This window comes from Anopheles nili, chromosome 2, assembly GCF_943737925.1.
Source record: "Anopheles nili chromosome 2, idAnoNiliSN_F5_01, whole genome shotgun sequence".
Taxonomy (NCBI): Eukaryota; Metazoa; Arthropoda; class Insecta; order Diptera; family Culicidae; genus Anopheles; species Anopheles nili.
This window is the reverse complement of record NC_071291.1, coordinates 69,528,527-69,667,334: the sequence shown is the minus strand read 5'-3', so window position 1 is coordinate 69,667,334 and position 138,808 is coordinate 69,528,527. Positions and strand designations below refer to the sequence as shown.

The following is a 138,808-nucleotide window of genomic DNA, read 5'->3' as shown; positions in this document are numbered from 1 at the left end:
AGTTCTTCCCTTAGGAAAAGAGGGCTTAGGGTGGGATTTGGTTTCCATCAAAATATGCCTCCCGATTCCACGAACGGAGACTACACTGTTTCGTGTCGAAAAATTCAATTTATTGTTGCGTTTTTGCTGGCCGAGCCTTCCGCTTCGCAAGCTAAGCCTAATTCCCGGTCCTGAACCTGTGATAAACCAACCACCGCCCGAACCGGGGGCGCGCGATGGCCTTCACTGTCAGTGGGTTTAATCCTTCGATTAAATGGCCTCATAATTCTCAGCCACGTCGCCGTCGTCATCGTCGCCGTCACCGTTGTCCTGTCCCCCTTTCGGTTCCGCTAATCCGCTGGCATAATGAAACATCACGAAAATCCGACGCCGGAAATTCATCTTCTTTAACCTCCCACACCACCGTCGTGGTTGTGAGGAGGGAGTGGTTTTGTTTTGCTTCTTTAAAGGATTTGTTTGTTTTGCCCGGGCGTAATTATGAGCCGCACCGGTCGGGAAAGAGCAGCAGAATTATGACATCCTTTCCTGCCGTCTCAATTTATGTACTGCACGGTCGCACCATCGAACCGGCGATAGAGAGATGGGTGGTGGTGATACGTTTATCTAAGCGCACCCAATCTCCCCTTCGTGAGGGGGTGGAAATAAAAAAAAAAGAGATTTAAAGCCCATCACCAACTACTGGCCGGCTGGCAATGACAAACCGGCCATATTTCATAGGGCCCCGTTTCGGTTCGCGAGCTGTGTTCGCTCTTAATTAAACTTGGGTGTTGGTGAGCGGACGATGTTATGTTTTTGAGGGGGTGGTCGAATAATTAAATTACAACCACTGGACGCGCGATGGACGAAGAATGGTTTGTTGAGGTACACAAAATGGTTCCACCAGTCATTCCATCATCGCGCAATCCTAGCAACGATAAATGTTTTCTCTTTGCCTTCAAGCTGATACGGTTCTCGGAAAATAATAACCACGTGAAAAGGCACTCTTCGGGTGAGCAAGTGCATTTTTTTCACAATATAGACGGTACACCCTCTAGCGCCCGAAACGCGAGTGCATAAAATCGATCAACGGCGAGTGCATAAATTCACAGGAAATTATGTTTCTCCCACGGACGCTCACGTTGAGGTTGGTCCTCCCACACTCCCACGGTGCGGGAAAAGCTTTCAAATTGGATTGTGAAAGTCAGCGTATCGATGGTTTTTTTTGCGTTTTTGCACGCTCCCTGTAGAGTTTAAAACGGGCGCAATCCACAACCCGAAAATGCTCACCACCGTTTCGGTGGGATTCGGTCGCAGCCAATACCACTGACCACCCACACCAACCGGAAGAGAGCGAACTGGCTGGCCAGGCGAGTAGGAAGGAACGCACAGGAGAGCGGCCGTTCATCCGATTGCGATTATTCAGTTAGCCGAGAATAGATTAAATTGGAATTTCCTACCTACGGAAAGTTAATTGCAACACGGAAAGTGCATTTACAGAAGGGGTGGAAACTGTACGCTGGGAGAGCCCTGAGGCCTGGGTGTACAAACAATGCACCAACACACCGATACGTTGACGAAAAATAAAACAAATATGTCGAACGGGGAAAAAAATTCACACAGATTGAAAGCATCAGCAGCGAGGACGATATATTAAGATAATCGTATCCGGCGCAGGAACACACCCGAGCGCCCGTTTGATATGTGGTGGTTGGAAAACGGAACGTAATGGACGATAATTATATTTTGATTGAATGCACAAACGCATTAATCACGCGAACCACCGCTCCGACGTTGACGAGTTGCAGCTTTGAAGCGCAGCTCGATTCGGACAGCTGGGAACACAAACTGGCAAAGTGCACAATATTTCAGGCACACAAATGATTGAACGACGCATTTTGGGAGCAGCTCAACGAGAATGTGAGATAATGCAACCAAAAATAAACCAATCGATTGTTTTTGGAAAAAAAATATCCTTGTACGCTCTAGGTTCTAAGGACGAAAAATCCCCTAAAATGCGTCCTCGGCTTCATTACCTTCATGGGAAGTTGAGCACGCCTTTAACACGCTGGCCTGGTTTGGTCACTTCACGTGTTCTTGCGAAAGGTAAAAGACGCTTCCTTCGAAATTTCTCTTGCTCTCTTTTGACGGTACAAAAACGTGCACGACCTGGCACAAGGACCGCCAGACCACACGCGTGTATGTCGCCTTGTGTTTGCGCACAAATGACATACGATACACGGCGAGCGCATCGGTTGCAACCGTAGAACGTGACGGACACACGCCCAGCCTCAAAACAGGGCTCCATATTCCCCGAACGCCGTCGCGAGCGAAAAACACGATGTACGACAACGTGGATAAGCTCGACATTGTGTTACCGCGTAGAGGATGCTTCGTTTGCCCTTCGTTTGATCCCCAGAACCTAGCCTAGGGTGGTGGGCACGACCCTTTTCAGAAGCGTTGGGTCAGTTGGTATGCTTGTTGTTTTTTGTGCTGTTCATTTACTATGGAATTCCCTGGCATTCCGTGGCATTAACGTACGGTGTTTCGATCCTGCGATTGGGTCCCGTTTAATCACTCGCCGGGCGATGGTGTGGTCCACAGAATAAACAACCCAACCATGAACTATTGAAATGTGAAACCACATCACCCTCTCGTGGAAACGTGCGCCAGTGGATGCGTTTTTCGGCGTCCCGAGAGATGATTACCGTGATTGCGGTTCCGTGAGTGTGCATTTAAGCGAAACGCCGTCACAGTGCGTGTCAACCGTCGCCGTCCAAATTCGGTCCCGTCTGTCTGAACCGCGTGGCGTACGTGCGCTCAATTTATGCTCCAGCCGGTGCTTCCGTACCAAAAAACCCCACCCACCGGGTGGGCGGGCGAATTAGCTTGCATAATGGAAATATTTTATTTTCCATCAATTTCTATTTATTATTCAAAGCGACGGCGAGCCAACCAACCACCACGGGATCAAACCGTTGGAGCCAGGCGTCATGACCGCAGTAAATGTGTGTTTCGGCCGTGGATGGTTTCGGCTAACTAAACACCGACGTTTGACCACGAGCGGATGGATCGAATGCCAACCAGGCGTTCCGCCACCGGTGCCACGGTGCGCGGTGAATCGATTTATTATCTGTCCCCTTTCGCATGGGTTTCGACTGCCGGTCCGGCAATCGGGTCCATCTGGTCCAGCGAGTCTGGAAAAGGCGCTGCAGGTGCCGTAGTCGACGCGCACGCGGACGCGCCATGCGGGATCTAATATTTCCTGTGAATCCGTACTGACGGGTTTTTGGGAAACCCGCCGGTGGCCAGATTTAGCGTAGAGTGTGAGCCAACCAGCAGTCAGTACGTGATTGCGGTAGTTGGCGGATTTCGGGCAACAAGGATTTGAGGGCTACGCAACCACTGACCTGTGTGCTGGTTGGCGAATTAAAAATAAAAAAGGATCACAAATTCCCGGGAACAACTGGAGCTTTCCCATCGCACGCCCACCCGAGATTGGTTCCATAATTGGAGCGCGTGATTCGGAATCATCTAATGTAAATTGTAATTTTATCGTCCTCCCAACGCGGGGGAAGATGAATTATTTCGCATCTTTTCAACATTAATCAACTCCCGCTGCGAACGTCGTCGGGCGCGGGAAAAGTGAAAACACTCGTTCGCCGAAAAGTTGGTCCTCGACACGTCCCCGTTGAAATGTTTTCATGAATATTTAACGGCCACGGGAATGCGCACGGTCCTGGTGGCCGTCGCATGTCATCCCGCGCGCAGAATGCATTTATTGGCAAGAATAAATGGTGTACCGACGTCCGTCACTCTCAGACCGAGCGCGGGTGCCCTCCAAAGTGCACTTCAATGCTTCAACCGGACACGACGGGGTAAAAGTGTTAAATGCTTCGCAAACTCCACTCCACGTTCCGTGGAACGTCATGCCGCCGGGTGAAGCAGTGCTTCTTAATCTTGCACGAGATTTCGCCTGACATTTGCAGGGAAGAAATCGTCCGGGGGCAAAGTCGCGATTTGTGACCATTCATCGTTCATTTATTATTGCTTGCCATAGAATTCGGCGTTTTTCTTCCCTTTCGCCTTGGTATCGTTTTTTATCCCCTCTCTCTCTCTCTCTCTCTCTCTCTCTCTCTCTCTCTCTCTGTTTTTCTACTGCACTTTCGACTCGGTTCGGCGTCCGTTTGTTTCCTCAGATTGTCGTAATCTTTTCAATATTTAAATTGCCCGCCACCCACCAAACGGCACACCCCCCCAACTACGCTGTGTCTCACTGCGGACCCTGGCGCACACGGGTGTGGCGCCATTGTTCTGGGTCCCGTTTTGCACCGGGTTTGTTATCTACGATTTTAATTAAAATCCTTTCGGGGGCGCTTTTCCGTTGCCGTTTTCCCAGAAACCGACAAGCAGCACCGCTCGGACGATGGATGCTTTCATCATTTACGACATGGTAGAATGCAAATATGCCAAGATCACTTTCAACGGCAACTTTTCATTCCTGCTTACAATGAAAGAAGGGGAGAACGGCTTCGGTTCGGCCGTAAATGGTGTGTGGGTGAGGGCAGGCACCCGGCCTTGTCCCCTTGCACTCCGCTTCAACCCTTCGCGTGTTAGCAGGAGCTCGCAAACAAACGTAATTTCGGTCCCCAAGTGGGGACCACCGCCGACAACCAGGTGGCATTGTGTGCAGAAATGCATCCGGTGGAAATCATTTCAATTATATTTATGCAGCCTTACGGAGGGGTAGTTTTTTTTTTGCTTTTCGAGTACATTTCCAAAGGGATGTTGAAGAAACTTGCTTATTTGTGCTTTTTCTCGTTGTGTTTTAGTCCTCTGAGCGGACGATACTTGTCAAAGCACCACTACAAATTCCACCTTCCCGCACTTACCATGCACATTGGCCACTTCCATCTAGAATGCTAATGCAACCAATCATGCCCCATTGTGAGTGTGCGAGAACCGTTACAAGAGCTGTTCCTTTGGTGCGTTTAGGAACAGCTGTACCGCATTTTTGGACTTACATTTAAAGCCTCCACCGCGTTTGCACGTGTGCGTAAAGAACCGTGCGTGTGCTGGCGGAAGCTTTTCGCACCTTCCCGCTAACGGGCAACTGGGCGCCTCCATTCGGTGGGATATTTCAAAGTCAAATTAGGCTAGTATGGAAATGTAAACGACCGTAACAACCTGCAAACAATGGCCTGGACGGGTGCGTATGTGCTTCACCCGGTCTCGGTGAATCGCCAGACGGTGCGCAATGAGATTCAAAACTTTTCATCCCCCTCCGGGCGGCGCTGGTGTACGTGGTATGCTCGCTTCCGTAATGGGCAGTGAAGCAATCGCTGTTGCCGTTGGTATGATGCCATTTTTTTATTCTATTTACTCCACCTATAGCTACTCTAGCATGTACACTGCTAACTGGTTGAGGGTTAGAGCGTGGAAATTGCGGTATGTTTATTTAGCTAGTTGCAAACGACACCGAGAGAGTTGTGATGTGCGCTTTGTCATGGTCCGAAAACAAACGGTCCTGACATGGCTTTTCCAGCTGATTTTTGTGTTCCTATATCACTGAAACCCAAGGATCGTCGTTGGTAATGTTTAAAAAAGGAAAATATTTGCCAACATCGTTTTCACAGCTTACTACAATCCCAAAGAAGGTATAGGTGGCATGAATTCTACGTTGCCATGGTGAATGTATAGAAGGATCGTTTATTAAACGTACCCTAGGTAATCCCCAATGAGAAGCTATTTTTTTCCACCAGATGAAACGTTCATCGTCATTGTGTATCGATAACATTGATTTTTCATTTTCCCTTCACAAAAGTGGTGCAAAAAGCTTCCTATAACGTGAAACATACAACACGCCATTTCCTACCGATTGAAGGTTCCTTTTAGCAGGGAAACGGACGACTTTTGCAGCGTGAAAAAAAAACACCTCACGATCAAAAGCTGCCCTTTGCTAGCCCATCACGCACAGCCTTCAATTTAAATAGGAAATCCCAAAATAGCCAATCCTCCATTCATCTCCCTTCCTTCGCTCGCAGTCGTGTAGTAGCGTGAGGTTCTTCGATACCCTACGGGTATGCGTTTGCTTGAGAGCGTGAGCAAAACTCGGATTATCCATAGATCCGATGTTTTCGATCGTACTTTCGTTGAAACCCTATCCGGCACGTTCGGAAGCATTCATTTTGTTGAGGATTTTTTTCGCTTTCTGACCAGCAGAAAGAACTCCAGCATCAACATAGCAACAGTACACAGCCGACCGGTGAATGTACCGACCGATAAAAATCTGTCGGTAAATAAAAACTGTAATCGAATCTATTTTTCGCTGGCCGTTTCACTTCTAGCGCGGTTCTAGCAAGTGATTTCTTTTCATTCATGGCCTACTGACGCACAAACTGGGCGTCTACTGCGGTGAATGCGGTGCTTTTTTTTTTTAATCGCCTAACTGCCTTCGGTTCATCCGATGGAGGCGCCTGGTGGTTTTCGCTTCAGTTGCCTCGCGTATCGCGTCGTTCGTGCCCTTCACGCGCGCGAACCATAGGAAGCAAATCAAAAGCAACGCCCAAGCCACCAAGATTGACGGCCGAAGGAGCGGCACGGCGTAATCTGCCTCTTTATCAATTATTCAACCTTTTCGCAACCTTCGGTTCTGGGGGAAGTAAAAAAAACGCTCAACGAAAGACCGGTTCGACGCAGATCCGGACGGTTTTCAACGCCCCGTTCTCGTCGAACCCTTCAACGACGGGACCGTGTATGTTGCTTGTGTATCTTTGAATAACAAGCTTTTCTTATCGGGTGCCACCCCTCCACGGAGTAGTTTGTCCGATCGAGAGCCAACGATACAACGGCAGCGCGTCGAGACCGTTAAGATCTCATTTTTACTACCGGACCCATTCCCGTCCCGGGGGCTGGCAGTTGCGCAACAACACAACCGGCCTGTAACTCATGCCCTACCTCTTGGGTTCCTTTTCACGACCAACGCCCGGCTGCGCGCTGCCGTTCAAGTGCCGTAACAATTGTCGTTTTCCAAACCCCCGGATTTTACCACCCCGTCATATCCCGGCGTCATTTTCGGTGGCGGATAAATATTTCAAACAGCATCCCCATCCGCGGTGGGACGCGAGCTCTTAAAGAGCGCCACTTTAAGGCCCCACAAAGAATGGAAGGGGCCTTTGTTTGGAGGACGCCTCGACCGTGAACGCGTAACAATTCCAAGAATGGACCGGCGCGGGACATCGGCCCCTTGGCCGTTCAGGATTAACAAACGGCCGGTGACTGGCGGTGTCCGTGGGGAATTGGCCCGAAATTGAAACCTTAAGGCGGGTGTGAAAGGAGCAGGACACGCGGCTCCTTTTGGGCGGATGCCCACAATGGTGATCCCTTTTCTCGATGGGTTTTCCCATCGCCCACCGAAGAATAGGTCGTTCATAAGTGATGACGGTGCTTTGGGCATTTGAGGAACAGTTTGTGGAGGCGAGATCGATCGATTTCTCGGCTTCCGCGGGTTTGTGCGTTAAACGCGGAGAAGCCGTTCCTAGCGCAAATGTATGTCAAGCGCTTGGAGAGCAAAAATGTAAATCAAATGTGTGTCAAATACAATCTGACTAAAATAACAAGCAAACATAATGGCTATGTGAGAGTTTTTTACGCCACCCTAGAAGGTATGCAAATGTACTTGCACAAAACATTCAGACAACTTCGCTCACGTCCAAATGTGATGTTGAGTCTTCTCTCAAACCATACCGTACCCTCACTCGACGGGCAGCTTCCTACAATGGGGCACGATTTGTACACGAACTATGTTGTTTTAAACCGCTCCCTGCTCTAGGGGTCCATTCGCTTCACAACGAAGCGCAGATCCGCGAACAAACACCCCATCATGGGGCCATTCCCGGGATTGTGATTTTGTGTCCGTGCGTCCTTAATCTGATGACATCCATCCCGCGAGGGTACCGCCCATTTTGAGCGCTCGGTGAGCCTACTCGAAGCTGCACGTCCTTGGGACGTCCTGCTGCTCTCTAATCACGGGACCAGGAACGCCCGAATCCACCACGATCGGTGCATGGTAATCACGGCACCACGGATGTAATGGCCATGCTGTGAGCCACTCTGTCAACGCGGACCAGGAAACCGTCCCACCACACGCGTTCGACGGAGGCCTCGACATAATAATGATGATGAGGTTGATGATACGGTTACAACACAAACTAAAATTACTGCAGCAAATTATACTGATTCGAAGGGACACATCCACCTCCCGGACTCCAGGTCCAGGACTAAGGTAAATAGATTCACTCCCGAAAAAAAAAACCCCCCGCACCAGCAGCCCACTGGCCGGTTCGGGAGATGTTGGAGATGGCCCCGGGAAAACATCCCACGGCCGTATTTTATTGTGAAATCCGTGTGCGCGCCATCTTCCGTGCGCCAACGAACGTGGCACGAGCTCTGTCGTTCAGCATACGGATACCATCCGTACCGAGAGCCCCGGGGCGAACCACTCCGAGCTATTAAGCCGACACCGGATCAACCTCACGTAACAGGATAAATTATGCACCGCGCGAACGAACGGTGATGGTGGTGGTGGTGTCATCGTGCTGCTGGAAGGAAAATATTGTCCCACCAGCGCGCACACAACCAGTTGGTACCGTGTGGTACGTGCAGCTGCGTGGCTCCGAAAGGTACTCCCGTATGAGAACGAATGCCATCTCTTGTGGTTCGAGCGCTCTCACTCGTTCCTGTCCTTTTTTTTTGTGCTTTACTTTTCCCCAAACCCAAGCTTAATCCACTCGCTGCACTGAGAACACCACATGGTGGTGGCTTAAAAATGCTTTCCATTCCGAGCGATTCGTTTCGAATGAAGAGAAGAACTCTTCTGTCTGTTCGAGTGTATGAATGCATGCATGTATGTGTGGCTGCCAGCCACCGTTCGTATGTGCCGACAATGATATCCTATTTTTCGCTCGCTGGCTCCATCGTTCTCGGTCTTATCGATGCGTCAGAAGTAGTTTACTTACTGCTCGAACAGGTTTTAAAAAGAGTGTTGTTTACGAAAAGGACGTTTTCATGCTAACAGCAAATTGCCTAACTTCAGGCGCCGCTTGCAGGACGATCTTCGCTGGCATGAATATCGGATTAGAAGTACCCCGAAGCGGTTGCTGGTCTTCGTGAGAAAATCAAAGGTAACCCCGTCCCCCATTGAATGGCGGAAAATTGCCTCTAATTGGTTCTGCATCGACTTCTCTCTCGCCCGAAAACCACCAATTGGCATTTGCCTTGTGGGTTTTCGCTTCCCAGCACCCTTTCCACCTCAAATAGACCCAGTGGTTATGATTAAAAGCCGCCTCTTGCGGGCAATAGCCACCGAATATGAAGCCGACAGCTCGCCCGAGTAGGCGGGCAAACAGAACAACACCACCTATTAGCTTCCCGCTCGTTAAACGTTACTTTTTATGAGCTGGCACCGTTGTTCTTGCTTTGTAAACCCGCTTTCCCACAACGGAACAGAATAAATCCCAATCAAACATCTGCTTCCACGGTTATTAACATACTTCCCCCCACTGCCGCCCGTGCGACACCGGTGGCATGTCCTTTGCGTGGGAGTGGGTGGGCGGCGTGGCTTCATCCGAAAATTCGCTAGTTTGCGTCCCGGAAATAGCACAAGGAAGCGGGTAATTCTCCGTTGCAACGGCTGCCTAATTACACCCGCACCAAACAACGGGTGGGAAACGTTTGATGAAGCGATGCAGGGTGGTGGAAGAAGAAGAGAACTGCTCCGTTGGCATGGCAACCCTAGGACGTGTTTCGCTATTTTCCGCGCGAATAAACTTCACCGTAATTATCACCAAAAGGCGCTCCCACCGATCAAAGTCCTTGGCGCGGGGGGAGTTGCTACGAAGGGTGGCCGTTTGAAATGGATATACTTTAAAAAGCTGTTATCTTCCGCAAGGAAGGGGGAAAATCGTCCTTCGAGTGAAGGCTCACCAGGAAAATCGGCCGACCGGGCGATCGCTTTCGCGCAAAGAGTTGCGAACGGGGCAATAAAATGGAGCCTCCTATCCGACCAGAAAAGTAGGAAGAAAAAACGTTACGACCGCAAAAAAAAGGAGACAGAAAATAGAATGATACGCAAGCGAGCGCGAGCGCGCGTACGCGAAACGAGATACGTCGACGGAGAAGATTTGAGTTTTATCATTTACATAATGACTAAAGGATATGAATATTAAACGATCGGATAAAGAAATTTTCCTGCCTTGCCTGTCATGCGTACGCCGCACGAACCGAGCCGCCTGGTCACAAGCCTTCATCCTGGCCCGCATCCAGACGAAAATTCGCTGCGAGTGGGGCGGTGTCGAGAACGATGGCGTTCCGGTTCCGGGGGAATCTGCCAGCACCAGACGGTAAAAGTCAACTTCCATTCGCTCGGTCGGGCGAAGCACAGATCAAGAGAAAAAGAGATAAAGAGGAAGCGAGAAGGAAAAGGAACAAATGGCCGATCCCAGGAATATGTCGTCACCAAGTGGAAAACCAATACCACCACCACCATCATCATCATCACAACCGCCGTGTGACAATGTGATTGGGATCGCTTTTCTTGCCGCACCGCACAATGTGCCACAGTTTACGTCCTTGGACGGCGAATCGTGGCACATTTTCCCAGCCAAAGAGAGAGAGAGAGAGAGAGAAAGCGTGCAAAAAACCGGTAACGTCAACGATTTAATAATGAATGAGTTTTCCGGACGGGCAGAGGAAGCTCACGGTGCTCGCCTTTCACGCGCTTCCGTCCGTCATACACGTTGTGGCAATTCGTTGGTGCGTTTTTCACCCCCTTTTCACCGTGGAAATGATGCCCACCTTTGGTGCTTTTCCCGGGTTCACCCCCATGACTTTGCCGATTTACGACTGAATGTGTAAATATGTTAAGGGAAAAGTTTCTGTGCGTTGCTTTCTTCTCGCGTTCGACTCCGATCGATAATTCCTGGGCAACCTGCCTGCCCGGTGGGCTCGGTTTCCCAGGCCAGGCCGTTCTGCGAAAGGATGTTGTTTTCCACGGTCACTGGTCGCCCCCACGCGGGTGGGCTTATTTTCGCGGCATAAATCAAACTCACGCTGGCGCAAGATCACAACGCGAACTCCTGGAACTGGAGGGTACGTGCTCATTTTTCATGCAACCATCGATCCGGCCGCGTCACCACGTGCTGCCGGTCCAGGTGGGCTGGGAATTAGTTTTCCCGGCAGAAAGTTTCCCGATAGCGCACGATTTCTTCCCGTTAGCTTTTCTTTGGCTGTTTTTATTCCTCGCTGAACTGGGCTTAGCCTATCGTTTCGTCATCGACCATGCATATTAGTGGTGAGAAGGAAATAACATATACATTTTGATTGGAAAACATCCCAACTACTCAGCGAAAAACCCAAACGGCCCACGGCAAAACTACTCTCGCTCTCGCTTTTGCTTGTTCGCATTGTGAGCAAACAAAAACTTCTCAAATCCAGCTGAACGCCATGGTACAAACGGCACAAAAAATCCTTAACCCCACCTCCAGGCGAATGAAAATGCAAAGCCTTGCTGGGAAATCCTTCCACGCTGTGTTGCGCCCGCTTGGAAAGCTCATCTCGCCTCCCGCGGTGCCATGTGGGCCTTGGGGATTTGGTGAAGAAAATTCCATTCTCTCTCTCTCTCTCTCCCTCTTTCGCTCTCTCGCTACGTGCGGATCGAACCCAAATCGATGGGCCTTGGGGTTGGAAAAAGGGCGAGCATTTCCGTTCCATTTTCCCGGGGCACTGCGGGCACCGTCAGGATTTGGAGATCCACTCGTCGAACGGCGAACGATCGTGATGAGAAGGGTATGGTAAGTTAATCCTGCGTTTTTCTTCTCAACCTCGAATGTGCAAGAGAGGGATTAGGCGGAAGACATCACCAGGGCTTGGTTAGGAAAGGAACCAGCCGTGGGGCGCGTAGTACGTTCTTTTTAATTAAGAAATCGCAGTCTTCCTTCGTGCGTTCGCTGGGATTCGTTTTTGCTTCTACATTTTTTTTTTCGTTTGTGAACTGCTTTCCTTCCATACCAATTCCTGGATGTTTTGGGCGAATTTTTTCTCCTACTTTTGATTATCGACGAAAGGGATGAAACTGCACGGTACGTTTGGCAATAAAGATGTTTAAACCTTTTTTGCCTTCGGTTTTTTTTGTGCTCCTTTTTCTTCCTGAACGCTTCAACAACTGGCAATTTAAAACTTAAACTCATGTTCTTGGTTACGGAAACACTTTAATGGAATTTTTCTGGTAGAAATGATTGAGTGAAGAACTGTTGAAGTTAGCATCGCCATTGTTTATAAAGTTTTTGTATGTATGTGGCAAGAAACTTGAGGCAACTTCACCAAAAGAGCTACATACATATCGTCAATCAATAGTACACCATTTTCAACACATTTGCTAGAGCTGGCCAAAACTGGTGATTACCTCGCCCCGAAAATGGTTATATCATTCGCTTCCATCGATTGAAATCCCTCTTACGTGACTAATCTGCCATGCGAAATTCAGCACCACACTACCCCCAATGCGCTAATGCATCGGCATCGAAAACCCGCAATCAAATGCAGATCAAAGTGCAACACGCACGCGAGTCCTGATTGATGGGACGCAACCTGATAATCCGCTACACCCGTGGAGGCCGTGCATCATCTTTCGATCGGCTCGCCCGTTGGGTTGGAGACGAGCAAAAAAACCTCGTCATATTTCGTTATAAACGACTGAACGTGGCGGCTTGTTATGGTCAGCTTGCAAAGGGATTATGGTTTTGTTCTTTACTCGTTTCCAAGTGATTGATTACCGTGCGTTGATCCTGCGAACGGTGCGAATGGTGCTTGCCTAATCCGTTTTAAAGTGTGTTATGCTAGCATTTTTTGCCTCTGCAGTTAAAGTGGTAGCCACCATAAATACAACTTTGTATGAATAAAGGAATAACACATTCTGGTTTCAAAATTTATAAACACATACGTTAGCACTTCCAACACGGAGCCAGCAAGGTGTACAACTCATTCGAACCGCTACGAAGCGTAGCTTTTGGGATGAGATTTTGCATCAAACATGCGGAACCACAAACCCCATTACCATACCGAACTAACCACCCGGGCGTGTCGTTACGCTGGGTTGCTTAAAACCATTTTTTTTTTAATCTCAATTTTCCCCCATTCTGTTCTCGCTCGTTTACTTTCAGGTAAGTGCAAATCGCAGGGGAATGCCGGTACGGACGGCAAAAACCGCACGAATATGGAACCATACGCCCGGAACAAAAGGACCTCCTAGTGGTGGTGCTGGGGTTGAGGTCCGTTTTTTTTTCTCTACGTCTCCTTTCGACCGCTCTCTCGAAACGTATCGAGCCGCAAACGATTAGGGCTGCCGATGCCCGCTCGGACGGTAAGGAAATCAATTGCGGTAAAAGCACCCACACAAACACACACGTACAATCCCGGTGGCGAATTGCGAAAACGATCTCAGCACGCCGGGGATAGGAAAATCAATCAAACGGAATGTCACCGGCAAACCTCATTTGGCAATTTTCTAATAGTCCGCGCTGGGTTCGCATACCCCGTGCGAGGGTCGTGAGGGTGCCAGGGTTTGGTTTCGAAAATGGCTTGTCTAACCACAACTGACCACCGTCTGGGCAGGGTTGGAATGACAGGATCCGAGTGAAAGAGAGAGAGAGAGAGGACTAGAGCACAATTCGTTCTGTTGGATGTCGTCACCAGCAGCACCAGCAAAGGCAGCAGTTCGTCTGTCAGCGGGCGCAATGAATACGCCCAATAAACCGACAGACCGTATGTCCTGGCCGGGCAGACGACAGACGTATTGTTGCCGAACGCCCGGGCCAACTGCACGGGGAACCAATCGATCAATTTTTGGCCGCGGGAAGGCCACGGGGAAGTCTGCATTCGGCCGTAAAAACGGTTCCGTGCTGCACGAAATAGCAGCCGCAGCAGCTCTAGTGAGACCCACCCACAGGGTGCGTGGTCGAACCGATGAAGCTATTTATATTCAAGCCCAATGGCCCGCAGAGGCCACCCTAGAAGGTGGCTATGAGTTGTATCCTTTGTTTGCGTTCAAAAAAGAACTCTCTCGCTTTTTCCCCCACACAGCGCAAGGACGATCGGCGGGCCCTTAGGGCATCCTTTTTCACTTATGACCGGTCAGCTTTTCCCACCTGTAGGGAAATTGAATTTCTATTAGAGCTCGGTATTGGCGGGAGCCGAATAGTTCCCGTCCTTTGCAGGGAATAAAAAAACAACGTATATAAATACTCTTCCAGGATCCTGGAACCGGGAACCTTTCCAGGATCCCATTTTTCACACACTCCCCTGCACTTCCAGCTGATTAACATTGATTGGGCTGAGGTCGGTCCGTTAAGTAGGAGCCTACGAAATTAGACACAAAGGTGCGTCTGGAAAAGGAGTGAGTGAGAGAGAAAAAGGCAGCGAGCGTGGAAAAAACGTCTTAACCTAATTGAACCCTTTTGGGGTTTTCGCACCCAGTAGAGTTGACCCTTTTTTCCCGGGGAATTCTTCGGTGGCATTACGGCCAGTTTCGGAGTTCGATTTTGGGGTAAAATGGAAAATGTGATTTCCCCCCTTCCCCATCGGGGGCACACATTCAGCTTGCACACGCTCACATCGTTAAGCTGATAGAATTTAGCGAAATCCAACTTTTTGATTGCAAAATTTTCCCACCCCTAAGCGTGAGGGGCGAGAGACTTTTCTGACACGACGTAAAAGAAGACCCTATGCTTGCAGGCTTTCGGTAAAATTTTCGCTCCAATGAGGTCGCCTACTTCGCTGGGCAAGAATGATTTACCAGACGGTCATTTTACTCACCGTTTCCAAGGGCAACGTGATGAAATGTGGAAGTCCTGGTCAGGCCTTGTCCGAAGGAGCAATAATAAATGTGCAAAAACTCAAAGCAATCGAGAGCTTTCCGCGAAAAGGGAAGCGCGTGTCGGAATTGATTTTTAGCTTGCAACGATGGAAAACCCCGTGATGATGACGTTCCAGCTTCCCGAGATTGGAGAGGAAAAGCCCTAAAGCAGGAAGAAAAATAACGGGGAATTTTTATGCTTCCCGTGGTTGGGGAAAATAAATCGAGATTAAATCCTCTAACAAACAGCGGGGGGAAATTTTGCTCCTGTTTCCTTCGTGCGCGCACGTCGAGAAGGAAATCAATATCGAGCGTGGACCCCCCTGGAGCCCACTTTACATACGATGGCAGTAGCCGGAAGTGGAATCAGAATCAACGGCTTTCGGTCGATTTTTCACTTTCCATCGGGTTCGACCCCGTACAGAATGGAATGTGGGAATGGGGGAAGGATCGAAAGATTCCCCACGGGACGCAAGTGTGTGTGTGGGTGGGTGTGAGAGTTATGGAGAGGGAGAATGAGAAATGGCCAGAAAAGTGTGGTGGGACTGGACGAATGGAAATCCCACCGCAATCATTCATAACCACACTGCTACCGCTGCGGGGGTCGGTTTCATTTCGCGCAGCGCAAGTGGAATTTCGAAAATTCACGAAAACCATCCAAAGAGAGTAATGAATATGCAAAAGGATGCTCGAAGCTCAATCATACTGCAGGGATTTTTTTTGTGTGCGTCTACTATGCGCCACCGAAGGAAACGCAGGATCACGTCCGATAATTTCGGGGCCAAATATTGGATGCAAACTTCTCGGATTCGATTCTGTCGCATCGATCGAGATTTGAAAAATGAATCTCTTAAAGGATTTCCACGCGCGGTGAATGCGTTATTTTTTGGGGCAAAATATACGTCCCCGTAACGCCCCGTTCGTAGTTAAATCCTAAATGGTGAGGTGTTTTTTTGGTTGCTCCTGGATATATCCCCCATGGTTAGCTTTCGTTAAATAAACATTTCCTACGTGGTGTTTCGCCGTCGCTCGGTGCTTTGTTTATGTCGCCATTACGCCGGAAACGCCCAAACAATGGGAGAAAATTAAATTACGTCATCGCGGAACACGTTTATCCTTTCAATATTTCGTCTCCGGTAAAATTTACTGTCAATCGTTCGCCGGATGCCGTTGCCATCGTCCGCGTGCAACCTCCAACTCAGCGCAAACCCTCGGATCCTGGCAGGTGAGCCTCGTCCCATCGTAACCATGGTTCTCGCCCATCGTGGGTGTTCCGTCATTCGCGACTCCGCAGCCCTACGTGGCATTTTTGTCGCTTAAATGACACGACATAAAATATGCACACACACACACATACGCACAGAAAAAAAATTAACATGACAAGCCAGCGAGGGCAGCGAACGTGTTTGAAAATTAAGTAACAGGCGGAGAAATTCCTGGGCTCACCACCAGTCGAGAAGTGAGTTGTCCTGCTCACACCGTTTCTCTCTCTTTCTCACACGCATTGTTCCACTTGCCCCACGGGCAAGTTTTGCGGCCGGCCGGATCTGGACTCCATGGCAGGAGGTACAGTGTGGAAAATATTTCACGAACATTTACCCCGGGGGCGTTTTCCGGGAACCATCGTCCTCCCCGTGGGAAATAGCGCACGAAAGCGGTGGGACAGGAAAAGCCGAGTGGCCGTGGTGGGTGAAAAGTGCGAGGAAATTACTGCAAAGTGAAGCCCCGCTTTTACACGTGTCTCACACGTGTGGTTGCCGTTTTCACTGCCGTGAATTTTGGCAAATTTTCGGCGTGAAAAGCAAAGCGGCTTATCGGGGCGGGCTTTTCAATCGCGCGGTGGCGTGCCGGCGGCGGTGGTTGGAAGCAAAAATGAGAAAGAAAGCATAATGCTGACGTGCCAACAATCCGCCCATTGTTACGGGCGGTGGGGTGGAACACCGAGGCAAATACCGATGTTGAAATTATTGCCGATCTCTCACCTAACTCCACACGCCCAGCGCGCCCTAATGCTGCAAGCGGAGTGTGAAACAGCGATAAAATTTAATCGCTCAACATGGGGAAAAAGCGTACCATTAGTTCGGAATATTAGCAGGACATTTCAACAGAAAATTTATTGAAATGAGCAGTGACGATGAATGTAATATTTTTTTATGTTTAACTCGATGCAACAATTAAACCAAGTATTATGGGCTTTTATTCTAAGAATGTAAAACTCTTCATTTAATATTTATACAAATCTTCTTGAATATACTAAGGATATATAATTTAAGGATAGATAATATTTTAAGGGTAATCCATCTTTTGTTGAACAACGCCCTGTGAAAATCCTATTTACCCGAAAATTCCCATCAAATTCTACATCGTAGCTTAACAAGTGCTAATGAAATAACCCTAAAAGGGCCTCATTTGTTACAAGCTTTCTTTTCTTCGTCTGCCAGCTAAACATTATCAGCGTGTCCTTATGCCTCTCCAAACAAATGCAGCGTGTGCACCTTTTTTTCCTGTTCTTTTCTCGCTGTATCCCTGCTCCTCAAATACACGAACACGTCTTCAGACGAAACCCGCTCTCCTTGCCGAGCCAGTGTGGCCCGCCAGCAGAATTTAATGAAAATTGACGGCTCGGTAAATACATAAGACGCCGAAGAATGTCACCCCTTGTTCACGTTCACACCGGTCCAATGGCGGCGTGGAAATGGCTGTGGCAAACAACGAAAGCTCTTCCATTCACACCAACGCAGCTTCCTCTCGATCCCTCCAGCATGTTTGAAATATTCAAAAGCGAACGATTGACGGCTTCCCGTGTCTCGGATTAGGAGAACCTCGTCGGGCTCCACCATTTTGTTGGCGGAAAGCCCAAAAAACCGGAACACATTCCCACGGGCGGCAACTTTTCCTTGCCTTCTGCTCACTCTCGCTCTCTCTCTCACGCTCTCTCGTTCTCTCTGCATCTCTTCTTCAACCTACGTGCCCACTGAGGTCCTGGCAGAGATGGATTTGGCCGCCACTTACCTGTCCGTCTAGCAGCACCGTCCCAGGACGCCCGGGTTCCGACGAGACCGCGCTTCGATTATGTACGAACATTTTCCAAATACCTTTTTGGGGAAGCTCTCTCGCCCGGGAAGACGGGAAATGACGGCGGCAACCGGAACCGGTGGGCCCAGGTCGGTAGCTCTCTGTAATGCCTTATCGCTATCACCGCAAATTCCACCGTCGACGGCATCCTCGTCGGTCTTTCGTCGCAGCGATGGATGGCTCACTTTCCGTTTCTCGTGGGGCGGTTGGTTGGCGAACAAACGGGCCCACGTCAACCGTACTCGACGAACAGGAAAAAGCCGCACGATCCGGACGCATCGCCGCTGGAAACGTTTCCGGTGGCAAAGGACGAACGGCGCAGCAGCATCCGCAATATTTTGCCTCACATTCCACACGGCAGCATTTCGTTCCGCTGGCGGCAATCGTGGCTGGCCGCGTGGCATTGGAATCGGTATCGATCCCGCGTGCTTTTGGCGCGTCCTCTGCGCACTTTCCACGTAGGCAATTGAAACTCGTGCTGCCGAATTCGTACGGTTGCCTTCGTGCGAATTTATGGAAAATTTCACTCGCCTACCGTGCTATCGTGGAAGGACGTGGAAGCTTTCTAAACGCCATTCCCAGTCCGGGGATTTTTTTATCCCCTTTCGGAGTGGTGGTGTATCCGGTTATGTTCTCTCCCCCTTTTAGAGCTCGACGAGGGGACACAAACATTTGATGAGGCTGTTGATGAGACCGTATCGGGAAATAAGACGCCGATCGGGGAAGCAAAAACGACCGACAAAAAAACGGAAACCCTTCAGTCGCTCTAACGGAAGCTAGTTTGCTAACTCGACTCGAACCCGGTTTAGTCGCCGTCGCTCCGGTTCGAGTAAAGAGGCTTTTTCCGTACCCGGAATCCTTCCCGAGCCGAAAAAGAGATGATTCATCTTCCCACACAACAGCCATGGAGATGACTTTAGCTTTCCCGTCACATTTCCCATTCACAAGATTAACGATTTATGTCATCCTGCCCCGGTGGCTAATTCCTCTTCAAGCGGCGAGAAGAGAGAAGAAGAAAAACCCGCCCATGGCTTGGCGTCCGAAAATATCGGCAAGCTCGCTCGTCCAGTGGGACGTGTGTTTGGTCCTAATCTGCGGACCGAACGGGGTTTTGGAATGGGTGCCGTCGGTTTGGGAAAACCCTATTTTCTTCGCACAAAAGTGTAACGCCGGCGTTCGGCTGACATGGCACACTAGCTGAAGATAAACACACGGGACACGCACACACATACACCCGACGGTGTGGCAAACGTCGCCTGCTGCTGTCCAAGTAGGCCGATCGAAATCATGAGCATGAGGACCACCACGTGTTGGGCTAAATTATGGGAAAATGATGAAGCAAAACATTGGTCATTGACTTTGGGGAAGGGCACTTTTTATGTCCTTTCCAGGATCGTCCGTGGGCTGGAAGTATCGTTTTTACTGCAAACGCACCACAGACAGAGCCCAATCCTGGTCGGAATAGTCTATCTCATAATAATTGACTCTCGTAATGATTCACGCCGAAACTTATTGCCACATTTTGCATCTCATAAAATGACACGTTTACACCCCTGAATCCAGTTCGTTAGCAACGCAAACATCCGTTCGCTCTCCTTCGTTCGCCTTTCAACGACATTTATCTACACCGTTTGGGTTGGTCGGAAATTCCTCGAACTCTAATTCAGCTCACAATCCCCATGGCTTGCATTAACGCACGCCACGTGCCCTCTTAACGACTGCGGGAGCAACAAAAAAACACCTCGCCCATCCTAATTGCCCTTTGTCTCGTTTTGTGGCATAGCACCACCATCGCCAGATCGCTTAATGCAATTGCAGTTAATGACGGGCTGGATTCAAATGGACTAGCTCCTGGCGTGAGCTCACCACAAAATAAAGCCCGAACCCTGGCACGAGTCCATCCATCACTGGACGTCGATTGTTTTGCCGGTGTGGTGTAATCGTCCACCTCCCATTCGCTTGCTGTCGTAACGTAAAAGACTCTCCACGGGGCGTAAATTGACGAAGTGAACCCAACGGTGCCCATAAAACCGTTCGACCAGCGCGACGGCGCCACCATGGTCACGGGAAATGTCTTCGACGCCCCAAAATGGCCACTGGCGCCGGGGTGACCTCGGGGATCGAAACCGAACCGAGCGTAACCAATGTGCGGCCAGCACACACACTGATTAAACTCAATAGAGAAAATTAATCAGAATCGTTCGCTTAAATTGAAATAAATTACCAATCGCACTGCGGGGAGAGACCCACTATATCACCGCTCGGCCGGCGTCCCAGCACCGTGAATCTGTGACTACTTCTCGCCCCAACCCAACCGAAGAACCTTGCGGCAAATTCGAAGCAATTCAACCGCTCAGCAGTTCCACGTACCGGCGCACCGACGCCTAACAAGCTGTCGCACACCCAGCGGCTCTAATAATCTGCGCTCCGGTTGGTACGCGGCGAGCGTGATTCTGTGCCACCACCGAGAGCTCGCTGTTGTACCGCCGTCACCGTATGCAGCAGCAGCGCGCAATCAGCAAAGGTGACGCACGGACCACGGACTTCTCGAGGGCCAGCCTAGGGTTCGTCCTGGCCCGGCCATGGAGCGGTTCTTTATGATAAATGAAACATTCAGCGGACCGGTTGGCTGCGGCAGATCCATCTGTGAACCACAGTACGTGTTCACGCGGGAAATGCGGCCGTATTTTAAGGACGCCAAAGCCCCACACGAGCACGAATGATAATTTTCAATACGTCCAATCAATGCGCGTGTGCGTGTGTGTGTTCGCGATTGGTGGCGCATTAAATCGTGTGCTATTTTCCACCATCGTCCCAGATGCCAACTGCGTTTACCCAGGGCTGTGGACGTTGCAAGAGGAGGGGGTCTCCCAGGACGTGCGTGGGGGTCGCAAGCCAAACAACGACATTGCCCTCCCGGGTGCTCCAGAACAGCTTGGAGCTTGCGCCCATCCCGTTAATGGACATCGAGTGTAATTTATCTCTCAATTTCAATTTGTCTAATTTCTTCCCCGGAAGCCGGAATCCTGCAACGTGCGCGGGACCTCAACCAATCCCACTGGGCGCCGCCATCTTCCATCGGTGGGTCTGTCGTCTTCCCCAAGCAAGACCGACGACGGAGAGATAAATGGTGAAACTAATTTGAATTTAATGCTTATTGCGTTAAATACTCTGGCGTGATTGCTCTGCGGATGATGCGGTTGGTTGGATTGCCACACCGCGCACCATGATGGTGGGGTTGGCGAGCTTGTGGTGATGGCGGGAGGGAAGAGGATCTCTGCACCCAACCCTCACCACCCTGTGGGCTCATTTTGCGCCTTCTTCAGCCGCAATTCTGTCACAGTTTATGAGCACCCGGTAGACAGGCAACAACAACGTGCGCAGCAAACACGTCCGCGAAGCCCGCAGGCGAATTGCCATGGTGACGAGTGCGTGCGGTGCTGCGACTGTTGCCTACCTTTCGGGCGCGCGGTAATCATTTCCAAAGTTATTTTTCTGCCGTCATTAGTTGGCAAATGCTTTGGCGTCGTTTTGGCGTCACCGGGAGCCCTTGCGCACACGGCGAGGCCCGTTAATGTGCGCCTTTTCCTTCGATGGCACGCTACTTGATTGTACCGTAACAATGATTTCCACTTTGTGGCTCCGATTTCTCGCCCAAAACCCAACGCCATTATCTCTCCCGCGGCTAGCAAGCCAATAATATATAAACAAATCGCCCACCGAACTCGGCAAACTTTCTTTATCTAGTCAGTTAAAAGCCTTATTTGGTTACGGCTTGCACCGCGTCAGACGATAATCATCGTCCTCGTCGCCGTAACGCCGGCTGCAGGAATCCTTCTATTAGTGCGTTGGTGTGTTCATTTTTTCCGCCACAATCTGCCGCTCCACGGTGCTCGGTTGTGTTTATCTTATCTGTTATTCATTCGAGGTTTGCCTTTCTCACACACTGGGAAGGGCCCCCTCCGTTACTGTTTGTACCGTCGAACGGGGCGCTTTTGTTTTCCACCAAACGCGGTCCGGGACATTGCTCATAGAAGCGGCCTCGCTTTCGCGTTTCCCTTCGTTGTTCCGCGCGTCACTAGCGGCAAATGACCGCGCGCACGCACAACCTTGCCTCGCCCGGACTGCCAGAGGGGCTGGCAAGCATGGCGAGAAAGTGTGAGAAAGATTCAGCGCCGGATCCGATATCTAATCAGGCGCATCTAAATTGCCACAATAGCATTATTTTGTTTGTTTATCCGATTATAGAGTCATGGAAATCGATTGTGTGTGAGTGTGTGTGTGTGTATGTGTACGCATCGTCGGCTCCACGCTGTCAAAGAGCTTTCGGAAAGGACGGCCAAGGACACTGGATGGCTGATGCAGAAGAGAGGCGGGGAAATAAGAGGATTGACATCGGGTCGTTCGAAGGACGCCACGGAGAAGGTGTCATCGAGGCGAGTGAGTGGGCTTTTCCCGGAGGCGTCTAGGCTGTGTGGTGCGCGAAACCGCGCCACACCGAAACTGGTGTTGCAAAGCGTGTAGCCTACCTTTCAGGCGCAACTCGGCAAGTATCGTATCTCGCACCGTGATTAGTTACGGACGTGTGCGAACGTTTCGATTTGTGCCTAGTGGCGCCGACGTGAATGTGGTGCGAAGTGGGCCCTCGACGGCCGGACCCGGATCTTATCGGGTGCTTCCACCGCTGGGTCAGCAACGGGCGCCACCCGAACGGATCGATGGGAAGAAAAACCGTCCGTTCCAATCAACTGGTTTTCAAGGCGGCCCACTGCCGGGGCACCGTTTGAGCACGTTCCATATTGACGCAGCACTTTGGAGGCATCGCCGGGGCACACATACACCGCGTGCCGCAGCATGCACAAACACATCGATCGGCAGGCGGCGCCGTTTGGTTGTAGCACACGCAATGCGAGCAGGCCGGCAGCGTTGTGGGGTTTTTAAACGTTTTACGACCTACCACGATCGCTTCCCAAAACAGTGCAGATTATCTGCATTCGGAAAAGGGTTCCTTGTCCCGGTCATATCTCACCGTTTTTCTCTTTCTCTCTCTCTCTCTCTCTCTCTCTCTCTCTTGCCCTCTCTAACACGGCTCAATTTCATGTGTTTCCGTTGGGGAATGAACCCACATCAAAATAACACAAAATGCTAAAGTCGGAGCATTTTAAGAAGCGTTGTTTGGAGCTCTTCCCGGTGGAGCCTGGGCTCGGCGAAACTGTTTGTTCAGCACAACATCCTGCAAGCACTCTCGTATGCCAACACAGTTCCAGTACGGTAAATCCTTCCGTGATACTCTCCCGAGACTACACGACATCGCAATCCCTTTTTGTTCCTGTCACAGGACCGGATTGTGTCCCCGTTCGAAACCGAGACACTTCCCCGAAAAGATACATTACTTACTTTTAAGATCCCGTCCGTGTTGGGTGCAAAAAACAGCCCAAGCTGACACTGAAACAACACGAAAGAATGCCACAGTAACCTAGTTTCCGCTTCTGCGACTGATATCTACTATCGGAAATGCATAACCTACCGCCTCCTGGGGGGATTCGACAGTCCTTTCGAGCCGAAACCGAAGCAAGATATTGTTTTAATATTTCCCCCTGGCAGCTTGGCATCCTCCCGATGGTCGCCTTCGTAGGACGGTTGCAGTACGGCTTGTACCGTGCCAGCCGGTGGTTCTGACGGAGAGTAAGTGAAAGCATAAATATGCAATCGATACGAACATATTCGCCACTGGTAAAGCAGTGCGGCTGGAGAGGGAAGTATTGGAGCAAGGGAAAGCACTCTCCAGCTACCCGGTGAAAATTTGTACCAACACTGCTGCAATATGGCCAATGCGCTACGGTTCACTAAACAACGCAGTACGGACTAGCTCCGGTTGCATCTGTAGCTACTGCTACTGCTGCTGTTGCCGCTTTCGTCGGTGGTGGTTCTGTGGCCAACGGCTTCGAAACCGAACCATCCGACACGCCGGTAAAAGACGGGTCTTAAGTTTATCCTCTCTCACCTACATATGCTTGCCTGCTTTGCGGACGGACGTATTGTAGTGCTCACCTTGCAGCTGCTTCGATAAATACTTTTCCCGCAATCGTCTCCTGAAACAGCGCTTCCAGAGGCAAAATTTCTTCCTACGAGCTCAACTTCCGGTTTGGGACAGCTCCAAAGGTATACTGTTCCAATCCGCAAGATCTTGTGACCGATTCTCCGATTCATTCCGGCTCGGATATCCACAGAAATGTCCCCCAGGGTCAGTATCGCTAGTTCCGGGTTTCTCCCTACTCTTGGTTACATTTGACATCAGCAGGGTTTTTATTTTCCGCATGCTGCGCTTTACCGATCACGTCTTAGCTAAACTTAACTCCTGCTTTCTTTGTCCACCATCGATGGGTTTAACAAAACTTCCAGCCTAGTTTAGGGAGCCTTCTTTTTCCCATATTGGGAAGCTTTTCGACAGAACAACGATTACGGCAATCGATCGATTTGAAACACCGATTATCGAAAGACATTAACTTAAATAAGTTGGAAAATTTTGCAGCACGATAAAGTCCCCGACACCGCACGCAGCCGTGTCTCATTTGTGAAGTTTTTCATTGACTTCCGGTAGAGGAGTAAAAATTAAAACCAACGATAACGATGCGCGCGCTCGCTTCCGGTAAGAGAAGTTTTTCTTCCTGATACTCAAGGCATCGCTCAAGGCCATCCGAGGGCTGAGCCGTGTGATTTAGATTGATGAGCGCTTCCGGACGCCAACCCCGGGCCAACTTGAAACCGGAAGGGAACTCGGGCGTGGACACTTGTTGGTCCTGCGCACAGTCACCACCCCCAGGAGTCGACGCCCCGGGGACAACCAGCGGCGGCAATAATAATTCTAATAACAATAATAGCAGCAATTAACGAACGCAAGCGCTCCCAATGGCAATCAATTTAAGCATTAACGATTATGGTGCCTCGCACTAATTAGTCGGATGGATCCCCGGTCCTGTTCCAACCCCGGGCACGATTGGCAGCGACCGAGCAAACACGCGAACCGAACCCAAGACCCAGGGTTCGTGTTTCTTTTTTTCCCCCGGGGCCCCGGGAGTTTTCTGCTGAAGTTCGTATTTTTGCGCGGACATCTTCCATTCCATCGTCCCGGAAGCGAGTGTTCCTGGGCTTCCTGGGCCCCGCATCCTTCCCCAGGAGGGGTGCTTCGACATTTCGGTGCACCAAAACCGTCCGTCCGGCTCTCCGGGCTTGCTAAATCAACCGGCGGAAACTTACTTTTCGATTGGCAAACTTATGCCAGTGGAATTCCGCCCAGAAGTTACGCTGCATTATCTGTGTTTGCTGGCTGCTGGCTGTGCCTTCCCGCCAGACGCCATCTCACCCGTCGCCGAGGGAGTTTTCGAAACTTGTGCTACACCTTCGCCGGTGCGTGCGTCCAGGTGGAACCCCTCCCGTAGGTAGGAGAGCGAGCGGACAAACTCCTGTCGAATAAAATAAGTAATATCCTTATGATGGGACATCAGCGCTGCAAGTCGCTCCTGCTGCGTACACCGGCAGGGTGAGCGGTTCGATCGATTTGTTCGTTGACTTTTCGAGCACTGGAACCGAGCGTGATGCGTCGAGCTGGAATGCTCCTTGCCAAACTCGCATCCATTTTACTCCGAGTTAACGATGACGAGATCTGTTTTGTATAACTTCTGTAGTATGCTACGGGAAACTTTAGGAGATATTATTGATCACAGATTAACTTCGTAGACATTTTGCATACATCTGATTGGCTGTCAAAATTCAAGGAAAAATCGTGAGTTAAAGTAGGCTAGATCTTTTTTTAAGGGTGACAGTTAATTTCTTCTGCATGTTTGTAGAATGTCACCGCTGATCAATTGCATTTGATACTATCTAATTCACCACCAAGATAAGAATTTAATTTTCAAAATTAATCAGTTTATTATCCTAACATTGTAAAGTAAAATAGCACATGGGCTATTCTTTTTTATGTGGATTAAATAAGCCTCAATTCAATTGCATTCCGTGCGGAAGTTTTGTTTGACGCAAGATTACTTCTGCTATTGAAATGCTCCTCGCTGAGTGCCTTTATCCGTGCATCACCTCAATTCGATCCATACGTTCGTCGTTTGATTCACATTGCGATACGCACCCACAAAACGGAACGCTGGCTATTGATTTCTGGTCGGATTTTTTCTCGTCTTTTTTGCGTTCGTTTTGTGCGATACTTTCCCTCACCGATCGCTTGTCCTACTCATACTCCCCCTGGTGGGACGTTCTTCCACCTTGCTGCCGGCGCATTTCAGCAAACCACCGAGCGCAGGATGGTATGAAAAGTGCAATGGAAAGAAAAACTCCCCTGCAGCGTTGTTCCTTCATTGTATGAGCCATCCCCATCTCCGGCTGCGTGTTGCTCCGCTTTCCCGGTGGGAAACCAAACATCGAAAAGCAGTTGTCGTTGAGTTCTTGCCCTGCAGAACCGAAGGGAGAAACGCGCGTACATTGGCCACATCCCCGCTGATGCTGCCGGTGACGGTTGTGCAGCAACAAACAACAAAAAAAACGGGACAGAAGAACCTATACAACAACCGATTGGGTGAACTTTTCATTTTACAACTTCCAACACACGCTCTCTTCACTTCTTCGCCCGGCGGGGATGCAGAAGGTGTACCTCCCAGGATATTACCCATTTCGGTAGCCTACGGGCCGGTACAGACGACTGGAATGGGCACTGTGTCCCCCGGTGACGAAATCGATGCGAAAACTTTCCAATCATCTGCTCTCTCTCTCTCACACCGCTTCACCCACGCCCGCCACTGAGCGTGTTTTCTGCGTCTGCGAATGGTAGGTAATGGTCAACGTGTTTGAGCGAGTGATCAACGGCAGGAAATTCGTCGCTTGTGAACTTAATGGGAAAATGGAGCACGTTTTCTTTTTTTCAATCGAACGTACGGGCTTCCTTCCCGGCAGGAGGAGGAGAAGCCGATCGGTAGATTAATGGTGAAGCCGACGGACTATGTAATCATTTCCATACCGTCGCTTCAAAGGAATAATTAGTCCCACGAAAGGATGCATCTCTTTGTTGGCGTGCACTTTCAAAAGCCATCAACGCTGCTTCGTCACAACAATGCGTTGAAGAAAAGGCAAACCACCACCATAACTATGGTCCGCGGAAATTGCTTCAAAAAGTGATCAACTTTGCTGAAATTGAATGTTGAAAACAGCTAATTGTTTTCCTTATGCATTACTCAACCGACGGCGGTGCGATAAAAGGGCGGTGGCGATGAAAATGGAAAAATTATTGAGTTCCCTCCCACGCCCACACACACACACACACCATGGCATATTTGGTTGTGCCCATAAACGACCACGAGCGCGCCACGGTTACTATCGCGCTCATCGTTAAAATTCATCCAATTTCCGCCCTCGGTGGACGAGCTTTTTGCATGGGGCTTTTTTTTTGCGTTTGCGATTTTTTTCCCATCTCTACTTCTTCTTTAGCTTTGTTCCCGACGCCTTCTTGTATAAGCTCTACCTTTCCGAACTCTCAGTGGCATATTCATTTACGACCGCATTCACAGTCAGCGACGACGACGACGGTGGAACCGCCGGTAGTCCTTTGCTTCCGCTGGGAAGTGGGAAAATCAAAAGCCACAACTCTTGCCGCGCTCGGTGGTCGCTTCCCGTTCTTCATAAAGTTGAACGGCAAAAAAAAGCGACCCAGCGAGATTCCACGTAAAAACTCTTTCCTTTTTTTGCCCAGAATATTACGACAAAATGAGAGGAAAAAGGGGAAAAAACGCCACCCCCACAGTCATTCCGCCGCGTAAAGCAGGCGCGCATTCTTTAAGGCTGCATTATTTCAGCTTTCCCACTGGCGAAGGACATTAGCACACGGTGTCGTTCACCGGGCGCCGTTTTTCCCGCGATCGGGTTGCGATGGTGGGCGAACGGAAACGGAACGAAGCAAGTGGCAGGTGTTGTGTAATGCACTTTGATTGCATGCCATAAAAATTTTCCTTCCCACGCTTTCTGCGCGCTAGTAATCCAACGCGCCAACCGAGAGCGAGGTGCGCGCTGTGACAGGAGGTTGTTTTAAAAATTCCTTCACTCGTTTTCTGGAGACATTTCCGCTTCACCGAACCTCGGAGTCCTGTGACCAACGCCAGCGGGAATACCTGATCATTACCTAGTTTTGATTCTTCTTCTACTACCTCTTCTTTTCGTGCGCTCTCTCTCTCTCTCTCTCTCTCTCGCTCTGGCCAGGACTCCCGCGGGCATCGTCAAACCGGTGTCCCGCCGCGATGAAAGCAGTAAATCGTAGCAACCATCGCTCCATCGCCTGCTCTTCATCAAAAGTACAACGAATGCTGCTGCTGATGATGATGACGGTGATGAGGGCACATTTTCCTCACCATTTCTTGAGGGAAATGGAAACTATTTAGCCGATGGACCGTCAGGTGGCGAGGTCGAACCCATCTCGACGGCAAAGTATTAAAGTGCAATCTGAACTAAATTGAACCCACCGGCCGTGCCGTGGGGGAATATTTTCACGGTTCCATCGATTGGAAGCGGAAATAAAACGCCATTGAAAGTTTTTTATGACTTCATCGGCTAATGTGCAGGCTTCCTACCCATCTCGTGAGGGACCCCCACAGGCGGTGCTCATAGATCATCGAAGCCTTGCGCCTGGCGCTCGAGGCGAATGAAGAATGAAGTGCCTTTTCGTGCCGAATCAAAACCGCCATTAGAAGACTTTGTTCTCGATCGGACGCGGGAAGAAGCCACCCGGTACTTGAAATTGATTCTCATTTGCATAACTTTGCAGCCCTTACCCGAGCGCCGTATCGTCGACGTGGGGCGGGATGAGGAAGAAAAACTCAACCAACCCACCCACGCAAGCATTACAAAACGCCCGCACCCGCACAAAAGGTACAGGCACAAGCGAGCGCTTTTCTTTTATGTTCCGCAACGGGGTTTGTTCTGGGTTCTGGCGCATGGTGCTAGAGAGCCGGCCCTGAGGGAAGCAGTGCAAATCCCAATTTTTCTTTACCATGCTCGATTTCCCGTTTGACGTCTCCCTGTTGGGGTAAGCGTTTTCAAGCACAGCTTTCACCACCAGCATGCATGCGGATCCCGAACCCGGTGGCCCGGTGGAAAGCGGTGCTGCCAACGCCAACCTCCCAACAGGCACTGTGATTAGACACGTAGCCTTCTTCGCCAAAGAAACAGTGCGGGTGTGTGCGCACGTACGCGGGTATGTGTGTTTGTCCTAAGAAACCTGCATGTGGCGCCCACCAAGGAATCTCCGCATACGAAAGGATCCGGCTGGGAGCTCCTCTGTACATTGCTCCCGTTTGTAGCGCGTGTTGCATACCCTGCAGGCAAACGTCATTTCGGCCGCAGGCGTTGTTTGTGCGCTCCCAGGTGGCGGTTGGCAGGCGGAGCAACGGACGGGACGGACACACAACATGCATTATGCATTTTCTATACACACGGATGCTTTGCCTCGGCTCTAACGGTTCTGCAGCGGTACCGCTCAGTGTTTCTTCCGCCCAACACAAACGGGGCATCATATCGCTCGTACTTCCTTTCATTTTTTTCTCTCTCTGCGCTTCTGCTCCCCTCCATTACGACCCCACTTACCGTTCCGTGTGCTGCTAAAGGACCTTGCCGGTTCGGGTCTATTTGACTTGCGAACGAAACACTCTGCAGCATGCATGCAGCGGCTTCCGCTCGCGCGGGCTGATGGTGTTGTCGGCTGCTGTCAGCACGAGTGACATCGTGTTGTCTACCTTACGGGCGCAGCAGAACAACGGCATCGTTTGGCCCACAAGAGGGCCCGTTCCTGGTGCCCGGCCCACTGTAACCGATGGGCGAGTGACGGCTGGCGCTGCGAGAATGCGCCACTCAGCAAGCGCTCGTTGCATCCCGAAATGTGGCGAAAAGAATCGCACGTCAGCGTGGGTGGAAGGAAAAGCGCTGAGTGGGAGGACTTCAAGCAGTGGAGGAGAGAAAGAGAGAGAGAGAAAGAAAAAAAATCCTCAAAAGAAAACAATGGCAAAGGCGTCAAGCATAGCAAACCTCCTCGCCATCGTTACACGAAGCGTTGGCCGGCTGTAAAACTCGTATGATTATGATGATGAAGCAATGAAAATTCAACAGCCAAAATCCACCGCTCCTTTTTCCACCGCCCAAAGCAGAAGACGGCTCCCGGAGACACTTTGCTCTAATGGTGCCAGGCTGTGCCGTGGCTCGCCAGAGGAAAAAGTCATTATGCATAACGGCCCGCCCTGGCTCTTCCCCTGACAGGCGCCACGTGCTAACATGTGTGCATAAATTTAAGACCCACAAGGCAACGAAACGAGGACGGCCGAGACACCAGCAAACGACGCCAGGCGCTTAGCTGCACATGTAAACTTGTCAATTGTCTGCAGAAGTGGTTTTAAATGATATGGCAACCAGGCGAACTCCCGTGCCGACGCAGGACCCGGAAATCCCATTGGAAATCGGAAGTAAACAAATTGAAATCGCCCTTCGAGACACACATCCTCCCAGCCACAGCCGCCTGTTCGGGCGGAGACACGATGCCACGCGGGTTGCATACGCTTCAGGCGCTCTAATGGTCTTCCCCGGGCTGGCCGGAAATGATGGGTTTGTTTTACCGGTTCCGCTTGCAAGAGCCCGAACCAGGAAACGGCGAAACTTGATGCGTCCCGTGTGGGACGCTTTGCTTTCGTTTGGCTTTTATTTTTCTCGCTCATTCTGATTTTTCGCCCTGCACTTCGGTGTCGGTTTTGTTCGATTACCGCAAGCAACAAAAAACCAGCACGCACGCCCACACACGCCTTCGGTAGATTGTTTTCTGCTCGTTTGCCGGCTACGCTCGGTGTGCAATTTTCTCACGCGACAGCAAGATTGGTTTTGCACGCGTGTGTTTCAGCAAGCAAACTGCCACGGCATTTGCTGCCGCTGCCCCGGGGGCGAGATAGGTGAATAGTAATTGCACATTGCGCGTTTGGTGAAGGAAGAAGGGACAACATCACACACACACACACACACGGTCCCCATCCCCGTCATGTCCCATGTCCAACTGTGGATTGTCATCGTTAGCCGAACCGGCAGCTGCTTCCGAAAGCAAGCAGCGGTAGAAGAACAAAAAAAAATCAAAACTCTTCCACTGCCGTTTCCAATCCGGCGGTGCGCCATTTTCCCGGCGCTTCCAGATGAATCTGGATGTTTCCGCCGTTCCAGTACATGATTGTTCGTGCTGCCGCCACCGCCGGTGCCTGTGCAGCTGGGAAAATAGATTTTTGCTGTTCGCCTAACGAGGCGGAAAATTAAATTTTTCGGTTTTACCAAACAACAATGGCATGGCGTAACACACGGCCGTGTGCACCTTGCGGAAGCGAAAGTCCCTCCTTAGCCCAGCATATCTTCCCGCGGTTCCTGGGCTGGTGGGTCCTTTTGCTCTCGTCGCATCCTCATTTCTATTATTTCCTTCCTTCCCGGCAAACGTGCCCGGGCACACGCCAGATTTGCATGTGTGCAATTTTTCGCGTACGTTCGCAAATGCGGATCCGGACCGTGGTTTTCCCGGCGCAAGCTTAAGCTCCCCGGCGGAACCCAACCAGCCGGGGTGGCCGGGTTTAATTTATATTCCAATTTCTGCTGCTTAGCCACTTTGCTGGCGCTGCTTCCATTTTCTTCCGGCGGGCTAACGAGAGCTGCTAAAGCGAGCGCTCTGTATCGTTACGTTTCGTTGTTGATCCGGCGGTTTTTTTTTGTTTTTGCACCAAGAGGGTTGCCATTTTTTGTTATCACTAATTTCCGCAAATGGAGGAAAAACAGTAAAACCCAATAAAACCCCCGCGTACTACGGAGGCGCGCACAATCTCGGGCCCTGAGCGCAGGATTGCTGAACTGATTTCGGATGTAATATTTGTGTTTCTTTGTTTTTTCACCACTCGTTTTCGTTCTCTTTCTTACAGGTAAGCGATCTGACGAATGCGCAACCGAGAAATTGCCTTACAGAGAGAGGGATTTTGATTGTAAGTACTTTCGCAAGAAAAAAAAACACATGCTTGTATGGTGCGCAATTTTCCACCGGCCAGAAACCGGAACCCATGAGCTGCTCAGTTCATTTTCCGCGACCGTGGGATGGAAAATCTCTCCCACGCAACTCCCATTAACGATATTGATGGAACTGAAAGGCTTTTATCTCGCAAAATTCAGACCGCCTGCTAGGGCAAGGAAGTGTTGGGGGTGTTTTCGCCTAAAGTTTTCGATAACTTCGCTTATTTGAACGCCGAACCCGCCAGCGGGAAACTGGGTTGGGCGCTACTCAATCAAAACCGATTGACACAAAAACAAACAAACACACCCCTTTTCCGGGACCCGTTGGATTTAGGGGCTCGATGGGTATAAACCCCTCCCGATCTGGACTCAATAAAGGACGAACGCGAGAACTCGCAACCCTCCATTATCATGGCCGGTGTGGTCGTTATATTTTGCTCACGGGGAAAACCTCCATCCCTTTCGTGGTGCGTATCCTCGTCAGGACCCTTGACCCATTTCCCCATCAATCAGGGCGGGGAATGGCAAAGCAAAATATTACACTTTCAATTTGCGCCCGCCATGGCCAGTTGTTTTGCTTGCCGGCGTCGGCCAGCGGAACTCGCCCCGAGGCCTGGTGCTCCATCAAAATCGGCTTCGCACTCGAGTGCCACGCCGAAAGTAGCAATTTTCCAGGCGATAACTTTGGAACCGCCCGTTTCAGGGGGTTTTCGTCGCCCGAGCGAGATATGGTGCGAGTTAGAAATGGGGCAACATTTGCTTTCTGTGCTTCCTTTATTTTTTTTTTTTTTTTTGGTTTCCAAACACACACGCTGACCATTCAGGATTTCCGGCTGGTGGCTGGTTTGTGGTTGAATACACGGGCAGCAGGCGGTGGTTCGCTTGCTGCCACTTTGTTGTCACTCTCGAGGAAAATGGTTCCCTATTCCACACGCTTTGTTATGACCACCGGCGGGCAAACATTGGTGGACAATATTATCTTGTTCTGAATGTGTTTTCCCTTCTGTCGCCTCTCCGATCCTGCGCCAGATCCCTCGTAGATGGATGGATGAAATGAAAATATTTATCATGGCTTATCGGTTGAAAATCGAACCACGCACACACGAAGATGATCGCTGCTCGTCACGGCAGCCGTGGTGGTGGCTTAGAGCTTGGGCAGCACGGAAGCGAAATTAAACCAAAGAAAAAAGTGAACCCATCGAGAAGCGAATTTAACGCCTCCTGCTGTCCTTGAAACGGCACTCGAAGGATGTGCCGACCGGAACAAGCGGCTTTCCGTCGTGTTGGCGTGTGTTTTCCCATTTCCAATCGAACTCACCGCCCACCGGGGGTGATGGAAAATTTATGAACTCTAATGCGTCTCGAAACTCAATTTTCCAAACCCACCATTCGGGTGAACGGGTGCTTCGGGATTCTTTCGCCCCGCCAGGACGTTTCTGACAGATATGATTAAAATCAATACCGAGTGGAAAAATCCCTCCTACCGCCCACTCGCGGGGGCCGTTCGTTAGGCGACAATAATAAATCGAATGTCTTTCCAGCGACGGAAAGTCAACACCACAACACCGGCGAGATGATCCAATTTTAGGCACCGTGGCACGTAAAAGCGCGCCGCAAAAAGCAAAAAGAAATCAATCAACTTGCGTCTGTTTGCTCCAAGTGCGCTCGCGCTGGAAAGCAAAACCGTGAGGCGTTCATTTTGACGTCCATATCGTTTTACGTTTTCATTCCCTCCGTGTGAACAAGTGTTCGAACACATTTGGACGCAAATTCGCGTCTTCAGCGTCACAGAAAAAAAAACACTGCATCGGGCGCGTGTGTATTTAATTATTTCCGGACCAGATTTATCACCATTAGCATTGATGATGACGAAATCAAATGCGCGCTACGGATGATTCAATTACGCGAAACATTAAACGTTTGAATTTCCCGGCTTTCCCGCATCGATGGGAAAAGAAGCCACCCTCTTTCCCCCGAGCGACAACTCATCATTACATTCGTCACCCGCCGCGCGTCCCAAAAGTGCCAATCAATCTCTATTCCTGCCGGTTTTGGGTTGATTTTCCATTTTTTCTTCCATTCGAAGGTTTTTTTTTTCATTTTATTTATTCCATGGAACCATAAATTTATCATCCCAGTCGGCGGTGGGATTCATCCATCAACTCCTCCGGTGGGAGTGGTCGTGGCTTTCCTTCGCTTGCTTCGTTTGAAAATGTGACACGTAGAAAGGGCAAGAAATGTTCAACCACTCGTCCACCAAAAAAAAAAGCTGGAAGAAGGGGAAAAATCAAGTTGCCATTTCCTTCACCAAGTGCAATCGAGAAAATATAGTACCACGCGCCGGACGGTTGCCAAGAATATAGATTCAATAAATAAATTTAAATAAATTGACTCTTCATCCCGCTCCGATGCATATGCATCGTGCGATCAACGCTATCGTGGCTGAATGTCTTTTCGTCACCCTGGCAACACAGCTAGGGTGCAAACTAACCCCGAGTATCCTTGCTGACCAATCAGCCCATGCTCCGGGGCGTTGCAACCTGGCTCGCGCGTGTGTCACATTTGCGTACAACCGCCAGGGCACGCCGGGCATCGGGATGAGATTTATCTTCACAACACCTCCCTTTTCGAATGCGCACGTGGGCACATCTTGCAAGATGAACCCGCGTGTCTGGGGTGAAAAATTACTTTTGAAAGTAAATATAACAGTGGCGATCGGGGGGATTTCCATCTCTCTCACTCGCTCGTGCTTGTGGCGAGGATGGCATGCATGATAAATGATGCATGCTTGCGTAGGGGGTTTCTTTCGTCCCTGAAGGGTCGCAAAAAATGAACTGCAACTGTCGCAAGTGATCGCATCGAGAAGGGGATCTTCGGTTGGGGAGTGCTAAAAATGAACCAAAAACCACCCACTTTTACCACACACACACACACACACTCGCTCACGCACGTGCCGTCAGGTGGTGCGACTCCAATGTCTATATTCCCGTCCGGTTGTCTTAAACTTGTGAGTGAGTGCTATACCAGTGGCAACAAACCACCCTAAGGGCGAAAAAAAAGTTCCCCAAACCGATCTACTTGTTCTTGTTTTTCCCTCCCCCTCTTGACTGTTTTTCTTCGACTCTTTTTGCGTTCGCACAACTTTCGGGAAAGTGAAATAAATTTCCCCCCGTACCACACCACCCCCACCGGGGCAGAGAAAAGGCTGTGTGGGCTCGAGATTCGTGAGCATTCGACATGTTGTTACCAGTTTTTCTGCCTCGAGACGCTTGCTTGCGTGTGCTAAGAAAAACGAAAAATGCGTCCCGCTTTGACTAGGGCCCTGTTTTTGTACTGCCGTTGTTCGACATTTTGTTCCCACCAGCTACCCTCCGCTCCCACCTTCTAAACACGCAAAGCTGGTGAGGCTCCGGCTCAGCCACGGGTTAATCCCGGGTTCCCAGCGTCGGCCCCGGTGGGCAAGTTGGCAAAGTGCCGTCGCTTGAGTCAATCGATTTTTGAAAGGTTCACTTATTACTCACTCAGCACCGGCAGAGCGAGTGTAGCTGGGTGGCCAAATCGGTCGGTTCCATTTGCCGATTCGATCGCTGACGGTCGAAGGATCGAAATATGCTGAACATCGATGCGAGCTGCGAGCAGGTGCAGAAGCACGCGGAGGTCGATAACTTCGTCCTTCGGTGGTTTGAGAGAATTCCCAACGCTCCTTGGCCCCTCCGCCCGTACATCACGGTCCGAAAAAGGACACCACAGTGTGGTGGGGAAAAACTCCTTGATGCAAACGTCACACGTTACATACGTTTGTACAACTTTTGACACTTGGACACAAGCTCGCATCTCGAGAGAGCGTGCCGTAGAATCGATTTTCGAGTGGCATCCGTCTCTGAACGAAAAAGAGGAAGCACAAAAAAACGACCCCACCACCGAACTAGTTCGGTTTGGGGAGCACAACCCACCCGGAACAGGACGCACTCGATCCCGATGCTTGGAGCGTGTCGTACCTTTGATGTTTTCCGGGAGCAAGTTTTTCTACCGACAACTTTGTCCTTCCTCCAGCCAAGCGGGCTTCGTTTCGGCTTGCTCGTTCCGGTTCCGGTTGCACTAATTTACCTGCCGCCTGTCGTTGCGCCAATCGAAAGTTCACTGTCCCGGCAGTGCGGAGCCTTCCGAACCCGGTAATGATACGTCCCTCTAGTGCCAGAGTACGGGCCACAGCCGTAGTTCATTAAAGTGGCACAAAACAACGCCCAAACAAACAACTCGAGCGCAATTGCGGTGGATTTGGATCGACGGTGGGAGGCCGTAACCGCGCGAGAACAACACACCTCCTTCTCGCGTACCATCTCGGAATCCTTGTCAACGTGACTGCTGCTGCTGCTGCTGCTGCTGGGGTGGTGGTGGCACACCTGTGTACCAGCAAAGTGCCAGCAGGTCGGTCGGCCTACTCGGGTTCCTTTTTACCCCCCCAAAAAAAGAGCCAAACCGAACGAATGAAGTCGTGTGCGTGGAGCAAAGGGCGAAGTTTGCCGGGCTTAAGGTACGATACGAGATAAAGCGCTTTAAGCAACTTTCTCCACCGAAAGAAAGGTGGCTGAATTGGCTTGAAGGACGAGAAGAACAAAAAAAAAGAACCCCCCAAAAACGGGACCGGAAAAAGCCTGTGGAAGAACTTTAATCCGCACAACGGGCGCTCTAAAGCCCACCGACGAGGGCGTGGAATCATACCGAGGGCCACAAGGATTAGGCTCGGTTCGGTGCTTCGCACTCACTCGGGGTCCTGCTGCTGCTGCGTGCCGTGAAGTGGTTCAATCCTTTAAACCCCTTTCCATTCGAAACTCTCGAAACCTCCTTTGACGGTTGGTCCGCACTTGGACTGCTCGGCTTTTTTGGCTGGTGCTGTAAGCAAACGGATCCACACAGGTCTCGGGGACGACCGTTGTCCTGATCGATTGACGCTCACACGAAGGACAATCCCGAACCACCTGTTTGAAAGCCAGCGGGACGATTCGCTCACGTTCACCGCTGGCTGACACACGGACCCGTACGTGGCGTAATTAACGCTCTCTACAGCTGCGGTTCGTTTTTCGTGTCAATTTTCGAAAGGATTCCCCGGATCTCTACACTCACTGTGCCTTGGCCGCGCGTGTGTCTTGCACTTTTGGAAGCGGTAATGCACCGTTTGGCGGTGAACCGAACGTGCTTTTGTCAGGTGCAGCGTCTGGCTGGCCCGGTCCGGTTCGTGGTTCCCAATCCAAAGCCGGATGGATGCGCTTTCGCCGGCAACTCCGAACAAAACATGCAATTAAACATCAAAAGGCAGCGGCTGTTTTGTTGTTTAATTAGCGCCTCTAAACGTGCGCTTGCCACCTGGCCAGGAACACGGTCATTTTGCGCTCTTCGTGGTAGTCTAGAGGCACTCGTAGCAGGCCTTATTTTGAGCACGCAAGTAGCACCGGCGTTAAATAAAGAGCCTCGCTTAACTATTCGACAAATTTCTCATGGGTTGCATCGAGCGGGAAGCATTTTTCATCCCAAACGGCATGTCTTCACGCCGGTTAAAGGTCCTCGCTGCTACCGCCAAAGCCTATTTCCACCCGGCGGTACGCTTTATTTATGGTCACATCATTTATTTGTCCCGGATTCGGAATAAAGGGTCCCTCATTTTTCATGGGGCACAGAAATATGCTTCCTTTATCGCGTGCCCCCAGAACGAAAGGCCTCCCGGCGTAGATTCTGGGGCCAGTGAATTAGCGCTGCAACGCATTCGAAACGGAAGTCGGATGGAAATTCAATATACTGACAAACGGGGTTTTCACGCACCAACCCGCACCCGCACGTGGTAAGCTTTCCCAGGAGCGCTTTACTCGCTTCACCCGCCGGCAAGCTTTTGATTGATCGAGTCAATTTTCCTCCGACCAAGTTTTCCAAACAAAACGGAGAACGGCACGCGTAACTCAATTCCACCCGATAGGGGGAAAACGAACTTCCAACAAGATACGTACACTTTTTTCCCGCTTACTCGCTAACAACCGTGCGTAAGAAAATGTATGGCGGCTTTGAGTAAACGGGCCGCCTAATGGCATCGCATAAAAGTATTCGAGGGCCGACACATTTGTCCGATTTTTTCGGGTGCCCCTGGGCGTTTTCGGTTGTTTTGTTCCGATGGAAGGCAAAAAAAATGCCACCTACCCTCGAAAGGGTCCCTCGAGAAACAATCACGCGCTAGCGACAAAAGCACGCCCTGAACGCAACCATGGGAGCCCCCGCCATGCGTAGGGAGAGTTTTCCCTGGGCTTGCCAACAATTTTCCGCAAGGTTAGACCGACTCGCATACGCCGTGCGGGGCCCACGTATTGATTTTATGACTTCGATACCAAACAAAGGCTACTCGTTGCGACCTGATTTTTTCTGCGTTTCCACCAGGTTCTAGCGACCTCAGAGGCCTATCGAACTGGGTGAGGGAACGTGCAAAAAATGTGAGGAAAATGAGAAACAAAAACATTCATCACCCGATTGATGCATGACAGGTTCACGTTTGACAGCGCTCGCGCGCTCGCTTCGTTTCGTTAGTTTGCTTTGACAGATAGGCAAATAGAGACCAGTAATTGAAAGGAAACAAAGCAACCGGGAAACGCGCACACACACGCACGTGAACCGGAGGGCACACTAGAGCGTGAGGATAGCACGAGAAAATGGCAAATAATTTGCCGGCTACGTTGTGCAAATGGATCGCAAAATTCGGCGCAAACACTGACAGCCGAGCAGGTTAAAAATGTGTCAACACGCCAATTTGGGCGGCTGCAATCGCAGCCTGAGAGATGCTTTCAATGCAAACATTTCCCCCTAGGTTGCCGCCCTTTAAAATGTGCAACTCAAACGGTGCTAGCGGCGCCCAAAAAATTTACATTTCACCAGCAACAACCGAGCCGCTAGCACGCTAAGGGATAAACAGAAATAGGATTTCGAAATTGGATCGCGCATCAATCGAAGCGCTTTGGCATTTGCCACGAATTAAACCGGTTAGGCGCGAGAAAGGTGCAAGTCAACAAGTGGGCGTCGGCTTCCGGTTCGCGCTCAATCGAAATCACTCCTGACGGAGGTCCGTTAAATGCACAAACAAACAACATCATCATGGCCACCGGTCGCCCGATTAGCAATATCCGCCCTGTGGAGCGGGCAGGATTGCGAGCGTCCCTTTTTGTGCTACCTGAGCCAAATCGCACCCGGTTCGGATCAGCAGGACACGGACAGGAAGTAGCAGTGGGTTGTGTTATTTCGTTTGATTTTATTTTTTTTTTTTTTTGCTTGCTTTCAACCACACGCTTCTCTGCTGCTGTTGCCCACGCCAAACCCTTTTCAACGGCGCGCAAAGCCACTTAGCAAATCGGTACCGTTTTCGAGCCCAATCTGCCGATTTCAACAACGGGGATTTTCCCCGGTCTGCCGGACCTCGGGTGCCGACGTCCGGCGGACGGCAGCGTATTATGGAAATCCAATTAAAAATTATCCCACCCACACCCGGCCTTTGATGGGATTTGATGCCGATCATTTGACGGAAGAGGGCCTCGTCTAGCTCGTGCACGGTATCCTGTCGGGATCAAACCGGCAAGCCGATAAACAGAAACAGGAGATGCCCTTCGTAGAGCGAAGATTCACCGCCGGAAGCGACCGGCCGGCATTGTCGGTGGTTTCCGTGGCTGCAAAAACCCTCGACGGTGGCGCGTGTGCCTCGTGTGCGACTTTATGTATCGCCTGCCGGCTAACGGTTTTTGTTGTTTGCACCTGGCTCGGGCGAGCATCTTCCTGGCCCGCCGCCAACACGCTGCTGCCAACACGGCGCACGGCACGGCACGGTGTGGCAAGACAAAGTTTCCCGGGCTTCGGGGCCAGCTCGCTCGCCTTGAGGTCAAATGAATTTCCCGGCCCAACCCGGTGGGGCCAGGTGTCACCGTGACCCTCGCGCCCAGCTGGAAGGACAAACAAGCGACGATTGCGGGTGTCTGACGCGCGTCGTCCTGGCGCACGTTCTGGCCTGGCCAGCGTGTAAGGATATTAATGATGAAATTCTAGCCGCCACCCGGCCAGCCAGCGGGAAAATGGTGCTGCGGACTTGACGCTGTCGTCGTGTACCGGTTGGACGAAACACGAAACTTGGCCACGTTATCGAGCGCGCCGGTTCAGGGCGGCAGCTGTTGAAAGTCACTTAATTGAATTGAGTTATGGAGTGCGGTGTGGAACTATGGCCTCCATCGCCGTGGAAGGATCCTCCGATAATCCTTTCGTGCTATGGGGTTCTTTTCATTCCTTTTTTTTTTTGAAATTCAGTCACCATCATCCCCAGCTGCAACGGGGGATGCGTCATACAAGCCCTTTTCTAGCTGCTGCAAAGCGGGAAGATTCATTCGGCAAGTTCATTATGTCGTTGCTGATCTCCTGGCGGCCTTTCTTGGCACAGATTGCGACACGGCGCGGAAGCGCATTTATAACAGTTTCTCCGCAGCCGCAAGGAGATTTTAATGTTCCGTCACTAAAACCAGAACATCGGTTCCTGTTCCTTGTGAAAAGATGTTCCTTTTCCATACGTAGCTTCGGTGGCGTATTTATCTTCTTCTTTGCCATAACCTCAAAAAACCTCCGTGCGCTCGCTTTCAAATGAGCGAGCCGATGGACTTTTGCGGCCACCTTTAAGAGATCCTTACCAGCAGGATACCGGCCCAGGGCGCACGGCAGGTGCGGTTTTAAAGCGAACGAGCAAACGAACATGCCTGCGTGCAATGCCACTAGAAGAGCCATTCCTTTGATAATATCGCTTGATAAAACTTTAAACAAATTCAAGCATGTGTCCGGTTGTGTGCACGATTCCTGGAATGCGTCCGTGTACCGTCCGTTCGTCCTGGGCGGTCTGTCCAAACATACGGAGACCCGCTGGCGTGCGTGTGCTTGTGTTCGAGTGAGTGTTTCATTGCACAAACTTTGTACCAAACCCGGTCCGGAGCGCTGTTTGAAGTGCCGCCGAAACTCGAACGCCATAACGAGAGCGGGGCAGGACTTTTGCTTCATCATCAGCCCCGACGAGCAATCGATGCTTCGCAGGCAAGCACGGGCAGTAGTTGCCCTCTTCTCAACAAGTGGAACGCATCCTCTTGACCGCCCAGCGCCCGTTCTGCATGTGAATATGCGAGCTTATGCGCTTAGTCAAAGGATAACGTCCGAAAGATTGCAACCCGCTTTCCCGACGCCATCTTTCCCACACACGGCACTCTTCCGGGCCTCTCTCTCGAAGTAGCCTCCGATAATCGAGTGCAGGAGAAGTGGCTTTTCTTTTCTTTTTTTCTTGTTCTTCTTCCTGTGACTTGGGTGACTCCCCAAACGCCATATCATAAACGGCTACCACCGATAAATGAACTTAGTTTTCCGCTCCGACGTCGGATGCAGTTCACCCAGGCATTGTTTTTCGTGCGCATTGTGCGAAAAGGGGAGTAGTTTCTCGCAAAGTTTTTGTATTTGAAAACTTAAACTATCTCTCCATCGTCTCCAGCAGCCATTTGCTGCCGGCTTGCTTGGCAAGTTAGTTTTGGCAATCAACCGTGCCATGGAGCCATGGTGGTGAGAAAATCGGAAATTCACCACAACCTAGCACAAACCCACCCGTCTGTTGCAATCCCGTGCAACCGGATTGATTGGTGGGAATTTTAATTGAATTCGCTGTAAAACCGAGCGGCCCACGCAAGTGCCGCAACAGAGCGCAACTCATGTGCCGGCATGTGCCACCGCCTAATGAAACATTCAACCGTGCAATAAGGACCACGAAGGACACGTTGCCCATTGCGCATATTGTGTGCGCCTTCACCCGGCTAAACACCGTCCGCCATTGCGTCCGCTCTCGCTTCCGGTTCGGGGTCGGCGCGCTGTGGCGTGTGATTGAAAGGACGCGCACCCGTGTTGGGGTTGAGAGTTTGCCACACGCTGGAAAAGCTCATATTTTACATACCCATACGCTCTGGCACGGGTGCGCGATCGATCGCACGGGGGGGGGGGGTTTGCGGGGCTCGGTCGGACACGGACCTAATCATAATATCGCGCAGGCACTTAGTTTAATAACGCCCGCCTTCCCGCCATTATAAATTGCAACCGATGCGAACGAACCCGCCCCCGGAAGTGGACCGTCGGAAGGGGGATTGGATGGGAGATCGGCGTTGCGAAATGAACATCAACCGCCACTTGCGGAACAACGCTTGAATTTGGGAACAAGCGAGAGATCACACGATCGGGACACGCTGGGCAAAAAGGACGACGTGCCGAAGGAAGTGGCAGAAAATTTCGTTCGCGCGAGTCCCGCTATCAGCCGGTTCCGCTTCCTTCTTCATTACTTCCGGTGGCCGTGGGGTAATGGTGGCAGCCCCTTCGGGAGGACACTCCACCTCCCATGGTGTGCCGCACATTATCGCACATGGTTCGGGGAGTGTCGTGTCCCTCGACGACGAGCTGCCATAAGCAAATATTGCCCGAGACAGGCGAGCTCTGGTGGCGTACTCTGGAGGGAAGCGTGATGGTGGATCCTGTTTTTTTTTTGGCATGAGTTTTCGCTTGACACGCTAGCCAATCGATGCAGGAAGCGTGGTGGTGGGGAGGAAAGGAGACGACACACCCACATGCTGTGCTCCATCGGCATTGACCACGTTGCAAATGTCGTCTTTAACGAGCGTGTATATTTTACGGAAATGCTCCCCCATTCCTAGCGAAACCCGGGACGAAAACGAACCACTCTGCGAAGGGAGGGGGGGCTGGAAGGTCCTGTATGTGTGTGTGTGTGGGTGTGCATCATCATAACATATTTCCAATAAAGCATAAAAACCACTTAGCCCCCCACGCGATACACGGTGCAGCGCGAACGTTCCGGATGAAGCGAGGGCCATTTTTTTTTCTTCTCGTCGTACGCCATCCTTGGCGCACATCCTTGGCGTTTGGCGTTTGGCGTTTTCGCCCACCATCGGCAAATCGCATCCCCACCCTCGTCCGCCCCGGGGAGAGTAATGGCATTAGCGCGATTGTGGCGGTGTGTGGTCGGGACGTGTCCCGGGAGCTTCGTATCCGCACGGAAGCTCGCGCAGCAGAGCCTGCGAAAATGGGCTTCTCCTGGGCTTCTTTGTGTTGGTGTGCGCCACCGGCAAATAAAGATACGCGCGGCCCTGTGAAGCTACGGGACCGCAAGAAGGATGTCAGACCGGATTCCTTCTCTGGATGGGGGGGGGGGAGGGGGAAAGGATGCTCTCTCTTTTTCCCTCTCGCTGTTGAACCATGAACAGGAAGTTCCGTTCTTGTGCGCTGCTCCATTCGATCCGTGGTGCTTTCTTATCGCACGGAGGTCGGAGGCGAGAAAACGAGCGAACGATCGGCGATGTATCGTCATTATTTAGGTGTCGTTTGGCAAGCGCCGTGAAGAGCCCTCCCGTGTGTGTGTGTGTGTGGCAGGGCGGCTTTTCCGTTGGCTTTATGAAGGCCTTTCCAGCTCGGGTTGCTTCGCCCGGTTGGCCACGGTTCAACGCTTGCCTTTGTGCTTCAGAAACGGCGCAACGGAACGCGGAAAGATGCCACCGCATTTCGCGTTGGCTTATCCACGCGACACGCGAAGGAGAGAGAGAGAGAGAGAGAGAGAGAGAGAGAGAAAAACACGAGCGTTTCCAAAAATCGAAATGTGTACAATACGCAAATGATGTTGAATCGTTATTTTTAGCGCTAGACGAAGGAGAACCTTTCTCGGTGCTGTTTGCACGTCACGAAAGGGAATGCTCCGTGCGATCGCCGTTTGTTATATGAAACCAACGCGCCTCCCACACACACACACACACTCTCAGATCGATGCAGGGCGGGCTCGAGAGCATCGTTCAGAATCCCTTTCAATGCGATTTCCACAAAGGTTTAGCGTCGCGAATCGAAATTTAAAATGATCCCGTTATCGTTTGGGCGGATGTGGAGGCGTAAGCTGGAAACCGAAATGAACAAACATTGGTCGGCGTTGCTTGAGAGCGACGTTAAAGCGATTAACAACCTCGATTCGTATTCGCTTGTGAACAAAGAGAGAGCTGTGCGCGGTGCGTCAAATAAGCTGCCAAAAAAGGACTAGTATAAAGAATTGCCAGCATATCAAACACGTGCAACGCAAATGGCACTAGTTTTTCATTTAAAACTACAACTGCATCTCTCATTGTTCCGCCCCTAATGTGGTCAAAAAGGTCCCAAGGAACTGACGCACGCTGCCAGCATCCAACGTGCACTGAAACTTTCCTCCAACAATAATGAGCTCTCGAGCAGAGGGGCATGCTTTTGCACACCTCTTCAACTGTCAGACACTTTCATTTAAGCTTCAGTCCCAACGGCCACCCCGCAAAGGCGGCAACTTTGGTGTGGGCTTTCATCTCGACGCACGCCACCCCTCTCGGACAGTCGGATTGATGCCATGGGAAGAACGGCAACATGAAAAGGACGAAGCCAGCAGCATCATGTTGACATTCAAGTGTCCTAAAGAGATTTTAGAATCATTAAAAGCTAAAAAGGCGGAACGGAAGTAAGCAAACTCAGCCGGTTTTGGTGAGGGGGGAGAGGGAGGGGGTGGGGGGGTGGAGGGAGTTGGAACCGCTGGCAGTGAAACCTCCCGAGTGAGTGGTGCCAATTATTATTGTTCCGGAAAGGACGCTGAAGCACGACGCTAATGGCGCTGCTCGCACGCGGCCTCGATGGAGTCCTTTTTCGTTCGCTTTCTCTCTTTCTCTCACGGTATCCGTTTTTTTTTCTTTTCTTATTCGTTCCTCCATGGTAAGGTTTGTGCGTGCAAAAGCTGCTCCCGAAACTTCCCGTTCGGACGGGGGGGAGGGCGCTAAAGTACCACTCGAGGCAATTTTACTCCAACAACGCGAGACACCACCATATTCGCTTTTGCGCTCTAATTGCAACGCGTTCCGTTTTTTAAGGCGACTAATTGTCGATGCCCTCGGCACGGCGGCAAGCGTAATCTTGCGAGTGGGGTGGCAAATCCACTCTGCTCGCAGGTTGCTTAAGCAGGATTGACGGGCGAAAAGACGCATTCGAGCGCGTGCTCATCGTCGTCGTCGTCGTCGTCGTCGACACCACGGCACGCGGGTGGCCTGCAAACGATTGATAAAACAAACATACGTTTTGGGGTTTTTCGCCAGCATCGGCAACAAAAAAAAACGGCACCACAAATGTCGCGCGGTTCCGTGGCGTCCTTAAAGGGACTCACCGTACTGTCTCCTTCAACACCGAACTCTGGCGAGTTTTTAACAGCTCCACCCGCAGGCGCCAGGTGATGGCGAAGCGAACAGACATAAAAACCACTTGAAAATTGCGACTTTCAACGGGTTCTTGCAGCGCAGGGCAGATGCTACCTTTTTTTTTGTTGTTTGCGCTCTCTCTCTTTCTCTCCCCAAACGCGCCCTATTTAGCACCACAATTTTCCACCCAGTGGACACTTTTCCAGTGCCGAGCGTCGGTGGAAAGCGGCACCGAAAAGTCGCGCACACTACCGAGTCCCCGACGTTGAGAGCTTATCTCTGCGGCTCGTTTGCATTCTGCCTTGGGTTTCGCTTTTTTTTTCTTTCCTCGCTACTGCTGCTGGTACTGGGATTTCTTCACACGCCACCCCGATTAGGTGGCCCAACTGCACGAAGAAGCGTTGTGGTTTGCATCATGCTGTCGGGTAGTTTTCACTGCATCTTTCCTTGTTGTTTTTTTCTTGCTCAGACCTCCCACACCCGTGGTAAGTTGATTTAAGGCCTGCATCTATGCAAAGGCAGCCTTCGTTCCTTTGGCCGGAAACAAATAGGAGATGAGAGAGAAGAAGAAGCAAAAAAAGATCTGAAAGAAACAGCACCACCATCAGACACGCCACAGTTCGTGCTTGTTCCTTCGGGACATCTATTAGTGTGCTATTTTACGGGGGTCGACCATTGAAACCAGCCCGTCTGCCTGCCCGCTCGTTGGGTGTGCTTTTCACCACACGCAAAAAAAAAACATCAGCTCGAAAGAAGATCGATTTATTATCCCTCTGGGAGTGGGCTAGGACATGCGATTTCACTCTGCGCTGACACCGGAAATTAAGCGCATTATTTTACGCTCGCCATCACTTGGCTGGAAAATAAGCCAATCGCGCGGATGTGCGCCATTCAATTGCATTATGCCACTCAATGCGTCTCGATTCGAACGCTGGTGTGCAAATCTTTTCCCACGAAAAGGAACGCAATATTTGCGATCAACCCATCCACCTGTAAAAAAAAACATTTACTGGAACAAAGTAAACGGAAAAATTGCCCGTTCGGATATGCCCACGATCGTGGGTTTGAGCCGGCGAGGAGCGTTTGGGAAAGCAATTTCCCGAAAACCACCCTCGTCGTTTGCGCCTTTTTCGTCTCTCACACGCACAAACACACACGTATGCTGTGTGTAATTCGACGGAAGGATGCATTTTTAATTGAAAATCGGTATTTGCGCTCCAGGAGCCGTTGCGGAGGAGACAACCGCCCGAAACCCGATTGGCCTCATCGGCATCGTCTGCCCGGGCAGACACGGATTGACGCATCAACTCAAACCCGGCATAACGATGGCGGGAATTAAATCCACGACGCTCCGATATCGAACGGAAGCGAAAAACGCTCTACACAGATAACGGTAGAGCTTTCCCAATCGCTTGCGCGGTACAAAACATGATCCCTATCAACCGGCAGGTGGAAGGCGAGCGAAAAAGCGGATTAAAACGGTTTTCCAGTGTGAGCTCCGGGCACGCCACCGATTTCAGCTGGCAAAACACGATGGCTTTGTGTTTTATTTTTCGCACCCGGATTTACAATCCATCCGCGAACCCAAATGCCCTCCCTCGACACACGAGCCGCGGCCATATTTGTTTTCGGTGGAACTTGCACCACGTTGGAGCTGCATCATCAGGCCAGGTGATCGATCGCGCGAAAAAACCGAGGCATGATCGCGCATTACGTGCCGTTCACTTCCCCGCGCAACCGGGCAAAACTAACGCAAAAGCCCCGTCTGCTTTCGCTCCGTTTTCCCGGTAAATATTTCCCATTTGGGAACCGGCGGGGGAGAATCCATCAATTTTCTCTCCCACGGTCCCGGGCGGACGGAAAGTTTATTTTTTTTTCTTACCTTTTTTTCCTGCCTTCTTCTTCTTCTTCTTGTTATCCTTCACTACCGTTGCCATGGCGATGAGATTCGATTCGCCATCGTCAACGGCGACCGGTTTCGGTTCGATGGCGAGCGAAAGCCCGACCGCGCGGCAGTGGCAAGAAAATAAATAACCTGAACGGCAGATAAGACGGCCCTCGGGGAGCGGCGACAGTGGCGGAAGGCGGGAGAGCCTGTTCCATCATCATCAGCCGCATCATCGTGTGTTCGCCTTCGTGGGCCAGATAATTGCCAATCATCCGAAACTCAAGCCACGAACGGTGAACTGCGAAAGATTAGTTGGAGGAAACATTTTAACCATCACCACCACACCAGCGCGCGCGCGCGCGCTCCAAACAACCACGGACGGCTCTGACACTCCATTTTCTTTCCTCACTTTGCGTCCTCCCACCCCACGCAGTGCCTTTCTTTTGCTCCTTCCGACGGACACGGTGCAAAGAATTCACCGTGACGGCGATCCGATCCGAAAGGGGCTCATCCGGTGAAGGCGATGGAAGGCGGGAATTATTGAAAACTTCCCAACGCCTGAAAGTCCTCTCGATGCCCCCACCCATCCTCCACCCACTCGTCGGAATCTTGCACATTTTTCTCGAACACTTACGCGCGCGAATCCGTCTACCTTTTGCGGGTGAACGACGAACGCGAGCGAGCGGGAAAAAGAGCGAGAAAAGCTCACCCTCAAGTGTGTGTGTGTGTGTGCCATTTTTGTGTTGTTCTTTTTCTTCCCGTTTCCGCGCTTCCCGCTTCGGTCGGTCCTTTCGTCACACCGCCACGTCCCGTGGGGGGGGGGGGGGGGGGGGGGGTGGTTGGAAAAGTTTTGTTATTAAGGTTTGATCTCCAGCCGGGAAATTCTCCATTTTCTCTCGCCCCTCGTGCCCGCGTTGCGTTTTTCCCCTTGGTGATGGATGGGAGTGTAGGGGCCCGATTATGCGCGTGTTATCGTTCGGCTTCCAGCAACACCGTCCTGCGACCTTCTCGCGACCGGTTTACATCGTGTTGCGATCGATCCACGATTAGGGAAATCAATTACTCCCACAATGCACGCGCTGCTCTACCTGTCATCGGTATTTTTTTTTCGCAGGTTCGAGAAATTGGTGTTGGCAATTAGACGATCGTTTTGTACCGTTTTGTGTACGCTTCACCATGGGGTTCCATGTGTGGGGCAAATCGATTAGCACTCATTTTTCCTGAGCTGCCATTTTCCAAAACGGTGAATGGTTAATTTCAATTCAACGTGGCAGCATCAATCGAACCGGGCGTCAATTAAAGCCATCTTTAATCGAACGATCGCAGACAGCGACAGCGTACAAATACGGCTCACTATTCCATCGGTCATTTGGCCCCCTTTGGCAGGTGTGGTTGGGTGGAATTTTTCAATTCAAGCATACTTCATATCCCACCCAACTATGTGACTGGAAAGCCGGGCTGGGTGGAGATGACACTTTCACCCACTGCTTCGGCCGGCACGTCCGAAGATTGTAAAATACCACCGTCCGGTTCACAGGCCGAAGTTTTCCACCACCACAAGTGGGCAGAAAAACTGACCCGAAACACGTCGCGCGCTGACGACGGAACCTGGCCGTCCCGGCGTAAGATGGCCGGAAAATAATAATCTCATAAATCAACATCAGGGCAAAAATTCTTGAGATTGTTTTCCCGCCGGTTGCTCCACCCGGGAGGGCGGCGCAAACTAGGAGTTTTCCCTTTCAAGTGTTTGGCGACCTCACGGGCAACCCTCAACCGCACGGATCTCGCTCACGAGCGCTATTTGCTCGTCCACCGTCAGCTCCATCATCAGCTGCGCGCACGTGGGTGGGTGGGTGAGTGGAAAATGCCTACGCCAACCTCCCCCCCGACACACGGTCGTTCTTGTGCCGTTCGACGGACGCGACAGGGTGGAAAATTGTTTGATAAGAAAGATGGGACACACGCAGCACTAATTGCGAAAAATAAGTGGCGTGGTTCGTCCGCCAGCCGAACGGCCGTGACGAGTGGTGCAGGATTAAGGGCATTCTTCATTCATCCACCCAGTGACGGGGTGTATCCCAAGCGAACGAAGGGAAAACTTCATTTATTCGTGCAAGCGTTTCAACAACAACAAGAAAAAAAGGGAACCGAGAATAAACAGGAACCATCCACAGCATAGAGAGGAGCAAAGGCCCACAAACTTGATCAACCACAACTAAATCAGGCCGAACCAGAGCGCCATGCCGTTGCCGGTTTTCCGTTTCCGGTGAAGATGAAAGTCAATATTAAATTTTAGTAAATTCCACCCGCGCGCGTCTGCACCTTCCCCAGCCGAAGCCCAAGTATCAAAGGGATCGGTGGAAGGCGTTTAGTCGGATTGCTGGCGCAAAGTTAAGAGAGCAGCAGAAAATGATCAAAAAAAAAAAGAGTACGGCACCAGGCGCCTCCATCGCTCTCGCAGTCGGCCGGGAACCGGCTTTCGAGTGGTGTTTATATTTTTCCAATTTACTCCCCACCCTTTCAAACAACGGCTTGGCCACGTTGGGCACGCAACAGCAACAAAAAGTGGACCTCGCGTTCGAAATATGTTCCCGGGGGCGTCGCGGTTTTAAGTAACGGCCAAGTTTTTAAATTACACTTTTTAAGCGCACCGTCCGAGTGATCTTCTTTTCGTTTTAGGCGGCATTCGCATTTCGTTTTCCTCTTTTTTGTGTGCGTTTGCCGCTCTCGAGCCCCGGCAACAAGTCAACCCGACGCGCCGGCCCGCCGTCCGTCGAGGTTATTAAAACTCGCCGTAAAAAGGTAAACACTCCTTTTTTTTCCCCCGCACGAACCGCACCGAGTTAATATTGCTTGCGCGGTGGAGTACGAAAGTTTCGGTTTCATTCTTCACCGACTTTGGGATAGTTTTCCCGAACGGGGTTTAACACACAATAAGCGCTCGTTTCGGACACTTCGACAGCGAGAGAGTGGTCCTTGGTCGCGATTATGAAGCCATCTTGGGCTGGACTGTTTGAGCGGCCAACTTCAACAGGAACTTTCCAACGCGCACTTTCCACGTGGGTGGTGGGAGGGTATTTTCTCGTTTTTCGGAAACCACCCACACGCCACGGGCATTGTGTTGGCGTTGGAAACGTAAAGCGGATCGGACGAAACGAAGGATTATAATTAAAAAGTCAATCCCGTCGAGTTTCGCTGCAAACCCCAACCGAAGCAATGGGAAGCAATAAGTCGTTAGTAAGCGGAGAGAACCCGCGGCATGGCTGTCGCATCCTTACGTACGCGCACGATTGCGTGCAAACCTGGGAACAATGGAATTTTCCGCGAGGCATCTCCATTGCGTGCGAAACCATTGCGCCCGTTCCGCAAACTAACCGCCGCCACTGTGATCTTGCGACCTCGCTTGAACTTCTCGAAGCCCCCCCGTTGGAAGCCATTTTGTGATGGTTGAAAAACGAGAAGCAAAAAAAAAAAAGGCAAATCAAAGCTCGCGGTTTTCCGAACGTGGGCACTTTTTTCGCTCGCTCTCTCTCTCGCTCTCTCATTCCTTCGCAACCCTGTTTGTGAGTTGACGCAAACGAGATGGAAGCGAGCTCGCGCGAAGAGATCATTTAAAAGACGACGGTAAGGCATTCTTTCGACGGGCATTGTCACTCAAGAACAACCCCCACTTAGCAGTTGTCTTATCAGCGTTTTCTCATGACTGGAAATCAGCGCTCTTTCGCTCTTCCCGTTCACCCATTCCCTCGGCAAACCAGCGCTCAAGCGCTGCTTCATGGAAAACCACCATCCGAAGGGTCCTTTGCGCGAAACGCGCTTCCGAACCAATAACAAAGACCGGAACCCCAACGGGAGCAACCATCGAGCAAGGATGTGCCACGTCTATGTGTGTGTGTGTGTGTGTGTGGGGGGGGGGGGGAAGTGGCTGGTTTCCTATCTTCATTGTCTTACGATTTGCTTACCGAACCTCGAATGAATTTTCCCTTGCTTCGAATGAGCGCAAGGATGGAAGCGAACGGGCTCCACTTCCAGAAATAGACTTGCGATCTTCATTTTCTTCGCATTCCTTGTCTCGTTCGAAACGCCACCCCCGATGCTAGGCCTTCGATCGGTTGGGAAAATCATCAACGTGCCTCTCATCCACCCACCCCGTGGGGTGCGGTTTTCCCAACCCCCACTCTTATCGCAGCGACACTCGCAGGCGATTCCTCCTGCGATTACGGCACTCGGGCGCACTAATCTGCCCCGGTGGGTTGCATCATGCACGTGTGCGGTTGCGTTGCGTTTGGATTATGCAACGACACCACACGGCTGCAGAACGGGGCTGCCAATGGGCCAATGCATGCCCGGAAATGGAACGTGGCCGCCGGGGGTGGATGCCGGAATGATAAAGAAATTGCTCACGTCCTGCCGGGCTTGGCTCGCCTAATGATCGACCAACAACGAACGTGCAAGGCACAGTGCTGGTGTTGATGTGCGAATACGCAAGCGGCATCAATGGCGAAAGGTGTGCGCCAGCTATTTGCACCCGAGCCGAAGAGTGTTTGCAAAGCGATAAAACACTTCCTTCTCAAACGGCGGGAAGCGTTAACAAGGAAAAGCACGCTCAATCGCTCGCTCAATACCCGGCCCCATCCGAAGGGGCTTTTCAATGGGTGTTTAAATCAACATCAATCCACCAAGGCGCGAATCTTCCTTCAGGGCGGTGCGTACCATAAATTAGATCAACCACCCTGGCTTGACTGGCAGGACGCGAACGACGCGGTGCTGCCAATTACTGCACACAAGGCTGGCGGCGCTTCGGTTCAATGAATACTCGCTAAGTGCAGCGACGCACCGACGATCCGATCCGGGGCTGCAATTTGAAAAGCCATAAAGAGTACGAGTGGGAGTCCTTTTTACGCCTCAACGCCCCAAAAAGCGACCGCGTAGTGAAACACCCACCACCGTTACGTAAGCGTTGGAACTGGTCGGGAATGGTGATTGAATTAGACACGCTGCGCAGGAAGGTCCTTTCGAAGGAAAATGCATACGTGCACGGTGGGCTTGGGTGGGAGTTCGCGAAGCCATCGTGCCATTATTTGTCTAGCTTTTTCATCGCTTTCTGTAAGGTGCACCATCGACGCGCGTGGTTGTCATTTTTGCACCCAACCGGTGTGTGTGTGTGTGTGATGGAACCAATCGGCCGGCAAAGGAAAAGGTGGATGGAATCCTTTGTGTTGCGAAACCCTCGCACACTCGCTAGCTAGCGTGGTGCAGCGGGATTGATGGGAAAAGATGACATCCTTCGAAGATGGGACGTGACAAATAGAAAAAGCACACGTTTCTTAGCTTCTTTAACGCGCAAGCTTCTTAGCTTTCTTCTCGCGCGGCGCAAACCAGAAACAATGGCGAACCAAAAGTGCCACTCGAGCTGGCGCTTCTTGAACCTTAAGCTGTGCTCCACCGTGGAAAGCCACCGTCAATAAATCAATGTCGAAAACGTGCGCGTTCGACCGAAGGATGACCCGGGCACTGTGGGCCAATCGAGATGCATTGCGCTCACCGGAGCGGAGAAAAATCGACACTTGATGCAAGAAAGCCACCCATCGGATGGATGGATGATGGTGCGTCTGTCACAGATGAAGTCCAGCAGAAACTAATAAATTCGGATCGCTTGCCATCGCTGCTGCATGCACCCAGGCAAGCGGGAAAAGACCCCGACTCGGGCATAATGCATCCTTTAGAGTCCGCGTGTGACGGTGATGGTAGCCCGCCGGCCGTCTGGTGGCTTCCGTGGTCGTAAAACGCCAAGAAACCGGTTCGCATCGATCCACAAACTCGGGTCGTGATTTTTATGGCACAGAACTTATAGATTTCAGCATTTTGCAGGCGCGTGCTGCGAGAAGGGAAAAAATAAATGGAACGACCATAAAATGTCCTTTCCGGCTAACGCCAACCCGAAAGTTTGACGGGTCTGTGTCGGGTCGGGCAAATTGTGCCGCTTTTCTTGCGCTCTCTTTCTTCGGACCATAACCAGGGCATCCTTCTCCATCGTTTTATCACGCATTCTTCAGCAGGAACTTACTTTTATGCGCTCTCCCGTAACCATCCTTGGTGGGAAGTGGGAGGGAAAATCTGCTCGATTAAAGAGCGCAGCAGCAAAAAAAAAAACGTAAATCCCAAAGATGGATCGCGTACCGGGGGCAAATCCGCCGGCTCGGTAATAAATCTTGCCCGCGACAAATGGACTGCAACGGTTGCTTCACGAATGCTCATCGGTTTTTTTTTTCGTTTTCTCGCTCTCGCTTTTCTTTCAGGTAAGCACTCTGGTGGGAAAATCCCTGACAGCCCTGACCATATCGGGTGAGTCGTGGCAGCAGCTCGTCGTGTTTTAAATACGTTTCTGGTTGGGTTTTCTTTTACCTTTTTTTTGTGTCGAATGCTACCCCACCGTGAACGGTGGAAACTCGTCACGAAAATTTGAGACCTCCCATCCCCACCCCCAAATGGTTGTGTCGTGTTGACAATTTGCTTTTGCCGTTCACTTTTCCATTAAACCTTGGTGACCGTTTAAATCACCCGGAAGCCAGCAACAACCTACGAAACTGGAACGTGAGCGCGTGGAGCGCATGGAGCGAAAAAACAACACGAATGTGCCTCGATCCCCCATATCCGGGTGGTTCCGGGCGCACATTGAACGCCCAATTAATTCTGGTTTATGAACTCCCTCTTTCGCTTTTGCAACTCTCAATTTTGCTTGCCCCACTCGAAACTGGCACACTCCTTTCGCGTGACGGAAAAGCATCGTAATGTTTCCGCCGGCAAGCATCGTTTGCGCTTCCGGGTGTACGAGCCGGATGGAAACAACTCCAAATGTCCCCGCGGGCAAACAGTGGCGAGGACCGCTGTTTAGCGTAGCCTACCGAAGACGCCCTGGAGGGAGGTCCTTTCCGGTCCGGGCGACTTACGAGCGATCGAGCGTTTCCGGTGTTTGCCTGGAGGATTTTTGCGAAATGAAATTCCGCTCTCCATACGCACCGAGGCTCGAGCGATTTCACGTCGTTATCGTGTGTTTCTGTTTCTCGTCTTGGCGATCGATCGAACGACGGGCCCAATAATGTTTTCGGTAGAGGGAAATTAAAGCCACATTGGGCATTTGCGTGTACGAAAATACAGAAACACAGAAGTTTTTTTTATTCTCAAATCGCTCACCAGCACTCGACATTGAAGTGTAAACATGGCTCTCACCGGATGTGTTCATTTGTGTAGTAATTTTCATGTCCAACGACGTCATTTGTCAGTTTTTAAAGTGTGCTGTCCGCAATATTTCATGGTAACCTCAATTGAAACGCCCCGTTCGCTCTTTTACATCCCTTTTAAATCGTGATATAGAATTTAATCCATTTTCAACCGCAAACCACAAACCTGTCAAACGAGCACAAGCTAACGATGGCTCATTTGTAGAATTAAATCAATGCTCAGATGACAGTCGACGAAGCGAGCACTTTTTATTATAATTAGAATTCCATCAAAAGAACGCTAGCCTTTTCGATGTATTTTAAATTTAAGCGTACAATCGACAGTTCATTCTGTAAAAATTTTAATTGGTTTTTTTTAAATATCTCGATGGTATTTCCGAACAAACCCTTTCATGAGTAGGAGTGGGTGTTTAAAATCAATGCTGGCGGTAACAACGGGGATTAAATCAAAATGAGTTTTCTCGCTAGTAATCGGTAGCAGTATGCTGCTCACCAATTCCTTGTAAGAATCTAAGTGTAGCAATCAAAAACTAATGCTGGAAGTGCGATTAAGGCACGACTTCTACACGAAATTAACCAGAACAGGCTTGGCCCGGGAAGCTAATCGATTGCGGAGCCCTCGTTTGTCAAACAATCTGCGAGTTAGGCCATGGCTGCGAACACAAAGCGCGTTGTTCGTTGAAATACGTGCCGAAACCCGGACTCGAAAACAACAAAACGGCAAAAAAAACAATCCAAACCGGCGTTGGTTTGGGAGGCGAATTATGTGGATTTATTTCGCTCCTTCCCCACTCATGCTCAAACACACACACACACACTCCCTAAGGGGCCCCATCGGTCGCACGTTTAATTGCCCAGCAAACAAGCAACTCCCGGAGCAGAAATTAAATTGATTTTCTTCCGGCTCGGGCAGCCCAGCGCGGCTCGCTGACCCGGAGGCGAGAGGCTCGCGCAAATGCCAACTTTTCAATGAGTCCGCTTCAACGCGTCCCTGGCCCCTCGTGTCCGAGGACACTTTTATCGCACAAACCCCCCAGCAGCCGTTCCGGGTGGAAGTGGAGGGTCTCTCGAGAAAGCGAGATAGAGAGAGAGAACTTTTTGGAGGTCCCGAAACCAAGACCGCTCAACGAACGAACACGAGCAGTTGTCCTTCTCGAAGGACCGGGAAGGACGATCAGCGACACAAGCTGCACCGCCGGAGGTTCATAAATTATGTTCTTATCCCCACGACGCTACCGGCACGGCCCAGGATGTCGGGATGTCCGCCACTGACCGCAATGTCAGCTCGCTTTGCCCCTTCCCACGATCCACTGGCTCCAGTTCCAGGGTCTGACCGACGACGGCCAAATCACTTCACGTGCCGTGATTCGCCTTGTTCCCCCGGGAAGGGGAATGGCCGGGCACGGACGAACGGAAGGAAGGGGTGTTAATTTTTATTGTTGTCAAACCGACCGAAAATCATTCATCTCCGAAAGTGCTCCCTTTCTCGTGGGCGTGAAGCCAACGAAGAGACGAAACGAACGCCCGTCACATTACCACGAAAACGAGCTTCCTTAATTTTCTCGTGGGACTTTTGGTGCAAGGGGTGCCGGGAAGGGGGGGACCACTTTAAGAAGGGGAGGTTTGGGAGGAAAATAAAAAGGGAAATGGACGCCCCCTGGGATGGGGGTACTAGAGCCGGAGCTACTAGAGCCGAAAAGCGGAAGTCATTTCCGTCCATTGCACCGAAAAGGGCATTAGAGATGCGGCTTCGAATTGGCTAAATAATTAATTTAGTCAACCCAGACTTGTGGGTGTGTGTGTGAGAGAGAGAGAGAAAGAGAGAGTAAATTATTGTGCTTCCTGTTCCCACTGGGCTACAGGAAGCCGACGAAATGCAACCCCGGAAACCAACTTCTGAAGCTGACCGCCTCGGGACGGACGGGTCCCAAAAGGATATGCACACAACGGTATGCCCGTTCTCGATCACTCACTCAACCTGGGTGTGATGCTTATTTGAATCATCACAACCTCCTTGAGTGAGCGACCGCGAACGATCGCCTTCTCCATCGCCACCGGAAGTGCAACCAAGCGACCCACCGAAGACCATGCATTGTAAATTATGAAACAACACCTCACTCGTAAAATGTCCTAGCCACGGGCGACGACGGACAGGACATCGGGGCAGGACACGAGAATTTGCCAGCTTCAACCACGCTATACCACCTCATCGATCAAACTCCGACCCGAGCTAGGATTCAATTAAAGTGGCATGCAGATGGCGCGACGACGACCCACAACGGAATTGGATTCTCTCGTTCTTTCATCATCAGGCCGCCGCGCAATGCGGAGAGATTTAAATTAACGGAAAATGTGGCCCGTAAATTAATTAATTACGGTATTAATTACCCGTTTAAGTGTCGCGACGCCCTACAGGCCCGAGAAAGGATTATACACTCCGTCCGTCGGGTGCCGTCGAGTCCGTCAACGTCCGCAAAACGTGCCCGGAAAACTGTCAAGGGTGGGAGGAGAAGAAAAACTACACCACCACCACCACCGTGACCGGGGCCTATCGACGACCCTCACTATGCGGTCGTTTTTCTTCCGCCGGGCGCGAATGAAACAAGCGACATCGCCGCTGTAAGTGGGCTTTATTTTGCGCACCCATAAAAACTAACCCCCGGAGGGGGAACCGTGCCACCCTTCAGGGGGGGGGGGGGGGGCCGCGAGATGGCGTAATTTTTGTGGCAGTGGCCAGGAAACGGTGATGGAGGTGCTGGGCTTTTCCGGAAAATCGAACGCAAAGGCACGCGCTACGCGCTGGCAGGCAAAGCCGGCCCGATGCTGATGGCGTGTAAATTTTAATCTTCATAAAGCGCCAAGAGACCGAAACCCCGCTTCAATCGGTCGAGAGGAAGGGAACCTGTGGCAGGGGGGGGGGGGTGGTGGGGTGAAAATGGAATGAAAATTCATTTACGCCCGCCCAAATGAAGCCGCCCCGATGGATGGCGAAGGAGTCATTGCCTTGACGCGTTAATTGTGTTGCGCCGTGATTAAGTGCGAATTACTTTGCGCCGCCACTTATGTGCCCCTGGTTTTCCTTTCCGACCACCGTCTGGTCTGTGCCACCCACACCAACACACTGTAGCTGATTAGATGGGCGCGCGAAAATCCCAATTTACGGTGCAATTTACGGTGCGCGAATTATCCAAAACACCGTTCCGGGGAAAATGTGTGAAAGAGAGAACCAATTCCTGTCTGGCTCATTAAGTGACAGCTAGTTAGCTGCTTCTTTTTTTAGTTTAATTCGAATTTGCGTTACACGCGGGTGGGATTAAAATCGAAATTAGAACCCGTTCGCTGACAGCGCTCGATACGGTACGGTCAGCAATATAAAACCGCTTCAAAATACTGCCCCGACGCCGATAGACGATTTATAAACTCCACACAGTGCTCAGTAAGAGCCCCATAAAACCCTTCCAACCTCCAACCGATCGATTTGTGGTCCATCTTTCAAACCCGTGATCTCCCCAAAGAACGGAACCTCCCATCGTTTCGGTGAAGAGAAGGAAAAAAAAAACAACCCAAGAAAGCATAAACTCTTGCCTCCGTACGAGACCAAGCACCGTTGTGCAAGAACGTATCCTTGCTGGCACGGGAGCCTGCGAGCGCCACCGTGGAGCGCTGTTTATTCAAATTTGATAACATTTTTACCAACCCCTCCCTCACTAGTCATTCGACAGTGGGATGGTGGCGTTCTGTGTCCTTGCCGTTCGACTTCTGAGCTGCTGTACGACGACCGCCCGTTTATCGGATTTCGGAATCGCATGGCGGCAGGGACAGAGGGGGCGGCGTGTGTGAGGGTGAACGAGATCGTAAAGTGTACCCGAAATTGTCAGCCATTACGTAAACGGCGCCCATCGCTCGCACTCAAAACGACGCCCGAACGATCGCACTTCAACGATCATCCTTCAAATCCGTTCCCGTTGACACCTTCTCGATTGGTCTTAAAATACAAATCGCCTCCTAATCTCTGCGAAACCGGGTCGAGCTGGGATGTTTGGCGTGTGGCAATGCACACGCTCTACTCGACTTATCTCATAAATGTGGGTGCATGCGAGCGTAGTCCGATTGTAACGGCGGCCGGTCAACGGTGCAGTCGTGGCCGAGTGGTTAAGGCGTCTGACTCGAAATCAGATTCCCTCTGGGAGCGTAGGTTCGAATCCTACCGGCTGCGTTGAGAGAAAAATTGTTCTTTTTTTGTAAATTTATTCATCCTCATTTAAATCTTTAAGGACGATCAAAACACCTTTTTGGAGATTAAACGACATTTATCTGTGGATTTTATGATATAATAAATAATAATGATCTCCCACATCTAACCTTAAATGTAATCATAAATTATTTATAATCTAAACCAGCTAAAAGCTTCCAGTTAAACACCAAAAGCTCAGTAGAAAAAAAGCCTTCTCCTCTTTGCAGCAAAAATATTGTTCATTCTAAGACGCGCAGAATGGAAAAGCAAAACAAACCGGTAAAGAAACCCGTATTCAAACGGCGGCAATTTACAAGGTCACGTCTCGTTCGATACTTCAAGATTAAATGTGTGCCTTTGCTCCTTCGCACACGGGAAAACACATTCGATTGCAACTGCGCCACGTGTGGGGGTGGAAAATTCACACACCCCCACAACCACCTTTCGCTCTTCCGCACCACGTAAATATTGTTTATCGAAGCAGAGCCGAAATGAACACACCTCGCCCGTGTGCTGCTCGGTTCTAATCCTTCGGAGTGCCAGCAGCCGGGTCCGGAGCAAGACGACGATTGTGTTGTGAAGACGCGTTTCCCTGCAGGTACACGGAACGGGAACGTGTTAATAGTGTATGCTTTTGATCTGGGCATGCCGGGCGTGGGTTTCTCTCATAAAGCACTCGGCGCGGCACTGCCAGTTCCACGATTAGTTCGCCCTTGCCACCGGGTGTTTCCAGCCAGCCAGCAAGGAACCTAGTGCCTTAAGTGAGCTCACTTTCAAAACGCGCTGGCCAAGAGCAGAGAAGTACCAAAGCTTCCACATGAACCTCGGTCGGTTCTGGCCGGAGCGAATGTTGCCGTACTTGCTGTGGTACCGCCGACGAAAGGAAAGTGTACAAGCAAATTATCTTACAAGCTTGCAAACAACATCCACCCACCAGCACCCCATTGGTGCTGGGGAGGCGTGGTGTGTGTGGTGAATATGTCTTCTTCAGGCCGGGCTTTCGATGGTTGTTTGTTTAAGCTTCCTACGAAGAAGAGAGGAAGGAAAAAAAAATCGAAAGTCAAGCTCCTGCGCCTCACCAACGCATGCAGGAGAGGGCAGAGGGGGCTGTAGCTGTGCCACGAGGGGGGGGGGGCTCGGTCACACCCTTCAAACTTTCTCCGCATGGAAAACTCCCATCGGGTTGGAAAAAGAAGCGAAAAGAAGGCCTTCTACACTGCGTCTGGAGTAAGGTTTCATGGCTCAATTCGATTGCGCCCGAATCGTCGCACCAAACAACCCCTCCAAAAGGTGGTCTGAAGTGGGTTACCCACCACCCACCAGAGCAGAAGAAAAGAGACACTCCTCATTGGTCCTTCGTGCGTCTCGCTCAAGCTCAAAACACCCCCAAACATGAAGCACTTACTCAATCTCGCATAAAACATTCAATTTCCAATTCACTACAACTTTGCGCATCAAACCCCCGAGAGAGAGTTAGAGGTAAACTGAGACAGAGAGAGAGAGAGAGAGAGAGATAGTTGGTGTCCTCCAAGCTGGTGGGGTGGCAATATCTACCCCAAAGAGGTAGAATGGAAGCAGGTGTCAACGCCAATAGCTCCCGGTACGCCTCGTGAAACCACAAACGAAAATGCAAACGACGGATCCGGACTTTTTTGTAGGGGTGACAAAACCAACCCCACCCACCCACTCGGGTGTGGGTGGAGCATCATTGCACTGCTCGACAAAAGAAGCGACGGCACTAACGGATGGTGGATTTGGCGCAAAATGCTTCCCATTGCTTGGGGATTAAATAAAATCAAACAAGGAAGTAAGCGCCCTGTTTCGATAGCACGTTAGTTGGACCCCCGGGAGGCAAGCATGCGTTCGATAACACACTCATACGCTCACACACACACACCCGCGAAGGAAGACACCAAACATGAGAATCCTCTTCCAAAGGGGCACCTCCAAAGGCGGAGCAGCAAAAACACTTTGCGACGTTTTCTGACGACCAAAAATGGCACCGGTGAGAAACGTTTCCCTTCCATTTCCGCCCACTCAAACGCACAGTTCGATTTCCACGGCGTTGGGTAATCGATGGCGGAAGTATCGCCGGTGATATCCTTCGTTCAGGACGAACTGTGATGATCCTAGAAACGAGTTCACTCCAGCTCACTTTTGTCCTCTGCTGTTGGAAAAGGATTTTCTTTTTTTTTTCTAAAATCACGTCTACCCCTTTTCTCCAATCACACACACACACAACATTTTCCACCCACAACTCGACCGGCCATTTGGGTTAGCAAACGAGCGTACACAATTTTACGTAGTACAGGTGAAAATGAAAACCGCCCCAAATCCATGTCGCGCCATCTTTCGGTGTAACCGGAAACGCTGTGTGCGTGCGAATAACGCCCCCGGTACGAATGTGGCGGCATGGCATGTCTCCCATCGCCAATGGTCACGGACGTCCGCGATCGATCCAATTTCCAACTCCAGCTTCATCGGTGGGTTGGCGATAAAAACGAACCTTATCGTAAGGACGGCAAAATGCAATCGCAATCCGAGGATTCCCAGCCGTCGAAACAATGGAGGAAGAGTGAGAAAAAAACTCAAAGTTTAAAAAAAAATAGCAGCCCCAGAGAACCCAAGAATCTCGGTCTCGGTTCAGTTCCCGCCACTCGAGTGCACTCGGTATAATGACCAATAATCTCTCACCGGTTGTTCGCTCGTTCGCTAGTGGTTTCCGCTGATAACCGGGCCCTCGCGATAACATGATGGCGGATTTCTTCCCTTCAACAACCTAACCTCCCCACGCCATCAACCATTCCCGTGCGAGATAATCGAAACAATTCGATTCCCGGCAGCCGGCAACCCGATCGACACGAAAATGGGCATGCCAATCCTTCGCGCGTACAAAGCGAAAACCTGAGCACTCTAACGTCACACCATCCCAGCGCCAACTGCGATGCATTCGGTGCACTTTCTCACCCCTTTGGTTGGGGGGTTGTAACTGGAAAAACGGCAACTAGATCGTTCCACTGAATGAGATCTAACCTGCACCGCAAACATGGCGATTGCGTTTCCTATTTTTTGGAGGAACTTGCATCCAGGGGAAATTCTTTTCACTTCTGCCACACACGCGTACACACACAATGTGAGCTTTCGACGTGTAAACCGCGGGTGGAGCGGTCAACAACAAAAAAATCCAATCTCGACACCACCGCATCCTTCGTGGTCGGATTCCTTTCGGCCACGGGAAAACGGCGGATTCGTTGTGCCAATTTGCTGTAATAACCCAAATGGAGGAAAGTGGGAGTGATGAGAATTTCAGTGCAACATCGTTAAATGAAGATAAAATCGCGAAGAGTAAACGTTTTGGGGGAGCGGTTCTAATAAAAAATAATCCCAAGTAGAAAGTGATATCACGATGCGATGGCAGAAAAAGAATGCAATCGAAAGCAGGAAAGCTCCATTTCGTTAATGCACTTTCTACCATAACCGGGTTTCTTTCTTGAATCCGTACAAACAGCATCTTAAAATGCTTCAAAAATGTACCTCATGGTACGTTTTTTTTTTTTGATATATTGTTTGAAACATTTGGACGAATAACCTAATTTAAGAGTATTTTTATCCCATTTTATTGTTAAACACACTTACTCACATGTTATCAGACTCTGCCACATTATATTTGAAAATTACTAAAAATGGTTCCTTAAACTATTTCACACTACTACTACCTGTCTTTCGAACGGAAGCTTCTGCTATTTAATTGCAAACAAAACCGCAACAAATTTCATCTTCCCACACCGGGGTGGAGAGGGAAAATTAAGATCACCCACCCACCCGCAAAGCATGCGTTTCCCACCCGAAACCCAAACACAAACGGAACTCGATTTGCCCGGCCAACGGTCCCGACCCGAGTGTCGATCGAGTGATTACATTAGAGTGGCTGCCTCCCACATTCTGTCTCGAAGTTCAATTTGTTTTGTGTAGGGTGGATTTCCCTGGCCTTCCGTCCGTCCGATCGATTGGGGGAGAGGGAGGAAAATCCAGCGGTGAATGGCGCAAATTAAACAGAGAAAAAAAGCAAAGTAACCCCGAAGATCGTTGTCCCACGCCGAAAGGTGCACTTTTCCATTCCAATCCTGCCCGTGCACTCGCTACCAGAGGGATTTCGACCGCAGGAAAATACTTTACAAAACCGAAACCACCACCTCGCTTTCGCCGGCGATCCGGATTGCGGAGGGTTAAGTTTTAATCTAAACTCGCCCGCCACCATCCGCTTTTCTTCTCCCACCGGCAAGTGGTGGGCGGAAAATCTCCTTTCGAAAAGGATTTCGGTCGGCGAGAACTTGCTTCCCGGTTTCCTTGTTTTTTTTTTTAGGCAACGAACAAACGGTCACAGAAACCGGTGGTGGAGGTCAGGAACTAGCTGATTGATGACCATGGCCATCTTCAGCGAGCGAAACGACCGAAAGATATTAAATTAGTCTCGTCGCAAGTAGGAAAGAAATTTATCTTATTATTGCGCTCCATCCTAATAACCAAACGGGGATCTCGACGGGGAAACGGGCTGATAGTTAAGGGCGCGATTGCCCTTTGGCGACGGAAAAAGGAACAAAAACCCCCCATCTCGGTGGGGTTGAGCGGAAATTTCGCAAAAATATTGCCAATCCCCTCACATCGCATCGCTAACTTTTTTGGCGGCTTCGGGTGACGACATTCGCCGTTGGTGTCCTCCACGACGCCCTCGACTCCGTCACAAAGCCATTAACATTTGGCACTCTCGCATTGTCTCTCTCTCTCTCTCCTCTTTGCTTCCTTTACCACTGGCTCGAATGTCCTTTTTGGGAAGGAGGTCTCCCTGAACGCAGACGACGATATCCTTTGCCACCGAGATGCGACAAAAGCGATAAGACTTGACCAAATGGACCTCAAACTCCTTGGCGCTTGCGGAAAGAGTTACAGCTAGAAACGGTTCTCGAGCGGATCCGATAATTCGACACACACACACACACACACAAAAAGGGACAGCCGACGACGTTGGACGAACGAGCGTCTGACGGCGAGGGAAATATATTTAACAAATTGCCAACAAATGTGTCCTGTTTGTTTTTGCATTCGATTGAACCGAGACCGCGCGGTCGGCACAGAAGGAAAAGCCGGAAGAAAACTCGCACATGGCGATGGGAAAACTCACTGGCTGGCGCATGGTTGCCGCGGTCGCTTCGGGCAAATCGATTTTCGACCCGCGAGCGAACGGCACAAGAGCTGCTGGCGTCCGTGGCGGTCCGTGTCGCGTTGGGGTTTTATTTGTCTGGCGGGAAAATCGGTTCACCCCCTGGGGAAGGTCGGCACTTGGAACCGAAAAGCGAACCGGCGTCTCTTGGGTGAAGGAGAAGCACCCACCACCAGCCTTTTATGGCCATTGCATGCATAATTCGTATAATTTTGCAGTAAACTCAATAAATTCAAACTCTCCAACCCTGCTGCTGAACGCTCTCATTCTCTCGCACAGTGTCTTGCGAGGTCCCACGGAATAAGCCAGCCCGAGAAAAGCGCCATCGAAACACAAACAAGACCCACTTTTGTTGGCATACGAAAAGCGCAGCGAAATTGCCTGTTTCAAGGACCTTTTTTTTGTTCGTTCGCCCGCGGTTATTGCTCGTATCGCAGTCAATTATTGCATTTTCGCACGATGTCCACAATATTAAGCTAACAGCACCAGTTTCGCATGTTCCAAAACGCGTCTGGAATGAAACGAATTTGGGGGGTTTTGCTTTTTAATATCATCTGCTCGGGAATTTTCGCTAGAGCTTGAGATACTCCACCATAAAAGAAATCCGATGCATAAAAAAAGCATTGAATGGAGTCAGGGCATAGATTTACAATTCACAATTTTTGTTCGATTCCCTCGAACTACTAATTCAACATCAATCCACATTCATGGGACAATTTCCATTCGTTAACCACCGCAAAAGCTCGCCACCACCACAGCTCGAAATGTCATCGAAAGTCATTGGAGCACTGCCTGTGTGTCAAGCAAAAAAAGGACCTCAATTCACATTCCAATTCCCCAGTGCGGTACGACGAATAAATCCCCTTTTATCCGCGACCGTTCAACCATAGACGCGCACCCTTCGTACGCTCATGTCCCGTCGCCTGATATGGAAACTATTTCCATTCGCGCCCCGGAACATGACGAACGCGTCAACCGGAAGTGATGGTGATGGGCTAAGAAAACAACGACCGTGGGTAAAAAATTACCTTTTCAATTCGCCGAAGCAATCGTCAGCGTGCGCGCTGAAAGCGTCCTGTTATCGGTGCCTTTGCCGTTGAGTGTGCTACCAACGCCTACTGCCATCGTGTGCACTTGCAAGTGCAACGTTTCCTAGGATGCGCACCATGTTTTGCCCTCTGGGAGGTTAAAAAAGACGAGAACCGCTTATCACACCCATGTGTCACGCGGGACAACACCCCAAATGCGAATCAGCCCTTTCCAACCGGCTCACTTCTCGCTCGCTCTCTCTCTCTCTCTCGTCCTTTTTTTTGCCACGAACTGAATGCCAAAACATCCTTTTCTTTCGCGCAAACGGGAGAGGTCGTTTTTTGCCCCCGATTCAAAGAGTTGAAAGGAATCACTCGCGAAATGTTGAACCCCTTTGCAAATACACATCAAAACTCACATACACAACAACACGCCCGTTATCAGGCCACCGGCAGCACGGCAGAGGAGATTTTGGTGTCCCCGGTTCGGAGCGTTCGTCATTTTCCCGGGTCATAGTGGTTCCAAAAACTGGCAGAGAAAGTTGTTGTTAGTTGCTCTTTTGAACGCGAGTCCTTCTGTGTCTTACGACCTACCGCAGTCAGGACCTCTATTCGGTACGGTGAAATTTGCGCTTTTGAAACAGAAACGTAATAAACCCGGAAAACGTGGGATATTCAACGGCACCCCCATGTTTCGGATGTTCGGGTGGGTGCCTTTTTTGGGCATGTTCTCAACCCCCAATTTGGAAAGGATTGCAATGAGTATTGATTATGGTGGTGCGTTAGTTACCTACCCGTACGAACTAATATCGGGCCAACCCATGTGCGCGGTGCACTCACGCGCGCTAGCATTCAACAAGTCATAAGGCACTCCCCGTGCTGGGAAATCCACCAAAATCCAATCTCCACCCCCTTCACCTGTGTTTTCCTTCCGCCAATAAAGGACACCCCACGCCCTTTAAGCGCTTATGCAAATGAACAAACGCCAGCGTTTGCACTCATAATCGTTTATCACGAAATTACGGAGCCAAAAACCCACCCCACCCACGCCCGCGTGTCACACTCCTCCCCCACTCTTCCCCTCTTTACGTCTTCCCACGAGGATGCGGTGTCGGAATCGTCTAAACAAAACTTCTGCCATTGGCTCGTGATGAAAAGCATCCCTTTCCCGGGCGTCGGCGGGTGCGGGAAACTATTTGAATTCAGCAGCAGCAACAGCGACAGCGGCAGGACGAACTTTGCAAGCCCTGGCGCAGGACCTGGCAAGTCAACCGGCAACACCACAAGCCACGTATCTCGTGGAAATGGCACCTCCCGCCGCACCTTGTGTTCCGTTTTCGATAAACATGCAAATGGTTACCGACGACGATATGGTGGCGACCCTCGCAGCCCATGGGGCGGACTTACAAACTTTCACCACCTACACACACGCGCTCGGTTTGGATCCGTCTTTTTTTTTTCTTCATGTTGCTTTTTTGGATCGGTAGTGCTCTCACCCCCCCCCCCCCCCGTGAGCTGCTCATTCCAACGATGATGTGTGTCCTCGCACGCCTCATAGTTCTCGCATTTTCACCCCATCGTTCCGTGAGCCCCATTTGCCTTGCCGGCGAGCGACAATGATGACAAACTCCTCGTACGCCACCGGGTGTATGTATTATTGGAACCAGGGGGGAGGACAGAGTGAAGTCGTCGACTGACGGCGGATGTGCCCATCCCCCGAGAAACCCGCCGGCTTGACGTGTATCATGTCATAAATGAATGTAATTAAAATTTACTGAATTAAAACACTGCACAACTCGGTCTGGGTGTGGCTCTGCTCCTATTTCTGGCCGGGCCAGGGGACGTGGGTTTTGGGATGGGGGGGTGGGGGGGGTGGTCCCACCATTTGCAAAAGGATTGCAAACACGGGCGCTCGGCAAAAAGGTGCTAATTCTTCGCTGTATGGCTCCGACGACGACGACGGAATGTGTGGCGAGATTGGATCAAGCTTTTTACGACGTTATCCAATTTTCGTTCCACCCAACCCGTTCGGATTGCAGGACCACCACGCGCAGGATGCATAACCTGACAACTACCGGGGCGCATTCCACTCTCCGGTCAGCGCAAACCGGAAGCGATCCAATTTGCAGCGGAAATGAAACGATTTTTCCATCATCTCGAAAGGGAGTCGGTGGCGCAATCAAAGCGCGCACACCTGCAGCACTACTAATTGCATTTGGTGTGGGTGTGTGCGGGAAGTAAGGATCGAAAAAGTCCACCGTTGTCGGTGAGCCGGTTCGCATCTTTACGTGAATTTATATGAATTATGTTCCCGTCTTTTCGTTCTGTGCGACCTTCCCCCGGTCGGCGCAAATGAGCATAATAATGTTGTTAATTTTCAATTAAAAAATCCATTCCCTTCATGGAGCCGGTCTCGCCGGAACGCACCCGAACATGCACGCGTATGTTTCCACACCCCTTAGGTTGCAATTCTCCGGGCCCATTAAACGCCATGCGCGGAAGGACAACGGACACACCTCACGCGGTGGGGCATGTTCATTGACGGCAAGCTGTTGCTTATGTCGCCCACCGGAAGGGTCCTGACCCTTCGGAGAGGGAAGAGAGGACTACCTGTTCACCGTGCCCGGGAAGGAATCGCCTTCACCCCTGATGACGTGGAACGAAAACGGTGGGGCACGAATGGGAAAATAAAAGGACAGGAAATGGCCAAGCGGAAATTAGGAACGTTAATGAAAGTTTAACGTCAAGGAAAATTACGTCGCCTTGCGTGCATCGCTCGGTGCCCGTTGCTTGCTGCCTGCAGTTCGAAACCATCCATCATGCGAGATTTGCTGGCGTCCCTGTGCCTGCGCGCCTTCTGCACGGCCATTTCCTGCGCCGTTCCTTTGCGCTGACACTAATGACAGCAAAGTGAATTTTACATTTTTCCTCGCGTCCGAGGATACGGGGATACGGAGCGCGATCCGTGGCCCCGATTGGAGCCAACCGTCGTAAAACACTATCGCGCAGCACTTTCATATTTATCTTTCGCATCGTCGAACGCCGTCCTCACTTGGTAGTACCGCAAGCGAAGTAGGAAGTCAATTTTGTATGCACGAACGCGCGCACACACACACGCAAGGATCCGGTGAAATAAAACTTCATTTATAATTTCATTATCCTGCGCGCTTCTGCAGGACTCTAGCCCGCGCAACAACGGTAGTTTGTTCCTTGTCTGCTCGTAGTTAGACGAGATGAAATTTATAAAATTTGGTCCCGAAGCTCGTTTCGTTCCGTAAGGCGATGGTTGGGTTTTGAGCACAAGAAGGGGACTAGGTAATTTGTCCTCTTCGTTCACTTGTTTCGTGCTTTTCACCCTAAAATGCAACCCTTTATTTGAACGTCAACAAAAACTTTTTATTTGAATTTTCATTTGATTGACGAGCGCCATCTGATGGCAAACTGTAGAAACGAATTGCTAAGTAGCCATCCGAATCTCGTTCTCTATGGTTGCTTTAATAATCTCGCTTAACTCATCTTCGTTTTTTTTTTCGTTTCATTTCATCTTCGCAGTTTGGTGAACCAAACAATGTCCGAGTTGGACTCCGGCCTTGCCCGACAGGTACTGCACGAGGCGTTAAACCTATGGTCACAGAACGCCAACATCAACTTCCGCGAGGTGTACAGCAGCGAGGCAGACATTCAGGTGTTATTCGCCCGCAAGTTCCACGGTGACGGTTACAATTTCGACGGTCCGGGCAAGATCCTTGCGCACGCCTTCTATCCCGGCACGGGCATCGGTGGTGATGCACATTTCGATGCGGACGAAAAATGGCTTCTAAACGAACCGCCCGATGCGGAAGGTAAGCTTCGGAACTACTTCTCGCAGCAGGAGTCGCTCTAAACGGGTTGGATTCATATCATCACTCTACTTTTAGGTACCCGGCTTTTCGACGTAGCGGTTCATGAGTTTGGACATTCGCTTGGTCTCGGACATTCGTCGCAGCAGGACGCAATCATGTTCCCGTGGCATCACATCTCGTACCGTGGCAAGGACACGATCCCCGAGGACGATCGGCTTGGCATTCAATCGATCTACGGTGCGCGAAAGAAGATCTACGGCAAAAACCCGGAACGTCACACACCAACAACGACCACCACAACAACGACGACGACACCGGCACCACCACAACGACCTGCGACACGGCCATACTACCCGGTCAAGAACACCACCGGACACCCGTGGGAAGGACTCCATCCTCACGGTCGTCCGTATACCACGCGAAGGACCACGACAACCCTGGCACCGACACGTCATCGCCCACATCATCACCCACACCACCGGACAACGACGACTGAGACGCCGACCAGCACCACCACGCGCCGGATGTACCACTCTCGACCATCCCTGGCCCATCCCAACCCGTGCAATACGAGCTTTGACGCGATCACGCTGATCCGCAACGAGCTGTTCATCTTCAAGGACCGGTGGCTGTGGCGCTTGAACGAAAACGACCTGCAACGGCCAACCCCGTTCGAGATACACCGGATGTTCTTCGGGTTGCCTGCGGACTTCGAGCGAATCGATACGGTGTACGAGAACAAGCACCAGAAGATCATCTTTTTCATTGGTAAGAGGGCTAAAATTTGCTTCCCCATGAAGCGCCTTCAGCACGTGTTGACTTTTCTTTCGATTTTCTTGGCTTTCCCGCAGGCAAGCAGTACTACGTGTTCAACTCGCAATACCTCGAACCGGGCTATCCGAAACCTCTGACGGATCTGGGTCTACCGGATAGCATCGATAGGATCGATGCTGCGCTCGTGTGGAGTCACAACAATCGCACCTACTTGTACAGCGGGCGGCTCTACTGGCGGTAAGTGGCCCTTTTTTCAAGCTCCGTAGGTTTCATCCTGCTAATGCCACGTGTTGTCCTCCTTCCCTTACAGGTTCGACGAGGATACGAACCGCGTAGAGCTGGACTACCCACGTGACATGTCCATGTGGAAGGGCATCGGGTACAACATCGATGCAGCCTTCCAGTACCGGGATGGCAAGACGTACTTCTTCAAGGGCCTCGGCTACTGGCGATTCAACGACATGCGCATGAGCATCGCACACGAATACCAGAAATCGTCCGCCACGCGGTGGATGAAATGTCGCCACGAACGCCAGGTTCTCAACGATCTGGACGTGAACGAGGGTTCACCTACAGAAGATGAGCCTACGATCGTGCACAAGGCGGTGATCGGAACGAACCGGGCCACGTCCTGTCGGAGCAGTGATACGGTCCTGCTGCCGGTTGCACTATTTGCGCTAACGCTATCCTTCACCCGCAGCCTGTTCGCTTAAGATGGCTGTAAATGTGACCCAGTACACGCTTGAGGCGTAAAACCAGTACAGAACAAGGAACCACCATAGACAGATCCATCGTGGAACCCTGCAGCTCCTTGCTCTGTACCGGCTCCTTGTCACACGCGTGCTCTGCCCCATATAATTAACCGTAGAGCTATGTTGCGAAAATTATTAAACCACCCACAAAACGCTTCGGGTTTTCACCGGCGACCATCTGGCCACTTTTTTCTCCGTACAGAATCTCTGTGTCTCACTGTGACTGCCGATAGTAGGTAAACGTGATCCAGTAGGGTAATGACATAATCTCCACTTTAAAATAAAACCAATACGGTAGTATAATAATATAATCTGTGGAACGTACACGTAGAATCGATGACATTATCCGGAAAAATGTAGCAACAATAGGGACACGTCCTTCCACGTATGTAGATTGCTTTCTTTCTTGATTTTCGGATGTTTATATACGATAACATTAGACAAGGTTTGCATTTGCTAAGAGGATCAAATGAAAAACTTAGGTCTTTCTTTAATTTCCCCAGCAATTGTCATCACAGTGCACATTGGAAAAGAAAGTTGAACATGTTTAGAAAAATTATCAGGATTAATTTATTACAATAATCAAGCGCGTGCTTCAGTTATGGTTACTACCGGCACTCCACCTCGGTTGTGGTTTGTACAGACAGTTCGTAGGATGCTTCAGCAGAAACATCCTATCGTCGTTCGCTTTGTACGGTTGCGTGTACTTCTGGCAAACGGAAGCAGTGGTCGTGCATTCCGCTGGAGGGTAGCACTGCTGCGACCGGAACGAACCCTGCCGTAGGTACTCGATGCTGGTGTGGTAGGAGAAACCGCTTACTGTGGTATGGGATGCCGGCCAATTGATTGCCTAAAATGGGAATGTTGATGCCGGGAACACCGGTGAATGAGATTGACATTCCCAAAGGACACTTAAGGACGTACACAAGCCACAGCAACAGGGCGTACTCAAGAACAAGATACATGAGGACATAGAGCGATAAATAAGACAGAATCACATGGAAGCAGCTAAACAATCAGGACTGCACCAAGCACCGGATGAGAAAGCGAACATCGTTTAACGCTTTTCGCGGCGGAAAGTTGGTTTACGGTGCGGCGTCGAACACTGACCATTGACCGATCCACTCACCATATCGTGCTTATTAATGGAGGGCGTCATCAAAGGGCTATGTTCCGGTTTAGCGATAGTCGTATGGCATCCCGTCATACTATTGATGGACGATAGCGAGTGGATTACTTGAGGTGATTCCGATCCCCTGTTACCGACGTAACTCATGCCTAGTGCCACCGTCGATGCGGAGGAAGGCGAGCGAGATGGTTGATTAGAGATGTTCTTGTTCGAGGAGCTACTAGAAGAAGAGCTGGATGTTGAGGACGACGAGCTTCTGGAGCTGGAACTCGAACTGTTGTTGGCGCTGGAACCCGAACTACTGTTGGAGCTGGTAGGCGACCGTTTTGTGTTTGTTTCAGCTTTTCCCTTTTTAGGAAACACAAATGGTGCCGGTCGTGGTTTAGCGTTCGTCTGAGCTGATTTAACCACGGGAGCTTCTTCAACGGAGCCCGTTTTCGATGTCTTTCTATCACGATTGCCTCCATCTGCCTTACGGACCTTGAACGAGAAGTACAACTTGTCCTTGTGGAGGTACTTCTTCACCTGCTGGTGCGTTAACATAACGCACCGTTCCTGGTCCAGCAGTTCGGTCAGATTTTCCGCGTCGCAGTAGCATCGCTCCACAAATCGAACGCTGGGCAAAAACCCACTCGAGGATGTGTCACCGGAAGCTTCCTCCGATCGCTCGGACGTTTCCTTCGCAGGCTGCAAGGAGAACGGTCCCGCCCGTATATCCAGCTCGAAACAGTACTGGCTGGCTTCTTCATGGCGCCCGAAGTAAACCAGCAGAAAGAACAGCTTCTTGCTGTCAGCGTTCGAGAAGAAGTGCAGCAGGAATGTTTTGCTGAACGCATCGATCAACTTGAGACCGCCCAGCGAGACTTGCTCCTTGAACACCAGCGACGTGACCTCGCGGAATCGAAACACGTTACCCAGGTTCCGGTGTTCCTTTTTCAGGTGATCCTCGATGTCCTTCTGAAGCCCGTGCCATTCACACCTAACCGACAAGAAGGAAGACAAGAGCCGGTTAAATGGGAAAAAGCGCATCCTTTCGCTTCTGCGGGTCTTACTTAATAACGTTGAGGCCATCAGCGATGCATCCGTACGGCCGGTAGCGACATTCGCCGACGTGTGCAGCCATCTTGGACGGAGGGAACATCCAGGTGCATCCGTTGGCCGCATAGCGGCAACATGTCATCGCCGAGTCCAGCAAACCCTCGATCGGGTTTGCCTTCCTCTCCTTCAGCATCTTGGCACCACACTACCGAACCAGAGAGACAGAGAAAGAGAGTGTGTGTGTGTGTGTAAAAGATAACAAAGGCCAGATTCAACTATGAGGCGCGGACGTCCGAATCTCTGCAATCTGGAAGGGTACCATCGTATCGGACTTGTCAGTCGTCTTGTCGGTGGGGCTTGTTATCAGACAGGTGTATCACTCACTACCATGCGCCGGATGATAGCCTCCGGAAGGGGGTTGGTCGTGTCAATCGCTTATCGTGTATGCTAGGTTAGGTGTACGACAGCATATCGAACGAATTTTATCTACGAAGCATGCAATCATGTATTATATTGCGAACCCTGAGAGGGCAGAAATGTGAAGGACACGCTTGCTGTCGCCATATTCCACGAAGGTAAATGGGTGGGTTTTGAATTTGAATTCTATGCTAACCTTATTTTGTTATATAATCAGAGTTGGGAAAACGAACATTCAGTTATGTAAACTCTCGTTCGAGTTGGCAAAAAAAAAACACAAAAGATACGAAATAAAATTACTCTATACAGAACAAAATTGCATTTAAATCAAGTTTTATTGTATAGCACTCCGCTAGCTTAGCATTTCCGAAGATTTTTCCACCTCAGAGTTGTCTGGAAGGTACTTACCACACAAAGCACCTTGTCCCTTGCCTGCCAGCAGGAAATGCACCAGATATGATCCTTGGCGGCACACTGGAACACTTCCCCGTTGGGAAAGCAACCGCACGCTTTACATTTCCAGTTATCCATGGTCGTTTTACAAAAAGGGATTGATTTCACACCACCACGAGCACTCGGATGCACACGTAATTGAACTGCTGCACTTGCATTCACTTCCTAAACTGTCTTTCCCAAAACCGAAGGCAACTTGGATGGAAAACTGTCAAGCACGCTCTGTCAGCCGGAATCCCTCCTGTACCTCGATGGTTGGCTTTGTTTTCGGTCTTCCGCCACTACTTATCAGCTGCCCTAGGCTCGTTTGCGCGTACCTGATTTGCCCTTCGTTTCCGGCACGACTTTATCTGGGCGCACCCATATGGTAATGATGACGAATTTATGACGACCCTTCCAGACGCCGGGAGGGCGTAGATAAGATGCAGTCGATAAGATTCGGATAAAATCACCCCGCTGACGTCACGAATCCCTAGCCCTTTGAAGGGCAGACACACAAGAAAGAAATTTGTCAGAAGCTGGCTAAGGTTTCCTGCTCTAAATGCGGAAAATGCGGAAAACATTCAGCAAAAACGAGAAACATCATTTCCCGGTACTATCGTCCTTTGCGCCCTTTAAGTATAAGGATAGCGAAGGGTATTTTGGCAATTAAGGACAGGAAAGTATAGACAGAAAGAACAATCGAAATGAAAGAACAAAAACGAAAGAAAAACCCACCCCCTTCAATGGAAAATGAGCCCTTGAATGATGACGAATTTACGGTCCTTTTAGTGGTCGAGATAAGCGGCTCTAGCCCTTACATTGTTGCTCCTAATTTCGGCATCAACCCTTAAAAACCTGCGCCAACACGTTAAGCAACCCTTCGCCACCCAAAAACCCCCCAAAAGGGCGTAGTTTTCCCGCACGATTCCCAAAAAGCGATTTTCACCCGATCCCAAAAGAACGAACCCACTGCACGCACCGCTGAGCGGAAGGTTTTCGACGACAAATTTTGCTATCCAAAAACCTGCCTTTTTACTAAGAGAACATGCCCCGAGGAGGTAGTACCAGCTGGTACACTACGACGCAGCTAGTGATCTCGCTTCGCCGCATGCGCAAGCTCATGCTAGCTCGCTCTAACGATATCCGTCCATATCGCCACATTCGATGCGCACTATGGCTCCATGTGATTCCATTACTGGCCATAAATTGTGCGGTTATAGATGGCTTATATTATTTTTTTACATGTAAAATTGTCATTTAAAACGTTCAAAAAACAAATGCTGTATAGAATAAATGATTGTGATATAAATCCATGCTCTCGATAGCATGAAAAGGCTTTGTTTTACGGAAACAAACGAAATTAAAGCGAAGATTAAAAACGGTGTCCGCATGGCACGCTACACTCCATAGTGCAGAGCTGACAGATTAGTCCCAATCCTCCTGTAGCTCGCGCGAGAGACAACAAGAGAAAGCATGTATTCGGAAGCTATCATTGGCCATTTGATCTATCGCTAGCTCTCTCGCGCCCACGCATCAATCACCTTATCGAACACATTTATATTTGAATGCTTTTTAATCCTCCATTCCGTTCACGTTCTCAAGGCAGCCGGCATATATAAGCATTATCTTTTCCATATGCTTTTTAAGCCGCAAATCCGATCACGCCCTCGAGCCTTATGTACCTAAAATACAATCATATCTGATATCATCAGCGTTCGTTTAAGTGCTCTTTCGCTCGGCGATCTTTATTTACAGCCAAAAATGTCCCGAAAAGACACCGCGAATCGTGAGGATTTTGATACCGTAACGAACAACGAACTACCAGGAGAGCATGCCGTAAAGCATCCTTCTCGCTCTCTCTCTCGATCAATCAGATAGTCATCTCACAACGCAGTGTTTTGCCGATCGGCCTTGTTTTTTTTTGTGAAAGGTAACCGCTGAGCGAACAAAAAAATAGCACCGGGCAAAAGTACATAGCCAATCTATTTATCGATAGCGGCTAGAACAGGTATCGTCTTCGCTGCGACCCTGTTACAAATCTCAACAATTTGAGCTCGTTTCGTTTGTCGCGATCGCGGCTTATTTTTGCGTTCCATGTTGAAAAAGCGCGATGTATTCGAATTCGCTTTCCACGTTGTAGAGGCAAAGAGGGTTTCAAGGAAGCATGTGGAAGCAAAAACGTTCGATAAAACAGTATGAGCTGCGCACATTTTTCTTGTTGAGCTAATGTAAAAATGCATACAGTTTGTACTAAAAAAACATTAATTAATTATCACGCTTAAATTCGAAGCAAGAATGGTAATCTCGTAGTACTTTCGCTGCCTCGCGGATGTGAATTATGCGCGATTAAAAGTATGAAATGCACGCTTTTTAATGCATTAACATTAATGCAATGCGAAATTGCGTTTAGAAGAAGTGAATATACTGCACACATAAAATGGCTTCTCCTTCCTTATCAATCCCAGTGTTTTCAAATGAATCAACTGCCCTACCGTATCAACCACTGGAACACCACAATAATATTCGTATATGGATTTCAGTCCCTGTGTTTTTTTCATTACCGAATTAATTACTTTCAACAAGTCCACTGCACGTATGATAGAACTGCTGCTAATACTCGATTGATCGAGGTTAATACACAAAGTCACTCCACCCGCGATTCTTGCGGCTGCCCTGCAAAAAGGCCCCGCAAGTGTTCCCTTCGATGGATGGCTACACTCTGCCAGCAAAGGCCAAAATATCTTTCCTCCCCGGAAGGGTCTTCAACCAGCCAAACCGTCCATTAGGGTTTCCTTATCAAGGATTGGGTGGGGTATATATCATTTAATTTTTTACTGCAGGTCCAATCCGACTTCCAGCGGTGCAGATCCCCTTTAAAATATTATCTACTGCCGACGGACAACACCACTGCTCCCTCGTTTCGCTTCTCCACCAGGCAGTGTGGCTGATGTAGGATGAGGTGTCTTTTTTTTTTAAGGCACAACATACGTCCAGCGAAGCGAACGACGGTGGCAGTGATTTTATTGGCAGGTTGTAACACCACAGAGCGGCCGTCTTCCGGCTGGCAATTTCGCGGGGGTTGTCAAAATGCCGTTCCTAGGGGTTGCCACCACAGCAGCGTATTTATGGTTGCAACATGCACGATAAGACCTTGCCGGGGTTTTTTTTTGTTGGCGTGGGAGGGACCAATTGCGTCTTACAATTTGTTTGCCCCGTTGATAGTGAAATCAGCCTTTACGTTGGGTCCTATGCACCGGTTTATCATCGGCATGGTTAAGTTCCAAGCAAGGGAAATGACTCCTGAACGTCATTAGACTTTCAGTCTCAGAAGGACCTTAAAGTGTGCGCTTATTTCAAGCGCATAATTAAGAAGAGGTCCTTTATTGAAGCGATCTACGATAAAACTAGAAAGGGGTTCGCATTTAAAGCGTAGCATCTACACCATTTAGCTAGCAAAGTGGTAAACGGACGTGACACCTTTCTAAGGAATTCATCCAGTTCTCGCTAACGTTTAACAAGTTGTTAGCTAATCGACACACCTACTGGGTGACTAACGACCCATCCACTAGCAGTGTTTGTAGCCGCAAGTTTAACAGCTACAATGTAACTACTGCGCATCAGCGATTCCGCCATTTGTACAGATGTCGTTTATAGCAACATTTTCTCACGAACAGATTTCAGTTCGTGAAGATGACGATCGTCCGACGAAAGCCGTTTAATGTAAGCAAACAAACAATTGACCCGGCTTCCACTTGGTCATTGGCATGCCCTTGCACAAACTTGGACGTGGCTTGAGATAGCTTCAATCCCTGCCCCTACAACAAGACTTCCAGCTCAAATTTTCCCCAAGAAACCTGACGAAAGCAAGAACTTTAAACAACCATATACGTCCATTATGTCAACTGTGTCAGCTGTGCGTTCAAGACAGTAGCTGCAGGAACGTAGCAATACGAAGAAGAGACGATTCAACTTCATCGTGTTAAGAAAAATAAAATCATCACCCCAGTAACGATTAATCACATTGCTGACATATTATCACTGCACCTGCCGTAATCACCGATACTAATTGTTCGCGGGGGTGAGATGCTTGATTCGGTGATTGATTCATAACAGCAAATTTTACAGCCTAATCGCTTGTAGCTCGCTTTAGGGGTAACACTTATTGTATCGATAAATCCACAACTTCGATCCTTTTAACAAAGGGACAGGCTGGACAGGGAAGTCATCCGAAATCGGCGCCCAACGTCAAGAAAACACTTGGAAGTGTACCACAAAAAAAAACACCCCATGATTGATTAGTAAAGCTAGGCGACTAATATACCGTTAAAAACGCCCGTCAATCACTCACTACACGACGGATTTGATGTTCTGCAGCTCAATCTACACGTCGTTTACATCCCTCACATAGATTTACATCGTCCCTGCGCTTACAACGTGTCACAAAATCGACCCAACCCTGCGCCGGATGAGATTCTAACTGAATAAATGCATCGTTGGGTATGCACACGATCGCACTCGCTTGCCCTTACCAGACCAATAGTTGACCGATCTGCTTGAACACTAACACTTGAGCCGATCTCGTTCCCTTAGCGCTACTGCAGCTCAAATATAAACAATCGAACGCAACGCAAACCGACCCCGCGAGTCGGAAAACACAGAAACACTTTGTTTCGGAACACTTGAAGGCTCGCTCGCCGGAAAAGGTAACTCTAAACTGCTGGTTTGGTTTTGGTTTTCAATTAAAATATAATGAATTTGCTTCACGCCTTGCTCATATTCGCCTGCACCCGCGCGTGTACATGACATCAGAGGGTAGATGAATAAGTATTACGCGTCTTAGCTAATTGTTCGCTGCGCGCATTGCCTTAACTTCTGTTATGTTCTGCCTGGACGCACGCGTGTTATATCGTTTTACTTTCGCCACTACATACTCTACTAACACACTTCGTGAATCAAACTCCCGCGCGCCCTTTTCTCTCTGAGAAACTATGATTATACGGATATGGTAATACGACAGCAGCTAGATAAGGTATGTGAAAAGTAAAGTTTATTCTTCAGTATTACCATCGCGGGGGATAGGGCAAAAAATTAATGTATCATATTATGCTAACTGGGTGTGTGTGTGTTTGCATATATGCTGACCAGCTGTTCCGAGTACCATCTTATCTCGCGCGCGTTGTAAATTAATGCAAACGGAGCGTTCTTCTTTTTCAATCTAGAAATCAATCTAAGGACGCATTCTGATCCACTCCAATAAACTCTTTATATCCTGCTGCTTCCTTGCGCGCTTGCATTCGGAGAACGTGCGCAAGAATATTTTTTCGAACCGAGTTCCATGCTTCTCCATGCGGACTCATATGCCCCCATGCTATCCCTGTACTAGAACGCTACATTTTGATAGCTACCACATGTACCAACTACGACGACGACAGCGACTGTCATTGCCTCGAGCGCGAGTCTTACATAAATCTATCCGCTTTCCGTCTCGGCGGTGTCCGTGAATTTCCAGTTCAGCTCACCCTCTTGCTTCCAATGGAGCACCCTTTTAGCCAAACATCAAATGTGTAAAAAAAAAAACAAATTGTTTTAAAAAGCTTTGCTTTCATTCATTCTCGATCGAAAACGCCTCTCTTCGTATCTGTTGATAACCTGCAACGTTGTTTTATTCTACTCAACTTCATCTAAGTGATACTATCGCTCTTTTCGCTCTCTCGCCATCTTTCGCTGTTCTCTTCTATGCTGTTACCACGAAATCGGCGATTGCGATTATTCAGAGCCACTCGGGAGGAATATTAATAAAAAAAATAAATACTAAATGATGCACACACAAGCAAGAAAAAGGTTATTCGAAAATTTCAACGTTTTCTCGAGTAATGCAGAACACCCACCAGCCACCCAGGCGATGTTGACAAAGTAACAGCCAACCAACAGAACGCATAAGAACATTTATGCGTATCTAAACACATGCTCCATTGATTGTTTCTTACGATTGTGGTTCGATATAAAGATTTCACTTCTCCCGACGGTTCGGTCACTATTTTCGGTTGGTAATCTGGTGTGCTACTTTGAAAAAGTGAAGTTGAGGGCTTCTGCAATACGCCCGTGTCTATGCTTGGTGTGATCTTTTTGTTTGCTCTAATTCTGCTCGCAGGGTAATTCCTTTCTACTAATCTTCCTAGGCTGTGTTTCTGTCGCCTTCCCATTAATCGTGTATTCGCAACATTTTCGATCAATAATCGCTAATAGTCCACTCCCCTATAATCCACAAACGTTAATCAATAATCGAAACCTCCCAGATCTCGAGCCCCATCCATCCTTCGTTCGCTAATGCCGCGGGCACCTGCAAAGAGGCATTCAAGGTAGCACATAGCGTACGTAGGGCACCTCTACGTCCTCGCCGGCTTCATCGTTGCAGCAGATCTCAAACACAAGCGCACGCACGTGAGGTTCGATGCTCTTTTTCGACACCTTCCGGACGACCTCCGACATCGGTAGGTTCAGCCGCTCCTGTTGCTTCTGCTTGGTCATGAAGAACGCATACAGCATGCAAACACCCTGCGACAGCATCGTAATCTTCAGCTTGTGCTCGCGGTCGAAATAGTCCAGGAACTCCTGCAACGTCAACTCGCCCTTCACCTCGAAGCGGTCCCACAGCGTCCACTCCTTGTCGTAGTAGGTCGACTTCTTCGCCTGGATCGGCTCGGAGAAGGTGAAGAATGGCAGGGCAAGGTTAAGGAAACCATTCTTGAAGCGATCCAATGTGTTGAATCTGCGCAAGCGAAAATAGAACAGTTAGCCAGCGTTGCCGAAGAAATCTTCCTCACATACACTTACCCTTGAGCTAGCTTGTACAGCTCCAGTGAAGCACATCCGGCAACGAGCGACGTGGTGGTGGCAATGGCTGGCATGATTTTGCCCGCGATCAGCTTCGACTTGTGACGGTCGGCCGGTTGGATTTTGTAGTTGGCCGCGCGCAGATTCGAAGCGGCCACGATGAAGTCCATGTGCAGATTGTTGTCATCGTCCTTCTCGAATTCGAGCGGGGTGATCGTGAAGTCGAGCCGCCCCAACGAAGCCAGCTCGTTCTGCAACCGGCTAATTCGGTGCGGATCCATGTCACCACCGACACCACCGCCATTTTCTTCCGCCTGCAGGGCTGAGTCTGTCACAGCGATTTTAACACCAGATCGAGGTGTAAACTTCGGCACCTAAGGATTGAACATGAAAACTATATTTAGCAACACGAGGAACAAATTCCCACATCAGGTTATCTCTCCCGGGACGTAAGGAGGATAAAACATAGAACGATATACTGGATTGGATTCGAACGTAGCACAAATCCAAACCTCGTTAACACATCAAATTTGCTCTGGCTGTTCAATAAACAGAACCCAGCCAGAAACGTTTACTCACATCAACGCTCATCACAATCTTCCGGATGGCATCGCGGCTACGCTGCTGCGGAATGCCGTACACTTCCGCCTTCAGATTCGCGGTGGCATACACGTAATCCAAATGCAACGCATTGTCCGCATCGAAATTGATCGCTTCTGGCAGGCGTTTTGGTCCAGACCAGAACGGCTGTCCCGTCGAGCTCATCTGATCTGGCGGGAAGTTGAAGAGCAGCTGGCGGATCTGATTCGAGTACTGCTCTTCGAAGTATACGCGGGCCCATTTGACGCAGTCTTCAATAGTTTTCGGTCTCTCGTCAATCAGTGCTTTCTGCAAAATGACAATAAATAATAAATCAAATACTGATCATTCGTTCCACTTGTAGTTTATTCCATTATTCTCACCTTAACCGAATCGAGAACATCCAGCGGCTGTACCCCTGGCAGTTTAAGCGTGCGCTCGATGAACGTCGGATCCGTGATATATTGCGCTGCGTTTTCGGCAGCCTGCTTGAAGATACCCTCGAAGGTGTCCCGTGCCCATTGAAGTGTGTGTTCGATTGCATTGGGGAAGTTCTTCAGCGTGCAGATCGGGATCGATTTCTCTGGCGGATCCTGCGACGAGCTGTACGATTCCGTCAAAAACGGCACGACAACCTAAAGCCAGAGCAACGAGACGAAAGCAGCGATTAGCGTGTTGCTATATTTGACAACTGGAGCGCTAATTCGATTTTATGATGTATTGTTTCATCAAACAGTTCTTTATAGCTTCCACTAACAAAAAGAAGAAAAATCGTTGATTGATGAAGAGATAATCTCCCTGCTCTAATTGTAGACGACTGGTCAGATATGGCATCCAGCGTCTCATGGAAAACAGGGCAATTTGAAGCTTCCATCCTTTAGAAAAAGGATTCAAATACTAACTTCATTATTAAGCTATACAACTCAATAGGTTAAGCTTTGCTTTCACGAAAATCTATTCTATTTTCTAGTTCCAATTAAAAGTAGTGTTACCTGAATATTGCCAAGAGTTCCGAGAGTTCCCGACTCCAGTAGCGGTTTGCGGTAGTACACACAACGCCGATCCATGTAGATACGCGCATCAATGTTATCCAGAGCATTAGCAACGCCGTCCAAACGGTTAAAGAACGTATCGTCATACGATCGCTCTGTCTCAGGACCAACGCGGTTCTCGTGCGACGTCACCTTAATGTCTCCATTCATGCGTTTCACCGCCTGAGCGGCAACGCGAGATTTCGGCTGTTGCACGTCATGTGGCCGGAACAGGAACTGCCGGTTCAGGTTGCTCTTTTCGATCAAATCCATGTCAGTTACGATAATTTCTCCATCGCCGCGGGAAGCAACACCAATCATGGCAAAGTTTTTAAGCAGCTCGCAACCGATCGCCCCAGCACCGACGATGAAGTACTTCAGCTGGCCAAGCACATCCTGGAACTTGCGCCCAAAGACGGCAATCTGTCCGTCATACCGCGACCCGGATGGGGCACACTCCTCCTCAGTCAGCTCACCATCCTGCAGACAGTCGATCGCATCGAAGCACAAGTACTGATTGATCGGCGTGAACTTGCCAGTACACGCCTTCATTACTTCCTGTGCCGTTATACCACCGATAGCACCGTTCATCGGACACAGATCCCCTGCGCACACCTTTGCGAACTTAGTCAACATAGATTCGTTCAACTCCTCGACAGAGAGCTCCTTGGCGCGCTTGCGGCACATCTCCAGAAACTCTGCGGCATCGGCCGTGTTCCAGGGACGCGGCAATCGTCCGTGTTGATCCTGGTACCTGCCGAGCACGGTGAAGGCGATCTGGGTGTTGACAGGATGGTCCCACTTGGAGTAATCGGTCATGATGAACTCAGGCGCATTTTCAGCCTCGGCCAACGATTTGAACGACATCTGCTTGGACATTTTCACCTGCGTCGCAATGCCACCGCGCACGTACGGGCTTAGCTTGGTCGTGTCGCCAATGCTGAACGTGTACGGTCCCAACACCTTGATCTTCATCGGGGCACATCCGTTCAGCTCCGTCATTCCTTCGACCTGCGAACCGGGGATCGGAAAAAGGGGAAAAAATGAATATATTGGAGCTCATTTGCCTGCTGTTATGTTCGTATTATTGACATTCAAATATTCCAATATGCATAGCTGATGGTTATAAATTAATTGGCCGTTTGTGCGTCATACATGCTGCGGGAAACCCTTGAGGCTAAGGTAAACATAGCCATCGATTAGTTTGCTAATTCAATTTGTCCGTGAAGCGTTGCCTTCACATATAACAATGTTTCTGCTTAATATCTTTTTTGGAAAACGTTATCTACTCTTTGTGTACTCTACTTCTCTGAAACATTACCATTCATTATTGTTTAGCATTGCAGGCAAATCAAAAGAAATGCTCTGCAACACATATGGAACAAGAATCGATTAGCCTACAGTAGCAACCCTAAAGCCAGTAGGCAAGGATCCTTACGTTGCTATGGTCGATACATATACAACAAATCGACTTGCACCAGGGCATAAGTAGACCATTAGGGACCTGGCCGACTTGTCATAATTATTAGCTCAAAAGTTATGAGGGATGGAAAAAACCAATAAAATGTACATTCCGTTGTCCATATATACCTCTAAAATCGAGAAAATTTTCATGATTTTTAAAGTAACTTGTCGTATCATTTTCTACCGCATTACCGATGGGTGTGTAATATTGCTATATTTTGCGGGACTGGGGGGACAAAGGAAACGATACACATCTATCGGCATCGACAAGCGTTACACAAACGACGCAACGCGTCGAAAGCTCGTCTCCCATGCGTCCTCGTGCACACCTCCCCATCCTCCCCATCGGGTGGTGCATTTTCTCGCAAGTACACGAGGGGTTCACCAAGAGGCGGCGCACGATGACGCTGATGATGCCGAGACGATGACTGATGATGGTGCGAAGAGACGCAAGACAAGGAACTTTCGAAACAAAGAGAAAAAAAACGACTTGGCAAAACAAGGCGGTAGTAAGGACTGGTGTCAGTCGTACTGATATTCAGATGCGGGGACCCAGATAATGTGAGGTTCGATTTATTTGGCATGTGAAAAACAGCCCCCAGCACTGCCGCGCATCTATTGCAGCTGCAGCCCAATGACGTTCTACTGTTGATCAATTTTTCCAGCACGATAAAAACAATTCAATGGGGCTGCGAGAGTAAAAGTGGCATCGAACAAAAACAGACGCGTGACTCATACCGCTTCTGACTTTCCTTCTGTGGGGCATCATATTGAAAAATAAAAGTTAGGGTTAAGCCTGTCCTCTTTCAAGCATAAAATACGAAAACCTAGCGCACACGAACACACCCCGAGTAAGGTCATAGCGCGCACGCACGCACGTACGAAAAATGTCCCTCCCACTCCTGTCCCACTGGATGTAATGAACGGTCCACGAACGAAGCGCACTCCACGGCGTGGAAGAATAGTGAAAATTTTCAGCAAGCGAGCGATCATTTTCCGCCCTGGGCGAAATTTCACCATACCCAGCAACGGGCGTACACACTCGCACTCACGCACATATCTGCACGTCATTGCGTTTCCATGAGCAATGGGATGGGGTGGGGGGGAAGCGCACTGGGAAGTTTTTCCGAATTTCCAACATAGAATAACAAAGGAAGGCGCATGCAACACCTGCCAGACTCGTTGGACATTCGTTTTCAGCGATTCGTGCGTAATTCTCCCGTTCACCTTCATCAGCAAATATTTCTCCGCCGTGACACAACACACACACACACGCTCACGCACAACGTTTTTTCTTTTTCCCTGTTTCGGCCCCATCGCGGGCATCAAACGGACTTACCTCGGTGAAGGTAACATAATCGCCATCCTCGAAACCGTGGCGTGTTTCGTCCACGCACGTTACGATGCTCTCGACGTCGTTCGTAACGCTGGCCACCATGGCCGAGCCCGGAGTGGCCCCATTCTGATCATACACGGTAAAATCGACACCAAAGTCACAAAAGACCTGGGCGAACAGACCACGGGTATCAGCAACGATGAGGGCGATGTTGTGCCGATGGGTAATCTCCGCCACCCGGTGCTGCTCGGCTACGGATGACAGCGTCAGCACCACGACCCGGAACTTCTGCAGGAACTCCTCCGTCAGCTCCCCGGTGTACGCCACGGTTGGCACGTAATGGTTGAGGTCGGACAGCTGCTGGCAGCTCGCCTCAGCCCGATTCCGGCCACTGGCCACATCTTCCGCGGTCAGATAGAACTGCGACGATAGGTCGCCGACAGTGCAAACCGCCGTGTCATGCAGGGTGACAGACTTCACACCACCGAGAATCACGTTCTTGGCCACCTCGACACCGAGCCCACCGAGCCCGGAAATCAGCACATCCGAGCGGGCCATCCGACGCATCGCGTCATGGCCAAGCACGTACAGCTGGCGCGAGTACAGGCCCTCGTCGATTTCCTGGGCGCCACCAGCAGCGGAGTTGTTCTCGCACGGCACGGGAGCTGAGCCATTGTTGTTGGACGTCGCCATTACTACTACTGCAGCGGTTGCGGCCGATGATGGTGCAGAGCACTCAATCGCGGGCGATGACGTATGCGGCGGCTGCTGCTGCTCGGGCGGCTGTGTCAGCGACGGCGTCGGTGATGGCAGCTTCCGCTTTTTGGCGGCTGGGGGATCGACCAAACTGTCACGAAATTCACCACTAGACATTAAGCCAAACCGGGTGCGTCCGTGACGAAGACGGAGGACTGAGATGGGTGCTTTCCTTTCCAACTACCCCCACTATGGCTGCCGGGCAAGATTCGGGCTTACGATTTTGATCCGTGGTTTTTTTTATCGTTTATTTCCGTGGCGTTCTTTAAACGAAATTTCTTCCCAATCCACACACACTCCAACCTGGCACTGTTCGGCGACACTCACTGTTACTACGAAAGCGAACCTGGCTCACTTCGCTGCACACGCACTGGCTTTTTCTCGAGCACGATTCGATGTGGCCGTCGCGTCTAGCTACGATTTCTGTGGAGAGCAATTTGAACGTAAATCTTTACTTAATGAGCCGCTAAAGAAAGTTCCCGTCCGCCATGCACAGTTCTTTACGAAACGGGTAAAACATTAATCGCGACGAACGAAAACTACATCTACCTCCCGTCGGCAGGACCGAGAGCAAGAACTTAGCAGTCGGGCGTGTGTTGGTGGGCCATTTTGGCAGTACCGCGAATGACGGCGGCTGAAAATGGCCCTATCCCTACACGGCGTCGCGTGACCCACACTAACGCAAAATGCCGCCTCGGAAACTACGCTGCTCGATCGCTATCCCCTTTGCCAATTTGGTCCCTTGCAAATAATGCTTGCATTTGCACTTCTCACAGCCCTTGTGCTGCGGATGCAATATACCACTGGTCATGCTCTACATTAGTAAACGAGATGTTCACCATTTGATTTTCGCCAGTTTTATCGACATGCGGGTTCCAAAAACACGCTAAAATAATCTCCGCCGAGAATTTACAATGGCTTACTACTTTTCGCAAACGAACTAAGAAACTACTGCTGCCGGTAGCATTTTTTGCAGGTTTACACGTCACGATTCGTTACTCTTATTCACTGGATCTTTGTTGAAAAACTTTACATTATACAGCCCTGCTTAAAATAGACAAAAACCCTAAAAATGCTATTCACAGTTATGGATTGCATGCAGATGAGATGGAAGACGGCTCCCTGGGCCGTGAGATGCAATATAATCCTGAATCATCAACGCTATTCTTAGATTCCAGCATAAAGCTTTCACGTAGATACCTACACAATTACAAAACTGCACGGCGACAGCTGGTCGCGAAATACAAAATTAATGCCTTCCTCTCGAGGTTTGATAGAGCAAAAAACAGCCCTTGGATGGAATATAAAATGTCGTCAAACGCTAGCACATTGATTGCCGAGGAATTCCTGGATGCAACAAGCTGCCGAGGGCCATGTTCTAACGATGCGGAAGGCAGCCTGATGGAAAACGATCTTATGCTTACTGTTTTACTGTGGTTGATAAATTAACCATAAATCTTTTTGTTGGAAAACCCAACATTTGTCGTCCTGAACTATTCAATGAGCACACGAGATAAAAAAAACTTAATTTAGCTTCTTGTGATGCCTGCAAAACGGATGCAAATACTCCAATCAAATGCTACTAAACGCGACTGGCTCTTCTTTTGCTTCTTCCTCTTTTGCTTCACTTTTCAGAAATAGAATGAACTGTTGGTCTTTAGGCCAGTAAGAGATTTACTCATAAACGTATTCAAATCACACTTCACCTATTTGATGTTCTGCCGCTTATGCACAACAAGCACGAAGAACGTAACTTGATTTTTTATTCTAAAATCTCGATATTATCCGCTTACAAAAATGCCGATCAAAACAATCGCACACACACCCAAATATGATTTGACAAGCCGAATACCAGATGTGGTATGTCAGTTGATTTCCGAATCATACTCTGTCAACCGTAAATAAATTCATATTCAAGAAAATAACCATTCAAAAAGAGGTGTTTGAATTACTTTATATTATTAAAACTAACAAATTAGTAAAAGGTAGCGAATAAATTCAACATTTCTGTCATCTAATGTCAATGCATTGGCCGCCGTTGAGTTGTACATATATTCACCACGTGGCGACACGACCGACCACATGGCGAGCGAGGTGAGAATATTTCAAACTTTCAAAATGGCGGTTGCAGTAAAAAAAATTAAATTTAAATAATATAAAAGAATAAATAGCTCAGTCAGTCAATGAATCCTTATCAATGAGTAGCTTTTTTATATTATAATGAAAAGGATCTTACAAAACAACATAGGATTTAACTCACTAAACAAATTCCAACAAACTCTCCTAACATGATTTAATTTATTTATTTTTTTGGTTACACAATGAGAAACTGTTTACTATTTTGATTTTGCACTATTGCTATTGCACTTCTTGCAGCCGTACTACTAAATCCCTGCTCTTCAGTACTTTATCACAAGATGCTCCTCCGCGGCTCTCCTCTCTCTTTCAGTTTTAAAGTTACTAACGACTCATGCAATCATATCAGGCGTGTCAAACTGATTTCGTACATGAATTCCAAACCAATTGCTGGCACGACTTATACACCATTTTTTAATGACTATCCAATGTTATGAGGTTAACACGGCTCATTAATGAAATAATCTTCATTTGAATTGCAGCATATTAAAGTCCCCAACTCTATGAAGATCAAATAAGGCGCAGTCGAGTTGCTTCATCTCAAATATTAAATAAATTTAAAAGTTGTTGCGTGCGGATCAGAAAAATTTGCCGAATGCTAACACAGGACGCCAGATCGACCCAATACCAGGTTTAGCTTATCATGCTGGAAAGAGAACAAGAAGAAAATTTGTAAAAAAAAAAACGATATACAAAGTACTGTAGTAGCTGTAGCGGGAAGGACGTGTGAAGACGAGGATCTACCAAGCGTTGAAATTCACTAACGAAAGACTTTTTACATAATTTCTAGAGGGGCGGACAAACTCTCAACCAGACAATCACATTTGACATGCATCATGCATCTAGCGGCTTCTACGTACGTACAGCAATACTACCCGGAGGCAGCGAGCTTCGACAAACAAGCGAAACGTCGCTTATCGTCCGTCTCAGACCCGCGAAACGTCGCTTACAGCGTCGAGGGACACGATACTACCGAACACGTTTCGCCTCAGCGGTAGGAGACCTTCTTCCGTCGATCTGCTCTTTGTGAGCAGGTTTGGTTGTTTCCGTAGAAACATTGGCGATGGTGGTTTCTGAGCACTTGATGCCCTTTGCGCTGAATGTCTCCAGGGTGGCTGAGACACACCACTGGAGCCCGCCATCGGATAGCGGAATTGCGTGAGGCTACGATTAGAAACAGGAAGGCAATGAGCTACTGCTTGTTGGAGTTACGGTTCTCCATAGTGTAGTTGTTTGTAAATCGCAATCATCTCCCAAGGATCATCACGCCTCCTCATTCAGATGTGTCCGCAAAACGTCACTCAATCACGGCTACTTACTCTATGATCCTTGTCTGACTCGTTCGAACTTGGCTTGGGTCCGAATGGCGACTGTCGGCGGAGCCTTTGCGAGAGGCAAGTTTTGGTCCTTGGCCCATCCCGTTTGTTCGGTTGGCATTGTCCCACGAATTGTTGCGCTTCAAGTTATTAGCAATGGTGTTGATGCTAGAAAAGTGAATTCAATTAATCAAAAAAGGACTCCTAAGGCAGCAGCCCATTTTACCTATCGCCAATGCGACGCTTGTCCAATTCCTTCTGCAGCAAGTCGGGAATTTTGTTCTCATTCGCCGACACACGCCCATCCAGGGATTCGTTGCGGTACCGAGACATGCTATCTGCGCTGGAGCTGAGCGGATTTCGCCAGATATTCGACACCTCCGCATCGCCACTTGCCGCGGACAGATTGAGCATTTCCGCCGAAAATGTTGGCCGTGCTGGTATGATGGGAGAACGACAGCATACGCTACGACACAAAACAAACATTAGGATCCGAGGTCTTCACTCGCTTATCGGAAACTCAAACTTACGAGTTTACGTCCTCCAGTTTCTTCAGTAATCGCTCGTTCTCTCGACACACCAGCTCCTGATCCCTGATGATCATTTCCCGGGTCGAATACAGCTCCGAGTTTTCCTGTCGCAGCGCCTGGTTCTCCACGACGTACACCTTCACCAGCTCCTTCAGCTCGTTACCCTCCATGTCGGTCAGCTTCTCGAGGTCCACCTTCGGTGGTGTTCGAGGTATTGGTCTTCGCTCTAGCAGATCCACCTGACTGTTGATGTCCTGCGCTTCCGACTGCAGATTGAGTGCCGTCCGCAGGTGTTCGTTCTCCACCTGCAGGGCGCCGATTTCTCGCTTCAAGCTCAGGATAAGGGCTTCCCGTGGGTCCATCACGATGATGGGCTTCGTACGGATACGTTTGGCGCGCGCCGCGTAACGCAGCGTGTTAACTGTTTCGGTTACATTCGAATGAGCGGGCGAAATGCAAGCAATCTGCAAAAATTTGAACACAGAAAACGTGTTTAAACGACCGATAACGAACATTTCCTAACACACAGTCCTGTACCATCAGCGTAACGCCGTTTCCCGCCAAACTATCCGCCAGAAGCTTCGTCAGCTTGCTGTCCCGATAAGGAATGTGGCCAGAGCGCTTTTTCGAGTCGCTTAGTGATGCGATGCAATATCCTGTAAAGGAACAGAGGGTGCTTTAGAAACTCTGGAACGTGACTGCACACAGTTTGCTTCACTCACCCAAAACCATCAGACTCTTGTTAATGTTGTTAGCCTCCTCGAGCGTTTTGCCCTCGCTGTGGGTCTTCTTCGTCATCTCGCTACCCGCCAGATCGACGAAGTTAATTTTGCCCTGTTTCGAAATGAACACGCCTCCTTCGGCCTGCTGTTCGGACGTGATGTGCACCGTCAGGATGGTGTGGCTTCGCGAGGAGTAATCATTCATCAGGTGTGCCCCCACGTGTCGATTTCGCATGCCTACAACATGGCCCGGAAACGGATTGGAAGCGTTTTAATTGAGGTTTTCATTCTAAATGCGACCCTGGCCTACGTGGAATTATTTATCCCCCTTGGGCGCTGTGCTTACCTTCCTCCAGAACCGCTAGCAGATCGTCCAGCTCCTCGCAATCGACGGTAAAGAGGTTTTCCACAAAAAACCCTCGGGATTTTTTCGACCACCGCACGGCGAGCGGTTTTCTTGCCGTACCAGGATTTAGAAGATCTATCACCTGAAAGAAGCGTTCATTTAACGGAATAGTGTGTTAATCTACGCAGGAGCTTTTAGAGTCATGAATCCATGCGAAATTTCCCAACGGAAAACATATCTGTCCACCATGTTTTCTACCGCAACGAAGTGACCGCGAAGCAAGGAATATATCGATCTCACTCGGCATGCATAAATGATGACACTTCCGACCGAGCCGGTCGGAAACGAGGATAATTGCCACTTGCCATAGCTGACCCGGGCGTTTCGCCGCCAGGACCACGATCCGGGGATTGATGCGAAAATGTTCTATTTTTCCGCCACTCCATAGCGATCGATTTATGAATCGGTTCGAAATTATGAACCAGAGTCAAGGCCAGTTTGACTCCTGGCCCGGTCCCCTTTTGCGTGGCCTCTGGCCGTGGGTCAGTGAAACGATTCCGATACGTTCCGAAACAACGCGTTATGGTGTTCCGTGGCGCTGTTCCTTCGCACGGACCGCGTCCTATCACGACAGACAGCGTGTGTGCTTGTTTTTGTGTCATGCAAGGATCCAATTATTCACTTCATTTTTCATACCCGTCCACCTTGTCCTACACGGGAGCCTACTTGTTTGTTCTAGGGTTGTGGTACAGCAGGACGAACACAGAATGTGCATTACGCTGGCCGTTCGAATGCTCAGCACTCGGGCAAACGGGTTTCCACGTGCTATTGGGTCCAATAATTTCAATTAAATTTTCCGCAGCGCATCTAGTGCACCATAATGGCCCCATCACGGGGAATCGGATTATCCAAGTGGACCAAAAGGCGCCCTTTGGAATCGGTTCGTCTGCGTGCGAGCATTTCTTCGCTCGAATGCAAATGAAATTTTAAACTTTAATGCCACGCCACGTCGATTACGGGCCGCTCTGATAGCAAGGACGACCGGGTGATGATGCAACGCGTAATCGGTGCAAATCGCGCCACACCGGCAAGAGGGTGATCGATACAATTTAAATTCATTACGACCCATCCCGACATCTCACCTTTTCGTTGTAGATCTCGAGAAAGGACGCCTTCAGGATGAAGTTCGTGTCTTTACGCTCTTGTAGCAGCTTGAATAGGTACAGAAACGAACGAAATACCAACCCATGGTCCTCGTGAGCTGGATCAGGTTTATGGTAAAACTGGAACCAATCAGAGCGCAAATTATTTCATTTGCAAAACAATATCTCGGCGTGAGGAAATTTCGCTTACTCACCAACTCCGGGGGTCCCGTGAGCGTGTGTGTTTTTCCTGATCCGGTCTGTCCGTAGCAAAACGCCGTACAGCTGAATCCTTCTATGGCCATTTCGATAAGTCGCTTGATGCCGGAGTACTGCAGCACGTCGTCTTGCGTGGCACCTGGCTCAAAAACAACGTTGTACGAGAACAGCTTCGGTTTCTGCCCGGCAGCACCAGAACCCAGAGGAATTCCGTCACACTGTGCAAAATGGACCGATGAAGAAGTTACGGAATGTCCTTACGTCATTAGGTTAGAGGCAGCTTGCTTACCAGTATTTGCCCATTTCCAGGAAACTGTACAACCATCTCGTCTCCATGTCTTGCCTCCTTCGTGTTTAGCGGACGGACACGAACCACTACGTTGATGTTATCCTCCGGAGTTCCTGGCATCGAGTTACTGCTGCCTGTGGATGCTTGAGTGATATTATCCAAATTATCCATGCTTCCGATACTGTGGAATGGATGAAAATGTGAGAAGTTGAGAACTTGAGATGTCATACGTTTACTAAAACAGACATGTTTCGAAAAGGAATAATCAATTTTGGATCGTTTGTGAGAAATCGATATTCCTTTCCATAGAAATTTTCATTTCACAGACTTTTATGCGCTATGCTATTATCAAGATAAAACCCGTAAATTGACGAAGAGATCTGTTCAAATGCGTTCAGATGATTAGCGATTGTACCAGCAATTGGTAGGCAAGCTATTCAACAAAAGTAGTTTCGTAGGAAGATGAGACTTTCACATGCAATACAATCAATAATACAAAAGTCCCTGTCCCTTGGACGTTCGGATACACTTGTACAAAGCTTATGACTTGTGGTTTCAAATGGAAACAAGATGCTCACATAAGTACGAACATGAGTTCTAAATTGATGAGAAAATGTAATATAATTATCATTTTAATGACAACTGTAGATGGAATCTAATGTTCAATTACATCCTCTAATGAGTTTGTCTTTTACATTCCACATTTTCAATTCAAAGAAAACATACATGCAATATATAATTTAACTTTATGTAGTCCAACAATTAGCCTTTCATCTTTATACTTTAAAAACGCTAACAGCATGAGGGATTTTTTTTACAAAACGCCACTTCCAATTAATCTGTATGGTTAAAAGGATGAAAAACCAATTATTTTCTAGTTTATCATAACCGTTTGCAAACATATTCCGCATGATTAAAATCCATTCTGCAATCACCTCCACGGACACAGCACTAGTGTTAACGGTCACGCCATGGTCAGCAAATCGAGGGCTTCCAGTTTTTGTGCGCTTTTCATACCGACGTCATGAAGTTTGCTAAGAAGGAATTGCCACCCTCTTCCGGCGGCAAACACACGTGTAGCTTGGTTGAGCCGGTACTATCGCCCGGCTGTATGTAAATTAGGCTTGGAAAAGTCTCGCCCGGTAAAAACGCTCAACCAGCTTTTACCGCTCAAGTTACCGCCCAAGGGTCCTTGTTTCGTAAGCGAGTAGCGAGGTTCCGAAAGGGGGTAAACGTGCGACTTGGGGTTTCAAGTTCGACTAACCGACTATTGACCCCGGGAGTTACCGTCACGATGCCAGCGTTTCGAAAGGATCATGAGGAATGCGCCTTTAATGACCTTCGCTAGCCCTTTAGGTGTTGCTTTTGGGGGCTCATGTACGTTTATTTGAACGCATTTTCTTTGTGCAAAAGGATTGTCATCACTTTTCGCATCTTCATTCAACTTTAATTCGCCGTCCAATGGAATCCTTGCAATGGGGCTGGTGGGACAATTCAGATAACACAACATGAAGGTTACCAATTGCAGGTGTAAGACCCGTAAGGTTGGGAATATTGATTTTACGGCACATTATCTGATTGACCCGTGGGGGAACGACGGATGGAACGTGTTCGTGCTTCATCGCAGGAATGCCGCACTGCGTGGCCGGTGTCATATTCCATTTCGTGAGCATTTAACATCAGGTGATCTTTCAGTAACGGTGGGCTAGTTTTATGATGTGTTGCGTTCGGCATTATCAGCCCTGTAACATCAAGCAAAAGCGGGCTAATGATCATGTTACCATCGCACGCTACAGATGCCAAAACCGCGACAAAACAATTGATAAAACTGACTACATTCGATATGCGCAATGATTAATATCGTTTTTATAGTTAAAAATTCCACATGGCGAGGAAGTTTTCAAAACCATGCCTCGGCTGATAGTTTCCTATATTTTCAAACGCCCGATTGAGATAAACCATACCATGCTAATGCAATAAGTGTCCTTTACGTAGACCCTCCCTGCTGATGTTCGACTGGTGGTTTGCGTGACATCGATTTAAAATATGCTCACGCAAGGCTTTAAAGGGACACCGTGGCGACCATTACTAATAAAACTGACCAAGGTTAGTGACATTTGGACGCATTTTTTGCTGTCTGTACATCAAAGTTTGTACCATAAATTGTCCTTATTGTATGCCCCAAATAACCGGGAAACATTGCAGTAGGTTGGGGATTTGATAAAATTTACTTAATATAAATTCATGGTATCCTTTGTTAGTCCTTAATTTTAAAATTCAAATCTAGACATGCATGACGGACATGAGCATAAGATAAATTAATCCTTTCTTTTTTTCATATATCGCTCTAACCTTCGCAAGGACGATCCATCAATTAACTTAATATGTCTGCTTCTCTTAACAAAGAATCATTTTATCTCCCCTTAAAAATAGTTCTTTTGTGTGGTCACTGCTTTTGAAGGTTTCATTCCACACAACACCTTCGAACGTTGAAGGTTACAAACGGTCGATTTTTTGTTGCTTCCAGTAAGCCCCAATAAACGCGTCGTACCGTCAAAGGACCTTCGTTGATTTTCGTAAGGAATAAAGTCGCTTCGAAGCACACACCGGCGATTTCATGGGAAGGTACCGTCAGCCTTCCAATAAAGCGCAAATTGTACGACCATAACGATAGCATAAAACCGCCACCAAGCTTTTCATTTATAGCTCCTTCGCATTCGGGAATGCGCTAACGAAACACAAAGCCATCGGTTACTTACTCATTTCCTCTGGAGCGAATCAGGACCGCTTGGTTGCGAACTCCGGTGGCATTGCCGCCGGTTGAGCTTAGGTTTGAGGTGGAGTTCCGCAAAGGACTTCGACCGCGGTACACCTTGCCGTTGTTCATCCGTTCGGTGCTGTTCGAGCGGCGAGCCTGAGCAGTCGAGTTGTTGTACTTATTGTTGAGACTATTCGAACGCTTCATTCCACCAGACGTTCCGGTGGCTCGGTCCGTTGGTCCTCCTGCGTTGTTGATCTGCTTGCGTAAGCTACCGTTCGCGTATGAATCTGCTGGTCTCCCTCGGCTTTTCCGTTGGGTTTCGCGGAAGTTGTTCAGGTTGGAAAGCGACTGTGATCCGGCACCGGTACCGCGCTGTAAGGACGACGATGACGAGGACGAATGCATTGTCCCCGGTGGATGGCGCGGTGGTGAGACCCCACGGGAAGAGTTTGAGGTACCGGGCGGTTTGTACACCATCTTTTTCACCACACTAAGGATCAGTTCCCTCGTTCGAGCCCACGCAACCCTTGGAGGACACCTTCCCCAAGGGGATCCGGCCGGTTTTCCCTGCGCAGTGCCGTTTAATGTGATTGTTGGCGCGTGTTGATCATTAATTTGTAGATTTGTTTGCCCTTCCGTGGGAAGCGTTGTTTCGTGTTCGGTTTCACTCCACTACACTGTTTGTCTTAGGATGGCGACATGTCACCTTTCGAAATGGCCACACACGCTGAAATATTGATGCGTTAGCAGTCACGGTTGCGGGTCATTTCGGAAATAAGGAAATAAAAGGACACCGCGCGGTTTTTTTTATCGGATTTCGACATACATGTTTTCCGAGCGCATTACCACCCGGGGATGAGTCGTTGGGGAGTTTTCTCTGTCCACCAGATCATCACTCAACAGAACGCCGTTTGAGCTGTTAATAATTGATTTCTCGAAACAACTCCGCTCCGTCCGCTCGAAAGCGTCCCTACACAACAACTGACCTCAGTGAGGTTCAGTTTTCCCGCTATAACAAAAAAAAACAGTCCAAACTACATAAAAACCGAGCTACCATAATTTGTAACCATCTTAATCGGGGCAGGCATCTTGTACAATGTTGACACGAGTTATCCTTTCGGACGTAAAATGGGTTCGGTCACGATTTTGCCACGATTTAGAACCACATCCTAGCAGAGAAAAACGAATAAAATGTGGGACAAGACACCAAAAATTACATGCCCACGGCCATCGGTGTCGTCGCGAGCTTTCCAACTCACTCCCAATCAATCAATCAATCGACTACGAAAAGCTCAATTATCTGTTAACAATTCGTCCATTAGGGCACGTCGAATTTCCACCCGCAAACGAACGCAGGCGAACCTTGTGCCTGGCCAGAAGATAAAATCGTCCAAAAAGGGAAACGGACGTGCAATGACGTTCTGAAAAGCTCACCCCAAGGAGAGAGAGAGAATGAGAGAAACGTTCAATTTCTGGAAAATTGCCATCGTTCTTCCAACATCCCTTGACGGACATTAGTTAACCGGGTCAAACATTGGACAGGTTTGGTCTGAGACCTCCCCACAACCCCACCGTTGTCTCTGTCTCCTTCACCCTTCACTTGAAGAGCTGTTGGACGTGGCTTTGTTTGTGTAACCTACTCGCGCACCCGGCTTTTCCGCGGCCATCGCTACTTACGCCCACGTGCAGCGGAAGTGTCTCGTAGGTGTCAACACAACTTCACAAAAGCATTTCGCTCTCATTGCATAACTTATGACCCCTTCGGAAATTCCTAGCCGTGGGGCCACCCTAAAGTTCTTGATCCACACCGTTGACCAATTTCACTACTCCGCGGCCCACACCACGCCTGGACACTGGCAGGACACATAATTATACCACCACGCGGTCGACTCGCGAGCAACCCCAAAAAATATGGTTTCCCGGGACCGGGCCTTAATTATTCATGATGCAACGCGCGCGCACACACCGCTTTGTGGGCATTAGCGCCAACGCGCGGGACACGCGTCCTTAGCAGGACACGTAATGACCACACAACCGCCAACGCAAACCAACACCTTGCACGGATACACGGGCACTGCACGGGTTGTTCAAACACGTTAAAGTTAGCACCGATTTACTGGGTTTACCGGCGTCACCTAACACAACCTGTTAGAAACTTTCAAACCGAATAGCGTGGTTCAGTGACCACGCAAATCAACTCTAAAACCACGCCGTTACACAGAAAAGAATATAATTCACACGTTCCTTAGACACGTAGCTCTAATTTTCTATCTTATTTTGTTTATCCTCTCCCCCTAGATAAGGGGATATGATCTCACATACAAACTCAAATGCGTGGGTATTGCGTCTAGCTGGAGTTAACGGTCAGTTGAACGTGGTACACTTCCTGTTGGTACGTCCGAACCCCTCGATGGTCACTGCACGAATGAAAGCAAACGTAAAGGATGGGGTCTTTAGTAACACATTTTTCCGAACCGACGTGCTCGTGTTAGTGCGTCACTTGTGGTCCTTGCTTTAAGCAACCGATGGATGGAAAGGGTCCTTATGGTTGAACGAAACCGAGCACCTCTCATTCAATCCTAGCAAGCGCAGAGGACGCGTAAAGGTTGCTCTGATCAATGTTGGTGGTTAGTAGTATGCAAAGTATTTCTATACGTACGTTTCTTTCACCGTTGGATGAAAATAACGCAATAACAACTAAAACAAAAATAGCAAAAAGGCACACGCCGTAAGATATCGTATCCTATTCTCTGAGATTGATTTTTATTATCCAAAAATTGCCGATAGTTCCATTATTGTTCACTCTCATTGAGTGCCAGCGGAGGAGCACAATGCAGGAGGGCAGGTTTAAAGTATACTCGATTATTTTACATTTAACTGCGACTTGAGACTAGACATGTGTGTGCATACCATAAGACGTTGTGAATGACCAAAAAGGACCCCTCGCGCAGCAACCGCAGCTGTGGCTGCGTCCTGATGAAGTAGGCGATATTTCAGTTGAATTATTTTATATGCATACAGCTTCCTGTGTGCTATGTTATACCCCACGGTGTGACAATATAGAGCTTAGACGAATGTAAAAAATGCGCATTACCTACTGTTCATGACGAATCGGCCCTTCCTTCGAACCGCGTTCTTTCCCGTCTAGTAGTGAAACAATATAAGCGGATTTTTCTTTCCGTCCGAAAACAGAAAACCACCAAGCGTTGGCTGTACAGTTTTATTCCCTTACAAAAACAGTGCGCAGAGATCAAGCATTCCTGTTTCTAGCTCAACTATTCGCTACGGTGCCCCGCCATTTTCTTCGGCGCTGTATCCTGAGCCGCAACGTCCGGGTCACGTAGAAGGAAAGCGACTATATTTTGCCGTCAAGACAAGCTAGCTCCACGCGAAGGGATGCTTTTGCTAAAAACGCATGGTCTTCGGCATCGCTATCTGCCACTACGGTGCTCCCATGGTTCCACATCCTTGTCGTCCACATCCCTTTTGCTGTACATACCTCAAGTAGTAAGTAAACGCCAATTATGTTTTTTTTTATTATTCGCTTCCTCACTCTGCTAGGAGTTTCTACAGCTCACACACACACGTGTGCGCACGTACACACACACGTGCGCGCACACACACACAAATCTACGTTGAATGCTGCTGTGCACACTACACATCATACTACCATGAAACAAGTGCGCGCTTATGATGACTATTGGTATATGGAACCGACTATTATATGCTGTTCTCGAGGACTTCGACTCGTTTTCTCACCAGCCTGGCAGTAGCGATTCATTTCCGATAATGCTACACTATCGTTACCTATCGTGTATCATAAGCCAACCGCCCTACCACAAAAAAGTACAGTAGCTTACCTAACCTAAACTAAACTCCCTCGAAACGTAAAGCTAAACAATGGATGCCAACTACCGCCACCGAGCGGCCAAGTGTGCAAACCCCTTGTGTTTAATTAATAAGCGTGTTTTACCTTTAACATCTTTCAAACCCTCGTCCGTCTTTACGGAGCCTGACCCCAAAGATTATAGGAGGACGACGATTCGGGCTGTCTAGAGCCATTTGGTGCCAGTGAGGACATCGCTTGTTCCTCCGTCGGCGCTGATGTTCCCGTGGACGCAAGCTGGCCGTCCGTAAGCACTGTACCCATCTGTACCTGGCGCAGTTTGCAGTCGGGACAAAACCATTTCCCCTTCGGTGGCATTATGATCCCGACGCACTCGAAGTGGAACCACTCGATGCGGCAGTTTTCATCATCGCAAGCTATCATCTCGGACACCTCGTCGTACGGTGCGCGGCAATAGCAGTAGACCGATTCACCCTCCTTCGGCGGGCGCCAGCCAGCCGGTACACGGATCTGGTTCGGCCGGAACAGATCCGTCTGGATGCTCGGGAACGAACCGATGGGGGGAATTTTGGGTCGCGTGTCAAGGATGGGTGGTAGGTACGTGGCCGTAGCGACATTACCAACGGCCGTTGGTACGATAGGGGCCGACAGCGGTCCTATGTCCACGGGTCGCTGTAGTGGCGCCGGTGCAGGACTCTCAACGATGGGTGGTGCCGATTTGGGCGTTCTGGGTTTCGGTGTTTTCGGCGTCGACTTCCGGCGCCGATTTGTGTTGCCTTGTTTCGCACCCTTCGGAGTCAGAATCGCGCGGGGAGTTTTCTTCCCCAGCGAGAGCTTCAACTTTGGCAACGGAGGATGATGCTGGTCCGAGGGAGTGCTAGCGTTGATCGATGGTACGAGCGTGCTCACCATCGTAACCGGAGTCGCCAGCTGGTCGAATAATGCCGTAGGTAGCGCCAAAGGAGCCACAGGGTCGTCCTGCAACATGCCGCTCACACCAGAATTGCGTCTCGACGATACCGGTGTCAGGTGATCCACACTGCGCCGATGTCCTGTGGCCACTTTACTACTCCCGCCACCTGTTCCGGACGCTTTGCCAAGTTTGGCTGGCGGTGAAGGAAGATCCTCCTTGCTCCACACCAAATTAGGCGGTGGCGTGGGTTTCATCAGGGACAGGATCGATTTTTCCGGATTGGTCGACAGCGGTATACCGGATGGTAGGGGAAGAGAAGCGGCCGCACTTTCGTCATCGCTGGTGTAACCGTAAAACTTGTTCGGCTTTCGGCTACGCTGCGAACGCTTCAAGGGTGCATCCGATTCCGAACTATTGCCGGTGCTCAGCCGTGGTGCGTTGATTTGATCCAGATATTCACTCCCTCCGATCCACATCGCCGGGACAGAATTTCCCGGAGGCCCGGCCTGCACCTCCAACGGGGTAGCCACTGAGAAGTGCTGGTGTTGAGAATAGTGCGCAACGCCAGTAGTCAAAACTGATTCTACCGTCGCGTTAGATGCGAAGCTCCCGCATACTTGATGTTCGCCTGGTGGCCACTGGAAAACAGAGCTAGTATGATGTGGCACAACGACAGAAGCACCAACCATTGTCATTGCACTCCCGCTAGTGGTCACCGACACTTCTGCAAAGGCATCAGCATTCGTCGCCAATGAAAGTCGTTTAGAGGACTTCCGTTCGCGCTTACGCTTCTTCAATTTGGGCTTTTTCTTTCCCTGCATCTCCTCCGGAGGCAACGAAGGCGTCGAGGGTCTGCTGTTTTCCACTATGCCGTAGTTCATCATGCCACCGGGGCTTCCACTGGAACTGCCGGCACCCGTTTGGGCAAACAACTGGCGCCGTTTCTCCGCCAGCAGCTGATCGGCCAGCTTTTGCGGGTGCTCATCGTAAAACTCTTCGTCCGTTTCCGACTCGTCCGTTTGCAGATCGGAATCCACGATCACACTGTCCGGGTCAATCGGTTCCGGTGGTTCTGGCGGGGGCAAAGCTTCCATTTCTTCCGCATCATTGCGGATGGTATCCTTATTGGCACTCTTGCCGGTTTCTATACGAGATGTAGGCCCATCCTTTTCCCGCTTCTTCACCCGCTCCGTGGCAGATACCTTATTCCCTCCTTTCGACGCCTCATCATCATCCGAGCTGTCGGAGTCATCGGAGCTTCCGCTAGAGCTACTGCTGGAATTCGAGCTGCAACTACAGTTCCCGCTACAGTTGCAACTAGAATCTGAATTACTACTATCGTCACTGTCCGATGAATCGTCTGGGTCTGGTTTACTGGATCTTTTAGTCGTTTGATCAAGTCTTGAATTATCTTCCTCCACACATTCCTCCAACTCACGTTCGGTCTTTAACAGCAAGGACTCTTGTTGTAACTTCGATTGCGATTCTGTTAACCCATCTGAATCCGGCGAAAACGGCTTATACATCATGCAGTAGTCATGGTCGGATTGTGATACGTGCAGTATCGTAGTTTTTAGCATTCGCTCCACCAATTCATCCTCCAAACGTTGCTCTTCATCGGCAGACTGTCGACGGCTGGTTGTCCGATGGTTGGCCTGATATCGTTTGAAATTATCCCAAATGTTCGCGATCGGATCAAGCGCAGCAGGCAGCTCAGTGGATAGCTTTTCATTGTCGGCTTCTGCGGATTCCTCTTCATTCGTGGCCCCATCCATTTTTGGCTGACCGTCATTCGGTGACTTCGAAAGCTCAAGTTCCTCCTCCGTTCGCGGCTCATTTGCTCTCACCTGTGAACACGACGGGTCTGTTGGATCGTCCTGCTTATCGGCATGGGCTTCATTTAGCTCAGTTATCATTTCGCTAGAGCGCCTGTTGCCCAGAGTGTAGCACTTTGAACCGAAACTGGCATTCGAGTTTTCGTTATCAGAGTCGTCGCTGCTATCGCTTTCTGAAAGATTCAGCGCAGGTAGATTCATCAAGTCCAACACTGTTTTCGAATCGTCTTTCATCTTTCGTTTTTTCTTAGTTTTTCTCGTAGGAATAGCTTCATCGGTCGTCACTAAAAGCGCACCAGCTCCATCACCTTCTCCTTCCTTCGAGGATACTTTTTGGCCAGATTCATCCGCCGTTTCTTTACTGCCAACTGTAGCATCGGTCTCTTTATCATCGCTCGAGCCAGCCGTCTGTGATTTGTCTACTGCCTCTTCGCTCTCTTGTTTAATCGTTACTGCATCCGAAGTACCTTCTGAGGATGAAGCTACTTTTTCGGTGCTGTCTTCTACCTCCATCGTTGACTCCGGATGCTTTTCCGTACTCTGTTCTATTACGTCACTGGAGATTTCTGATTTTAACCTTCTCGATTCTTGATGCTCATCTCCACCCACCAACCCGGCTCCTTCATTCAATGTTGGTTTTTCGATGCCATCATGTTCACATGGTCCGGTGGGGAGATTCTTCAGGTTTCCAGCAACCTCCTCTATGTCCACCTCTGGCTTTCCTGCATAATGCCGTTGGACGTGCTTCAGAAGCAACTTTTTCGATATAAAGCGCTTTTCACAGCCATCCTCCGTACAAGGATACTTGGAATCGCCACTGTGGAGTCGCCGGTGCACTTTCAGCGCAACCGATCGATTAAACGTTGCTTGACAAACTTCACAGACGAACTGCGCTGGCGGTACACAAAAGTGGTACACGTGCGGCCACTTCTTTTGCAAACAACGCTTACACAGCACACCCTCGGTTCCGTGCTTCCAGAACAGATGTTTTAGTATGTCAGCCTTGTTGCGATACCCTATACCGCATCGATAGCACAGATGGTGCAGTTTGTGCTTCCACACGTGGTTCGAAAGGCGGCTCTGATCGTGGCACTCCTCCAGGCAGATGTCGCACGCAAAATGACGCTTCCGCAGATGCACCATTAAGCGAAATGCAGACGGAATACCATCCACATTACACACGCAACACCGGTACGTGTAGTCCAGCATGGCTGTGTGGTTAGGTACTCCCGGGCACATGTGACAGAGCAGTTCGCTGTAGCTGTAGAAATTCCCTTTACACATCATGCAAAACAGAACCGACTTCTGGTGCATCTTGCGATTATGCAGGTACAGTTCTTTGTGCACCACCGTCCCGAAGCGACACTGAAAGCACTCGAATTGCTTCACAAACGGTTCTGCCGTTCGTTGCTCCGTCGTCCAGGTGTTGTCAAAGGTCTCCACATTCAGGTACGCACGTTCGTTGCTTAGCTCTTCTAAGGAGCTTCGAAATCGCTGCAATATTGTGTCCGGCAAAAGTTCCTCTCCAGTAATGCTGTTCACCGTTGCCTGGAACCGATGTTTCGCAATGATGTGGCATACGAGCTGGTGGCCACACACAGCTATGCGCCGCGCATGATTGCAGTACAGACAATACGGAACAGTCACTCGAAGGCAAATTCGAATAAATTCACGAATTGCGATTCGATCCAAAGGTTCATCCAGGGACAGCGTAAATAATTGCGAATCGTTATCTGCAATTTCTAGCTGATTTTCTTCGGAAGATAAGCTAACAACTGGAGCAGTAAGCGATGCTAGCTCCTCTCCCATCAACGAATCATCAACGCTCGACGGTTGAGTTCCCTCGATTTTTGGTGTTGCGTTTTCCCCATTTGCGCCGATGCTAAACCCAAATGCTTCCTGTGGAACAACAGGAGACGGAACCGATGCATTTGGTGTTTCCGTCTTTGTCAAATCCATTTCACTCGTCCCATCTGTCGTTTCTAGACAAGCCCGCTCTTGTCGGCTAGACAACTCCGAATGCGTTGGTAATAATTCTGTGGGCGCTGTGACATTCTCTGTTAAAGATCCAGATGACGGCTGCAATGATGGAGTGCTTTCTACGGATCCGGATGCGTCTGATGGTATGCACGTCGGAACATCTCTTCGCCGTTCGGTCATGAGAGTTTCATCTATATCCATGGGAATTGGCTCTTGTGCCACCGCATCTTCCGGGATTTCTTCGCTCACGGCCATTGATTCCTGCTCTTTTGTTTCGTTATGAATCCTTACATCGTTCACGACAAACGGTCCTTGCGGCTCTCGCTGATCGTCCCTTAATGTTGCAGGTTCTTCAGCTGCGTCACTTTTGGTGGCTCCGACATCATCCGTCATATCAGCCTGATTATCTGTCGGTTTTGTTTCTTCTAAGTCATCACCATTTTCTTCTTCTTCTTCAACCTCATAATCATCCTCTTCATCATCTTCACTGGTTGTGGACGATTCTTCGCTTTCCATCGGTGTCAGATACTGAATTGGTATTTTAACCTTTAACTTTGGCACTAGAGGGGTTACTGGTGGAGGTGGTGGTGGTGGCTCATGTTCAAGTAGATCTGCCGCCGTTAAAGTGTGAGTGGCCTCGCAAACCTCCGAACCTTCATTTGGAGGAGGTGTCGTTGAAGCGATAGGATGGACTAATTCCGCGTGTGTTGGAGGATCTCCGTTCATAGCTAGATGCGGATAGTTTGGAGCGGAATGATGAATCGCTGTCGCACTTGCTTGCACGAAATCCGACGTTGGATAATGATTTGAAACAGTACTATCTGTGATTGCAAGGCTCGTAACTTGCTCCATTTCAACTTTTGCATCCTTGAGAAGCTGTGACTCCAGGATAGAGCCTACACTTAAATGTTGCATTTGCTTTTGTTGATTTGCTTGTTTCCTTCCTACAGATTTGTTAGCTTTCTTTTGCGCACTTGCTTTCTGGGAAACATTTAACGCTGGATTTGGCGATTCATTAGCAACACCTCCCGATGGGGTTCCGTTAACTGCCCAACTTTGATCGGACGTCGCTGTTCCTCCTAGATTTACAGATTTTTTTCCGGTTTTTTTCTTACCACCAGCGCCAGTGAGGTGTGCTCCATCGCAACGATGCTTCGGAAACTTTAGTTGTTTACAGTTTGCACAAGTATCCAGATAGTTGGCACAATCATGCTCCCGGAATTGCTCCTCTTTCTCGCGCAATTCATTCGGACTGCTATCAAACATATGTTCACACCGAGAGCACATCAAATAGAAAGGTTGTTGACCAACGTTAACCGAAACGGCCACAACTCCACCCGCATCCAATGGGCGTTTATGCTCTTGGGTCTGCTGGAGATATTCGTCCAGACTGCCGTGATGTTTCTTCATCACGCCATGCTTTGTCCCTAGATGACTCACCAAACGTTCGGCTGATTGAAAGATACCCAAGCAATAGAGACAGATGTGCTTCCGATGGACCTCTCGCATGTGCCGGAACAGATTCCAATTTTCATACTGCGTTCCACACGGAGAACAAAGAAATACTTTTTTCTTGTCCTTCTTTTTCTCCGATGGTGGTATTACAGGATCTTTTTGCGAGCTCGTTAAAGTTGAATCAAGTCGGTTCATAGACTGCTGATTTTGCATGACAGGCGAGTTTACAACATGCGAAATTACGGGTTGATGAAGGTTAGTATTCTGATTTGCTTTTTTGGACTTGGACGAGTTAGTAGGGGCAATCTTCGAGGGCTGAAGCGACATTTCACCAGAAGCTGGGGCATCGATTAGTACACCTGCAGTGGATTTCGGTTGCTTTCGTTTGCTTCGTTCGGTAGAACGTTTACTATTGTTGGCCTTTCGTCTCGTTGGTTTCGGCGTGGACACCATATTTGCGGATTCCAGCAAGGATGAAAATCGTTCAGCCATCGAGGTGTTGTTCAATGAGTAAGTATTGTTTATATTATTCATTGGCATTGTTCCAATGGAAGAAAAATTCAAATTGGAATAGAAATTTCCGCTAACATTGTGCATTAGCATATCGCGAATCTGTTGCTGTTGCAATCCCTGCAGCTGCTGATACAGATTTTGCTGCTGAGCTGCACTTGGGGTATTATTCGTGTTGTTTTTCTTCCGGTAGCGGCGCTGCTTCTCGGCTATTACTAAGCGATTGTCTTCATCCATGGTGTCCGACGACTCATCCTGGGTTGGTGGTGCCAGCAATGGAACTGAGTTACTAAGTTGTCCTCCGACCAAACGATTTGATATTAGGGTGTTATTCAGCATATTTCCATCGCTCTGCCCAACGGTATCGTTGCTCCAAGGTGAGAGATATTGCAATAGTGGAGGTTTTAGGTTTCTCGCATCCTTAAACGTCTGAGTGATAGTCGGATCACATGGAGACGAAACTTGCTGAGAATAGTTCATGACTGGTACCTGGTTGTAGTCAATTTTAATCAATTCTTTGCTTTCATGCAATAATAATCCCTTCTTCAGGATATTACTGAAATCAACCGGTTGTAAAGGCTGCGGTTTTGCTGGAGTTATAGACGCTTGAACTTCGTTCGTAGATGGCGTAACGGTAGCCGACGAACGTTTCAAAGATATCGACAACTTTAGGCCTTCGCTGCGCGTAATTTTCGCTTCATCTTCTCTTTGGCCACGTCTTTCATCATCTGAATCTGCAGATTCGTCTACTTCCATAGTAGCGCTATCTCTTGAACTGTCCTCCGAAGTATCATTACCAGAGGGCGGTGCCTGCCTGTCGGCCTGTGGTATAGGTGTTTCATTTGAGGTTGGCCTTTTGCCTGATAACTGCGGAACCAAAGATCGTTCTGACACTGGAGTTGATTGGTGAGGGGGTGGCAACATTGGCGCATCGCCTTCTTCGGCTTCATCGCCAGAACTGTCACTTTCTGATGAAGACGATGAAGACGATGATGAAGATGATGAGCTCTCGGATGAGCTGGAGCTGCTGTTGCTGCTGCTACTATTTTCTTGAACATCTTTGTTTTTGGGATCTTCCCGATGTTCTTGCTCGATTTCGCGCTGTTTATCTTCACATTCTTCCCGCAGCTCTTCTATCTCTTTTGGAGCTCTCGGCGTTTTGGGTAATTCCTCATCTGGGTACCCTTGCAATTGCCCAGCGGAAGCATCGACCGATACTGACGGATTACCAGAATCGACGGATATGTCTAAATCGGCTTCCTCATTTTGTTTCAAAGTTTCAGAGTTCGATTCCCGCTCGACCTCCATCGGATATTCTGGATTTGGTATGTCTGCTGCAGGCTCCGCATGCTTATTCACATCGTCATCTGGTCGGGTTTCCACTTCCATTCGCACAGGAGAAATGTTCTCGGTACTGAGACGAACATCTGAATTTGCTTCTGAAGAAAACTCTTGCTCAAACAGCGTAATTTGGATGGACTGATGCGAACTATTCGCAATTTTCTTCCGTTGAACGTTTTCTTCATCCAATGGCGTTTTCGATGCACGTCTCTTAAGCGGATTAATTGCCTCCAGTAAATGTGATTCCGTATCACTTATCCTCACTGATTTACTACCATGACGTGATGTGATCTCTTCTTCTCTCTCTTCACGGCATTGCTGCTCTGTCGGTTCCACATTACTACCGCCGCTACTATTGCATCTGGCGTTCGCTAGTGACTTTTTATCCATGTTTTCTAAAATTTCATCATCATCACATTTTTGCTCCTCCAGAACATCTGAGCATCCGCCGTTTATTTGCAACACTATAAAAAAAGTAATTTTGTATATTAGTAACACAACATTTCGTAGATCAAATTGGAGCATACTAAATATAGAAATATATTATTCTGCTGACACATTATGTAACACTTACCCGACATATTTTTGTCTTCGACGAGAACATTTAAATTTACAGTATTTACAGCTATCTTACATGGGCTTTGTCTCTGCGAGGCTAATCGTTGATTATCCTCTTCTTTTGCTACAGTAGATGGCGACAAACTTGATTCCATATCGTTTATGTGCGTTTTTCGGCATGCTATTACCTCCTCTACGTTGCCGCGGATGATGATTTTATCATTACAGTTGGTATAATCGTCAGTGCCAGCTGCGCCTACTTTGTTTCCGAAAGAAGATTCCTGTTGGATCACAGTTCTCCGTTCAACTTCGGGTTCAGGAAGCGATTTTGTAAAATTTGAATCCGTTACCCCGGCATTCTTTGATGAAACATTTGCTTCTATGGTTGTGTTTATAATAGTGGTAGTATCTAAGATTATCGGTAGTATTGACGATTCCGTACCATTGGTATTTATATCTTCATTAACTTGACTAAGTTTCGTTGCATTAGAAATGTTTTCTAAGGGCGAGGCCTGTTGATCCACAGACAAACCACTAATTTCATCACATCCACTGTCAACACTTTTTACAGCCGTATTATCGTCTGAACAGATTTCAGTGTCACGACAAGTATTCGTCAACTCTAATTCCAAATCATGCTTTGCGGAACCCGAGTTGACATTTTCTGTTTTTTCTATACTCGTTCCTGCACAGGGCAGGTCCTTGCTACCCTGATCATGTTCGCCCTTTTCAGACGAGCTTGCTTCGCTAGAAGCCACTTCTTCGTGTTCGATGGAACACTCTCCGGGAGTAACCTGCTGTGTTTCAGCGCTGTATCGTCTAATGGTAGCTCTCTGGGTTTGCGACGATTTTGGCGATTCAACGTCAGCCTTTGACGAGCTTGTATGATCTGACACTGAGATGTTCGCTTCCAATCTTTCGTCGGTACATTCAGATTGATCACCTTCGATGCCATTAATGCTGAAAGAATTTTCTGTAACATTCCGATCTTGATTTGTTTCGCTGTTTGGTTCCATTTGATACTCTTCTGAACATGAAGCTTCTTCCCGTGAGAACAACGATCGATTCTCCTTATCCACAGACTTCTCCATCTTTGTTTGGGCGCTTTCCTCTGTAGACAAGAGAACCGTTGCTGCCACTGGGTCAGTGATGTTTTCTGCAGGATGGTTTTCAAAGCCCAATGGAGATGGCGCGGTGTCTTCTTGATGTTCAGATTTGTCTCCAGTGTCCAGTGAGGATGAATCTGGGTTACACACGTCTTTTGATTTTGGCGAACATTGCGATTGTATTGTAGTTTCTGTAGTCGTGGTTTCAACGCATGAGGTAATAGTTGCTCTCGATCCATTCTCATCGTCCATAATTTTTATGCTAGAATAAACAAACAAGGAGAATTCAATAACTGTCATAAAATAAATATAAAACCTAATCGACTCAAATGTAAAACAACAATTTACTAACCAAAGCTGAAAGACATTATATGGTGCAATAAACAGTAAAAGAAAAATATAATATGACATGATATGTAATATGATATGAACAAATAAAACGAAAACATGACGCCCTAGCATCGTTAAATTGGGCGTTAACCGCAATACGAAGAGTTATCTCAACTTATTATCACAACTTTCATCTCTGGACAAGCAATTCACAATACAGCAGATCAGTACGGGTGATAAGTGAAGCTAAAGAGAATGCACACAAAGAAAGCTGTACCCATAGGGCGAGCACTAACGATCTAGTACACATGTAACAAGCCAAGCTGTGTTTAACGGGAGCACCCAGTCTTTGCTGATGATTCTAAACTGTTCGTCACACAGTAAAACAACACTTACCTCACTGAAGAACTGAAGTTTTAATTATTACTTGTCGCGTAAGCATGGGCAAACGGTTCTCTCACTTCTTCTAACGTGTTTTCTTTTGTCGATGCTTGTCCGGGGACGATAAGAGCTACACTCGTAGCGTTTGAATATTGCCGTGGCCGTAGCAATTGTTGCATATGTTTCTTTATGTGTTTTCTTTATTACACCGAAGCCCTGTTCACCGCCGGGTTTGGTGCTCGAAAGGGCGAAGCCAAGCAGCGTGTTGTGTTCGCCCGACGGAGCGGAGGGTCAACACCGTTGGACATTTATCCGCAGGCCGGTACCAAGACGTTTCAAGCTTACCAGCCGGAAAAACTTCGACGAAGCTGATGAAATGTGATGGTGAATTTGCACAACTTCTTCACTACACTGCTGCGCCACTGCGGCTGCTGGCCTGCGCTACGAATGGTTTGTCGTACCGTTTCACTGATCACTGAAACCAACAAACGGAAAGAGCATTAGATGACGACGATCTTGCCACATGACAATCGTTGCCTCGTGTTTTTCTACGTGACCCTGTGTGTTTTTCGTCCGGAATGGAAGAAAAAGCCAACAACAAAAAACACACTTCCTCGTTTGTTCTCACACAAACACACACGCACACCGACGAGCGAACACGATGCGCGCTCGTAACTATCGCCACAGCGCCGCTAGAACAGTGTTTGCCTCAAAACCACCACCCTTCACCCTTCTGGTATGGACTGTTGCTAAATAATAATCCCCACTCCTCTACCTCCCTATTCCCTCAGCTCATGAATCACTCGCGCATTCGTTCGCGCTGCCAGCGCAACGAGGCGTGCGTGGTTTTTGACACAAAGCACGTTTGACATGGTGCGCGCGGTTGGCACTTTCGAAGCGTTTCCTCTCACTGGGTGAGAACAAACAGATCAGATCCAAAAAGGAAGTAAACACTGCCGCGCGAACGTACCATGCCACATGCACATACACACGCAAACCGCTAGGGCACGTACAGAAGCACACACACAACCATCGGGTGAGCCGCGGGCGCGCGAAACGAACTCATCCGAAGCGATGCGAATGAAGCATAAACTTGCTAGCCTTTTTTCTCATAGGCTGCCGTAGGACGGATGGACGGACGGAGGAACGAAGAAGCAAAAACGGAGGGCAGACAGAAAAAGCGCGCGCGTTCGAACGCCTTCTCGCCCGTAGTCGCATGATGCGCGATGTGCTTGTTGGACAATTTTCTTATTTTTACTGCGACGGCACAACTAGCGTCGTGCATTCCAGCCCCATATGCACGGCCGTGAAGGAAAATATTGAAATATTGTGAGCAAACAATGCTAGTCAGCTATTTGCACCCCAGCCCGACACAACATTTCTTAAGACGTAGAAAACACACACGAAAAAAGGCGGAATATATACACGACGTAATTTCACTGGGTTGGCCGCGATTTCCACACGAAAACGATTCCACATGAAACGCCTAGGACAGCGCATGGTGCGGCTGCAGAACACATTAATGTCCCGTTCGCACTTACGGCAACCACCCTCCTTTAGGTCTTGTTTCTAGTGACACCATCGAGCTTACGGCCGCGCTTCCTCGGTTCTTGTGCGTCCGCCCTTGTGCGGTTCTACCGTATACACGGGCGTAACGTGCCTGCTCGGAACACACTTTAGATTGCTTCACTTGTGGACGGAGAGTCGCTCCCCCTCTCAACACTCAACGTTGACGATGCACGCGTCGGCAAGACGAAAGCGGCGACAACGACAAGAGACAAGCGCGACGAAGCCGCACCGCACGGGTACCCGGGCACCGAGAACCCGTGAATGTGCGAAATTTTTCAACGCAAAATAAACCACCCACGGGCACGAAATTCACACTAACTCCACTGTTTTCACGTTCCAGATGCTAAACTGTACCGTTTGCGTATAGTTTCGTCCGTTTTGCGCACCTTTTTCGGGGTGCTTTTTCGATTTTTCCTAGCCAACACGTTTATCAAGCGAGCGAAAACGTAATGGCGACCGTGTGATTCTTGTTATTCTTCTTCGTAGTATTATTCTTCGTCTTCGGTGTTTGTCTTCTTCCTCTTCTTTGACTGCGGCCGCGGAGGGAAGCCCCTGCGGCACAGGAGTTTATGGCTTTATGACACAGGAATCGAATTTGTAATATGGTTTGGCCCGAGAAAGATGTTGGATCAGTGCGATAATTTTCTAGGAACGTATTTTGTACCAAAAATGTTGAGTTTAACTTACTTTTTAATATTTATTGTTTGCGAGCACTTCAATAACCAGGCGTATTTTGACAGCCACACGGTAAATAAGGTTAAGCCGTGCAAAGGTGCAGCCATGTTAAACTGCTCGAATTTAGTTTAAACCTTTTGACAGTAAAGTGAATATAAAACTGTTTTATTACAATTGATTATTAACGATACAGCAACAAAAAGAATGTTTATAATGACTAAAAACAATTTTGCATAAGCGCTTCTGTGAAAGTTTATCAATTCTTGAGCACAAGAGATATAGACTATGTTTGCCAACCGCAGTTGGTAGAATTCATTGAGCATTTACATTGCACAGAAGTATAGATTCTTACATTCACCTTTTGAAATATATTGCGATGAGTGCATGAAGCACTCCTAAATTTTTAATTTAAATAATTAGATAACGATTGTCAAATTGCAATCAATAAATGCCCTATGAATTGACATTATTCCAATTTGATTATCAAAATGATTATGACAATCTAAACGTCGAACCTTTGGGCTCTGTTTAGTTAGCAAGTGCTTTTCCAACCAACGAAAACAGATTCCTACTCCGATAATTATCCTGTTTCATGTCGAATCTTCAAATGGACGAATGCATCACCAATCACCCCGGAAGCGTTGATGCGTCCAAGAGCAGCATAATAGGCCCTCTTAATTTCAGCAAGGACGCTTCAACGGAGCCTCCTACTTCATTGATGAATGAGCGTGCAGTGCCATGCATGTTCTGTGATAACGAGTATGATTTCCACAGCCGTGATAATGGCTCCGACCAGTACCTGGCCCACTTGTATCTCATCCATCGACTAGTCATAGCCGACGTTAAGGAAATAGCATGCTTGGCGAGCTACTGTTTCTACTGGAAGGAGAAATTCCGCGACGAATCCGTCGATAAGTATTGCTCATCCATGCTAATGAACCAGCTACCGGATGGAACTAACTCGAAAAATGAAAAGTACTTCCTACTCAGTGACATCGAACCGTTAGATTATGAGCTTCGACAAAGGTTACGACGGGAGAAGCTGGATCTGGTGCTGACGCGCCATCAGTTCGAGCGAACGGATCGCAACTTCCTGCGCGGTTGTCTTTACTGCCGAGATTATCGCTCAGACACTCGTTCCGAGTTCATATCACACCTGTACTCGAAGCACTTCCTATTGCTTGGTAAACCAGAGCACTTGGTGTTTGTGGATGAACTCGTAGAAATAGTGGAGGACAAGCTGAACCGTTTGCTGTGCCTGTTCTGCGAGAAGCTCTTCAAAGATCGACCAACACTAAAAGAACATATGCGCAAGAAAGGCCACAAACGCATTAACCCGGATAACCACTACTACGATCGTTTCTTTCTTATCAACTATCGGTTAAAGCAGAAGCCAGAATACGTTCCCATCGCGCAACGGAAAGAAGAAAGCCGTGTATTTGCCTCGGATTCGGATTCTAACTCTGATTGGTCCGATTGGAATGGCGAGGAGCAGCCAACGACATGCCTCTTTTGTTCGCACTCCGTAGATAATATAGATACGTTGAAAAATCACATGGTGACAAAGCATGCGTTCGATTTCGATCAAGCGGTCGCCGGAATGAGTTTCTATCAACGCGTGAAGGTGGTGAACTTCATTCGCCGTCAAATGCACATACGGAAGTGCATTGTCTGCGGAGAACAGTTTTCCGATTATGATGCCATTTGCAGTCATCTAGTTAGTGCTGGCCATTGTCGATTTGATAAGGAAGCGTGTGCCTGGGATCAGCCGGAGTATTTCTTCCCCACGTACGAAGACGACCAGTTTCTATGCCATTTGGAAGAAATCGACAACGAGAAGGACGATACAACGCAGGAAGAAGGTTCCATCGTCATATCTGAAAGCGTTAATGCAAGCATCAACGTTGATGCTGAGTCTTTGTCGTTGGAAAATTTTAAACTATAATCTAAAAGAAATGTTGCAACGGCAAGCTGTGGTAGCTAATCAAATCAATGTTTGTGATAAAATAAACCAATTGGTCCACAATATCTTAAACGGTTGACCCGGTAGCATAATTCTACCAACCTGCAGTAGTTTGGCATTTGAGAAAAAGAAGAAAATAAATGCAGTCGCCGGAGAAGCTGTCATTTCTTTGTTTATATATATAAGTGCCTCAAATTGACGAGCAAATACTGCTTCCTAAAACGTTTACCCTGCAATTGAAAGTAAAAGCATACTGTAAAAGATGAATGAGAGCAACAAACGTAAAGCTGAAATTAAGCAGCTTCCGACAAATGTACGGGACTATTGTCGTGTGTGCCTAACAGACGATTCCGATGGTGAAAAGGAATTGTACCACATCGACGATATGTACATGAAAGCAGACAGAATTTCGGAGCAAATGTATTCCTTCCGAGATATGTTGGCTGTTTTTGTAAATGATGAGGTAATATGATTCCCCCCCCCCCCCCGGTTTCAACGGGTAAATAATAAGTGTAGAACGCTTTTTCTTGTAGCTTGAAACCCACGGAGGATGTTTACCTACAAGCATATGCGTCGTATGTGCTGATCGGGCGCAACAAGCGTTCGAGTTCATCGAACAATGTCAAACAACGGACAAACAGTTGGAGGAACATTTCCAAAAAGTATCCATGTCCGATGTCGCTGGAAATCACATCAAAGAGGAACATTCTGAAAAATATGCCAACGAAGACTTTGTAGTATGCGATGAAATAGCGATCGTTGCAAAACCGACAGATGCTGAATTAAATTCCGAACCGGAAGAACAGGTTGTCAATTCCGTTAGAGAAACCGCTGCAAAGAACAACAAGCGCAATCTGGAGACGAAAGTGAAATCTTTTAAATGTGATGTATGCGCTAAAAGTTTCAGCCAATCACAGACATTGAGAAGACATTACAGAATGCACGATGAGTCTGGTAACATGAAGAAAAGCTGTCTGCTGTGTAGCCGGCAGTTTCTGAGATCGGACGACCTTAAGCGACACATTCGAACGCATACCGGCGAACGTCCGTACAAGTGTAAACTGTGTACGAAATCCTATAAACAGTCATCAGAACTGAAGGAACATACGTTGACCCACAGTGACGAAAAGCATTTCAAGTGTCCTGAGTGCGGTAAGGAGTTTTTCTCACGTAACGGACTGTATGTACACCTGAAGGTTCATAAAGGTATCAAACCGCATGACTGCCCATACTGCAGCAAGTCCTTTACCACCACCAGTGAGCGCTCTTCCCACGTACACTACATACACCGAGTAGGACAACGAAAAACGAGCACGCGATAGAGATAGAAATAGAAAATATAAGGATTTTTTCAGATAACATACGACATTATTTGTGTGATCATTTCCATATATTGTTACCTTTCACGAATTTTGCCTGGTACCCACTAACCACGGTCTCTAAAAGGAACCAACTGTTTAACGTTTCCTCTGTTTCTTTGTCCTTTCGAACTTCTGGTTCTTGAGAGGAATCCGTTTGTTCGCGGTATACCTCTAAAAGTTTACAGCACTTAACCGCTGTGTTTTCCGACGTATCCGCCATTTGCAGTCTGATAACGAACTCGGCGCATTTACTGGGAAGTTGGAAACCATCTAACTGATCCATCCCACTGCTAGGCGTGACCGCTGACTGTATCAAGACGAACACATTCGTGCTACCCATCAGTCCCTTTCCGCTCACAATTTCATCGGATAGCGTTAGTTCCATTGCGATTTTTCTAATGATTTTTTCTAACGATTGCTGATGATATTGTCCGTAATGATCCTCATCGACAGTGGGCAGCTCGATCGTGAAAGCTTCCTTAGCCGTGTATATCGTTCTACCGAACAAGACCATCAGTACTCGCACCGCGTGCTGTTGCATTATATTTTCTATTGCCTGCAAGTAAAGAGTTACATTGATACAGAACCGACATTGTTAAGGACAACGCTGACGCCACTCACATCGAACACAAGCTCAGCACTGTGTATAACATTTTTCGCTTGATCTCGCTGTTTTTTTAGTTGACTAGCGGTGAAAGGATCTTCATCGATATCAGTAAGTTGAAGATTCCTGACCATGGAACGAAATGTAGTGTACATGAACGGAATTTGACCACGATGGTACAGCAAGAGCTCGACGATTGTACGCAGTATCCTGGTAGCGCATCCTTGCGTGATAAAAGGAGCGTCAAGTCTAATGTTTATAGCTTTCATGCCGTTTAGCGAGCGTTACAGTCTAGCGGTTACTTTTTTGACCGTGTTACCGAAAGAAAGTTGGTGTGAAACGGTATTTTTTTAATCTTGATTACAACAATATTCGCACGTTGAAGAGATAATCCCGAAAATCTATCAAATAAACCACTATAGTTTCATCACATCTGTTTTTCTTCTTGTTCTTTTTATTTACTGATTGTGTAGCCGTCGCTACTAGTTTGAATATTTAAACAAAAAATGCCACTTCGATTACGCGTTCAACGGGTAAAATAATTCTGAGCTAATGTAGAACTTCTAAAACAATATATACGTGTTCCGTATTCAACGATAAGATTTCAAATACAAAATTCAAATTTTTCTTGTTGCTTTGCTGAACCAGTGATGTTGGATGTCACGGCTAGACGTGCATTTTATCCCAAATGCTGTTTCTACGTGACACATCCCACAGTAAACTTACTTTTAAGCGTTTTGTTACGTTACGAAAAATTACCGTTTACAGAAATAACATTAATATATACATAAAAAGAGATAGACCCAAAGATCAAAGAATTATTGAAAATTCAAAATATAAATGTGTATTGTCATAATTAAGAGCCAAGTGCAGAGTGGCATGGCTCAACCATCATTTTTTTATTCACCAAACGATTTTCCTAAATTCATTTAGAAGGATCAAGAAAATGTCCTCTGCTAGTTATCTTTATGATTTATCTGCTAATTATTTTTATGATGAACACTTAAATGAAGTTATCCCTCACAGTCTACCCGTCATTTACCAGCGTGACAAATTTTCAATAGCACCAAATCTTTCACCTTATCATATTCGAAGTACCGTGGAAAATCCATGCACACGTTGATCAGCTTCCAACGGTTCACTCCGAAGCGACTGTTCCGTTTTTGGAAGTATTGCAAGAAATAATCATAGCACGGTGCAACCGAATCCATATCTTCCAGGGTGAACACGTATCGTTTTTCCAGGGCAATGTAAATCGATTTCAGCTTTGGCAGTTCCAACAGCAAGCTAACTATCGTTCGCACAAAAGCTTCGGTTATATTATCGTCATATATCACTGTGCGATAAAATGTTAAAATGTGAATAGTATGCGAGTGCCGTTAACAGTCAATTTTGTAGCTTACCATCTGCGGCGATCACGTACTGTACGTGTTGAAGTTGATTCTTCAGCTCGCGCGGGTAGTCCTGATAGCTGACTTTAAAATCCAACTCCGTAACGTTCACCCGGCAGTGCGGGCTCGAGAGGGAAGCATTTAGTTGAACGTTTCCACGTATCAGATCCAGCAATCCACCGATGTCGATATCTGTACATTTAAAAAAAATTAACACATACACACGAGATATCCAAATATTCTCTGAAATACAGAGCCTACCGGTGCATATGACCTCTCGTGCGTACATGCTAGCCACTATACTCGTCAGTCCAACACCGGAGCCCAGTTCGAGGATGTGACTATTTCTGAACTTTCGCTCGTTGTGCAGAATATAATCGGCTAGCAGTAGCGCTCCACGCCATATTTGCAGCCCCACCAAGTCTAGGCGAGTTGATTTACAATGTTCTGCCAAGAAGAAAAAAAAGGTATATCATAAATCGAAGTACTTACAATACGCCGGCGTAAAATCTTACCAATCTCAATTGTGCCTTTTCGAGGGCGTTCAACTACGGCATCACCATCGCTATCGTATTCGATTGCTGCCGGTTTTGTCTCTTGTTTTGTGGATGACTTGCAGAACTCATCATCCGTATATACATCATTTCCAATATCCTCATCCTCGCTATACTCAGCCACACTACCTTCATCATCCGATTCATATGAAGCTGCTTCTGTGAAACTTTCTTCTGATGTCTCTCTTACGGCTGGTGGCATTTTCACGGGGCTTCGTTTATCCATAACACTGGTCCCGGCATTCTCTTTTAAGCCATTCGTGCTCGTGACACGTCGGTTTGGATACACAAAGGTAAATTTAGAAATAGCATCTACCAGCGGTATTCGCCAAACGAGACAAGGTGGTAATGGTTGCGTGAAAAAAAAAACAAACGGAAATGAGTTATGAAACAAAAACGTTTGCCAATTTCTGAATCACTCACGGCAGCATTTGTCGAAACAAGAAAGCAATAAAATTTAGAAATTAAAACTCTCATACTCACTGCCATTACCCGTGTCTTTGCTGGTGAATTCTGCCTCGGCATACAGCTCTGAGGTGACTTCGAGTGCGGCCATACTTCGGCAGTTGGAATGTGGTTTGACCACGTTCGACCAGTGAGGAGCGCCTCGTTTCTCAAACTCGCTGCACGCTATGTCTTCCTTGATTTGAGACCATAGGAGCTGTAATGATGAAAGCTCTGATTACAAACCTAACAGAACTGCTCACATGCAAAAACAACACCCGTGTGTTTCGCAAGCGTGCCCAATCTCAACTAACGACAATATTAGAACACGGCGTGGCCCAACGGACTGATTCGCAACGAGACTACTTCAGTGTATGGTTCTCGACTCATGAAAGCAGGCACAAAAATGTCTAACAAACAAAAGCGCGAACCGTCGTGATGTGCTGATTATAAATAATTCGCCGATTCACGACCACCGTCCTAGAATTCGTATTGTGCCATCTGTTGTGCTACAGTCGCAGCTTCATAGCGCTTGATTGTCACGCCGGTGAACATCAGACACGGGGCGGATCGTGAATATGATGGTCAGCGTGGTAGTAGATTGAAAAAAAAAGTGAAATAAATAAATCGCCGTATTTTCGGCAGCAACCTTCCGGCTCATTCTCGGCGGGGTTCTACTCCATGTGATCGACCGCAGCAGATCACGAGCAGCTATTTGTTGATCGTGCTATTCTCGGTGAACAAAAGTGAAAGCTGCACGTGCTTGGAGCATTATTTATACATTTGTAAACCGTATCGTACGAAGCACATACGCCCTAAGAGTATTTTCGACGGTGCAATCGGCATAAAGCGAGCGAAAATAGTTGTGTTATGAATGGATGTGATCCAGTCCCCGGGATCCAATCTCTATCGGATGAACACGTGAACGTGCGCCGCATACCTGTATGAATAGAGCAAAGGTCTAGGTTAAAGAGCAATCCGGTAGCAATCTCTTCTATGTCGAGGGTCAGTACACAAAAAAAACATACCTCATGTGCCGTATGGCGCGCAATGCGCGATGGGAGTGTTATAAATAGTTTTCTCTCCCATCGCACAGCTGATCGGTGTTTCTTATGGTGTTGAGATCGTCGCCGACATTGCAAACGCTGGGAATTCTGATCTTTTGCGTCACTATGTTTGCTTCGTGCTTTCTACGCGTGGCGCGACGTCTGGGAGAGATGTAAACAAACTAAAAAAATCAATAAAAATAAATTCGATTATAATGCTGCCAACTTGGTGGTGGGCAAACGATTTTGATTTAAAATCAAAATTTAAATCTTAGTACTCCTATATGAAATATTCGTGTGTAATTTAGGAGATTATTTTATATTAAATCATGTTTGTAATTGAAACCTTGTGTCCATATAAAAGGCATTGATTTTCAATAAGGTAGCAGGCGAGCCGTTATTATAGAGCACACAGTGCATTTTCGAATGCGTGTGCTCTTGTGTCAAATTTGACATACGTTGTTGCAGCGGTTAAATATGTAAACAAAACAAGCTAGTTTTGATCCACAGAATCGTAGTGCATATCGAAATCTTTTATATTAATTTAAAACCAACACGAAAAAATGGAGGAAGATGAAGAAATATTGTGTAGATACGGCACGGCTCTACCAGCATTCGAAGAAGGTGCGTAGGGAATGCAATTTTGCGTGTGTGATATCTCCTTGATCGTCACTCCCTTTGCAGATGCCGTACCGTCGAAGAAACCCGTCACCGTCGAGGACCAAATTGTGCTGGATAGCAATGGGAAACGTCGTTTCCATGGGGCATTCACGGGAGGGTTTTCGGCAGGCTATTGGAATACAGTCGGATCGGAAGAAGGTTGGAAGCCGACAGAATTTAAAAGTTCGCGCAAAGAGAAATTCTCTTCTGTACGGCAGCAAAATCCAATGGATTTCATGGACGAGGAAGATCTGGGAGAGTTTGGTATTGCGCCGCAACGTGTCCAGGCAAAGGATGATTTTGCCCATAGCGGGGGCAGTAGTAACTCTAGCAAAAGAAAGTTTGAATTGGGGCTATCGAAAGGGCCAATACCTGGCAAGCCGGTGTTGCGAGCACTGCTGGAGCCAGCGAAAGAGAAGACAGCAGTTAAAATGCTAAAGAAAATGGGCTGGCGCGAAGGTCAGGGTATTGGAGAGCGCCAGACAAAGCACGAAAAGAAGCAGGCCAACGCGAGAACTAACAAAGAGCAGTATTTAATGAAAATGTACGGTTGTGAAATTCCCGGTCGACCATCGGACGAGGATGCTGACCGTGACGAAGGAGACGATGGCTCGGAAAATTCAGACAGCGACTACGAAGTGACATTCGCTCCGGATGATTTCGATCCGTTGGTCGCTTCCCTTAAGAACAATACTTTCGGGTTAGGTTACAGTGGGCTCGACCGTGGCACGTCATCCAGCGGGTTTCAGCTGTTCGATGCCCTCGAGGTAGTAGACAAGAACAACAAAAAACTTTCGATTCGTGGACAAGCTTTCGGAATCGGTGCGCTGGAAGATGACGATGATCTCGACGTGTACGCCCGGGACGATATGTCCCGGTACGATTTTTCGCTTGAAGATAAAAAGCAAACGAAATGTGCAACTTCGGCGAATAACGTGAAACAACAAGCAAGTAACCTGGAGGGCTTTAGCTCCAGAAGTAGTGCACAGAAGCACTCTAAAAAAGTGTTTAGTGTACAAATGCCTGATGGCTTCCAACCACGAAATTGGGAAGAACGGAGGACTCGCTTTAACCCTCTAGACGAGCAGCGGGCAAAGCAGATCGAGCGAGACAACGAACACAAAATCAAAGGCCTTGGAAGGCATGATCTTTGTCCAAAGGAGCGGGGAGAGATCCTAGGAGAAAAATCCAAACCGAATCCTGTACTAGAAATGCTAAACCAACGCAGTAATAACTTTGTAAGCGGCGAGGTAATTCACAACGATAGCACGCATTCGGCAGCAGAAACAGATCAACCGAAGGAAGGAAGCAAAATCGTTGTAAAACAGGAACCCCCATCTTCTTCGTCGGTTCCGTCGGGTTTGGTGACACAACCGAACGTGCTGCAACGGCAGTACCTCGGTTCGACTAAGGAAGGCTTCAAACCATTCATTGCAATGCCCGACAAACAGGATCGCTATGATCGGTTTTTAGCTTTTCAGTCCACCGAACGGTACCTCACCCGGCAGCAGTATCTGGAATCGTTGCAACCGCTAGGATTATCCGCGTGGGATCGCGAAAGGGAGCTTAAGGAGTTTGTCCAAGCCGAGCGTATGTATCGCCCGCTGGATGGGTTAATGTCGGAGCGGTTTGTAACAGCGTCGAGCTTGATTGCGGACAAAACCATCCCCGCCGATGGGGAATCGGGAAAACCGCGGGAAATTCGAATGCAGCGCACTCGCGTGATGTGGAAACCACATAAGGAGCTGTGTAAGCGATTCAACGTACCGGAACCGTTTGGGGGAATGATGGCGGATGAGCAGGATGCCGCAGAGAAACGCAGAAAGGAGAAGGGAAAGTTCTCCGTGTTCGATTATCTGGAGACACCCGTCACAAATAGACGCGATTTTGTTACTCCCGTCGTCATACCAAACACTCGTAAACACCAACACACAGGTAATGAAAGCCAGCTTAATCCCGTTGCAATCAAACGCTCCTCCAATGCGGGCGGTGCAGGACAAAGGCTTTCCTCGAGAGACTTTTTCATTTCTGACGATACCACCAGAACGTCGATTCCAAATACCGAAAGCGAAGCGAATTCCGAGGATGGTCCTATCATCAGGACAGTCAATTCGTCCCTTCCACCACCAGTGCTGAGCAGAAAAACGGAGAAAAAAAGAACGGAACTAGAAGAAAAAGTGCTACAAGCAACCAATAAAAAACCAGAGGACAAGCGAGATCTTTTCAAATCCATTTTCTGCAGCAGCGACGAGGAAGGAGAGTCAAAACCGAACTCGAGTTCGAAAGAAGAAAAAGCCCCTGCCGAAGCTTGCAGCGTCCTTACCGATGAAGAAAAGCTAAAAATGGTCGATAGCTTCATTGCCATCAAGCCCGCAAGTCAGGTGAACATCCTGCGCAACAATTCGCCCCCTCGGGGAATCTTTAAAAACTTGTTCGAATTCAAACAACCACCACGTGTTGAGCGCGAACACGTGCTACAGTGTTCATCGAAATCCGTCAAAACGACAGGACAAAAAGATGCTGAAAAGAAATCAGAACGACATTCCTCCACATCGAGCGACTCAGAACCAGACAGTGCGTCCGATTCGGAAGACACGGAATATTATGGACCGAAGCTGCCAACCAAAGCGGTCGATAATTTGGCAAATTACAGCGAAGGCCAACCAACAGGGGCAGGTGACGGGTTTCAGCATCTGCTGGACGGCAAGGAACGTGCGAAAGACACCTGGATCGAAAAGCGTCTCGAAGTTCGACGGCATTCACCAGATAAGGGGAAAAAGAAGAAAAAACACAAACAGCACCATCACAAAAGTAAGATGAAAAGCAAACATAAGAAAGAAAAAAAGAAGAGCAGTCACAAGCGTAAAAGTAGGCATTAGCTTTACGCTACTGCAGGAGATATTTGCTACCGCATCCCGGGCGAATTTTCTCGGAATCGATTAGAATAAAGAATTTAAAAAAATGCAACGTCCACCGGCTAGACATGTAAATTGAAATTCCATTTTTATTGCGTCGTTACTGAAATTCGTCACTAAATAGGAAGGGTAATCCTAAAGTGCACGCACACTTAAGGAGAAAGTAAGAACTATTCTAACATTTTTCTTTGTCGTTAATTCCGGAACGAAGTTTTAACGCGGAGCCCAATGGAGTAAAGGTTCGTGAAAGATAAAGAAACTGAACCCATTCCCGCAGTTGCGGTAAACTAAAGGCGCAACTCAAATGACTAACGAAAGAAACAAAACAAAAGCCAAAACATCTCCCACAAATGCTTTTGGGCGGCTGAGACACATCCTTTACAAATATGATATAACCCGCAAACGGGCGTATCTCTCTTCTCTCAGTCAGTCGTACCGGTCATAGCCGGAGAAGTTGGGTAAATGGCAGTGAGTGGTGCATGAACACGACCTGCTTCCTTCCGGAATTATTCGCATGCTTCCCCATGCTTTTTAACGATTCGATTACGATAGACAACGAGACAAATTAAGCGGATAAGGGTAAGACGACAAAAAATCATACCCCTATGCTTGGGGGTGGTGTTCATTTTGTTACTAAATCCTGCAGGTCGCACCGCAAACTACGATCGACTGCGTTTTTCTATTCTCCGAGGTATATGCAGTTCTCTTTAACCTAAACGTCTGACTCTACCATCTATTTGTAGGTTTTCTGTCAAGCTATCTTCATTACTACCCGAGAATCATTCCTGCGTTCATTTGTGGGTGTATAAAAAGTTTAAAGTATATGATTATTATAGTTCACTTCGTTGGAAAACAAAATTGTTAGATTCTTGCCTAAATTCACTAGCGCTTATATCGGCCATTGCTAAGATGCTGCTCCAAATTCCATTCGCCGTATAGCTTATTTAAATGATAGTACGAATGTATAAAAAATGGTATCAGTAGATACGTTCAACTCCGAAAAAAAACATTGTATGAAGTAATTCCTCCTTCTCTCTTCCATTTCATTCCCATTTCGTGCGCTACTTGTACCACCTACTGCTAACACTACGTGAAAATCCCGCTTCGCTTCTCAACTGAGGCCGGAATCAGGCTAGAGTCAGAATCAGTTTAGTGAACGTTTTCGCTGCAGCTGCGACAAATGGGTGCCTAAGGATAGAGATTTTCTTCGTGTCATTATGGGAGAAAACATTGCCTTCAGCAGGCTGTGCTGGTGCTGTTGGGGGTGCTGCTTTTGGTGCTGTTGAGGATGGTTAGCGTTAGAGGACAGAGAAGGGGAGGAAGATGACGATGAGCTTGCGCTGGCAGTGCCCGTTGCGTAAATGTGAGATGATTTTTTGTTGTAATTGGCAGATGATTTCGATGCTGTAGATGATGATGAAACAGCTGAGGTTGATGATGGCTTCGAAACCGTGGCAGTGGAATGTGATGACGCGATAGCCGGCTTGATGGATGATGGCGAGGCCGTGGTGCTTGTGGGTGTGCCCTTTACCGCAACGCTCGCACTTCGGCGACGGGGCGGTGATATGGCTGAGACGATGGAACATCACCCCAAGGGAACGCAACCCCATGTGCGTGCAAACGCACAACACAAAGCAGAACGAAAGTGCAAACCGGATTGAGAAAGACGGCAGGATTAACATAAAACGAAATGAAATAAGAAAAAGAAAGAAAAAACAAAAATTAGTAAGTAAAATGCAACCGCACGCGATAGTAAGTTGATAAGTCAAACACATAATATTGACGTGTAAGGAGCACAGGCGTATGGATAGCGATGGGAGGAAAATGTTAAAAAGGTGATGAATGGAAATAGGAAAAATGATATAGCATTGTTGAATACATCCGGATTTGATTCCTAGAACCGTGACCAACCTGCAGGATCCATGTTTTTCATTGGCGTCATTGACGGTTTGACCTTCCGCTGTGGTCCATTTCCAGCATTGGATGTTGATGCACCACCGCTGCCCCCGTGACCAGCCTTGTGTAGATGGTAGGACAGCGAGCCGCTAGAGGTGGACGTGCTTGCGCCTGCGCCTGCCGTTCTGTCTCCGCAGCCGTTCCTTGTTTCCGCCTTCACGGTCTGCTGTTTATGCACGGTGACATTGTTCCAGTAGCTCATTTGCTCCGTTCGCGATTCTTTCATTGCCTGTTGCAATTCCGAATCGTTCACCGACATTTTCTGTAGCCAAAAAAACGCATACGTTGCATTAATCATAACCGCATGCTTGTGTGTGTCGATTGTGATTGACTGGGAAACTCACCTTTAGCTTTCGTGTGATACGCTGCATAACCTCCGCTGACACCAGCCCAAAGTCGAACATTGAGCACATGTGCAGCACAAAGTTGCGGTAAAGGTTGCGCGCGATCAGCTCGCGTCCTCGACGTTCGACAAACATCTCCAGCGCGATCGGTATCTGGCAGTCACCGACATAGCCGTACTTCATGACGTGTAGATTCCACATCTTCATTAGTTCTTTCTCACCTTCGTTGACGTCGGTAAATTCGTCGATCAACTGCATCGTTTTGTGTTGCAACCAGAGCGGATCGCTTTCGCCCTCGGAATCAACATCCAGTTCCCGTGGGTACACTGGTAGGCAAGTCATGGTGTGATGGTACATTCTAAAACGAAATAATGATTAATTGCCATATACCTTGGAATGTGTGAATGTTGTAAACCGACGCCTACCTACTGTGACCAGTTATGTACGGCCTTTGGCTGTCGAATTCGGTCTCATCGTTATCGATAAATTCCGTGAGACTTGGCTTCTGGCGTCGCGGTCGACAAACGAGCAGATTTGTGACAACCGTACGACGAAGTGGCCCACGCAGCTCGTAGCATAACGAGGGAGCTAACAGATCATGCGGTGACCCATTATAGGAACCATCGTAAAGCTCGTTGACCGTTATGTCGATGCGCGCACCATTCGGGATGGGCACGTAGTTGAAATTGAACCGTGCATGGCACAGCTTCAGGTGCTTCAGCAAGGAGTACAACACGCCGCAACTCAACCGGCACCAGGGGCATCTATATTCGCCATCGTTTTCCGTCTGCTGGCGTGAGTAGTTGTTGTAGATGAAGTAATAAATAACCCGCTTCGATTCGGCTTCTTTCTCTGTGCTACCGACATCAGCTGTAGGCACGACGGTTTCGTCTGATGGTGATGGTTCTAACTTGGGCCGAATCGGCTTTACGTCCATCGATTCGTCTTCAGTTACGCCAGCTCCACCCGAGTTGGATGAGTTTCCAATAGAGTCCATGATTCCAGAAGCCGCAGCTGGTGTCAGGATGCTATTGTTGTTAATGTTGATATTCAGTCCCTTTTTGTATGATTCCATCGCCAAAGAAATCGGTTTGTGGTTTTCCTTGTCGCTGTACCCCATCCCCATGGCATCTCCCGTGCCGACGTTGCATCCTGCGTGTCCAATGGATAAGCCATCAAAGCCCCGCGGTGGTTCTTTAGTCCACTGTAGCCGAACTTTAAGAAAGGGCTTGATCATTTTTTCGTAGCGATCTATAAAGTCCTCGTTGGTCGGTGGTACTTCGGGTTTACAGTCTTCCGTCGACAGTATATCGTACGCTTCTGGTAGTGATGCCCAGAAGCGGTTCTTGATAGGCGATCCATATTTCGCGGCCATCGTTTTCTGCTGCGATATTATTTCCTGCGCCGCCAGCTCATAGTCAGCCTCCTTCAACAAGCAATGGCCGCTATTGTCAATAATAGCCAGTTCCGTGCTGTATAGCTTGCTGTGGCTGTGTAACTTCTGCCGCTTGGCCGACGGTTCCTCTTCTTCTTCTTTCACCGCTCCATTCGTCAAATAGCACCCGTTAGTACTATTCGACATGCACCCTGGAACCGTATAGTGCACACGGAAGCGCAGTATGAAGGAAACCTGCGGGCCGGTAACATGATTCGCCGCGCCAGTCGTGTTGAACGAATCAGTTGGGATGCTCACTACCGCCGGTTTTTCGTCAATACTGCTGTCGGCGGATATCAGCGGATCGGTCTTCGGATTTACCAGCACCTGCGACTTGCCAACGGTTAGCTGCATCTGGGTGGCCGACACATCCTTCCGTTTGGTATGCGCTATTTTGAGTAGATTTGTTTCCACCTGCACGCACTTATAGTCGCAATCTGTCCTCTCTTCGTCATCGACAAACGAGTTTTTCAGCGGCAATACGATTCCATTATTGTCAACACTGTTCCGATTCGTTTGATTTTTTTCATCAAAAAATCCAAGAAACAAAAGCTTGAGGTAGCCGTTAGAGATCGTCAGACCGTTGGATTTCTCGTTGCGTAATTTAGCCATCTTTTGCGCTAACATCGAATCGATTTTGAAAGACTGTCGGGATTTGTGAGATCGGGACATGCGGTGGCGCATGTAGGACAGATTGCGATGCAGAAAAATGGGCTAACGATATAAAAAGGCGTAAAGAAACGAGCAATTGGAGGTTAGAAGGCAACAATTATATGCGCTCATCATAGTTTCCTCTAACTCACCTGTAGACTGTTTTTCGCCTGAAGAAATCGATAAATTTGAGTCGGCTCTAAAATTGTTAAATACAGCACAAGAATAACATTCACCTTCCCTCAAGGGTTCCAATATAAATTAAATGATAGAAACAAAATACTCACTTTCAAAAGCCTGCAAGAACATTTCGTGATCAGTGCTAAACATTTCGCTCCGTGGCTGCCTTATCATCATTTCACTATCCCTTTCCTTTTTCTTGAGCGGGTGCTTTTTGGCTCTGACAAAGTTGTTCTGGCCACCGCCTAGCACAGAAGGCGTGTTCCTGCCACCACCAGCTGGCGACACATCCGCATGCTTTCTGGCCTGTTTTTCCATCGCTGAAAGTTCGCCGAATTCACCGATTCTACTGCTCACTTTCTAGACAAACCTGGCAGCTTGCAGCGCTGTTTTTACTGCCGACGAATATCATGCAACGGTGCGGTTAAGATACGGAGCAGTGTCTATAATTCCGATGGAGACACCACACAGTATAAAAAGGGATAAGCGGCTTGCTTCTGCAGAACGTACGTTTTTTCCACACCTGCTGTCCCACTCGCACTCATCCGATTGGCTCGCTCTGAAGCCTATTGTACTATACTCTTTCTATAGATGCTTTAACGAATAATTTTTGGTAGTGATATTCTGCTATTATGCTGCTACTAGCAGAGTAACGATTCTAATGAAAATGCGACGAGTTTTGTTTAGTTCCCGCGCCCCGTCGTAATCACTTTTAATCCGAAAACGAAGCACGTAGAGCGCGGTTGCAGTGCACTTTGTTACGCTTCTTCACACTGATGTTTGAAAAGCCAAAACCACCAACACAGACCCACAGCATCGGCCTCGAGATCATCAACAGTCTTACCATACCAAGCTGCTCGTTTATCTACAGCAAAGGTACTCAAAGTCCAAGTCGCGTGAAAATATATTAAATTAAATCCTTATAATGCGCTTTTTTCGGGAAATCTAGAATTTTACATTAATCTTCACTACCCGCTCAAAAAGTTGTGCTTGACAGCGACTGACGCCTGCACTCGTTTAGAACATTTTTGCATAAATGACAACAGGCTCTCTCAAGGTCGTTAAATGTTGTTCTAAATGTTAGGAAAATTTTTGAGAGTAAAGTCTTCTTCAGAGAATAAATATATTGTGCGAAAAAAAACATAAGCTGCAGGCATCTTTACGGAAATCTATACGATTTTGGTAAAATAGAACAGCTAAATTATCTGTTTCCTCAAGTGATCTTTGTGTCTTCCGTCAGCCTCAAGGGATGGAAGTTAAACGGCGTGAGGGGCTTTTAAATTTTATCAGCCAGTTGTCCACTAAAGCTTATTATTTCCGTAAAGAATCGATTATATCATTAAAAATTAGTATATCTACCATTTCAGGGCCACATTTGCTTAATGTATGATTTTAATGCTATCGTAGCGCTATGAAAAAATGATCAAATTCGCGATAACGAATCGGCCTGCAACATGCCGAATGTCAGCTGTCAAAATAGGTGAACACAGAAAGCTCTCTTCGGCCCTCTATCTAACCATTGTTTTTATTCTGTAAAAATAAAAACCTACGTAATATTGTTTATATTTTTTTACTAGATGTGCTGAAAAGTAAAAGCTTCTTACATAGTAGGATATAAATTAGTATTTTGTTGCTTACATACATTGTGATACTAAAAATGGAGTCGAACTTGAACAAAGTCCTTAATATGAACAGACAGCAACTAAGCGGACAGCTCTACAAGTACACAAATGTAGTGAAAGGTAGACGATTTGGGACTCTTTCAAAAAGAAAATGTTGATTGAGATGAAAAATGTTGAAATTTTCAGGATGGCAGTACCGCTGGTTCAGTGTAGATGCGCAGGGAGGCCTGCTCAGTTATTATCTATGTGAACCAACCGGTGAAGATTCTAGTACCCACATCGTCGGTAGCACACCCCGCGGGCAAGTTCATCTAGCTGGAGCGGTTATCTGTCCGAGTGATGAAGATTCAAAAACATTCACCGTTAATTGCGCCTCCGGAGACATGCTAAAACTGCGTGCAGTTGATGCACGTGCCCGTCAGGAATGGGTCGACGGGCTGCGAGCGGTCGTCGAAAGTCATTCAAACTCGACTGGTACCGCTTTACCTCCAAGGGATCAGTTAGCGGCGCACGATGCGTTCGGTGCAGCCCGGCAACAGTTACAGCAAACGGAGCTCAGCAATGCGGCCTTAGCCCGTGCTATAGAAAATTTGAACGGATCTTTATCTTACACTGATCCCGATCTACTCGTAATCAAAGCGCTATCTGCCGCCAGTACCCACTGCCTATTACAGTGCTTGGGACTGTTGCAACGGCATCAGGAACTAGCGCCCGACCCCAGACTAGAGCAAAGTTTCTAGCCCAAGCGGGCATTGACACGCGATGGTTGTAATAGAAATTCCTATTAGAAAAAATAATTCTAAAACTGGGAACATTTGAAAGTCAACGACTGGATCGCTTCTCTTTCAATTCCTTCCCTTTTTCCGCTCGAAGAATAATGTTGTTCTTGTACGCAGGATATTTGGCGAGTTATCTGGTGCTACAACAAAGCGGTTTGCTATGCGATTGGAGAAACCCTAACTGTACGCATTCGAGCGCCGCCTTATGCCAATAGTTTATTTCGACCTTTTTGGCTAATGTATCGCCATTAACGCTTATCTCAGATCTTTTGTTAAACTACTAATAATAACGAGTGAATAGCACTTTATTGAAAAAATAGCGAATGTGTTCAAAATGTTAGACAGATAAAAAGAAAGATGATCTTCAGGTCATATAAATGAATGTTAAAGAAAGCTGGTCTATAGCAGGTATGTTAAACTACTTTAATTGGCAGGTCTTTTTGAAATTATTACATTTTTTGCGGGCTGCGAAACCCAGTAATAGAACTTCTATATTCATTCCTCGTATAAGTGGAATAGTATATCTTATTTAAAAATCAATGCACAAAGGCATCTTAGCAGTTTTTTTTTTCAAACTATTCGCGGGTCGCAAGGAAAGTCTCGGCAGGCCATTAGTTTGACATACTTTATGTATAGTAACCCCTTAGTAAATAGTTTTTCATTGAGCAAAACACTCGATAGTAAAATCATCTTCCCAAATCGGAAAAACGTGTTTTATTTTCATTGGATAGTAATTCAGTTACAAAAAAGCTATAATTGTACCCAGATCTACTCAGTGTACCATTTGCTTCTGGTCGGTTGTTTTGTTACATGGTTTATCATTTCCTTATACTTTCCAACCGTTTGCTTGAAAAAGGCATCCTCTTTTTTGAGTTCTTTAAGATTTAATTTGGGTTTGACTCTGCCGGCGACCTTTTCTTTTCGATTTTTTGCCTGCTCCTGTTTAAGCTTTTTCTTTTTCTGTTCCTTCTTCTCCTGCTTAATGCGCTTCATATGTGCATCAGCCTGGTACGCGATTTTGCGGTTCGATCGTATCCCCGCCCTTCCTTCCTTCGACAACTCCCCCGTGTACGATGTTACCATGTGTTCAATGTCACGTTTGCGTTGCTTTTTCTTAGGCACCATATCTACATCTTTCGTCTTGAGGTTGAGTTTTTGCAGCAGGGCACCAGGGGCCACGGCTAACTGTTCCATTTCTTGCCGTCTTGCTTCCTTGCGAATTTGCAGTTTTTTCAGCTTTTTCATTTTTAGCTCTTCCATTTTCTTCTGGTAGGTGGGGTTATTTAGACGCGACTTTTCCAATCGTTTCTGTCTGATGTTGTACACGTTACGATCTTCGATGCTAAATGACACGATGGGGCGCGAGTTTTTGCCGAACACTGCCGGATTATTGTTAAGCTTTCGCAACACTTCTAGAGCTGTTTCGTGACGCGCAAAGGAAAGAAATCCATATCCACGGGATCGTCCTACTGGATTGCCAAATGACGGTCGAGTGTCTCTCATCACGCGACATTCCTTTGGCCTCTGCGAAGTGAATTTGATGACTGTTTTTCGCAATTCCTCGTTCGAGTAATTATCTGGGATGTTGTGTATTGTAAGACGCTCGCGTGCGACAAAGCGATTGTAGTTTTTAAGCATCTCATTTGTCCGCTGCTCCAAGCGTAAACGTTGAGCCATGTCCGCCTTGGATACGTCTTTAGCCGCAGGAGATCCTGCCATGATTAACCCCTCCTTTAGAAGATACAGATTTCGTGAATCTTTCGCACGCTTTTCCTCCTTTGCTTTCTCGCGTTCCTTAATGTCTTTCTTGCGTAGGGCTGGCAGAATCTCCAAAAACTGCTCATGTAGCTGTAGCTTCAGGTTCTGGCGGCAACTGAGCTCAGCAGAGTCTTTTAACTTGAAAATGACAAACGCCGTACCTTTCGAATGTCCAGATATGCGCTCTTTGTTAATTAACACTTGTGCAACCATACCAAACTGAGACATTAGTTGTTTTAGCTCATCAGCTTTAACGTCGTACGGTACATTTTTAAGAAACACAGTACGACCTTCCTCAATCTCGTTCTTATTCTCTTTTTTGATTATGGGTTTTTCATCGTCCGAATCATCAGTTGCATTACTGTCATCGTCGTTTTCTTCATCATCATCATCATCATCTCTCTCATCCTCATTTTGATCATCCTCATCACTACCATCGTCGTCTTCAGATTCTTCCTTAATTTGGACTTCATCATCTTCCTCCATTTGAGAATCCTCCTGTTTTATTTCTTCCTTTTTGATTTCCTGTTTCGTTTTCATTTTAGAGAAATCAAGTTTATCTAGAGCATAGTGCACCTGAATCTTTCTCCCCATAAACATCTGATTATTCATCTTTTCAATTGCTTGATCAGATTCTTCCTTATTTGAAAACTGCAGAAACGCGCACCCGACTAACTTTCCATCGGGTCGTTTGAGAATATTCACTTCTTCTAGTTCACCATATTGCTTAAACTCACTGCGCAGTTTTTGATCAGTTATTTTGTAAGACAGATTTCTTACGATAATGCGGCATTGCCGGTGAACATATAAACGGCTACGTCGCCGAAGAGCATTTTTGCTGAAACTACCAGGTGTGTCGTGCTGCACGTGGTTTGGATATCCAAACACATCACTTTTATCATCCTCTTCGCTGCCTTCGTTTTGTCCATTACTGCCGTTAGCTTGTACGTAGTTTCTAGACATTGTGCTTAATATTGCAGCCTTTAAAAGCTACCTAAATATAATTGTATTTCAGTTTGTCCGCGTTTTACAACTAGCAAGAAAACACGTTGCCAATATGTTTGTTTTGTATGTTCTCGCAAACTGTCAAAAAAGAGAATGATTGAAGATTGCTATATATAAGCTGTATTGTTATTGGTATGTTTACCGGCAAAGAGTAAATATTTATTTCTGCTGCGTTGCTTAAAGATCAGAAATTTAAAGATATTAAAAACATAGAACATCTAAACATATATGATAAGTAATATGAGCCGTATCGTGATCCATTATATGCACGGACGTGGATTAGTATTTAATGTCGATGGTAATTACACTACTTCTCTATTGTATGCATTTGGTTTTCAAGACATTTCATTCATTGTAGATTACTTAAAGCTGCGATTTGAATACCGAATAATAGGAAACCTGATAGGCGTTCCCGTTTCTCATCCAAGGGATACTAATCAACAAGGAATGCCAGCAGTATTGTCAGCATGTGAACTTAAATTTCTGTTAGAAAAGCAGATAGTACAGCTGATAGACAAAAATAAAATGTTGCAAAAACCGCCGAACAATGAACAAATTCAGCTCTACAACAATATAATCGATCGCCAAAAAGAGGAAATGCGATTGCCGATCATTGAAAAGAGAATGGAAGCATTTAAAAAACATTTACCACGGATTCTTGAGGGAAAAAGGAAGAAACTACTTAAATCCGGTCTGAAAGAGCAAGGTACTTTCCTATAATTATGTTCTCATGCTTCACATAATTAATATTCTTATTATTTATTTAGCCCTACAACTAAACGCTGAACAATTGGTCCAAGAAGAAAGAGCAAAGATACAACAACAAAATCTCGATACGATGATACAGATCCCTTTGAAACATCCTGTACTAGTAGGTATGTTGAATTGAGTAAAATTTGGTTTGAAGAAAATTAAAACATATTTTTGTTTTAAGATTTTTCAGAAGCATCTATTGATTTAAGCACTGAAGAACGTGTTAAATATCGCGTCTATGAATCTTTATGGAACGAGGGCGGTTTCATCACCACAGGAGATTCGTTTGGTTGTGACTTTTTGCTTTATCCTGGAGATCCTATGTATTTTCACGCATCACATATGATACATGTATTACATAATGGTTCATGTCAAAGGACAGATGTAAAATATCTTATACGTTTGTGTCGACTTTCGGTGGTAGTGAATAAATTGTGTGTAGTCGCTTATGTAGATGAAGATACAAATGAAGTGCACTTCGAAACTTTAGAATGGGAAGGCAATGTTAATAAAGGAGAAATCATTTAAAAAGTCCATTGTTTTGAAATCTATTGTTTTAGTAATTTATTCTTTTCGTGATTTGTTTTGCTCGAAACGTTACTTCAATACAGCATGTTCTTTTCGTTTCTCCTTTCCCAGTAGAATTGCCTTTTTGAACAATTTACAATACAATTCAATAGCAACTGGTGTGTCGTCATTTCCTGGTATGGGATACGTTATAAGATTCGGGTTACAATTTGAATCCACGATACCCACTGTAGGGATATTCATTTTGGCTGCATCGCGAACTGCGGTGTGCATGTCTAGCACGTTATTCATAGTGTTCAAAAATATGCACAAATCAGGTAAACGACTTACAGCGCCGAACTGAACTTTAGCATTCGTAAACACACCTCCTCGCCAATAACGCGTGTGAGCGAATTCGCCACATTCCTTAGCTGTTTGTTCGACGATGTGGGAGTTGAGTGCGTTTCGGTTGAAGAACAAAATAATTCCATCGCGGTACGCTATGTGGGCAGTGATATTAAGCGCAGCACGCATATGGTCTACCGTTTTATCCAAATCGATAATACAATGCCCTAACCGGCTGCCATACAAATATCCTCTCATGTTGTCGTTGAGGGTTCCTTCCTTGTGGCCAAAATGAACCCGTGCCTTAAACAGATCTTCTACGGTGAAAAGTTTATGTACGCCGAAGTAATCCGGATGGGTCAATATCTCGTCAGCTGTACCAAAAATTAATACAATAGTAGTCAAAATTTTTGTTTTGAATAAAAAATGCATCATTTGAATAACCTTTATCGGAAGTGATCACATTTTGCTCTGGAAATGGAACAGTTCCCATGGACCGCGGAAGGCCTATAATGAAATCGTGATGTAATGGTACCGGTACAGCTTCTACATCATGACAAACATACCCACGCCTAACAATCGTCGCAACAACATTTCCAGTAGGTCAGGGAAAAAACTTTATGATTAAGCTTAGAAAATTTTATATGCTGTCGAATTTTAGATATGAAACCGTTTCACTTTTATTTATTTCGCAGGAAATCTACGCGTGCTGTTTATTGACTGATTTGACAGCTATTTATGTTTGTTCCTTTTGACAGCATCGCTATTCCCATGCAAGGTTCTTGTATCTTCCAAACTGCTATTATTTTCTCAATATTTTTGTGAAAAATTATATTAATCTTAATACAGAACATTTATTTTTAAATCGATACTTTCCAGAAACAAAGTTTCCGATCAGAAGCGGCCACTACATATGGTAGCTGATAATGCCAACAAAGGCCTCCAAAAAGCAGCAGTTTAGTTTCAATTTGTGGCAGTTTGTTTTTCATGTGAATGACCTTTAACGTTGCGTTTGGCCTGCCGATACTGGCAACTACATTCTCGGAGTGAGGTGAAAATTTCACCACATGCCCACATTCATCGTGCATGGGTTTGTTTTCGCTTGGCCAACTGGAGTTTTTCAAATCCCACATGAATATATTGCCACGTGCCATGGCAGCAACGAATGCGGAGTTCGACAAACTCCAATCAGCGGAACTAAGCGGGTTAATATCTGTTTCAATTGACATCATTGATGTTTTCATGTGCACCTTGTATAGATGTATAACACCACTTTTTTCAGCAATCAAAATATGGCCGGATTCCTCTGGGTGCCATTTGACAGAAAGCACTGCGGAGCTGAAACCGAAACTAGGTCCTTGAACGTATGCTTCTTTGCATTTCCACAACACACAAGTGTTGTCATCACTGCATGAGGCCAAGAATTCACCGTCGGGATCCCAGCTAACGTGATTAACATACGAACGATGCCCTTCGATCAGTTGTACGGTGTCATTTTGCTCCAAATCGCTATTGAAAATGCGAATTTTATAGTCCGATCCAGCGCTGGCGATCACAATCACTTTCGGGACCACGGCCAGTGATGTTTCGGGAGCAAATGCCACGCAATGAGGCCGGCTGTTATGGTGGATTTCTTTTATCTGATTCCATTCAAATGATTCGGTTTCACTTTCCTCCTAATGGGATAATAGAAATAAAGAACAAAAAGAAAACTGATGATAACGCCGGCACTCTCAATTAGGGCCTAAAGAAACTTTCCAGGTATTACTGGTACCAATGTATCGAACCCTTAGGCTAAGGATATACTCACAGGAAATCGTACACTCCCAAGTACTAGCTTGTCCATCAGTGCAATACACAACAGGTTTTGAGACCATTCGTATGATGACAATTCGAACGAGATAATTTGTTCCGGAAAAGAAACCGTATGAGTAGCTGGTGATCCTTTTACATCCATAGTTTTAAAATATTTTATATAATCCGAAAAACACTGTTTAACAAGAAGGATGCAAGCACGCACTAACAAATCGGCGCGATACCGGCACTTTGGACATCTGTCCAAAACAAATGTCAAAACATATGCGTTGAAATCGATCAACATTGATCAACAAGGTTTCTACATCCAGCAAGAAAGGTATGAGGTTAAAATATACTCTTAAATGTTACTGGAAATAATATTGGGTAAAAACTCAATATATACCCCCCTCCATTTTTTGACAGGACCCTGAAAATTAGACCCAGTCTTGTTTAATTTTATTGAACTAGTAAATAAAATCACATGACTTGCAAAAACGAAGAAATCAGTAGTTAAATTAATTAGAGTAATAAATATAATATGTATTTAGTTTTTACCAAGTTTTTACCCATAATTATTTTATACATTGTATAATATTAATAATAAGAAAACACTGGTTGATGTTTTTTTACGAAACCGGCAATTGTCATTCTGTCGTGTTGACAGAGCGTCACATTGACATTTGTAACTGACGCCGGTAACTGTCAGTACGCTCAAGACGCTCGCGCGCTTTACTCTTAGTTTTGTTGAATTAACGTTGTGGCGCAAAATGTTGTGTATTATTGGGTATTTTGCATAAAAAAGTTGTGAAAAGCAATCTAGTGTCATAGAAAAGTTGTGAAAATCTGTTGCATAGAAAAGTTGTGGAAACAATCTAGTGGAAAACAGTGTGATCTATTGAAAATAGTGTGATCTAGCGGAAAACAGTGTGATCTAGTGAAAACAGTGTGATCTAGTGAAAACAGTGTGATCTAGTGAAAACAGTGTGAAAAAGGTGTCCGTTAAAACAATTCGCGAGCAGTTCGATGAGCTGGGTATCGAACCAACCGAGGAAGTGGTAAACAAATGTAAGCGCTCATCGTAATTTCAAGAATCATGCACGAATCTGTTACAACACTCATAAATCTTAATCATATTCCGTTTTCTTTGCAGGCATAGAAATATGCATCAACAACGACGTGGATGACCCGGTTGAATACGTAGAGCAATGGATGGCTTACAGTGTTTCGAAATCGAGTGGTGCTGAACCAACCGACGCTTTCCTCAACGACATGGAAGCATACGAATTCACGAACAAATCGCGGTAAGTAAGTTGTGGCAAGAGATGTTGTATGTTATTGAGTGTTTTCCATAGAAAAGTTGTGAAAAGCAGTCTAGAACAGTGTGAAAATAGTGTGCGTTGAAACTATTCGCGTGCAGTCCGATGAGCTGGGTATCGAACCATCCGATGAAGTGGTTTACAAATGTAAACGCTCATCGTAATTTCAAGAATCATGCATGAATCTGTTACAACACTCATAAATCTTAATCATATTCCGTTTTCTTTGCAGGCATAGAAATATGCATCAACAACGACGTGGATGACCCGGTTGAATACGTAGAGCAATGGATGGCTTACAGTGTTTCGAAATCGAGTGGTGCTGAACCAACCGACGCTTTCCTCAACGACATGGAAGCATACGAATTCACGAACAAATCGCGGTAAGTAAGTTGTGGCAAGAGATGTTGTATGTTATTGAGTGTTTTCCATAGAAAAGTTGTGAAAAGCAGTCTAGAACAGTGTGAAAATAGTGTGCGTTGAAACTATTCGCGTGCAGTTCGATGAGCTGGGTATCGAACCATCCGATGAAGTGGTTTACAAATGTAAACGCTCATCGTAATTTCAAGAATCATGCATGAATCTGTTACAACACTCATAAATCTTAATCATATTCCGTTTTCTTTGCAGGCATAGAAATATGCATCAACAACGACGTGGATGACCCGGTTGAATTCGTAGAGCAATTCGTAGAATTCACGAACAAATCGCGGCAAGTACCTAAGCTAGCAAATACCATTGGTGGAAGTGGAAAATTAGTAGCATCTCCCCGCTTTGATTTCAAAATGCCCAAGATTACTAGATTAGATGGTTCGACAACTATAATGAAATTTGTTTTGTATATTTTCCAATGCATTTTTAAAGTATATTCTTAAATTTCTCTTCAATTGTTTTCATAATTATTTTATACATTGTATAATTTTAATAAGAAACAATCACTGGTTGATGTTTTTTTTACAAAACCGTTAATTGTCATTCCATCGTGCTGCGCTCATCGTAATTTCAAGAATCATGCATGAACCTGTTATAACACTCATAAATCGTAATCATTTTCCGTTTTCCTTGCAGCAATAGAAATACTATTGGTGAAAGAGGAAAATAAGGAGCATCTCCACGCTTGGATTCCAAAATGCCCTACCTTAATGCACTTACCGCAATGTGGATTCTATTGAACAAAATGCAATGGAAATGTACGGCTGCTTAACACCAAAGCACAGTGGCCACTCCCATGCAAGCACCGGGATTAAAGTTTAGCGCCATTATTTACCACAAAATTTGATTGAAATGTACAATTTGTTTTTACTGCAAACGATGTATGATATTAGGTTAACACTAGTTTCACACACACACACATAAGAATTCAAATATATAAACATCTTAAATTAGACTTTTTGAGAAAAGGCAAATGAAACATAAGTGACATGTGATGACATAAAGTTCACTTGTACTATTTTACTTCATAGTATACAGTTTTATGTTGATCCTCGATTTATACTTCAACAATTTAGGCGTGAGCGGCAACATATGCAGTTAAATTAGCATCTCATTTATTGATGAAGTTGTGGATTTGTAAAACCGATGTTCGGAGTATCCCTTTTTTAAATGATCATTATTTATATAGCATTATATTATATATCATTCATTATATATCATTATGATTCATTATTATTCATAAATAATCTAATTTAAACTAATATCATATATATATATATATATATACCTTACAATTTTATATATATTATATCATAAAGTTCACTTGTACTATTTTACTTCATAGTATACAGTTTCATGTTGATCCTCGATTCATACTTCAACATTTTAGGCGTGAGCGGCAACATATGCAGTTAAATTAGCATCTCATTTATTGATGAAGTTGTGGATTTGTAAATGCGATGTTCGGAGTATCCCTTCTTCAAATGATCATTATTTATACATCATTATATTATATATCATTCATTATATATATCATTATGATTTATTATTATTCATAACTATTCTAATTTAAACTAATATCATATATATATATACCTTACAAATTTATATATATTATATTATAAAGTTCATTTGTACTATTTTACTTCATAGTATACAGTTTTATGTTGATCCTCGATTCATACTTCAACATTTATTAAGTGCACAACTTATTGATGAAGTTG

General features: G+C 47.9%; 16 protein-coding genes and 1 non-coding gene across 21 annotated transcripts; 7 read left to right on the top strand and 10 right to left on the bottom strand.

Moving 5' to 3' along the window:
• Positions 1–58,572: 58,572 nt before the first annotated feature.
• Positions 58,573–58,654, top strand: Trnas-cga (transfer RNA serine (anticodon CGA)). Its single transcript has one exon. It is a non-coding gene; the product is annotated as a tRNA-Ser (tRNA).
• Positions 58,655–68,477: 9,823 nt separating this feature from the next.
• Positions 68,478–70,585, top strand: LOC128730692 (matrix metalloproteinase-2). Its single transcript, XM_053823768.1, has 4 exons — positions 68,478–68,760; positions 68,836–69,528; positions 69,612–69,771; positions 69,845–70,585. The coding sequence occupies exons 1-4, from the start codon at positions 68,487–68,489 to the stop codon at positions 70,245–70,247; spliced, it is 1,530 nt and encodes a 509-aa protein (XP_053679743.1). The 5' UTR covers positions 68,478–68,486; the 3' UTR covers positions 70,248–70,585.
• Positions 70,586–70,755: 170 nt separating this feature from the next.
• Positions 70,756–77,864, bottom strand: LOC128721193 (uncharacterized). Of its 2 annotated transcripts, none has more exons than XM_053814919.1 (5): positions 77,627–77,864; positions 73,279–73,801; positions 72,468–72,658; positions 71,416–72,394; positions 70,756–71,136 (listed from the first exon to the last, which is right to left on the bottom strand). In XM_053814919.1, the coding sequence occupies exons 2-5, from the start codon at positions 73,399–73,401 to the stop codon at positions 70,882–70,884; spliced, it is 1,548 nt and encodes a 515-aa protein (XP_053670894.1). In that variant the 5' UTR covers positions 73,402–73,801; positions 77,627–77,864; the 3' UTR covers positions 70,756–70,881. The 2 variants fall into 2 exon arrangements, with proteins under 2 accessions (XP_053670894.1, XP_053670895.1); XM_053814920.1 differs by having other exon boundaries at positions 77,654–77,699.
• Positions 77,865–78,942: 1,078 nt separating this feature from the next.
• Positions 78,943–85,422, bottom strand: LOC128721192 (ubiquitin-like modifier-activating enzyme 1). 3 transcript variants are annotated; one of them, XM_053814917.1, is made up of 7 exons: positions 85,291–85,422; positions 84,553–85,224; positions 81,711–82,760; positions 81,102–81,353; positions 80,719–81,027; positions 80,140–80,513; positions 78,943–80,074 (listed from the first exon to the last, which is right to left on the bottom strand). In XM_053814917.1, exons 1-7 carry the CDS (start codon positions 85,420–85,422, stop codon positions 79,660–79,662), a joined length of 3,204 nt encoding a protein of 1,067 aa, XP_053670892.1. In that variant the 3' UTR covers positions 78,943–79,659. The 3 variants fall into 3 exon arrangements, with proteins under 3 accessions (XP_053670892.1, XP_053670893.1, XP_053670891.1); XM_053814918.1 differs by having other exon boundaries at positions 84,553–85,235; positions 85,341–85,422; XM_053814916.1 differs by having other exon boundaries at positions 84,553–85,422.
• A 2,945-nt stretch (positions 85,423–88,367) lies between these two features.
• On the bottom strand, positions 88,368–95,243 carry LOC128729534 (kinesin-like protein KIF12). The gene is made up of 11 exons (XM_053823068.1): positions 94,765–95,243; positions 92,006–92,186; positions 91,713–91,934; positions 91,498–91,638; positions 90,356–90,497; positions 90,010–90,246; positions 89,825–89,943; positions 89,288–89,751; positions 88,984–89,223; positions 88,761–88,925; positions 88,368–88,605 (listed from the first exon to the last, which is right to left on the bottom strand). Exons 1-11 carry the CDS (start codon positions 95,241–95,243, stop codon positions 88,368–88,370), a joined length of 2,628 nt encoding a protein of 875 aa, XP_053679043.1.
• A 2,368-nt stretch (positions 95,244–97,611) lies between these two features.
• On the bottom strand, positions 97,612–107,228 carry LOC128729519 (uncharacterized). The gene is made up of 2 exons (XM_053823067.1): positions 107,222–107,228; positions 97,612–107,111 (listed from the first exon to the last, which is right to left on the bottom strand). Exons 1-2 carry the CDS (start codon positions 107,226–107,228, stop codon positions 98,770–98,772), a joined length of 8,349 nt encoding a protein of 2,782 aa, XP_053679042.1. The 3' UTR covers positions 97,612–98,769.
• A 4,645-nt stretch (positions 107,229–111,873) lies between these two features.
• Positions 111,874–113,294, top strand: LOC128729509 (zinc finger protein 277). The gene has a single exon (XM_053823061.1). It carries the CDS (start codon positions 111,874–111,876, stop codon positions 113,209–113,211), a length of 1,338 nt encoding a protein of 445 aa, XP_053679036.1. The 3' UTR covers positions 113,212–113,294.
• Positions 113,295–113,491: 197 nt separating this feature from the next.
• On the top strand, positions 113,492–114,551 carry LOC128729495 (zinc finger protein 22-like). Its single transcript, XM_053823053.1, has 2 exons — positions 113,492–113,692; positions 113,763–114,551. The coding sequence occupies exons 1-2, from the start codon at positions 113,492–113,494 to the stop codon at positions 114,549–114,551; spliced, it is 990 nt and encodes a 329-aa protein (XP_053679028.1).
• A 58-nt stretch (positions 114,552–114,609) lies between these two features.
• Positions 114,610–115,463, bottom strand: LOC128729481 (uncharacterized). The gene is made up of 2 exons (XM_053823052.1): positions 115,212–115,463; positions 114,610–115,146 (listed from the first exon to the last, which is right to left on the bottom strand). Exons 1-2 carry the CDS (start codon positions 115,461–115,463, stop codon positions 114,610–114,612), a joined length of 789 nt encoding a protein of 262 aa, XP_053679027.1.
• A 498-nt stretch (positions 115,464–115,961) lies between these two features.
• On the bottom strand, positions 115,962–117,753 carry LOC128732126 (methyltransferase-like protein 22). Of its 2 annotated transcripts, none has more exons than XM_053825294.1 (5): positions 117,632–117,753; positions 117,101–117,451; positions 116,847–117,032; positions 116,598–116,777; positions 115,962–116,530 (listed from the first exon to the last, which is right to left on the bottom strand). In XM_053825294.1, the coding sequence occupies exons 1-5, from the start codon at positions 117,693–117,695 to the stop codon at positions 116,229–116,231; spliced, it is 1,083 nt and encodes a 360-aa protein (XP_053681269.1). In that variant the 5' UTR covers positions 117,696–117,753; the 3' UTR covers positions 115,962–116,228. The 2 variants fall into 2 exon arrangements, with proteins under 2 accessions (XP_053681269.1, XP_053681268.1); XM_053825293.1 differs by having other exon boundaries at positions 117,623–117,746.
• A 1,439-nt stretch (positions 117,754–119,192) lies between these two features.
• LOC128730522 (G patch domain-containing protein 1 homolog) lies at positions 119,193–122,429 on the top strand. Its single transcript, XM_053823574.1, has 2 exons — positions 119,193–119,253; positions 119,314–122,429. The coding sequence occupies exons 1-2, from the start codon at positions 119,193–119,195 to the stop codon at positions 122,166–122,168; spliced, it is 2,916 nt and encodes a 971-aa protein (XP_053679549.1). The 3' UTR covers positions 122,169–122,429.
• An 805-nt stretch (positions 122,430–123,234) lies between these two features.
• LOC128730523 (polycomb protein suz12-B) lies at positions 123,235–127,088 on the bottom strand. The gene is made up of 6 exons (XM_053823575.1): positions 126,878–127,088; positions 126,743–126,789; positions 124,930–126,653; positions 124,505–124,862; positions 124,116–124,422; positions 123,235–123,392 (listed from the first exon to the last, which is right to left on the bottom strand). The coding sequence occupies exons 1-6, from the start codon at positions 127,086–127,088 to the stop codon at positions 123,349–123,351; spliced, it is 2,691 nt and encodes an 896-aa protein (XP_053679550.1). The 3' UTR covers positions 123,235–123,348.
• Positions 127,089–128,427: 1,339 nt separating this feature from the next.
• On the top strand, positions 128,428–129,132 carry LOC128720480 (oxysterol-binding protein-related protein 11). The gene is made up of 2 exons (XM_053814149.1): positions 128,428–128,512; positions 128,579–129,132. Exons 1-2 carry the CDS (start codon positions 128,428–128,430, stop codon positions 129,130–129,132), a joined length of 639 nt encoding a protein of 212 aa, XP_053670124.1.
• Positions 129,133–129,939: 807 nt separating this feature from the next.
• Positions 129,940–131,892, bottom strand: LOC128729465 (RNA-binding protein 28). Its single transcript, XM_053823050.1, has one exon. The coding sequence runs from the start codon at positions 131,890–131,892 to the stop codon at positions 129,940–129,942; it is 1,953 nt and encodes a 650-aa protein (XP_053679025.1).
• A 282-nt stretch (positions 131,893–132,174) lies between these two features.
• LOC128729454 (uncharacterized) lies at positions 132,175–133,215 on the top strand. Its single transcript, XM_053823043.1, has 4 exons — positions 132,175–132,232; positions 132,293–132,640; positions 132,702–132,809; positions 132,869–133,215. Exons 1-4 carry the CDS (start codon positions 132,175–132,177, stop codon positions 133,213–133,215), a joined length of 861 nt encoding a protein of 286 aa, XP_053679018.1.
• A 69-nt stretch (positions 133,216–133,284) lies between these two features.
• On the bottom strand, positions 133,285–134,188 carry LOC128729441 (28S ribosomal protein S2, mitochondrial). The gene is made up of 3 exons (XM_053823036.1): positions 134,106–134,188; positions 133,984–134,046; positions 133,285–133,913 (listed from the first exon to the last, which is right to left on the bottom strand). Exons 1-3 carry the CDS (start codon positions 134,131–134,133, stop codon positions 133,285–133,287), a joined length of 720 nt encoding a protein of 239 aa, XP_053679011.1. The 5' UTR covers positions 134,134–134,188.
• Positions 134,189–134,399: 211 nt separating this feature from the next.
• LOC128720741 (nucleoporin Nup37) lies at positions 134,400–135,496 on the bottom strand. Its single transcript, XM_053814436.1, has 2 exons — positions 135,350–135,496; positions 134,400–135,215 (listed from the first exon to the last, which is right to left on the bottom strand). Exons 1-2 carry the CDS (start codon positions 135,494–135,496, stop codon positions 134,400–134,402), a joined length of 963 nt encoding a protein of 320 aa, XP_053670411.1.
• Positions 135,497–138,808: the final 3,312 nt, after the last annotated feature.

Excerpts from the sequence above, each read along its gene's own strand:
- LOC128730692 (XM_053823768.1), top strand. The coding sequence starts at position 68,487 with ATGTCCGAGTTGGACTCCGGCCTTGCCCGACAGGTACTGCACGAGGCG. Across the intron at positions 68,761-68,835 it reads CGAACCGCCCGATGCGGAAG|GTACCCGGCTTTTCGACGTA; the intron begins GTAAGCTTCGGA and ends CTCTACTTTTAG. Across the intron at positions 69,529-69,611 it reads GAAGATCATCTTTTTCATTG|GCAAGCAGTACTACGTGTTC; the intron begins GTAAGAGGGCTA and ends GCTTTCCCGCAG.
- LOC128721193 (XM_053814919.1), bottom strand. The coding sequence starts at position 73,401 with ATGGATAACTGGAAATGTAAAGCGTGCGGTTGCTTTCCCAACGGGGAA. Across the intron at positions 72,659-73,278 it reads GGGACAAGGTGCTTTGTGTG|TGTGGTGCCAAGATGCTGAA; the intron begins GTAAGTACCTTC and ends CTGGTTCGGTAG. Across the intron at positions 72,395-72,467 it reads GATGGCCTCAACGTTATTAA|GTGTGAATGGCACGGGCTTC; the intron begins GTAAGACCCGCA and ends CTTGTCGGTTAG.
- LOC128721192 (XM_053814916.1), bottom strand. The coding sequence starts at position 85,422 with ATGTCTAGTGGTGAATTTCGTGACAGTTTGGTCGATCCCCCAGCCGCC. Across the intron at positions 81,028-81,101 it reads ATGTTCTCGATTCGGTTAAG|AAAGCACTGATTGACGAGAG; the intron begins GTGAGAATAATG and ends GTCATTTTGCAG. Across the intron at positions 80,075-80,139 it reads CTGTACAAGCTAGCTCAAGG|ATTCAACACATTGGATCGCT; the intron begins GTAAGTGTATGT and ends TCGCTTGCGCAG.
- LOC128729534 (XM_053823068.1), bottom strand. The coding sequence starts at position 95,243 with ATGGTGTACAAACCGCCCGGTACCTCAAACTCTTCCCGTGGGGTCTCA. Across the intron at positions 90,498-91,497 it reads TCGAGATCTACAACGAAAAG|GTGATAGATCTTCTAAATCC; the intron begins GTGAGATGTCGG and ends CGCTTCTTTCAG. Across the intron at positions 90,247-90,355 it reads GCTAGCGGTTCTGGAGGAAG|GCATGCGAAATCGACACGTG; the intron begins GTAAGCACAGCG and ends GCCATGTTGTAG.
- LOC128729509 (XM_053823061.1), top strand. The coding sequence starts at position 111,874 with ATGGACGAATGCATCACCAATCACCCCGGAAGCGTTGATGCGTCCAAG.
- LOC128729495 (XM_053823053.1), top strand. The coding sequence starts at position 113,492 with ATGAATGAGAGCAACAAACGTAAAGCTGAAATTAAGCAGCTTCCGACA. Across the intron at positions 113,693-113,762 it reads CTGTTTTTGTAAATGATGAG|CTTGAAACCCACGGAGGATG; the intron begins GTAATATGATTC and ends TTTTTCTTGTAG.
- LOC128729481 (XM_053823052.1), bottom strand. The coding sequence starts at position 115,463 with ATGAAAGCTATAAACATTAGACTTGACGCTCCTTTTATCACGCAAGGA. Across the intron at positions 115,147-115,211 it reads GTGCTGAGCTTGTGTTCGAT|GCAATAGAAAATATAATGCA; the intron begins GTGAGTGGCGTC and ends CTTTACTTGCAG.
- LOC128732126 (XM_053825293.1), bottom strand. The coding sequence starts at position 117,695 with ATGGCCGCACTCGAAGTCACCTCAGAGCTGTATGCCGAGGCAGAATTC. Across the intron at positions 117,452-117,622 it reads CAAAGACACGGGTAATGGCA|ATGCTATTTCTAAATTTACC; the intron begins GTGAGTATGAGA and ends TACCGCTGGTAG. Across the intron at positions 116,778-116,846 it reads ACGAGAGGTCATATGCACCG|ATATCGACATCGGTGGATTG; the intron begins GTAGGCTCTGTA and ends TTAAATGTACAG.
- LOC128730522 (XM_053823574.1), top strand. The coding sequence starts at position 119,193 with ATGGAGGAAGATGAAGAAATATTGTGTAGATACGGCACGGCTCTACCA. Across the intron at positions 119,254-119,313 it reads TCTACCAGCATTCGAAGAAG|ATGCCGTACCGTCGAAGAAA; the intron begins GTGCGTAGGGAA and ends CTCCCTTTGCAG.
- LOC128730523 (XM_053823575.1), bottom strand. The coding sequence starts at position 127,088 with ATGGAAAAACAGGCCAGAAAGCATGCGGATGTGTCGCCAGCTGGTGGT. Across the intron at positions 126,654-126,742 it reads AGGCGAAAAACAGTCTACAG|CCCATTTTTCTGCATCGCAA; the intron begins GTGAGTTAGAGG and ends TTATATCGTTAG. Across the intron at positions 124,423-124,504 it reads GTATCACACGAAAGCTAAAG|AAAATGTCGGTGAACGATTC; the intron begins GTGAGTTTCCCA and ends TTTTGGCTACAG.
- LOC128720480 (XM_053814149.1), top strand. The coding sequence starts at position 128,428 with ATGGAGTCGAACTTGAACAAAGTCCTTAATATGAACAGACAGCAACTA. Across the intron at positions 128,513-128,578 it reads GTACACAAATGTAGTGAAAG|GATGGCAGTACCGCTGGTTC; the intron begins GTAGACGATTTG and ends TGAAATTTTCAG.
- LOC128729465 (XM_053823050.1), bottom strand. The coding sequence starts at position 131,892 with ATGTCTAGAAACTACGTACAAGCTAACGGCAGTAATGGACAAAACGAA.
- LOC128729454 (XM_053823043.1), top strand. The coding sequence starts at position 132,175 with ATGAGCCGTATCGTGATCCATTATATGCACGGACGTGGATTAGTATTT. Across the intron at positions 132,233-132,292 it reads ATTAGTATTTAATGTCGATG|ATTACTTAAAGCTGCGATTT; the intron begins GTAATTACACTA and ends CATTCATTGTAG. Across the intron at positions 132,810-132,868 it reads GAAACATCCTGTACTAGTAG|ATTTTTCAGAAGCATCTATT; the intron begins GTATGTTGAATT and ends TTTTGTTTTAAG.
- LOC128729441 (XM_053823036.1), bottom strand. The coding sequence starts at position 134,133 with ATGTTGTTGCGACGATTGTTAGGCGTGG. Across the intron at positions 134,047-134,105 it reads GCGACGATTGTTAGGCGTGG|GCCTTCCGCGGTCCATGGGA; the intron begins GTATGTTTGTCA and ends ATTTCATTATAG. Across the intron at positions 133,914-133,983 it reads TGTGATCACTTCCGATAAAG|CTGACGAGATATTGACCCAT; the intron begins GTTATTCAAATG and ends TTTTTGGTACAG.
- LOC128720741 (XM_053814436.1), bottom strand. The coding sequence starts at position 135,496 with ATGGATGTAAAAGGATCACCAGCTACTCATACGGTTTCTTTTCCGGAA. Across the intron at positions 135,216-135,349 it reads TTGGGAGTGTACGATTTCCT|GAGGAAAGTGAAACCGAATC; the intron begins GTGAGTATATCC and ends TTATCCCATTAG.